Raw genomic sequence first — 143,719 nt, 5'->3', positions numbered from 1 at the left:
TTTTTGTGGCTTCTGGATATTAAAAAGAATTGAATCAAGCACCTTATGAGTACATTGGTCCTTCCTTTGCAGATCTCCTTAAATTTGCCATATGACAGCATAATTTCCAGATACTGCTGCTCAGTTGGAAAAGGGGAGGTCACAGGGAAAACTGGGATAGATAAAGTTATTAACATAGAGAATTTTATTGTGGCACCTCTGTAAATTTTTAATTAGGATAAACTAGATGGGTTTAGCAAATGCAGTCATGTATGCCTTGCACCACACACTACTACAAAATAAAACCTAAAACAAAACAGGGCAGTCTAGACGAAGCTGGGAGGTCTGGAGGTCTGTGCAAACACCTCTCACATTGCTGAGCAAATGCCAACAAAAGGTGTGGGCAGAGGCATTGCCTCTGCACTTCAGGCTCACTTTTCATTATTATTTGCCTTATGTATTACAGAAAGATCTGAAGATCCCATTTAGAAAGTGCAATTCACTTCAATTTCAGTAAAAATAAAATCCCATCCCAATGCTTGGGAGCAGAGTTGGAGGTTTATTAACAAGCATAAAACCGTGTTTCATTTTTTAACAGATTTGCAGTGCCTTTTTCAGTAAAATAGAGTCTTTCCAGTACACTGCTCCCTGTAGAGATATTACAGATCTTGCTACTGAAATGTAACATAATCAAATATTAAAAAAGAATACTTTTTTCTTGAAGCAGTAGGGAGAATTTTTTAATAACTAGATGCAAATGTGCCCCTTTTTAATTGCTCAGAAAACAGTTACTTTGTAGCATTATTTGTGTATTTTTCTGCCTAGATATGCCACCATTATATTGCCAGCCTTTTCCTGGATTTGTATTGCTGGTCCCGGCTTTACTGGCACAGTAAATCTGTTCCTGATTTGCATTGCTCCAAGTACACTGAAGAGCAGGCTGTTAAAAACTTCACCTACAACTAAAATGTGTACCATATGGCTTCTAACAAGCTACATAACCACTATGTTTCTACTCAAAAGGCTTCAAATTTCATCATGAACTGAAAAATAGGTTAAAAAATTTGATTTCAAGTCAGCTTTTTGCAGCTTGGAAAGCACAAATTTCTTTCACTTCTATGGCATGAAATTGCCCTAAGTAATTTTGGAGATTGCTTAGCTCCCAAGAATTTCTGGGTTTTTTTGCTTTCTCTAGGACAGAACAAGCATTATCTCGGGAAGCTCAAATGGTCACTGTCATATCAGTGAGTAAATTAAATACATTTACTTTCCAGAAGGTGCATTTAAAGCCACTCTGAGGCACAGTACTGAGGGTTGTTGTGGCAGTGCTATTGCAAAGTCTGACAGCCGTCAAAGTCTGACAGGTTTAAAGTTTCTTAGGCTGACAGGACCTCCCCCATTTCCATGTTAGGGTTTTCCTGTTGAGCAGCCTCTGCACAGCTTTGTGCAGTCAGGATGCAGGAATTTGCTCATCTGTCAGAAAACAAAACCACAGAGAAGTGTCACATGGCCACATCTGCTGCTGAGACTTGTAACAGTCCCTGCAAACTGGAAGTAGTTCTAATGTCTCAGTAATCAATAGTTAGAAGTGTGTCAACTATAAAGAGTTCTCAAGGATGGAAAGATGTTACCCCATTTGGGAAGCACTGTAAATTCCTAGAGCCATGACTAATGGCTAAGGTTTTGCATTTTTATTAAAGGCTGAGGACCCCACAGCATTTGAAAGGGAGAGCATCTTCTGCAAGCATTAATTTTCTGGGTAATCAGAGCAAACTTAATACATAGGGCTTGTATTAGCTTGTTAATACTCTAATTAATACTGTACCTTTTTTTCTTCATATAATCTGATAAAAGTCTTCATTCCTTAAAGCAAAACTGTATGGAATCCTGCAGTTCCTACACCTCACAGATCAGAATGTCTTATGCAATTTCTTAGGCTGGAGATGTTAAAACAGAAATTCTTGTGTTTTAAAAATTACTAGAAGAATGCTAGCTTGACCTTCTTGCATGTTTCTGCAAAGATACTGATAAAATGCATAATCATAATAAATAGGTTTTACTAAGCTCTAGCCTGGTACTAATGTGAGCAGTTTTATTGATTTGGACAGGAAGCTGGTCAAGCCAGGTAATGATGAAATAATGGCTCTTTATTATGTTTAATGCTTTTTTTTTTCTTCTTTCTTTCTTTGTATAGTGCTGATGTTGTGCATATGTAAAAACGTCTAAGAAATAATACTAATCAAGTGATACTTAAGCATATTTTAGGTTGGTATGGAAGAATTTTAAGTACAGTAAATGTACTTTAGCCAAAACTGAACAGGTTTTTTTTTTTGTAAAATAAAAACTAAACTTCAGAGATCACACAATTATTTCGAATTAATCACTTTTTTTGCTTGAATGTGCTCACCCTATCCTGGTGTTCAAGCTGCAGTATTACAGCATGTGAAATGAGGACATCATGCCTAATTGAAATACTCATGCCAGAATTTATTTTATTGCAAGGGAATTTAAAAAGTCAGAGAAAATTAATAATTTCCTAAATTAATGAATGTATCACTTACTAACTGTCATTAAAACCTTGTTAATTTGATCCAGTGACAAAGCTAATTAGGAAGATATATGTGCTTCTAAATACTAATGAACATTTTAAGCACTTTATTCTTTTAACATCTTACTCGATTGGTTTTATAGACAATGGCAGCACCGTGTCACTCTCTGCTGGCCAGAGGTGCCTTTGGAGACCCAGCAGGGAGAGGTGACGAGGCACTGCAGGCAGATCAAACAGCAGGCAGCATTTCTGGGAAGTGACAGCTCTGTTGGAAAGCCAAAGGGTGAAAGCTGAACTTCTGGGTGAGGGCAGACCTTCCTCAGCAGCAGCAGATGGTAGAAGTCAGAGACTCATCATAACTCTACTAACTTAAATGCAATTACAAAGCTAAGGAAATAGTAAAAGCCTTGTCTATACTCTTAAATATTTAAAATGTTCTTTATAGAGGGATTGTTGTGTTTCCAGCAGCAATCTCAAAAGCCATGTTTTCAAATCAGTTCCTCTCCTGTACCCAGCCTTGTGCTCTTCGATTGCTTGATAAAATATTTCTTTTACCTGTGAAACTGCACCACCTCTCTTGAGATGTTTTGTTGGCAGTGTAGATGAAGATTTTAACCTGAGGGTTTCTCTCTGTCATTATTATCACAAGAATTTATACTCTTAAATAAACACAAAAATGTGAGTGTCTAGCAAGTTGTCATACCCAGTTTTGTACTGCAGCCTTTTAGAAATAAGGCAGCTACTGAACCAGGCAGGCTTCCCTTTTATTGCATTTCTACAATAGGTTAAAAGCTCATGACACTGTTTTCCCTTCTTCTCCTTCTTTTCTCAATACTTTTCCTCTAAAAAATAATAAATTAAAATAAGTCATGCAACCCATCTCTCCTCGCCCTTGCAGGCATTGCCTACTGCTTCCTGAATCATTTGCAAATAAGCCTTGAATAATAATTTGAATCTGATGGTCAACTTGTAGATAGATAAAGATAAAACTAAAGATAAAACTCCTTATAGAGTTTTATGTTCCTGGAATAGCTGAGATTAGATATTATTTTTATTCTATAGGCCTTTGATTTTGGTGACATCTTCAGTATCTTCATCAACACTAGTAGTAATGCTTTTTAGCTGGTGGAGATCACATTGTAAAGTTTTCTACGTGTGTGTGAAGATAAAGCGAGGTGGATGTTTAAGAGGATGGCTTAATACTAAACAGAGGGATATAGTCTGTTCATTAGCAAGAAAATAATTTTTAAAGTGGTATAACTATTACACACTGAAAACCAGAAAATTTGGCCATTACCTTATAAAGAAAGCCTCAGAGGAAGCAGGTTAATGGTACAACAGGGGAGGTGCATTTTCATGATCATAAAATACAACAGCAAATGGGATCTAAAGCCACTTCTGTTTTTGTGCCATATCACTGAGGCATGGAAATATCTGGCAAACCAAAGCTGACTCTTTGCAACGTGTCTCACCAGATAAACAGAATTTACAGTCAGAGATGTAGCTGGCTTCTGATGCTCTAAATCAAGAAGTCAAGAAAGTGTCTTACCAAGCCAAGAGTAACCCCCAGCCAGGCTTTGACCTGACAGTGATCCCACACCTTCTGTGGTCTCCTGAGAGCGTTCCAGTGCTCAGCACATAGGCAGAAATCTCATCAGTGCCTTGTAGAATTAGGGCTTCAACTGCAGCACCTGAGCTCTGCTGCTGCTGCGATGTGAACTACAAAGTGGATCACAAGGCGCAGTTTCTGCACCTTCAGTTGGTCACTGAAAGCAGTGGCCTCTATTTACTGCATTTTGTAAGCCTCTAGAATGTTACCAAGGTTGCTGTCTGACAGATTTGTGGGGATTTTTAAGCTGAAAGCAATTTTGTCTTATTGAGGAGTAAAATAATAAAAAGCTTTCTCTTGTGAAGCTTGTCAACATGCATTTAGGAAAATTGCTTTGGAAACTTCTTTGTTCCTTATTGGAATGGGAAAATTGTTTTAAAGTGCTCAGCATTTCATTAATCCAGGGAATGTTTTGTTTTTATGTCATCCTCACGGCTTTCACAAAAACAAATACAGGCTTGATGAACAGGATTTTTAGAGATACCATCTACGTACAGCCTCCTGTGGCTTTCAATGGAAATCTGTCTCTGGTAAAGCTGATGCTGTGGACACTACATCCTGCTTCAGAAACTAATACTTCTGTGGGAAAGGAGGAAGAGAGACTGGGATCTTACTCTGTCAGAGAAAATAACTAGGCTCTTCATGGTGCTTGTGCACACACACAATATGCTCAATGTACAAAGACTGACATAACAGCTAATAATGTATTCCTTCTTTTATTAAGTGCAGAATTAAGTGGAGAGCTGCAAGAAAAATAATATTCATTCGATTATTAATGTTGCATTTCTACAAGTCTAAAAACCAGCTTGGTGTCAGGCTTATATTAATTATGTGATTGCCATGCTCACCAGCATCCTCTCCTAGTTTCCTTGTTCTCCCTGAGTCTTTTGTTTGATTTGGTATGGTTTGGTTTATTTTGGTTTGGGTTTTTTTTCAGCTTTTAACTTTCAAAATGCAAGTGTTCCTCCTGCAACAAATCAGCCCTTTCCAACCAAAATAAATATTCCAGACAAAAAACAAACCCCAAAACTACTGCTGTCTTTCTGATTACATCTATTTGAACTCTGGCCTTTGTTTGTTTGCCGCGTGTACTGGGTCTTGGGTGACTGATGCCTCATTGACAAAAATTACTGCAGGATTGAAAATAACAACAGTGCATTGTGACACTTTCCTAGGTCCTTCTGCACAGGCTGTGGAGGGATTCCTTCCATTACTCCTCATGGCTTTTCCTACCAGTTTTATCAGTAGATGCTGCTTGATGTTGTATTGCTCAAGATGTGAGTTAGTATTCAGCATTCCCATGACTCAAAAGGAGGCAGGCATTAGCAAATTAGCATAATGCAGTTTTAAAATACAAATTTAATAGAGGTTGAAATACAGATTTTGTCTAGAAAGTTAGCTGTTAAATTAATAACAAATTATTTATGAATGAAATTAATCCTGAATTACTTTATATGAATATTATGAAGACCTTATGGGCAGTAAAACAAAGGAGAAAGATGACTGACCACATGTGTTTCTTAGGGGTGATGGCTGGTAGCTGTGCATACATGTCACTGGGCAAAAGCAGACCATCTCAGACTGAGCTTGTGTTTCTCTGAGCTTGCAGCATGGCTGAGGGTAGGGCTTGAACAGCAGGGTTTTTTTTGAAAAGTCACTTTATTTTTCTTTTTTTTCCCATTAAGAACCACTCTGTTTGCTTGCCTCAGTGGTTCACCCACGTTGGAAGGTTGTCCAGTTCATCTCTGGGCCCAAACCCTGGTGCTTGTGCCCCTGGTGAAAGTTGTAAGATGTGATGTGTGTGCTGAGCTGCGCTGACATGGTCAGTATGTGGAGCTCAAATAATCGATGGAGTGTCAGACACAGACTGAGCAGCAGAGGGCAAAGGGGTTAATCATCTGGTGGCTGTCATTGTCCAAACACCATGGGACAGCGTGTGCTAGGGGTCCCTAGGGATTCACAGCTGAAACAAGCAGAAAAACAAGCAGATTTCTAAAACCAGTGATTCCCAGCACAATGCTACAGTTTTAGTATATTTACACTGCAGAGGGAAGAGTTTGTAGGGTGGGCTAAGATGTGGCTGGCTGGCTGCCCTGGCCTCTTGCTCTTAGTCCGTAAGTACCCGAGGGAGCGTGTCTGGAGCTTTGCACAGCCCAGCAACCACAAAGTGAATCATGACTTCTGGACTCCTGTTGTACCAGTCTACACATCCCTTGTACCCTTCAAGGCTCATTTTTCCTTCTCTGCACTGTAGCAGGGTTGTGTGTCCAATTACTGTGGAAAGGGGAATTAGGAACCATTCTGCTTCAAAACAACACTTTCTTTGTTTCCACTTCATCTAGCATTAGCTTAACCTGTCTCTGTAGGGAGTCATAATACTTTCCTAACCACAGCACTTACTTAAAGTACCTTGCAGTGCTGGTTTAACATCTCAGATGTTCCACATGCAGTTTGAGATTTCTGTAATGAGATGTGCTAGAGTTCTGAGTTATTTGCTACTTGGTAGGTAAAAATGAGTTTGCAATTATATCCTGTTTGCTTTTATGTGCTCTCAGAGATAAAGTAGTAAATGATGTTTGATATGTTTTAGAGTGTATTGTAGCCTCTGTCTTCACTGACTCTCCTCAAACTGCATCCTCAGGCTCTGCATGTTATGACTTATTTCAAAGCAGTACTGTGGGAATTTGCTTCAGGCAAACACAGGAATACCATCCTGCCAGAGCAAATTGTCACTGGAATTGGGGTGGCTTGTGGAGCTCAGCTATATTTGAGTTGGATCAGCATTTGACTAGAAGCAGTTTGCAAAGTTAATGTAAATGTAGCTGTGTCAGTGTAGAAGTTGTGAATTGTGGTGTTTATATATGAACTATAGGGAAAACGGTGGACTTTTTGCCAGAATAGCTGTGTTGTGTGAAAATAGTAATAAAATACCAGTAACTGGAAACAGAAGCAATTTCCTCCAATGTAAGAAATTAGTCTTTCTGAACCACACAGACTTGTGTGGTTTTCTGGGAGAACACAAAACTGCAGAGGCTTGGAGAAGAGTTTAATGTCACTAATATTGTCAGTCCCTATAACAGTACAAAGAAAATGGAAAGCTTGCCATTTGTAAGGAAACAGGTTTAGAGCTGGCAAGCTCTACCACACCATCCTACATCTTGCAGGTCAGGCAGGAGACCTCACAATATATAATCCAAAATCTTTCTGCACTTGAGCATGGGAACAAAGGCAGAACAGGGATGTTCCCACTGGTGTTTGCACACTGGACTGGACTATTGGGGAGCAACCAAGAGGGACATGGACTGTTGTGGAGTGACCAAGTGGGACTTGTGGAGGCCTTGTAATAAATGAATGCCAGTTTGAGGGGAGAGTTGGCCTTTGAGGTGCATACTGTAGCCATCTGTTTTACCTGGGTGCAGATGCTGACTTTTCTTTTTCTAGGTGGAAAAGTGTTCAGATTTTTTGGGGTTTTTTTTGTTTGTTTGTTTGTTTGTTTGTTTTAACAACTTGGCTGCATTAAGCACTAGAAATACACATTGAAAAAGATGAGAGCTAACCAAGAAGTTCATGCACCACTCTGCAGAGGTGCCTGTTCTCTAATAATATTGAGCCTATGGCCATTGGCTCCTCTAAGGCCAGAGGTGCATGTTTTTAAGTGCATTATATCTGGGAAGGACACAAAGAAACAGGTTAAACTTGCAATAAAAGAAATGAACAAAAGTTAAATATGTGTTCTAGTTGTAAATTTGAAAGACTTGGCATAGAATTATTTAGCATCAGGTAGAGATTTCCAGGATGTTCTTTTTGTTTTAGTTATGCTTCAAAGAACAAACTGGGTTTTTTTGGATTTGAAGGACTTGGGAAATGTGGAAAATAAATGGATCAAAGGTATCACTTCTTTTTCCAAAGCAAGAAATCAAAGCTTTGCATTAAAATTTCTTCTCCTACAAATGAAGCAGTACTGTAATTAGAATGTGTTTCATAATGTAGATACACTTGAAATTTGTGCATACTCCTATTTCATAGTCTGTTTTTGTGGGCTATATGTGTTGCTGTGGGGTTTTTTGTTTGCTTTGCTGTCTTCTTTGAGCAAACCATCTGCATCTTGTTTTACCTTTCATCAGCAGTTTGAACTGGACTATAAAAATCCCATACTTGACAGTAATCTATACATAAATAATCTATGTAATATGTTGATTATACTTATAGTAAGGTGAAAATATAGTCTCATGAATCTTTAGAAAATAAGCTGTATTGTTCTAATAAGTTTTGCATGATTTTTTTATTTTATAACACTTGTATGTATGTCTGAATACAATAGGCCTTTTAGAAAATCTTAATTTTGCAGCTCCAGTGAACTCCTGTGGGTTCATGTTTATAAAATAGAGTTTATTCTAAACAAAGACCATCATGCTTATCTTAAAATGTGGCACACTTAACTCTGAACAGCCTCTTCTCAGAGTTAAAGACAACAGATTTATTTTTTTTCCAATTATTAATTTTAAGCCAGCATATGATTTGGAAGCATGTGCTGACATAATCTTTTGTGTGCACGATTACACTCTTAATGAAAAGTGGCCTCAAGCACTATGGCTTCACCCTGAAAGATGTGTGCATAAAGATCCTGCCTGTGCTAGGAAGATACACACAACTTCCTGATTTCCAATAGCCTCTTAAAAGGTGAGATAAATTGCTTTCCCAGAGACAGGAATCAAGTAAATCCAAAAATTTTTTATGAGAATTGTGACAGGCCCTGGAAAAGAAAAACTCTTTTTTTTCCACTGTGAGTCAGTCTATAAAGATTATAGTCCCTTGAGGAAGGTGAGTGAATTTCTTAACAATGTGTTGCCATTGACAGTTACTTTATTGCCTTATTTTATATCATGAAATGAGGGCTACAGATGGAAATGCACCCCCTTCTCACTCAGAGAATCCTGAGTAAAAATTTTAAGGGGTTTTTAGGCAAGTCCACTACCAGAACCTGGGAAAGAGAAGAGTTATTACATTCAAGATCCATTAACATGCCCTCAAAGATAATAGTACCGCTGAAAAAAAGAGAACTAAATAAAGTCAAGTACTGTTCCTTTTTGATGAGACCTTTAAAGAGTCTCTTGAAGTAATAGGCTTAAGGAGACTTTCTTTTACAATGTGCCTCTAGAAACAGGAGATGCCTCTTGAGAGATTTGTGTAATTTAAAAAATCATTCTTACTATTAATGTATCCCACAGGATCATGCCTGGAAGAACAATTAGGAGGCTGAGTGACTGGTGCTGTAGTTACTACACTTCTGTGTATGTGCAAGGTCTGCAGATGTCCTTGGAGATGACCCTGGAGTGAGCCACACCAATCACATCCAGCCTGCCTGGAGGTTCTGGGGTGTATTTGTGCCTCATGTGGATGTGTGCTTTGGGAACACATGAGCTGTCTCTTGTGTAGTTTTGCTGCATCTGTTGCACTGCATCCTCCTAGGCCATGTCAACCCTTGTCCTCTCTTCAGCTGGGGACTTGCTCTGCCAAGCTGTGGATTTGCATGAGTATTTTAAGCATTTAAGTATTTTAAGTTCATGACTTTCGTCCTTCCTGGCTCACAAAATTAGTTACGTACCTCAGCAGTGTCTTGAATACACAAGGAAAATTAAATCTGCACTGATTTTTCATTTCTGCTGCCTGAAAGGTGTGACCTAAGTGAAACTTGGCCAGGGACACTAGCAGAGTCAGGCTCCCATAGCCAGAACAGGAACTTTTAGTGCTCTATGCAATAAACACAGCCTTAAACAGTTTAGATGTCAAAATCCCAGTATGTACTTGGGTAAACTCTCCCAACAGCTACCTGCACCCTTTTACTCAGACAATGCTAATAGGAGCTCTAGGATTTGACTTTAGGATAGTGATTACATAGCAGTTCATTTAAAAAGAATATTAAAAACCCCTGCTGAATAAAGCTAACAGCTGCATGGCTGTGCTTGAGTGCATTCATTATGAGAAAACCATTTTACCCTGGGCCAGAAAGACACTGAGCAGGCAGATATGGGAACTGTCATGATAAGGCTTTCTGAGCTCCAGGGCAAAGCTGGGAAAGTGGGGAAGTATTACAGAAACTTCAATTATTTTTTATGCAATGCTGTAATTAGTATTCATGTAATGAGTAGAAGCTTGTGCTCGAAGAGCTCTTAAGTGTGAGGTGTGATGAGGGGTGAGCGGCGACAGGAGTGACAGCAACTCCCATGTGAAGGCTTTGCTGGGGCAGCTGTTCCTGGCTCTGGGCTCCTGCAACAAAGGGCTCCATGGGTTGTGCTTCTTGTAGTGGTACTCCCACCCAGTGAGACCCTTCCAGTCCCCAGTGTGTCCCCCCAGTGTGGGCACAGCGTGAGGGAAAGCACAGAGCAGCTCTCCCTGGCTGGAAACATGGAAAGCCAGCAGCAGAACAGGTCATCTGGGACCTCTGGGCAACAGGCAGGCAGCTGGCTAGTGCTGAAACACACATTTGGGGAAAAAGCTTTCTGAACTAAAACATTTTACTGCTGGTTCCACACAGGATAGGTATTTTATGTTTTACTTGTTTACTGGAGGTGGATTTATTGGAAGTGTCACAGAGTGAACACAGGAGTACAACAACAAAGGAAAAGCTGCAGGGCAAATAATTCAGGACAACTCTGGTGTGGACCAAACTCTTCTTGTCCTTGTCATCTTTCTTACTTTTATTATTCATCAGGCTGAGGGTCATGTTCTGCTCTGAGCTGTAGCAGGAAAAAAAAAAAAAAAAAAAGAACAAATTACCAAACCAAGCATGGGCTAAACTGAAGACAGATGATTTGCTCTGGATTCTTCATGCTGTGGTTAGGCTCAAAGTTCAGGTGTAATTCAGCAGAAACTGGCTTTTTGTATTTTGTTATCCAAGACACTTTGTTTCCCAGGCAAAGAAGAAAGTTCTCTTCTTTCAGAGACAACAGTCACACACTAACTGTATGGGGAGGGGGGTGGGGACAGCCTCAACCCAATAATCCTAGGACACTTCTGGATTATCCTCCAAGTTGCATCCCTGGTCAGGTCCTTATATCAGTGCTATCCTATTTGTACTACAGCCTCTGCTAAATTCTCCAAATCCAGTTGCTTTTCCAGGGATCCTGGCCTAGGGTCTTTGGGCCCTGAGCCAAGAGCTCTTTAAGAGACATCAGCCCTGCAGATGTATTTAGCTGTGCACCATGAGACACAATCTCCCCAGTTAACAGGGCTCTCCTGCCTGCCCCTAGCAGCACATAAGCTGTATCCCAGGTCCAGCTGGAGCCCCAGGAGAGCCCTCTGCCCTTTGCCTCCACAGTCCCTCCCCAAACCCTTCTTTTTTTTCCAGGCTGCCTGCTAAGTTATAGGGACAGTTTTAGGATTCACCATTACAAGTTCAGGATTGCTTTTACAGTCTGACAATGACCAAAAACCTGACACTGTAGTGGGAATTAATGTCTATTGCAGACTTCCACTGCTGAAGTATTAAGTATAGAACTGATGAGGCCCTATAAAGCATCTCAGGATGTTCAATGGACAGTTTTCCCTTGAAACAACTTCTCACATAGAATATCAAATCCTCCCTGGGTCTTTAGGGGAATGAAGGAGATTCTCTCTGAGTGTGTAAATATGTAGTTGATTTCAACATCTATAATTCTGAGCATTCTTGTCACCATTGAAAACATGTCTGAATATGGCAGGATTAATTTAGAACTTTCAGTGTGGGATTATATTTGAAAGATGAAAAATTGTTTATCTTCCTCACATAAATTAGATGGTGATCAGCTTCTCTTCTTTTTTTAACTGCTGACCATCTCCAGGGCAAAGGGGAGTAGGTGTGAGAGAGAAACCAGTCAAAATCAGTTCAGGAGCATCATGCCTCCAGGTATGTCAGAGCTTCTTATCACCTAAGGATCAAACATTTTGTTGCTGTACACAGCTGTGTTTCCTTTGCATAATTTGTGGGTGAGTACATTAAGCTCCCCTCTTACTTGGAAAGAGGAGTATCAAGTTAAATGACACATGCTAGATGATAAGCTACAGCAGAGACGGTCCAAAGGGTCTACTGTTCCTAAAAGTATCTTGGGACACCTAAGGTATTGGGCATCACTTGTAGAGTCACCACTCCATATGTGCCATATTTAGGTTGCTTGTATGTACATTAGTACATTCAACCATTTGCAAGAGTGAGGGAGGCAAAATTTAAAAACCTGTGTGTGAGAAGTTTGTGGCACAGTGAAGGAGGTAGTTTATAATAGTTATAATAGTTTATAACTAGTTTAGCTAGGAAAAGAAAGCATCACGAAGAAAATTAAGGAAAGAAAAGTTCTTAAGTCACCCTGACATTGGTTTGTCACTTGAGGAAAATATCTGAAAGAACCTTGGCCTTTAGAGCTGCAGGAAAACGGGCTATTAGAGTAGTGTGAGATGAACTTGTTCTGGTTAATGATACACAACTGCTAATGCCACATGCACAGGATAACAAAAGAACCATCTTAGCCAAGTAAAATAGATTAACTTGGCCCATTCTACACCCCTGCTCATAACACTGTTAAATATTTAGCAGTTTGGTTGGGTGTCATAAAAGGGGAGAACATTAGTCTGAGGACTCATAATTATAGTTTTGAGCTGTTCTTTAGTGTTCTGCAGTTCCAGCACCAAGAACTTAAATTGCTAAAAATGTAAATGGGATATTACTAAAATTTCAATGTGTGTTGTTGAAATCACGAAATAAACAAACTCAAAGCAAGCTGGAAATTGTTATTCTTTCTTTAGATCCACTATTTCTACTGCTAAATCCTACAGACAGGCATATTGACAATCACTTTAATGCTTGTGCTGCCATATCTGCTTTATAAATCTTCTCCTAACTAGTCAACATAGGGCACATGTACCTTTCCTTTCCTTGGAAGTTAACTGAATGCCAGCATGAAGCCTTGTAATGGATAATTCTTGCTTGCAGGATATAATTTTCTGATGTTTGGTCATAAAGGAGAGGAAAAGCAGGGTTTGCTGGAGATCAAGAAAAGCTGTCCAGAAAACACAGAGTTATTCACTTTAAAAAAATCTTCTCTCAGCATGACATAGGCAGTGGAGGTTGGTGCCCTTCAGTGTCCCCCATTTCCACACTGATGAACATGAAGTATCTCCTGAAGAACCGAGGTGCCAGGAGAACAGTGTGGTGACCTATTCCCTGCAGCACGGTCTGAGCTGGTACATGTTGGTCTTGTCCTGGGGACCAAGAAAATCAGTAAATTTCCTAAAAGTGAGAAGAAAAGGGGACTTACTCTGCAACTTCATCTGCCACTGTTTTCTCATGCAGAAAACAGGTGCTGATTTGGACTCCACTGGTTATTTAACAACAAATTTACTCCTTTAATCAGAATGCGCCATCTCTCACTATGTTTAACTTCTACTGCCAGCATTCCATGTACCTATGTAATTCAGTTCCATTTTTAAAAATCGATTTTCTGCAGTCCAGAGCATTGTCTCATGCAGCTGGCATCACATCAGCTGGTGTCCTTGAAAATTATTTGCTGTGAAAGTGCAAGATTAGTTTGCAGTATTAAAAAAAACCCCACTTTTGCTTTGACACTGGATTGCATTTGGATCTGGTATAAAGATGGAAAAACAGATATTGGTGTATCCACTTTTACTCCATGCATAAACTTAGACTAATGGCTCAAGTATCTCTTTATTATAATCTTTTTCTTTTCATTAATAATGCAGCCTCCTTGAAGTCAGAGATTTTCACACCCTTCTGTCCTAAACATTCTTACCTAAAACCTGTTTTCTTCCTTTTCTTAACATCTATCGGTTATTTCACCAGTAAGGATGAACACATTTCTGAGGTTTTCCTACATCCACCTGGTTGGATGGGATGACTGGAGGAAGCATCAAGGAAATGCATCAAATTAATTCAAGGTCACAAGTTTGGCAAAAAAAAAGAGTATTTTTTCCTCATGTTTCTCCTTCCCAAAAGTGATTCACCTTTCTTAAAATTCATTTTAGTAAAATAAAAACTTTAAAATCTTTTTCTTAGGTATCAGTAATAAAAATATTAATCAGACACATTATCTTTTAAAGCTTGCTGATTTGCTTCCTTAGGAGTATCTTGAGAATGTGAAAGAGAAGAACTGGCCTGTAATAGGTGTGTGTGGTGATTCTTTAGATTGAAATCAAGCACTCACTCTTCTTTAACAGGACTTGAATGGATATTGTTATAACCCCAATTTCCAACCATTATTCCCCACAGGTATTACATATCTGAAGACACAACTGAAGTATAAAAGCTCATTTTAAACTCCTACATGACAAGCCTACTGCTTTTTAAATGGCTGGAACACAGCATTATGTTCGAGTTCCTTGGGCTAGGACTGTAATCATCCCACTGTCTCCTTGACAACACGAGGAACATCAAGCAATTCAGAAAAGGAGAGCCACAGTGGCAAAGGTTGCAGCCCTTATAAAAGACATTTCAAAGACATAGATCTGCCCAGAGAAGAGATGTCAACTCATGCCTGACTTTTAGAATCAGCTGGCTTCAGGGACATTATTTTTCTTCTTTTTTTTTCTTCTTTTTTTCTTCTTTTTTTCTTCTTTTTTTTTTCTTTTTTTGTGGAATGGAGATGATGTACAAGTAACCTGATCATTCCATAAGTCTGTAGCAGCAAAAGAGGAAAGATGTACTTTTACATTGTTCCTGGAAGATTAAGAAATACTTATGAGCAATTAAAGATAGTGAGAAAGTAATAGATTGTTAGAGACTTTAACATAATTTTTTTGTGCTTCCTGAGTACACTTATTTATAAGATTGTTCTTTTCTTAAGTCTGTACTCAGATGGTGAAAATCTTTATGTAATGCCCATTGGGGAGGTTTAGATTGAATATTAGGGAGAGTTTTTTCACTGAAAGTGTTTCTGAGCACTGGAACAGGCTGCCCAGGGAACTGGTGGAGTCACCATCCCCAGAGGTATTTAAAAGCAGTGTAGATGTGGGACATAGGGACATGGTTCAGGGCTGGGTAAACCCTTGGTCTCAGTCTTAAAGGTCTTTTTCTAAACAGTTCTGTGTATGATGAATCAGGTCTGGTAAAATTGAAGAGATATAGAGGCTGTGAAAATCAAATCTTCTACCTACCTTGTAAGTGAAATGGTTTGCAGGTACTGGAGGCTGTAGTTGTGGACATGCCAAAGAATCACACACAGCTGGAGACATATCAAGGCATCCCAGAGAGAAAACCTGTATGTTTGGGGCTGCAGAAAGGAATACTGCCAAAACAGGGGGAAAGGTGGGGGAAAATAAAAATCAAAGTAAAAGACCTTTATTCTCAAACAATAAATGTATCATAAAACAGTATTCTTAGTTTTAGGTACTCTACCCATTGCACAGACATAACTTATATATTACAGCTGCTTTATGACAGTTACCAACTCAGATTTTTTAAAAGGATGAATGAATCACCCACAGTATATGGAATTAAGTCTATATGACCATTAAGACTAAGTGTTCTTCAGCTAGGAAAGACTTTAAGTCTAACAGAGGCATTTACAATTTTTTCTGATCTTTAATCTGGAAATTATGCAGTGTGATTTGAATCAATTCAAAATGTCTGGAGTGTGATAAGATGATATCCCAACTCCCACTTCTGAACCAAACTTTAAAAAGACAGAAAAATTACCACTTTCACCCCAAAGCAGACCAGAAGATTAAGACAGAAAGTCATGAAAACATGCCATCTGAAAGGGGGAAATTGCAAATACTAGTGATCAGTCATTCTGCAGAGGCAACCAGGGCATCTGCAACAGGGAGTTTGTCGTCAGTGTCCTTGCCCTTCAAACCTTCTTGGACACAGCAAAAAGAGGGGTCTCTTTCTCTTTTCCATTTAGGAGCCTCCTGAATGTGTACAGAGCCTTGTCCCAGTGGAAGGAAGGAATATTTGATCCCTTGTAATCTTTTTTTGCCTGCCTGTTTGTCCTAGCTAAGTAATGTAGAGAGTGTGTGGTGGTTATTAGTCTCTTTTAGTTGACTAAGGGAAGGGTATATGCTTCCATGTTTTGAAACCAAGATAAGTCATTCAGACCCTACTGTCTGTCCTTGTTGGCCTTTGATGAATAATTTCTATCTCTGTTCTCTGTTTTGGAGAAAAATAGGTAACACGTACTCCGTTTTACCTCCCTTCTTGAGGGACACCAGGAGTGGTTAATCTCTTTAAGTGTCTGTTTCTGTAGAAGTATTATCCTGCACAAATATTTTTGACCATGCCACTAGAAAACGCACAGAAACTTTCAGAAAAACATAGTCTGGAAAAGTAGGCAGGGCATGGCATTGTGTTCTTCAATGACAACAGAAGTTGTCTGGTCAATTAGACTGGGGAATATTTCCATGTAACTTCTATGGGATTTCACTTTCATCAGCCATAAACAACACTTTTCATTTGAGCCTCACAAGTTTGGGTTATTGTGCTGCATGATTCTGCACATGGTGAGGACTGCATAATGAAAAGCTGATTTCATAACAGAGGGCAGTTCACCCTGTAGCTGCCCTTGCCCTCATACACCTGCCCAGGGCTTTGTTCAGCTTTGAGTCACATGCCATAAATTCCACTTTAAGATGTCAGAGTTGGTGCTGGCTACTAAGGAAAGCCAATGCTGCATCAGGTTCAACACTTCTGCTGCTATTTGGGAGGAAGATGGGGAAAAACCTCTATATGCAGCATAGAATATTGTATATGCAAAAAAAAAAACCAACCCAAACCCCAAACCGAAAAAGGTAAAAATATTCTATGTGCAGAATAAAATATTTTATATAAATCTAAAGAAAAACTCTGCATAGATTATTGTATATAGAGCTCAGCCCCAAGTCACCAGGCAGTAAGATTACCTGGAGCTAAACTTCAGCTGATATAAACTCATACAAGTCCCCTGCTACCTGTCCTTAGCGTACCTGGGTGGTTCATGCCAACAGAGCACCTGATTTTTTTTTTTAATTTATTTTAATGTTTTTTGAAAACCAGAAGCTGTCTCTAGATTGAGAGCATTTGTCACAAGAAGTTAACACCAGGAGCTGTCAGGTCATGAATGTCTAGCAAAATGTCTAGTGAAATGTTGGCTCTCCAGCCCTGACATGCACTGCAATTGCAGCTCTAGAATAAAAATTTCCAGAACAGAATATGTTAACGATTGGCTCAGTCTCAGTCTAAAGTTAGTGTAGCTCCATTCATTAGTTCTCTGCTTCGCCTGTGACAAAGCAGAGTAACAGAGCAGTAGATGCTCTTTCACTAGGGACTGGTAAATCACTGTGTGTACTCCATACCTGCCATTCAAGTGGAACTTGAATTTCCATTTAAAAGTCTATTATTTTTTTAGAGTGCCATAAATGTGTTTTTGTTAGTTGTGATCCCCGGTCCCTGTCTTTCGTTTCTAATGTGTTTTCTTTGGTGACATTTTTTTCTTGTCAGGGAAAGGTCATGACATTTCAAGGTGTTCACTTCCTGAAGCATGACTCCTTGAAGTAATGAGATTCAGCTGATCTGTCAGTAAAAATCTGCCACAGTGAAAACAAGCAGAACTGGCAAAAGCAGAGCTCAGAGGCATCAACGCATGGTCACTCCTGATGGAGCTGATGACTGCCTGTGTTCTCTGTGTTATTACAAGATTGCTCAGAAAGGACAAAACCCCCAGATTTATGTGTCACTGAGTGCTGTTATTATCTGAATCTCTGTTTTCAAGCATCCCATTAATTTGCATACTGATTCAAGCTCAGCCAGACTTTGTTTTGTATAGACCTTGAATGATGCTGACTTTAAATGTCAAAAATTGTTGTAAAGCAATTTTGGATCCTTAATGAGCATAAATAGATTTCAGGCTGCATATGTTAGTTTAAAGTTTCCTGACTGAAATTCTTAGGCCTTTTTATGGTGGTTGTTATTCAGGAGTGCAACACTGAGGACTTTAATCTCAGAGGGAAGTCCCTTTAGTGCTGGAATCTCCAGAAAGTAAATCAAAAGCAGATTTGGGCCTGACTGAAAAAGTTGGTTGTTTTCTGCCCCAATTTTCTTATTGCAGAAAAGTTGCATACAGTTTTCAATTTGATTTAACAGTGCTTTGCATTCTCTTTTCACCTGGGAAGGACTACATTACATTATTCTACAGAAACATGCTCAGCCCGGGGCAAGTCTGGAAATAACCTTTACATCACCCTCTGTGCCAATGCATGCAGAAGTGATAAACTATCTTCTGGAGAGAGAAGTGTACTCTAGCCCTTTTAACTCCTAAACAACCTACTTTCTATAATATTTGTTAAATAACCCTTTCTGATGATTTCATCACATCTTCTCAAGAAAAGACATGATTTGACCTAGTAGATATTTTTGCCTATTATGCAGCATTATGTATTTCAGCCTTCTTCCATTTTAGGGGCTGTGCTTTAGGCTGATAATTTTTCCTTTCATAAGTTGCTGTCAGTTTTCAGCCCATTTGAAAAAAGAAAAAAAAATCATTCAAGCATGTAAGTGTTAAGTATTTTAAAGCATGAACTTATTGAATTGATTTATTATTTTTATTGGATCTCCCAGCTTCATAATTTTATTGGAGTTGTTCTGACATACTTGATTTCTGCAGCATTCACTGATCATATTCACCAACAGAAACAAATAATTTATTTTTAAAAATCACATGTCATCAGTAAAACCTGAGGATTTTCATTGATGTGGTGTATATTTGAGGAGTTCTTTTGATTGGGAAGACAGCAATATGAAATCAGAATGAAAAGAATTTAGGAATGAAAATCTCATTAGTGTAAACTGATTTTTCCCTGAAGAATATGACAATGTCATGCTCCTCCTTAATCACAATTAAAACAAATTTGTCCTAAATTTCTAAGTGTATTCAAAACACCTCCAAAACCAAAACCTTTCTTCTGACATTAATCAACTTTTAACCTATTACAATATGTCAAAATATTAGGTTACTGTCCTTTTTATAGCCATGGTGGTCTCGATTCCATGATAAGAATAAGAAATAATGATCTTACTCACCCCAGGGCTGTCATTTGAGGTGGAGAGTGCAAGAGTGGTGCAGACAGTTGGGTTTTATTTGCTGTTATGGAGAGAGCTGCCACTGACAGCAGTAGTAATAACCTGTATTATTCATCATTTGAAACTGTTTCTTCCTGCTAAGTGGCATTTTTATAAGGAAAGTCACCTTCCGTTTTTCCTGGAAGTAACTGTGAGTGTGACCCATCACGTGCTGTGAGCAGCTAGATTCATCATGAGGGGATTTTCAACAAAGTCTGGGAGGAGGGAGAAAGGATGCTGAACTGATCATCAGTGACATATTTGATCAATCTGCACAGAAAACCATTCCATTTTTAAGATAATAAAGAATGTGGTGTGTATAAAATGTTTTAGTAATTATTGAGTTGCAGTTTATTATTGTAAAGCAGTAGAAATGTTCACGCGTCTGATCATGGTAAGACACCTTACAAAACCCTTCTTATGACAGACTCCAAAAAAACCCTAAAACTAAGAAGAGAGAAATATCTTGATTTTTTTAGGGCAAAGACTCTACTGATGGGTTTTGGCATTTTTCTGCATTCAGTGGTTGGTAGAATAAAATAAAAAGTAGTTGCAGGCTCTGTACAGAAATAATATTCTGCAGGGTAAGGTGCCTTGCTGATTAACCACAGTAAGAGCAGCTTTGTGGTGCTGGGATAAGAATGAAGGGATTGGTAGAATTGAGTTTTTGTTTATGATTATTTTGACATAACAAGATCTATTAATTATTCTTCAGTTTTCTGCTCTCTTAGTAAATAGAATTTCTAAGTAAATCTGACATGAGCCAAGTGCTCTGGTCTTTGGAAGACAGTGAGCAGATAAACAGGACAAACAACAGACCACTGGGATCCCATTGCTTCACAGTTTGGGCAGAGAATCTCTGAACAATTCAAATTGGAAGTCACTCAGAGGATTTTAGTCCATTCTTCCAAATTGCTTCCTTAAGGTCTTTTCCTTCAGACTTTCAAGCAAGTGCTTACATGTTGCACCCATGCAAAGAAATTTCCTGCAGCTGGCATTAGTTGTACCTCACTTGGAAGCTGGGAGGAAACTTTTGGTGAAATGCAAGAGTTAATACAGTGTACCAAATTTAGCCCTGGATTTTATATTTTTTTTCTGAAGCCAATGACAATTCAAAACTTTTGGCAAAATATGAACCTTATAAACCAAATTTTCAGGATTCCTGCCCTTCTCTTGGATTTACATGCATATTGTGAAAAAATTACACAAAACCATTGTGAGATCATGATAAGAGTTTGTCTCTCAGATTCTAAGAGAAATGATCCCATTATAAAACCAACTCATCTCACAGGGGTGTGGGAGAGAAAATGACATTTTCTAAGTGTCATTACTCAATTACCTTCACTCCTCTACTTTCTTGCTTAAGGTCTCTTCAGTTAATAAAACCCGTAGATTCTGAAAGAAATATTGAGGAGAGAAAAGTGAGATGAGAGTATCTCGAAGATTATCCTTTTTCAAAACAATTTTGCAACCAAGCTTCTTACATAGTAATAATAGTAGATAATTATCTCTTTCCTTTGAACAGAATTTATTTTTTTTCACAACCATCAGGACTTCATAAAATGATAATCTCTTTTGCTTCAAGTCCCATATTTGTATAGAATAAATGGTGAATGCTGGTGGAAAATATGGAAGATGGTGTGAGTGTGGTGGAGAAAGGTTTATCGTCTGTGACCTGTTCCACTTCTAAAGCAAACTCAACTCCATAAAAATGACACACTTCTTCTGGGTATCCACGGAAAGATCATCATGTTTTTCCTGAATTCAGTTACTGTCATCAAATTTTCCATAGCCTTTAAAGGGTTCAGTCATCTCTCTTTTGCACAAGGAATTGTTTATGCAAAACATTCTGTAACTTCTGAAGAGAGCCCTGAACACTTGTTGCAACCAGTGCCACCACTGTTCCCTAGTGGATTCTCTCTTAGCACAGGGGCTGGGTTTTCTGTCCTCATTTCCAGTACTTCAGGCGAGATCTAATTCATTAGAGGGTCATTTGTGTTTTACTTATTCATAAGGAAGAGCTGAGGCATTATCTTAGATAAAATAAAAAATGAATTTTTTGAGAAAATAAAGGGTCTATCATGGCCAATATGACTTGGGTTTTGTTGTTTGCTTTCTATTTGTAGGGAGACATCTCTAAGGACTACTACTGAGTGATTATCTCTTTGTGTTAGGTCAACACTGTAATAAAAGCCCATTTAGAGATGCTTATTCTTGAATTGAGACTCCAGGGACTCTTCTTTATGGATCATTTTTCTGTTCTGACACAAATTTTCTATTCATTATTAGTAATAAAAGGAGAGGATACCTTGAAGGAGCATAGTGTCTGAGCAGCCATTATTTAATTTTTGAGACTTGCCTTCACAAAATTTAATTGCCTAGAACATAAACCAGTAAGAACAAAATCCATGAACATAACTTGCCCGTTGTACAGAAGGATTAACAAGTTATTAATGGACATATCTGAACTTGTGAGAAACATCTGGATGCTTGCACACAATTTCAAGCATTCTCCAGTAAGTTGTGAACACATTGGTGAAGAAAATGCAGTATGGATAAAAGCTCTCCTAGTGCTTGCATTCAGATGTAGGAGGAATGATTTCTCATCACTTTTATTAAATTAAAGTTGTAGAAAAAGCAGAATGCATTGACCTCTTCACAGGCTGTGTGTGCGTGTATGCAGCGAGTGGATTCAGTGACGTGCCTCCTGACCCTGCCTTTGCAGAGACAGAGAAGATGATGTTTTCACATACTCAGCTCTTTGATTTCCTTTCCACTAGCCATAATTAACATTTATTCAAGCAACATTAGGAAAAACATAAATATTTCAAAGAAGTTAATTACAGCATCCAAAACATCCTCCAAGCTATTCAGTTAATGAGGATGTGTTTTGTTCCTGCAATAGTGTAACATTAATTTCATCAAGCAATTAAACAAAACAAAACCAGATACAATAGAGAAAGACGTATTTTTTTCTTCTGTTTACAAGAATGCTTACTTGATTTTCAGTTAGTTCCTTGAATAAAGATGACTCTCATAAGCCATACAAGTGTTCTATAACTCAGATTCAAGCTTGGTAAACTTGCTCTGTCAAAATTTGCACCAATTTCAGTAGAAATAATAACTTGGTATAATATATAGTCTGAGCTTAGTGCAAATGTACATTTTTGTTAGAAGTTACATTTTTTTTTTCTGGTATATTATAAGGAGGGTTATAACTATGCCCAAATCAGTTTACCTTACCCAGGTATCAGGCAATGCAAAACTACACTGATGCTTTTAGTGAAAAGGCATAGTCTAAATGAAATGGAGTTCACTCTAGGTTGGAAGTACTGGAGGAGTGTAGCCTGCTAGGATTCAGACACTGTAACTCATGGAACAAGTAGGATTGAATGTGTAATGGCTACTGGTTCTGCCCATTAGCAGGAATCTGCTGAAAGCAAAATTCACATTTAAGATGAAGGATTATCAAGCAATACAAATCCAAGCAAGTGAGAAATATTTGATTTTTTTTTTTTTAAAGGGTAAATGGAAGACCAGAAATTTTCTACCTGGAATTTTTTGCTCATTGTCTTCAAAATCTCCTGATATGTTTTTGTGCAAGTGGGCTCAGCAAAATTTTTCAGTTTGCAGTACTAAAACACACTGCAAAAATGCAACTTCTGGGCAAATCAGGCCCTTTCACCTGAAACTAAAGTTTTATTTAAGATGTATCTTTTTGTCAGTATTCTTAAAACACTCTGCACCAGTCAACAGGTGCAGAATATCCACAGGTATCCTGCACTCAAATCATAATGGACTGTAATTTATTTTATTTCACAATCCATTAAATATTTAACAAGATTGGAATTATTAAAATGCATAACAAATTAAATCTTTCCTTAGGCTTAAGCCTAAAAGAACACTGATTCATGCAGTTGAATCAAGATAGATTAGGGAGATACCTTTCAGCACTTATGACTCCCCATTTATGATAATTTCTTCAAATAAATGTGTTCTGCTTTTATTAATGAAAAACCAGAACTAAATGCAATCCCTCAATTAAGACTGTTTTTTAAAAAACTCTTTTAATTAGGTAGGTACAAATACAATCATACATACAAAATACAGGCTTCTTCAATTTATGTACTGGTCTGATAACTGGCTCTCCATTGACACGAGGATTAGCTCTGTTCCCAGACATATAAAGGAAAGCTTTGCTACTGAATCTGATAGAGAAGATGCTTCTGTTACTAAAATAATTTCATAGCATCCTTAGCATGTTACTTGGCAAAGATTTTGCAATTTCCATGGACTGTCAAGGTGTCCAAAGGTGGCAGTGCCCACTTTGTTTCACATCCAACTTATAGAGGTGAAGGCAAAGAGCAGACATCAACACCATGGCTGTAAATCAAAGTTTTGTTTTATTTCGCAGTAACAGCAGCCACTCTTGTCAGGCAGATTTACTCCACCATATACTATTTAGCCCCAGTCAAAACCCACAGAAATGGTAAAAAAGAACTGCAAGTTGTTTTGGAAAATACTATTGTGTTATTGTCACATTGCAGGACTGTGATATACTAATTTCCTTTGACAGAATAAAAACAACCAAGAGAAAAAATATGAGTGAATGGAAAAAGAAGGGAAAACAAATAATAGACTCTAAACTAGGATCTCCTGCCCTGAAACCAGCTCTGTAGCATTGGAGCAGCACCTCAGGCTCGTCCTGGAGCAAACGGTGAGAAAGCACAGATAGTCAGACTTTCACCATACTTCAAAATCAGAGCTTGCAGCTGGGCTCGGTGTGAGGAACAGGTCAGAAGTAGCTTGAGCATCTTGCTCGCTCATCATTTGTTGGATCTGGCAGCAGGAGGAACGGGGGACTTGGGTAGCCAGCCACTCTGCTAAGCCAGACCTTGCCGTGCTGCAGGGATGCCTGGACTAAACTGCCCAAGTGCCTTAGCAGATCTGCAGTCTGTGTACTTTTGTCTGCCACATAATGTAGTTGCTTTCACTATCTACAGGCACAAATAACAACTGGGACCAAGGTCTGCAGCTGCATTATAAGTAAAATACCTTGCTAGGCACAGTATTAGGATTTTAATCGCTAAATATTACCACATCGCCGAGTTGTGTTTCGCGGTGTGGCATTATGCGTGTGTGTAAGGCACATCAGGAGAAGTGAGGGGGCAGTCACAGCCCTGCAGCCGGGGGGTCCCCACAACACTCAGTGCGGTCTGGGGGTGCCCATGCCAGAGCCCCGCGTCCCCACAGCCGCCGCCGGCTGCTCACTCGTGCAAGCCCCAGGAGATTTTCTCCCACCTCAGCTGGCTGGGGGCAGATCAGCTGGTGGCTCCGGTATACCCACTTTAAATCACGCCTCCTCTCCCCCGTGCAGGGGCTGGGGCAGTCTGAACCCCCCTTTGCGGCCCCGGTTTCATCTCTGCCAGCGTCCCCGGCAGGGCGGGAGCAGCGCCAGCCGCCGCGGCTCCTGCAGGGCTCCGGGACGCTAAAACACCGGCTTGCTTTTTAACGAGGGGCTTTAGTAAAGGGCCTGGAGCCCGGCCAGCGGCTCGGCTCCGTGCCAAGCAGGGGCAGCCACGGCCCCAGCGCGGGTTCCAGCGGCCCTGCGCCGGGGCGGAGCGGGCTGAGTCACCGGCCGGGGCGAGCGGGGCAGCCCTCCCGAGCCGGGCCGGGGCTCGTCCACGTGTCGGGGGATTTAAAAAGTTGGGGCAGGCAGCGAGGACATGCCCAGAAGAGCGGCTGGCAGAGCGGCGGGAGCTCCGCGGACATGGGACACCGGTGGCACCGCCAGCCCCCCGCCGCCAGCCCCGAGCGCAGCCCGGGGAAGGGAGCAGGCGGCACGGCGCTGCCCGCGGCCCCGCTCCTCCTCCTCCTCCTCCTCCTCCTCGCTTCCTCCATTTCTGCTTGCAAAGGTGAGGATCAGGGCGCTCGCCATCCGCTCCTGCTGTGCCGGCAGCTCGGCGCTGTGCTGGGCAGCGGGGTGCCCGCAGCCCGCCGCCGGAGCGGGGCCGCTGCTGGGCACGGCTCGGGGACTGCGCTGCGGAGCCTCCTCCGCGGCCCGCTACCGACACCCTGTCCTGGCAAAACACCCCGGCAGCTCGGGGAACAGGCTTCTCTGAAAAGAGATTTCACTCGAAGTGTCATTTAGTCTGGCTTTGAAAAGGTAAGAAAAGGCATGAAACGACATGTATCACAAAACAGCAGGATAAATTAGGAACCCTCCGGCAGTCATTCCAACCTGTAGCAATATTTATCAGGTGAAGAATCCTGAAAGTTGCTATTTTTGTAGCAGGTGGATATTGTGAAACATCTAGCTGACTTTTTAACAAATCATACTCTCTTTTCTACTCTATTTTTCCACCTCAGATAAATTAGCTGCTTACACCTTGTAAAGTAACATTACAAAATGCTGTGCAAGGACTATTTCTATTTTGTTTATGTTATATTTGTGTGATTTGGTTTAGCTGTGAGTTTTTGTTCTGCTTTGTTGTGTTTTTTTAATATCAATAACCAAAGAAATCTAATTGCAGCGTACTTAATATTATGTTAAAAATAAGTTCAGAAGATGTGGAAGAAGGGAGGGAAGGAAGAGGACTGCAATGGAGGGCAGTGGCACACAGCATTTCATCACTGTTGTTACACAAATGATCACCAGGAACTTGTTTAGGGATGCAGTAGAGGGAAGAGAAGATGTAACAAGTGAGTCCCAGGCTGTGCATCTGGCATTCTGCTGCCTTGAAAGAAGCTGAATTTCTTAAAGATGTCAAAATTGAAGGACAAGAGAGCAAATGCACTGTGAACAATGCTGATTTTGTAGAAGGATTGCCTCCTCTATGTTCCCTTTAAATAGGAATCTTTTCTTCAATGGCACATGCTTCTTTCTTTCTCTCTCTCTCCTTCTTCTCCCTCTTCTCCCTCCTCTCCCTCCTCTCCTCTCTCTCTTTTCTCTCTCTTGCCTTCTTTTTTTCTCCATACGCCTATGGTTATTTCGTGTATTTTACAAAAACCTTAATGTTTCACTGTATGTGCTGTTGTGTAAATTAATGAAGTCCTGTAGGTGCTGCAGCCCTGTTCTGGTTGGGGTGATGGAGGAACACTTCTCAGTCTCTGGAGGAACACAGTCCTGGGTGCACAAAACAAATGGGGTTGCACATGAAATAAAAATTTCTGAATATGTAGAGAAAGCTAAAGGAACGTGAGGAGTGTGTGAAATACTTTATCTTCTCTGTCCAGAAGTTTATGCTACCAAAAAAAGGGAGAAAATTATAATATTCAGACCTTCCTGCTTGTTGCCCTAAGGTTTACTAATTCATGGTAATGAATTTCTTTAGATCTCCCTGAAAAGCCTTGGGAACCAGTCAATGGCAGAAGCAGTGATCAGAGATAGGCAGGCAATGCTTTGATGGGGAAGGTGTGCTGATTTCAAGTGTTGCCCTGTTCCATTCTTTTAACTAGGATACTAATCCCAGGCAGTATTCCAGTTCTAATACAATATTTGAAAAGCAGAAGAAAACATAAGACAATTGTAGCACCTTTAATTTATTTGGCATTTTTCTTTCAAATGAAACAAATAATTGGAAATCAGTTTCCTTATTATGTGAACAACTCAGAGATTTTTTTAAAAATACTGCTTTTATATAGTGTGAAATTAAGAGCCCCTCTAATTTTTTTTTTTTTTGGGCAAAGCAAGCATCCATAATAATTAGTCACCTTAAGTCCGTGCCAGTAGAAAAATGTGATTTTGAAATCCATCCCTTAATGCCTGGAGCTAACTACTGTTGTGATCATTGTTATTAGGGGTAAATGTAAAACAAATAACATTTATTCCCTGCTCACTGGACATTCTAGCTAGGTCTAGAGGTCTGACACCAATTTCACTCCCAAGGGAGTTACAGCACGTCCCCTCTCTGATACCATTGTGTGGTGTCTGATTCTCATTTCTGTTATTTACAGAGACTCTAACAATACACTGCTATCAGAAATACGCTGCCAGGTAAAATAATGTGGTAAGAGGGATATTCTGGACAATGAGCTGGGAGGGACCCTAGGACAGTGACTTCCATGTCTGCAGCCTGGTTGGTTAGAAGTAGAGAAAGGAGCTGCCCCAAGTTAAGCATAGTTTCACTGCATCATTCTGCAATTAAGAGCACATTTGATCTACTGAGGGAGAAGCTTTTCCACATCACATATGCAAGAGAGAGGAAACAAATCCAGTTACACATGTACAACAGTGTATCAGCTTCTCAAAACAACAGGTTCATATCATGGACATTATTTATATGCAGTTGTACATTACATGGTGCATGTTCAATTCTGCAGCTGTAGCATACAAGAAGGCAAGAAGTAGAGTCCAGATCCTCAGCTTACAGTGCGTGCACTGGAGGTGAGCAGAGTTCTCAGAAAACTCGAGGTTGTAGGAACTGGAATGTGATTTTCTAAGTGACACCTAAGAAAGTTCCCCACTGTTTATTGCTCAGATGTGGGTGTCCATATCTGCTGTGAACCTGTGAAAAAGCATCCTGCTGTGTTGCTGAAATAGAGCAGGCAACACAGAACCACAGAGCACCCAGGGTCACAGACTTCCTCAGACCAAGCAGGTCTCGATCTTTGCAGTTAACAGTTGTGCTAGATATGTGTGACATGGGACACTTATACTAATGACCTTTGCTGCACAGCATTGCTAAGCACAGTTTGTGTTTCCAGGTGCACCAATGCCATCCCAAGCGCTTGATTCAGATGAGGATTTGCAGCTCTTGAAAGAGGTAAGCATCATCTACCATGTGGTATCCTTCCATTTCGTCTGTGCTCATCCTTGCTCCAGTCCCACTTCACTATTCAGTATTTCTCTTGCCCGGAGTTCAGCTGTGTTTTCTTCCAGTATGTCTTCCTGTATGTCTCCTATCCTAGCATCAGCAAAGAGGTGAAATATCTAATTTTCCAGGTGTTCTGAACAGTTGCTTCAGGAGGACGTTTGGATTAGGTGTAGAGATGTAATTCTGAGAAGAGATTGTCTTGTCTCGATGGAGAGCTATGTTTGATAACTGTCACTGTCCAGGCAAACACTGTCCTTGGAAACATCACAGTGTCCCTCCCATCTGGTATTTTCATAGTCTGTATGTGATACTCAGGAATTGTTTCAACTCATCAAGTCTTGCTTCTTGCATCCTCTGTTCAGCACACAAGGCTGGGACACTGTTCAATCCTATCCTAGCCCTGAATTTAAGAGGGAAAGGACAAAGTATTGTGTCAATTAGCCTCTCTAACGTTTGTCTGCTGATTGGTATGATAACTTCCACTTTCATCTCTGAAATGAATGTTTGTTTTGACCCTGGAGGGTGGCGCAGGTGTTAACACAGGCTCTTCCCTGCCCTTTTGGCACAGATGGAGTGGCAGGGCATAACATGTAGGTAAACCCTCCAACTCGCATGCCCTGGTGTTGCTGCAACTGTCAACTACCGTGTTGACATTTAATTTAGTAGCTTTTGACAGCATTGGAAACTAAGTGACTCATCAAGGGGGCAGATGCAGAGAGTAAATTTCTTCTGATTGAGACCATTGCAGGAGACATTCCACTCACTGCCATGTCCCCACAGTTCATGTTGGACATGGTGACTCAAAACCTAACCTACTCCAGACTGGCACTTGAGCAAGCCCCAGTGACATTTATTACCCAGGAAAAAATGGAACTCTTGGGAAGTAAGATCCTGATAACTGTAAGGAGGTTTTGAAAATGAGTTATTTACATTCTGGATTTAAAAAGCTGTTTTATACATTTCTGAATGTCTTGATAAGATTTGCTAGCTGTAAGATTTGTCTCTGTGATGACTGGTCCTTTTGATTTCAATGAAGAAAATGGTATGCATAAGATGCTATATTTTGTAAAATTTTGTAATAGAAGCAATATAAAAGTTACCATTAGAACTAGAATTATGCTGGACTGGAAAGAGTCAAAAGAAAGAGAATTCAATATACAGTTATTTACCCTAAATCAACCTAATTGCTCACTCATAGTAGTTCACCAGGGTTACATAAAGTGCAGATAACAATTCTTCACTCTTTGCTACTTTACCAGTGGATTACACAGGAGAAACCCTGCCTCTAAATAAACCTAGTATGTTCCAGGAATGGCTCTGAGTTTATAAATTTGAGAACTTTGTAACTAAGTATTTTATTTCTTTACTTTTATCTTACTTCCTTTTGTTTTTTCATGTTATTTAACCAACCTCAAGCAACTTGCAATCTTCTACCCTCAGCCCACGTTTCTGAGACAGGAGAGAAAATTTTGGAGAAGATGCATAGAAGATAGAAACTACTAATTTTTTAAAAAGGAATTAACAGAAATTGTGGCTTTTCCTCAGCCCTCGCTTTGTCTGTGAAGGTTGTAGCTGAAAGACACCGTGTTGAACACAAAGCAGGCTCTGGTTTGTTCTGCTACTGAATTATGGTAGTTCTCTTTGTCAAGTAAATAAACAAAACAGAAACACAAACAATCCCCAAGAGGAAACAGCTCTTTTTTTAACATAAGCTTCCAAAATTACTTCAGCTTGATTTTCTCTCATTCATTGCTGACTTCCTCTATACTTCCTTACTCTGAAAGAACTGAAGCTGAACTAATACACTCAAACATATGCAAGATGAAGGAATAAGAGAAAGGAGAGGATGTGTTACCAACAAAACCTATTTGAGAAGGGAATCCTGTGAGCTATTAGTTTTCCCACTATGTCTGCTAATGCTTTCTCATAGATTGTCTCCGGAGAAATGAATCATCTCCTGTCCTCAAGAGCTCAGATAAGCATTATTTTTTTAATTTCCTTTTTTCTTTAATGTTTTCATTGCTAATGCATGTCACTTAGGGCTTTTTATCTATAAAAAAATTGCAGGAACTATTGCATTGCCTGGTCTATCAAACCCTGCCCCCCAAAATCACGGTGTTTTTTATGCAGCCTGTGAACAACATGAGTGGCAAAGATTTTTTTTTTGTCTAACACTACCAAATGTTAAATGGAAAAAAAATAGCATATACTGATGGAGGCTACTATTGATATAACTTTTAAGTTACTTAATAAAATTGTATGTTGCTTTTTGTCATCTTTATTAAACTGTGCAACTTCAGTTGCAGTGCTGGAGACTTTTCCTTTCAGAATACTCAGAGCTTTCAGCGCTGGTAATATTATTTCTCTGAACTCAAATACCTTCTATTCCATCTCTTATTCCTTCTCTATTAATAACTCAACTAAAAATTACTCAGTATTACATTATTCTTTCATCTTCGAAAAGAAACAGAAGGAGGATGTAATTAATACAAGGTTAGAACGGTAGGGAGAGGATGGACAGGAATCACATCTTCAGTACTTCTTCCAAGACAAGATCATGACTGCACTGAATGAAGACAGCTTTGAAAAGACTGGTGAAGACAAACACTAGTGGTGTTTCAGACAGTGTTTTGCAAACTTCTGGCACAAATGGATTATGGTGTGCGTAAGATGTGCCAGCATAGATCACAATCACTCAAGGGATGCATGTGTCATACGCCTGTAGGGATGCCATAATCCAATTGAAAGAGCTGTGTTTGAGGATTGATCCTTGAATCCCTTGCCTTAGTTTAGGCATTTTCTTCACAGTTTTGTATAATTCAAAGATACTGCGGAAGAGATTCAAGTTCACAGATCATGCCCCAGATGCTTACAATCATAACTTAAAATATGACTTAGTCTGAGAAGTCTGCAATTAAGAGGAGTGTGTGGTGGGTAGGAAATAAAGGTCACTGATACGTATGTTTGTACAGATCAAGTAAGTATAAGTTTGTTGATGTTGTTTTCTTTTTTTATATTGTTAAAGCCTTTTCCCCCTTTGAATGCAAAGTGTTTCATGAAAGGACATATAAAGATGCCTTACAGTAGCCAAGCTTGCCATGCCACTAGCTGCACTTACCATTCTCAGAAAATACGCATATTTCTCTTGTTTTTATTACTCTGGCTTCCTAAAAAAACTGTGTGAACTCTTACAGATAGACGATGCATGTTCTGCTTACCTGTCCACAGATTCTCAGCCTCAGGTCAGTCAGACAGAGGTAACTCTACAATTATGACACTGTTTGTTATATGTAGTAGAATTGGAATTGTGATACCTGAATTCCTGTTTTCTTTGCATTAGGTGTCCACTACACTGGAAGAACTTTGTTTTTTGGTCATGGGATTTCTCCAGAAACCACAGGTAACACACACAAAAGACTGCTTAGCATTTTTGAAGCCTGATCTCTCACTGTGCCATTGCCTATAATGAATTCTGAAGACCCAGTATGCAAAGTGTCATTCAGCACTGGAAGTATTTCTATCAGTTTTTACTCTGAAATGCCATCTGCCAGAATGTAACACTTTGTAAAGACAACAGGGACACAATCAGTTTTTGGAAAATTTTCTCCAGTCTGGGTACAAAGTGTTAGGTGTTTTTATTTCTTCAGATTAGAAAAACTATGAATTCTCAGGAGACAAATAAATTTACTTAGGAGAGTCTGGGGATGAACAAGGGCACATCTACTAAACACATCTAACTCTTCTAAGGCAGAGTAATCAATACACTCTACAGAGTTTGAAATTATTAGTTAGATTGATAAGCAAAGACATATATCTGCCAAGGAAGAAGGATATTTTAGCCCAGTGCTGAAAAGATTATGTATGTAATCAAAACTATCCATTGTTCTTTTTATTTTAATGAATAAAAGCCTTTCTACCAACTATTATTCCCACAGGGTTTAGATGAGAAAGCCAACACCAAAAGGGTAAGATGTCTATATATGTCCTATAATCACACTAAAAAAAGGCAAGAAAATCATAAAACTCTTGCCCTGTTCTGTAGTAAAACCCCACTTTTAATTTTTTCAAACAGTTTTTATTTCATTATTCTAAGACTCATGACTCGGGAAACTCAGACATCATGGTAAGTGGCATAGCACCTCCTTATGAGTGAGTACTTGTATATAAAACCAAGGCAATATTCCTTTCTGCAGTAGTCTCTCCAACTGTATAGTAAACTCAGGACTGGGAACTGCATGTTTACAGTACAGAAGGTGTTTTAATAATATGGGGGAGGATGATCAGTGTTGTACAGGTGTACAGGAAAAAAAATCTAACAAACTCAACCAAACATTCATGGAATCCCAACTGAATCTTTATCTTGCAGTTTCAAATTTTAAGAATGAGAGCAAATACTTTTTTTGGGTATTGGAAAATAGCACATGCAGTGAAACAATGTGGACTTACAGGACCTGAGAACAGGACCATAACTATTAGATACACTTGAAGCATTTTTATTAATTTTTAATTAAACTGTATTAATTCATTTGCACATTTCATAAATACATAGCAGGCAAAATAGTATTTAAGTCTCACTTGGACTTTGGATTATATTTTGAATGAAAAGTATTGTTTAAACCATGGCTAAGAACTGTTGCTCTAGAAATATTCTCATAAACCAACAAGCCAAGTATGTGATCTCGCTTTTGAAGTGCAAACATCCTCTGCTATCCTTGTGTATCTATGCACCATAGAGTTTTGAGACAGTTAAACATACTCATGTTTTCTTGTTTCTTAACAATCATTCTTACATGCCAGTGTCCATTTTTGCCTTGTTCTTTACATTTCTCCAGAAATATGTGGTGTGTTTCCTAGAAGGTGATATTGCTCATATTGGTGTCAATGTTTTCATGCTACAGCTGCTTTGGAGGCTTTAATGGTAATTAAGGAACAGTGAAATGAGCTATTTCTGCTGCCGCTCCTGCTTAAAGGATTACTGCATCTCACTGCACCACCATCCTGAATACCTTTGCTGCTGCCCCCAGAGATTACTACTTCCTCACTTCTTTTAGCTGTTTAGCTATTTTTATTGTCATTGTTCAGATGACAATTTTCTAGCCATTCTCAGAGATACTAACTTAGGTGAGATCCATCATTCCTTGGCTTTATAAGCTCACTCCACTGGCTGTAAGACAGAGCCCAGCTGGATCATCCCAAGCTGGGATGTTCATTAACTGCTTCAATCATATCAGACTCCTTCTTTTTTAGGTATTATGATCCCATATTGCCTACCTTAGGCAGATAGCAAAAAATTTGCTAGAAATAAGCAAGTTCTCTTTACCTAAGCAGTGCAATACCACTTTGGTACTCTGGTTACTTCATACATCACAATTCTCTTACTTGCATTACTTCTCTAAGTAGCAAAAATTCATTGTTTTTTAAATTACATTTATATGAGTTGAAGGTTTAAATTGGTTAATGGAACACAGGTTTTTTTTTTTTATACTTTATTTCTTCCTGTGGACCTCTATCCAAAGTTGCACATAGTTGTGTTTTCCCACGGTGAGCACTTAGGCTGCACACAATGCCACTGTGCATAATTAAGCTGTCTGCAAGCTTAAAATCTTGTTGAACTCAAAGAATTTCATGATCAGAGCTTAGATAGAGTGACCAATGCTATGGTTAAATATAACCCTTGAGAATGGATTTCTACTGGACACTGCTCTTTACCAAAAAATCCAATTTTTTTGTTGCTATTTATTTTCAAGTAAAATGAAATTTTAAGTACAACAAATGTTGAAGCTGCTAACTTCCATAGTAGAAAATTGTTAAGAAGTGTTAGTAGGAACAGTGTACAGAAATGTTCTCGGTACCACTCCTAGAGACTGATCAAAGTTTGACTAATTCCGGGAGTCTGTAAATGGTTTTGAACTTTCAGTTAGTAATGGTGAGGATAGATAGAATTTCTCACCATCGCTCTGTGCAGTGCAAATTTAAATGTTGATGCCTGTCTGTTGTCAAGTAAAAATGTTTAAAAAAATAAGTTTTTCAATTAAGAAGTTTCTCAGTCTTTAGTCCTTTTTTTGGTGCATGTTTGGACCATGAGCCAATACTGCAGAAAGAGACTTATTTTCATCACAAGGGCCAAATTCCACTTTTGCTCATGTGTGTGTGTTCGTGTCCTCTCAGTCGTCTGTCCTGCATCCTTTACTGCAACTCGTTCCTCAGCTTAATGAGAGAAGACTGAAGAGATACAAACTGGACGTATGTAAACTTAAACTCTGCATGCTTATGTTCTCACACTTTGTGATTCATTAGCTTTCCTAAAAATGCCCTTGTAGACCTTTCTGCTTATATATTTTGGCTGGACTACCCAAATCTCAGTGTCACAGAATGTGCTTCAGGAAGGGTTATCTTGCTGCTGATCTTTTTTCTTCGTCATATTGGGAAGAAAACCAGAGCCTGCTATACATAAACACATCCACCTCTCTTCCTGACTAGATAAGGAATTGAAAATGGGCAAAGGGGGAAACATGCTCTATTAAATTCATTATTTCTCCCCAGTTTTAAACACCAGATTTTTCCACTGCTTTGATTCCTCTTGAGCTACAGCCTGCCTGATAGGATATGATCTAAGAAAGAAGGCTCAAGCAATTTCTTGGCTAGTCAATATAAGAGACTGAGCAAAATACCTTCTAGAGGGCAGGCATTAAAATAAACAAACAAACAAACAAATAAATAAATGCAATAAAACTCTAAGTAATCATACATCTTCAGGAATACACATTTTTCTGTGTACATACATATATACATGCAGATTTGTGAATAAGCTTGCATATTTATCATGACAATTTTTTGTTTGTTTTGGGTTTTTTTAACATCTCCAAAGCCTTAGAAGTTTAGAAGGTGAGTGTTAAAAAAAATAACAGATTCTTAGCTTCAGCCGTTTTCTAATACCAAACCTCTGACACTACTATTTGAGTCAAACAATAACATGTAATCTTTAAGAAGTGTCTGGTTGTAAGAGGAAAAGGACATTAACAGAAATCAAAATTTCTCACCAGTAGTTGTACTCTTGATTATTTTTCTGTTCTGAATTAATTTCTTAATCATGCAACAGCTGCTTATTTTGTTCCTGTTTTCAGTTTTGTTCACACATTGAATAGAAAAAGTTGAAAAAATTACATATGAATACCATAAGACTCAAATGGCAATGTAGAAAAAAAATTTTACCCTTTTGAACTATAAAAAATTATAGTAGTGATCAGACTATAAATCCAAGATGGGTGTTTCAAATGCAGATAATACTAGAATGAGAAGAATAATAGAAATAAAAATCATACAGATGCTTTACATACAGCAAGAAACAGAATATAATGCTATATGTGGTGAACTGAAGTCAGAACTAAAATCGAGACTCAAAAATTATGTGTGGTTTAAACTCTACTTCCTTTGAAAGCTTCCCTGGATTGCATCTCCCTCTGTAGTTTGGAAATTATGGGAGTCATCTTGTTTGACACAATTCTTGCAGCATTAGAATAGAGCATGGCGTGATTCCTTTCTGTGACACTTCACCTTATCATATTTACCCAAGAGATCACAGTACCCCAGTTTTTAGTTGAGAAATACCTTCATTGCTAAATAAAAGCCATCTTCATTTTATGTGCTGGTAAGCCTAACACTGAGACTATTCTGTTTCTCAAATTTACTGTCTCCCCACCTGCAGGACAGACACATCACTCCTATCTTATCCCAGCAGAAGCAAATAAAACACTGTGATTAACCATATGTGTTCTCTAATCATGAAGATCTCATTAAAGCATGGATACTTCATGCTTTGTACTTGTTACATTTAAACGGAATTTCTATTTTCTTCATTATTTGTTACCCTCCTTGCTGTATGAATCACCAGGCAGCTGTTTCACCCTGTGTGCAGCACGGACTATCATAAGCACTGCTCTTCGGGAGTTAATGTGAGACGGGGGGTTATGGTACATCTTTGGGAACAGTCTGGGGTCTCAGTTCTGGGAGTATTCAAATATTTCTGATATTTACACTTTGTATTTTTGCCCTCCTGCAAGATGCAAAAACCCAACTCTATCTGTAGAGATGAAGTCACTCTTGTGCCTGGGTAATGAGGCCTGGAAAATCAGAGGCAAAGACTATTCATCATTTTTAGTACCATTCAAAAGCAATCTCAGCTGATCTAAAACTTTAGGTGGAATTTGGCTCCATTCATATGTTCTCTGCTATTTCTACATGACAACATAAACTGCCTTGCTGACATGGAGAAATGCATATAAAGCATTTAAGGAGTAAGACTGTATGTAGTATTGAAGAATTCTTTTTTATATATACATAAACAACCTCTTTGTATGTATTAATTTTCAGGTGTAGATATAATTTTAAATACTTTTTTTTTTTTTAGGAAGAACTTCAAGGACCAGGAATGATTCAAAGCAGAGGCTATTTTTTCTACAGGGTATGGTTTGTTTTGATTTTTTCTTTTTGTTTTGTGGTGAGAGTTACCAATAAAAAAGAAAAAAAAAAAAGTAGAGAAATAACTGATTTACAGAAAGAATTACTGTGATTGAAGATACTTTTTTCAGTAAGAGCATTCCACCCTACAGAGGGACATTCCCAGGTCTGCTCCTGACACTTCCTTGCATTAAAATAAAGGCATTGTAGGATTTTCTTTTAAATCATATACCTAGATTTGTGTATACATGATACCATTCAATGCCTTAAGAAGTCATTGGTTATTTCGTATCTATTTGTCTGAAAAAGTTCTAGAAAATACAACATCCTGGAAAATCCTCATAAAGCTTTGTTCAACAGGGTCTGTTTGCATATGATGTAAATATGATTCCATGCTTATAGAGTGTGCTAGGTCTGACCTTGCCATTTTCCTTCTGTTTTGACCACTAAGGTAAGAAACTAGATAAAGGAATTCTCATGAGACTGAATCTACTGTGTTCAGCTTTTATGACATAGAGCCTTTCTACTTCACTTGAACAAAACTGAGAAGGTGGCAAGTCAGACATTTGAATAGTTCTCTCCATTTTGATTAGTATTGCTACTAAAACAAGAAAGTGGCTAATGATTTTAAATAAAAACATGTCTAATGTTGTAGTCCATGGTCTTGAAGGTCTTTTTGCAACCTAAATTGTTCTATAATTCTAATGAAAATACCACAGATTTCTACAGCTACATTTTTTATGAATCAGGCTTGCATTCTTAGAGTTGTTATGACAGACCAAAGTTATGGGTAATATTAACATTGGTGTATTCATGCTTCCAGAGTAAAGACAAATCCTTATTAAGCCCAGGAAGAAATTTTTTATCAGCTTTAGTAGAAGTTGTTTCAAGATCCTGGCTAGTGCAAAATACTTCTGAAAAAACACCACAGTGAAAAGGGAGAAAGTCCTTGTCTATATCAAAGAATACAGTCTAAATAGAAAATCATTGAGAATGACATGTATTTGTTTGTTAATAGCAACAAACACTTGCAATGCAATAATAACAATCAGAAAGCACATTTTAAGAAAATGCATAAAGAATAAGGATTAACAAGCTCTTGAGGTGACTTCTTACTGCTTTCTCCCCCTTATAAAATCATACAAGACAGACAATTCATTATTCAATCGATATGCATTAAATTTTAGTGTATAATTCTCTTGCAGAAGTAGATATAGATGAAACAATAACTTATCTTAGGTCTATCTGTGATAATAATCGCAATGACACTACTGAGAAATTCACCAATTTCTATACACACAAAGTTGTTCGGGGCATTGTTACTAAATTCTGTCAGTTTTATAGAATATATAACTTAATGAATATTTGTCTTTCAGCCACGTAATGGAAGGAGATCAGTGGATTTCCGCTAAGGAGGTATTTATTTAATGCTTTTAATCACGATATACACGTAAATTAGTTCATTTTTATCCAAATAGACCATGATATTTTTGATGAGAACTTGTCTCAGTAAGCCTTTAACTGTGTAATCGACTTAGATTTCCACTCACAAACTTCTTCCAGATGTGTTAAATACACTTATCTTCAGATGAAGTGAACAGAAGCTGTAGGTGTTCAGTCCTCAGAACAGAGAGCACATAGGTATTTCAGGCAGCAAGAAATGGAAAATATCCCATGTTTGTAAACAATTTGGAAAGTACTGATGATGATAAGTAAATCTAAGAAAGAATTGAGTCAACTACCTGTCAGATGAATTCTGAGAAGTAAGCTGACATCCTGAAGGTAATTCTCTAATTTTATGAAGATAAAAACCTCACACTGAAACTGAGTGCAAACTTCAGGATTTAATTTCAGTACCTGCAACAATTTGGAGAGATGTAAAAATGTATACCAATACTATAATGCTCTATTTTCTAATGTATTTTATACTGCCATAATTTTTAAGTGTTATATCCAACTTAGTGTTGTATCAACAGCTAATGCTCTGTCTTATTTTTCAGGATTATAGATTCCTGATCTAGAACTAAAACTGCAGGAATGCAGAGTACATGGACATACTATTTTCCTTACAATAATTATTCATTATTAACGTACAATTAGAAATCACTCAAATGTAAATATTCTTAAACCAGATTCTGTTAAGAAGGTCTTTACTATCTTGATTATATTAAAAGCATATTAAAATTATTTGCTTCCTAGTGTTATGGTGTTTACAACCAACCACATGTAATTCAACTGTAAAAGAGTCAGTGTTTGCATGCAACAGACATTGACTCTAACAACCTTGTTAAGCAAATTTTCCCTTCTAAATAAAGGCCCTCTGCCAGAGAGTTGTTTTAATGAGAATGTTTGCAATCAAGACTACTGTGTTTTTTTCCAGAATATATTGTGATTTGTGTTTTTCACCATCTGGGAAAAAAAAAAAAGAAAAATATGAGAAGCCCTTTTCCCTTAATAAAAGGAACCTGAACAAGTTACAGGTTTTGAAGAAATATCGTGACTTTAATTCAACTAAAATATAATGGCATCCTTTCTTAGATATTAAGAACACCTATGCACTATGGTTCTCATTTATAAGAAGATTTAATTGCAAGTGGGATCACAATTCACTTGAGAACTCAAGTGCTTTTGATGGAGACTGAAGCTGTACTCAGAAGCACAAGTTAAGCACAAGTTAGCCTTACAATCTTCCCACCTTCTCTCTCCAAGTTTAATTTCACACCAAAATTGTGATAAATTATGTTGTTGAGGTAGTAATTATATTGAAAGTAACTAATTACTCAGAACTAGGTGATCTTTAAGTCCCTTCCAATCCAAACCATTCTGTGCTTCTATGATTCAGTTTAGAAGTGGGCTAAAGTTTTTAACACTGTATTGGCTTGTCATGGTTTGAATTGACCTCAGCATTACTATTCCTGCTTCTGCACTTTTGGATGAGCAATGAAACTTCAAAAGGTAGCTGGAAAAATTACAGCCTCAGAGGAAGCCAAATTGAGAAGACCTTTTCCTCTTCTTGCCCACTTGTTTTTACTCTGCATTTTAATAATTAACATTTCTTATAACAAGATTTGTTAATATTTATGGTTTAAGTATTTTTCATTTAGTTATTTTAAAAAAGATTATTTAAAAAGAATTAAACATACAATGCAGACAGTGACAAGCAGTATGACATCTAACATGTACAGATAACTAACTTACATAATTCCATAAAGTAGCCTGTCAGTATAAGGAGGATTACCATTCTGAATTATCGGCAGCAATCCACTCCTGTAGTCTGTATTTTCCTGTATAGTTATAATTAAATAGAGTTCTTTTTTTTTTTTCTCTCTCTTACCCAGAGTTATGGCAAAGTTAACTAATTACTTAAATAAATACATATTTTTCTTCTATTAGTTCCACATCTGCCTATTACTTTTCATACATTTAAAATATTTGGTAACTGTGGAGAACAAAAGGTGGATTGCTTTTGTTTGTTTGTTTATCTGTTTTGGTTTGGGCTTCTAGTAAAACCATATGAATGAATGAATCTTGAAGAAGTAAAGCAAGCTGAAGATGGCTTTGATGAGACTGATAGGAAAGCTATTGGTATGTACAGGTAGAGTGAGATACCTATCCAGATTAGCAGTGCACATCACTATTGCACATGTTCCTAAAAAATAAACTCAGCATCTTTTGAATAGTAATGTCTGCTGACTGACACAACTGCCTTTTTCCACTTTCTATTATTTTGATGTCAGATAGAACCCACATTACTGTCCTATTTCTTCCTGCCAGTGGCACAGAGAAACAGCTTACACCATATTTTGCTAACATGTTCTGTTAGAACAAAATTATTTACTCTGAAAGCTGGATATTTTTTTAAAAGTGCTGAACAGGCCACAGTGGAAACCACTGTTATACATCCTCAGTTGAGCTGAAGATACATTGGGCCACCGTGTGTTTGGAGGTGTACTACGTTTGAAGTGTTATGGTCTCAACATTTATCCAAATTACACAAGTAGGGCGCATTCTCTGCCTGATTAAAGAGTACCCCTCACTCTGCCACACCAAAGACAACTCTGCCACACTAAAGACACTTTCTGCTATTCTTTAGGACTTTGTGCAATGATGATAAATATTCAAAGAAAGAAGTTCTGAATCCCATTTTCTCTCTTCTGTTTTGGATAGAGTTTTCTGTGCAGTTCAAGACAAAAAGAATGGACAATTGGTTGCGGGAATCCCTTTTCTTTCATGTGCACAAGAAAAATAGGAAAAACAAGATCTCATCATACATGGCTCCACTTTTATGATAATGTTTTGCATATGGGGTGCATGCCATTAAAGAAGAAAACTGTATTTTAGTGGGTCATCAGGTCCAACAGCCCTGCTCCAGCAGGGTCATTCCAGAGCACATGGCACAGGACTGCATCCGCACAGTTCTTGACTATCTCCAGTGAGGGAGACTCCACAACATCTCTGGACAGCCTGTTCCAGTGCACGGCCATCCAAACAGTAAAGAAGTTCTTCCTCATATTCAAGTATAACTTCCTGTGCACCAGTTTCTGCCCATGGTCTCTTCTGCTATTGCTTGGCACCCCTGAATAGAACTTGACTTGGCTCCATCCTCTGACAACATCCCTGCAGATACTTACAGACATTGATGAGGTCCTGTCAACAGGTCCCCTCTGTTTTCTCCTCTTGAGGCTGAACAGGCCCATTCCCTCAGCCTTTCCTCATAAAAGGAAAAGATGCTCCAGTCAATAAACTTGTGTGGCTTTAAAAGCCAGCTGTGGATCCCTAATAAACAGCTATTGTGTTTGTTTTGCCTTTTACTCAAGGTAGATTTTAATGGCCTTTCTATTTCTTACTTCAGGAAAATGTTAATTTGAAGTATATATTGAAGGAAGGCACAGGGGAGACCAAATCAATGTCTACAGATACCTGAATGGAGGGTATAAAGCAAACGGGACCAAGGTGTTTCCATTGGTCCCTGTGACAGGACCAGAGAACATGGGCACAAAGTGAAACACTGGAGGTTCCCTCTGAATATCAGGAAACACTTCTTTACTGTGAGGGTGACCAACTGAAACATTGCATGCTCTTATTCCTTGGTGATGCTCAGAAGTTGTCTGGACATGGCTCTGGACAGCCTGCCTCGGGCTGGTGCTATTTGAGCTGGGGTTGAATCAGGTGACCGCCCTTCCAAGCCCAGCCATGGTGCAATTCTGGAATTCTGTGACACACAGAGCACTGTTCTTAGGCATAACTGTGACACAATCAACCTTATTCAACTATTTATTGTAACTAAGAAAAATGAGGCATGAAGTTTACACAAAATAAAAAAGCTAATGTGATCAAAACATTCCCTCTGTCTAGATTCTACCTGTATTTATTGCTGTTGAATTGTTAAAATGACTAAAATAATTCTAGGACTAACACAGTGTATCTAGTAATGTGCTCTCAGAGAAAGAAAATAATTCACATAAATATGTGGAAGTTGTGAACCAAAACTATCATGTATTGTTGCTAGATTATAACATTGTAAATTTTTTGTGTGATTTTTTTGGGTTTTTTTTTTGAATTTCACAGTCGTTTTCAGCTAGTGTAACTAATAGCTGCTTTTAGTTCAACAAATTTCAGTAAAGCATTTTCCTTTTCTATCTTGCAAGTATTTTTATAGATGGAGACTGCCATCTACTGATTTTACATTTCAGTTTTCATTATTTTAAAACTGTCTGGTAAATACTAGTATAAGTACTGTAATTCCTCCCTAAACTAATCTCATATTCAGAATCATGCAAATATTTAGTACCTGCTCTATTGTTTTCCTGCCTCATCTCAAATGATAAATGCTTGTACAATTTGTTTGTTACTCTAGTTTCCCAAATTCAGTACTGATGAATTAAGAAAATTTATTTTAATATTATATTGTTGAATAAAGATTGGCATAGAAGCCTTTCTAGCTCAAAAATTTTAAGACTGCAAGATCAAGAGTTACTCAAATAATTTAAGTAATTAATATGTAATAGATATAATTTTAAAATGCATACAAAAGGTTCCAAAGGTGCTTATTATTATTTTTACTTTCGAATTTGGCAGCAACACTTGCAGGAATAGAAATGTCTTCAGAGGAGGCAAAAATATGTGAAGCTAAGAGAAAGTTGTGGAAAGCAGTATGCAAATGAAGTTTACAAATGCTCCAGAAGATATTTGGGTTATAATTCATCTTTATTGGTCAAGACAATTACATTCTTTCAGAAGATGTAGAATACTTCAATATATAGAATTGAACTGGTAATTAAAAAAAAAAATCTAGAAAAATTAAATACAAGAGACTAACGAAACAGGAAATTTTTGGAAGGAGTGGATTCATAGGGCATCTGACCTGCTAGATTTGTTAATTCATTTTGTGAGAGCTAATCGTTCACTTTTGTTCAAATGCAAGAAAGATTTATTTTGCTGTGCATGCTTATCAGCATGTATGTAACCTTACTGAGATCTCTGAGTTTCACTAAGAAGGTGGTGTCCACTTGTTCACAGTTTCTTTTCTCGGTGGGAGTAGTCTAACAGGATTATTCTACCTTTATTTCCCCTTTGACTTGGACAAATCAAAAGCCCATCAGGCAAAGTTTCAGTTATGCAAACTGAGGAAAGCTGGGGGATTTGTTAATTTATTGATTGCTCTGTAAATTCTCTAATGGTAGCAGAAGTTGTGACAGGGTGCAGCAGAAATGTCAAAGGACTCCCATGATTACTTCTGCGTATGTTAGCAACTCTATTAGATGTTTCTGAAAAGCACTGAGAATTAGTACAGAATGTTTAATAATTTTTTAGATTCAGACTGGTTTTCTCTTTTCCTTCTTTCTAAGTTTTTTGGGAGGGAGTTTATTCTTAATTGTCAGGAATCAAATATTTTTCCAAGAGCAAAAGGAATTGGACAGCCAAATAAAATGGATAAAATTACAGTAATTTAAATTTTAAGATCTGAAGAAAGAAAATAGTGGCCTTTCTTGATTTTCATTTGATTTGTATAATGAAGAACCAATTCTACAATTTACCATTGCATAAATAGGAACCTCTGAGGAATCTTGTAAACTCTCAGGAATGAGTATGAATATCCCCAAAGTCTCTCATCCCTTTTAACAAAATTGGCTCAACCTGCCTTTGGCCTCTAAGGTCCACAGGCCACACCAGCTGACCTAACTTCAGTCAGGTACAAAAGATCCTAATTGCTCAAAGATTAATGGACTGGAGGGGAACAAGAAAAACCCTGGTGCTTTTGGTGTTTTCTGTGTCTGGGTATTTTTCATTGGTTGGTTGGGTTTTATATAGTGATTGTATTTTAAATAGTAACTATGAAAATAATGAACATGGTAAGGCATGGTGAAAATAAAAATACACAAAGGTTTCCCTGATGTTGCTTACGGAATGGTGAAGTATTTAAATGTTAAACTGAAATCTAGTTTAAATAAATTAAAGTAAAATGTATGTTACAGATTAAAAAAACTCATTTAAACTCTACAATGGACAAAATCAGCATTAAAAACTTAAGTGAAGAATGAGGCACAGTGCTTGAAGTGTCTAGTAGCTTTACTAAAATATTTTGTAGGCTGTGCCTGATATGCATTTTACTTCAGCAGTTCTTTAAATCACAATGATCTTGAAAGAAGCTAATTAAAATTTGTCCTGAAATTCTTATAACAAATTAAAGTAGAAGCAGACCATTCAAATATAGTCTTCTTTAAACGTTTTAATAACTTCAGTTATTTTAAAAATCATTTACACCAGAAGTGTCATTATATTTCCTTATTCTTTTCTAGTATCTCAATGTGTTTGCTGGTTAATGAACACCTCAACCTGAAGGTCTGAAAGTTTCCAGAAGGCAAGTTTCTCAAAGCCATTGTAAACTGCTGCATTCAGAATTACCAGGACAAGTATTTATGTTTATAAATATACTTATAAATTAAATATGTTTACCCACAATACTTGTATATAAATTGGTGAAATACAAGGCAGGTTCATCAGAATAGCTAAACATGGGGGAATAGATCTGAAACAAGAAGGTACTAGAAATGTTTCTAAATAATTCACATTATGGAAAATGTTTGTAATCATTAGATCTAAAGGCCACTTCTTAAAGGTTGAAAAGGTATTTGATTATTTTTGAAGGGAAAAAAAGATCTGAAAAAAGCGAAGAATTTGTATAGAATTTATGTAATTCTATGGTAAGAATATTACCAAAGCACAGGTATTTTGCAGTTTCATGGTTAGATATTTTTCTGAGCTAAAGTTGAGTTGGCTCTAATTTTTGTTGTTGGGATGTATCTTGGTCTTTATTAAAAGTTAGTTCCTTTTTCTCTTGTGAGAATTTTTTGCAATATTAGAATAAATTGTTACTTGTTATTACAGCAGAAGTTGGACAATACAAAAACCAGTTATGTGATAAAAACATGTACTGCTTGAAAAAAATTTAATTAATATCACATGTTCTGACATAAATTAGTTCAGACAAGGTTTTCTACTCCTTTGGTAAGCCTATTGGTAGATACTCACTGGCAGATACAACTGCTGGAAGCTTTTATTTTGCAGATTCAAAGGGATAACTAGTAGATGCATTTCAGAGACAATGCCTTATCTGTCGTTACCTGTCATTTCAAACTAGAACACTAACTAGTAGTTTTAAATGTAAATAGGTCATCAGAGACTTTAGATACGATTGCACAGTCCCTTCAAGTATCAAATCTGGCTGCTATGAAAGTAGCATTGCTTCCTCTCAGCAGCGAGCCTCCCTCCCACTAGGCTGCTGCAAGGGACACAGGCAGTGTGTGACAGTGGAAGCAGATGCGATGGGAAAAGAGCCAAACCTCCCCTTCGGTGACCCTGTTCTTGTCCAAGCCAAGTGACCACACAGTTGTAATTAAAGCCATCAGATGTGACGAAGCAGCAGCAGCAAAATCCAAGGTAATCTGCAGGTTAGAACCAGATGTTTCTGGTGCTGGGTCAGTTACACGGTTAGGAAGAAAAGGCTCCAGGAATGTTAGCCAACCTTGCTTTACAAGGATTATGTGGATTGTGACAGGCTTTCAAGTCAACATCCACTCATTTTAGTATTCTGGAGTGATGTGAAATTTGGTTTCAAAACCAGTTTCCTCAAACAGATCCTCAACAGGTCAGCATGGATCAAAAAGGAACACACCAAGCAGGTGGTCGTTCTGTGGCTCTCAAGAACGTCCTGCACGATGGCGATGGCATTTCTCTAGGAAACATGGCTATAGTTAATGGAAGTGCACAGGAAATTTCTGCATTTCCGGCCCAATGTGGTCCTATCATTAACCAATTCACAAAATATCTGCTGCTCCTAATTTGGCATTGTTCAAAAGTTACGTTGGCTCTCACAAAGCCTATGCCGAGTCAATCAGAACTGTCAATACACAGCAAAGTCACACTGATGACAAGAGCAGAGCAATAGTATTTTTAGGAGAATAGTTTCATAAAACCACCACACCATCTCTAAGCTGTCCTGTTCCTTCAGAATCCTACAAAATACTGCCAAAAGAGAAGTAGCATTAAAAATATGACCTCATTTTGGCCACAGCTTTGACAGAAAATGCAAATGTGTATCATCTCCACAGCTGTGTTGGTTGTTTTGATCTTATCAAAGAATAATTTGTTACTGCAACATTGCAGTAAGTACTTGTTATGCTCACATTCATGCATGGTGTGAAGAGATAGGGCAGCATCCGTGTGTTTTCTGAAGAATTATCACTGGTTACTAAGATCTTCTGGCAAATTTGATAGATACAGCCTGACTATATTTGTAGCCTCCTGGTTTCTTTGCCATATTCTGGCTCTGATAATTCCGCATTTTTGTTGAAAATATTCCTGCATTTTCTTCTGGATGTTCCATTCCTGCTGTACCCTATTATCTCTACTACATTTCATCATAAGAGCGCTAACCTTTTTGAGAGTAATTAATATTAGTTTTCCTTATGTCACATTCTCCTCCCCTGAAAGCTAGGATTTGAGTATTATGAATCAGTAACAAAAATAAGTGTTGTTACTAATGCTTTTCAGAATTCTTCCAGTGGAAAAGCTCACGGTTAGCTCTTTGGGAGCATTAGTGGTAAAGAGCCCCCTGTCCCTACAGTATCTTTGCATACATAAAACTTTGGTCACAATTGTCAATCAAATGGAGAAACAGAACTACTTGAAAAGTAACCCAGAAAGGAAATCCATGACAATTTGCAGTCAAGTTCTTTATTTTGTTCTAGACACAAACACGAATTAAATTGCTATAAATACTTTAAGATACGTTGCTATTCAGGTATCAACTGAAAAATAAAATCCTTTTAACTGAGAGAAAAAATTGGGATGACTTACACAATATTACTCCTAAGGGTTTTATTTTACAGAAAACGTTTTGCAGCAATCTTTTGCTGCAGCATAAGATTATTTAGCATTATTTGAACATAACAGGTTTATGTTTAAATAGTCGCCGCATATTTATCAGCTAGTATTAAAAGCCTCGGAAACACGAAAGGGTTGAGGCAAACACCTCCGGTTTCTGCTGTTCCGGAAATTTCACAGGTTTATACACAGGAAAGAAGAAACCACAGACCTCCGCTGGAACGGGTTCGTTGAATCCCTAAATACCTCGGGATTCATTACCCGGAGAGGACCCGGGACATCACTTGTTCCGCTTTGGGAATGCGCGGGTGACCGCGTTCTGTGACGGGTTCATTATGCCGGTGGGGAAGCGCCTCAGTTCAGCGGAGCCTCTTCTGCGGGCTCTTCCGTGAGCTCGGCTGGGGGCTGAGCCCGGTGTCCGCTCTCCCGCCCGGCGGCCCCGGTGGCTCCGCGCCGCCGCCATTTCCTGCGGCCGCGGGGTGAGGTGAGGCGAGGTGAGCCGGGGTCAGGGAGGCGCGCGCCCACCGCGCCTGCGCGGGACACGCGCCCTCCCCCGCCCCGCTGCGCACGCGTGGCGAGGCGCGCGCGCAGAGCGGGGAATCACCTCCCCGGTGCGCCGTTCCTGCGCACGCGCGCCAGCGGCGGCGGCCCCGGGGTGCCGCGGGTTGCAGTGCGCGCCGGCGCACGCGCGGTGGCGCGAGGCGCCGCGGCGGCCGGCGGCGGTGGGGGCTCGGCGGCGCAGGCGCGGTGGAGTCGGGGGGACTCCCGGGCCCGGGTGCTGCTGTGCCGCCGCCGGAGGAGCAGGAGCGGGAGGAGGTTCAGTCAGGCAGTGCCGGCGGGCGGCGGGCGCGGGGCTGCGCGCGGCGAGCGACGCTCGCCGGGGCAACGCAGGCGGGCAGCGGCAGCGCGGGGCCAGGTGAGCAGCGAGCGCGGCGCGGGGCGGTGCGGGCGGACCCGCCCGGCCCCGGTGTGCGGTGGCGAGGGGAAGGCGGGGGCACGGCGCGGAGGGGAGCGGTGGAAGTTTGACAGCGCCGGCGTGTCTCCCGCTCCGAACCGGGGGGCGGGAGTGCGGCGGCTGCCCTTGGGCGGGCACGGCCGCGGCCGGGGGCGGGGGGCGCTCGCGGGGCACCCGCTAGGCCCGGTGACCCACTTTGCTCCTGTCACAACTCCCGGGCGCGTCGGGAGCGCTGCCCGCCTGGCTTCGCGCCCGCGAACCGGGCAGGGCGGGCGCGGGACTCCCCGGCATCCGCGGGGCCGGGCCGCGCCGAACCGAGCCGAGCTGCGGGCGGCACCTCCGCCCGCCGCCGCTCCGTGGGGCGGCTCGTCCCGCGGGCGCTGGGGAGACGCTCCCGGCCCCGCCGGCCCACGCGCGGGGGAGGTTTCCGCGGCGGCCCTGCGGAGCGCGGCTGTTCGCACGGCGGGCGGGCGGCGGTCGGTGGCTGCTCGGCCCCGGGCCCTCCCCGCGGCGGGACAGCTCTGCGGGGCCTCGGGCTCCGGGCGGTGGCGAGAGCGTGCCCCGCTCTCTCTGCGGCAGGTGGGCTGGAGCTGCGGGGTTGCGTATGCGCTTCGTAGGCTTCTTTCTTTTTTTTCCCCTCCCTTTTTTTTTTTTTTTGTTTGTTTGTTTGTTTGCGATAACTTCATTGCGATAACTGCAGCGTGCTCGCGCTCGTTAAACCTGAGCGATCCTCAGTAGCCCCCGGTCCTTTTTCGAGTTACTGCGGCCTTAAAGTCTCTGTGTTAAATACTCCGTGCATACAGGTGTGAAATATGACCAACGAGGGACTGGAAATCCGTGGTACTTCCAATTTTATTTTTGGGTTAAGGTGGATCAGGATTTCTGGTTGGTTTCACTTTCAAATTCCAGCTGCTTTAGGCCTCGATATAAATTGGAAATGTTAGGTTTCTTCCCATGAGGAGGAGTGCTTGTGAACAAATCAGACATATTAGCAGTGAGATTTTTGTAAGGCCGTTGTTTTCATGTGCTGGTGAGAGTTAACCTACCAAGAGGCACAGGGAAGGTCAGGTATGGTTTGGGTGGAATATGAAACTCCATGTAGAGGCAGAGTGGCCGATCACAGAACCTGATCCTCTAAATCCTTAAAGCAGGTATTTTTTCTTAAATGACTTCTTAAATGACTGGTTGACAAGCAGTGCTTTCGGTGGCAGTATTGGCTGGACCTGGCCTGCCTCAGATCTGCAACAGCACAACGGTTTGTGGAATTGTGTCCTGTAACTAGCTTGAGGAAATGATCCAGGGTAAAATTAACTACCTTGGTTTTGTGTTTTTGTTTTTCCTTTTTAATGTGGTTATATTTAACCTATGTAATTTCTCTGGCTGACAGGTGTGTCAGGAGGCAAGAGGATTGTTTAAGCAAATACCCTAGTGAAAGAAGTACTTTAGAAATACACCTCGTCTGTGGTAGTCCTGGAAAAGTTCAGTATGAACAGTTGCAGTTGTTTCACAATATTCAGTTTTACAGAAACAATATTGACTTTGTTTATAAATATCTGTGGGGTTTGGGCCTGTTATTTGAAATTGGACAGCATTTGATTGTTGTAATAGAGGATTCTACTTGAAAGTAACTGTGTTTTAATTTTTTTTAAATTAAACTCTTAATTTTCATATGTATCCACTTAAGACACTTCCTTAAACTCATTACAAACACTGCTTTCAGATTACCAGAAATAATGTACATGGTTTAGGTTCTTTTTGTAGAATATGGCTATTTTGTCTGAGAATTTTGTTGGTAAGGCAAGGGTTACTGCTTCTTAACAAACAATTCAAACAGGGAAAAAACCCCCAAACTTCCGGGTTGATATTTAATAGTTTAAGGTGCCATTCAGCCATGTCTTGTTTTTTTATTTCTTCCGCTTCACGTTCTTACATGGAAAAGTTTAACATGTTTAGGCAAAATAAAAGAATGTGAGGAAAGCAGAGTGTTTTCATTACTAATGCTCTTCTACGGACCCCAAAACTTCTGCTGTAGCTAACTTTACTCTCTTTGTACTAAGCAATTTAAAACTGAGTGGTAATTACCTTAAATTTAATTTGTAGTGTTGGTTAATTAGCTTCTTAGTATAGAATTTCACAGAAGTCATGAATCTTCGTGATTGGATTGGTCTTGCAACAGAAATTGTTGCTTTTAAGAACTTTGTGCTTTTGCTTTTTTCGCCTCGGTTAAATTTCTGCAAAAAGTTGAAGATATAAAATAGTAGTAGAGATATTGGCCCTGCCTTCTCTATGTGTTCTTTATATGAAATATTTTTATCAACTTGGAAAGTTAAGAATTTTTTATTATAAACTAATAAACTTGTGTTGAAAATAGTTGTGAATCAAAAATGCAGTTTTCTTCACTAGGTAATTTTCTCATTTGAAAGCAGCTTCTTATTTTATCTACGCTTTCCTTCAGGAGATACATATAATTTGTTGTCAGTGTCTCATGGTTTCAGCTTAGTTTTATAGATGAAGACTATGGATAGCTCTCCTCTTAGAGTAGAAAATTAGTATCCTAATACAGTATTTAATGCAAAATACAAAATATAATTCAGAAAAAATGGAATTACAGCTGAAAGGTGCCTGTTCATCACGTTGTAATGGGTTAGTTTTTCTGGAGTCAAAGATTTTGGTAGATATCTGAAGTGAAGCAAAGTTCATGTTAGCGTTTCAGCCTTTTAAAAGTACTAGCTTCCCTATGAGTGCTACAAACTGTGAAGGCCAAATGAGAAAGCAGATGTAGAACTGTTTCTGAGGAATGGTGATATTAGTAGGTAGTGGCATAGCAAAGTCAGTAGTGATTGTTCTTGCCATTCTTACTTTCTGTTTATTTACTTTACAAAGTATTTTTAACCTTTCAGTGTTAATGAACTGGCTCACCACTGAAGGGGTGGCACAAGACCAGGCAAGTCACCAGGGTGTTGGGAGAACAGAATAGCTTTATCTCTAGAGGAGAAAAAAAGCGTGAGGCTACGGATAGTGGCCAAACCATTCAACTGTTTCTCTCATCTTAAGCTAATACTGAATTATTGTTAGTAGCACTGGTATTAATATTTTGGATTTAGTGGTCTTTCAGAATAAAAGGATGTGTTGGAAGCACACCTTCTGTCCCTTAGCAGAATCTGAAATAAAAGATCTCAGTGTCTATCTGTAACTTTGGCACAAGCAAATTTGTCTATATCCGTTAGGAAGGTATCTGATTCGCTTCTGTGGATGGTCCACCTGGGGAAAGGAACTTCCTAGTACAGTTGATTATTTTGTTAATTCGGTGGGAATCTGTAATAATTTGAAACTCTGACAGACATTACACTGTTGTAGGATTTAAAAAGATGTGAAATGCAAAATCACGGAAGAGAAAGAAGACTCAGGGTTAATGCGGCTGCCCTGAAGGATTGAATTCTCTATCCCTACTGCTGCCACAAAATTCCTTTGTCATGTAAAAGCCACTTCAATTTTGGCATACCTCACCCTTGAGTGTTTAAATTTATAGTCTTAGTCTTCTCTTACCATACATTTTGTGTATATTATAAATTCTTTATTATAGCCACTTCTAGAATATATAATCATATACATAAAATGTTTTGGTCCCCTGTGGTTGTCCTATATTTAATATTATGTGGAAATAATAAGGCTTCACACATTCTTTCAACAGTTTAGAGGTGCAGACTTTCCAACTGTTGGACTCTTTCCAACTATTACATTTTGTCATTAAAATCACTGAATAAGTTTCCTTATTCTGTACTAATGTTCTGAATTATATTATGAAATCATCACTAATAGTATTAATATTTTATTAAATATAGATCCTTAAAAATTAGTTCTATATATGAAATTCAAGGCTGATAATGACTTAGAATGTGATGCCTTGAAGCTTAGTAGATACTATGGGCATTCCTCATATTCATGATTAAAATGTAGCCAAATTAGGCCTAAATGTGCCTACTTCAGTGTTTTGTTCTTAAAACTGTATGTTTGATAATCTCAGAGTGTGTGAGAAGGCTTCAGATTTGAAGCTAATGTCATTTTACCAATAATGACAGCCTGGTACCACAAGATAAATGGTGTTAGACTATTATCCTGTTTTTAAAAAAGAAGAAAGCACTTGGAGTAAGACAGATCCAATTGAAGTGGATTTTCAAAATATATATATGTGACATCATTCTTCTGTAGAGGTCCTTCTAGAGTTCCACTAAAAAGAATATTTGCAGGTGATAATCTGAGATGGTTTTTGATGTAAGTTATTTTGGTAATATGGCCAGATCCATAAAATAATATGGAAGAGTCAAAATTTATTTAGGTGGATTTTGTGTGTCCAGCCGCAAATAAAATTTGTGTCCATGTTAGGGGTTTCTAGGTTTTCACTAGTAAAGTTTTCCAAAGTAGAACACTGAAGTTTTGTTCTCATTCACATCTTCTAGAATCTTATCACAACTGAGCATCTTGGCATCTGAATCTGTTTACTATTCATAAATTAGGCAATCTGTAAATTAGGCCTTCACTTGTTCAAAGGCATGTTCAAACCACACCTCAGGCACACCTATGGAATTGGACTTGGACCAAAACCCTGTGGTGACTCTCCCTTTTGTTCAGAAGCACAGAGGAGTGAGGAGGAAGAGGTTTTGTTTGTGTCTCCTTTAAAAAAAGAAACACCCAAAGTAAACAACAAGCCAACAAAACTCCAAAGCCTAGAACCTCACTTTTCCTTGCAGACAAGATGATTAGAGTCTAATTGGGCTAAAGAGATCTACGTGGTCAGTTGTTTTCTTGGAGGAAAAGGAGATGGTATATATACCTGTTTCCTGGCCAGTGTTCCATTTAAAAGTTTGAATGCCATTACAATGTCTGTTGTTTGCTGCCCTTCAACCTATAGAGGCATTTATACTTCTTGTGCTGCTCTGTCCAGTAAAGCTTTACTTCTTATTTTTTGCTTCCATATTCTGAAAATTGCCACTGAATTGAAAAGTTAGGAGTTGATACATCTTCCCAGTGCTGCTGGACAAAATGAGAACACATCTTTTTCCCCCTGCTGGTGTATTAAAAGAATATATTACTCCTCCTTTGATGGGAAGAGCTTAGATATGTGTACTACAAGGACTGGGACCAGGATTGAGTACTAACCTTACTTATGTCCTAGGCCTTCAGAAACAGGTGAAGGCAAAATGCTGTGTTACTTAAATAGTTTGCACCTCTGTTAACTTTTGAAAAGTCTTACTGAATGATGTAACTCTCCCTGGCTTTGGTACTTAAGAATTGTAGATACTTTTGAATGGAATCCCCTTTTTGTGCCCTGTTTCAGTGAAGGTTGTGCTGCCTATTACAGCCAGAACAGGCCACAGAACTTACTAACCGTGATGCATAGGTGTGGTCTTGCTGCAAGACACTTAGAAAAGGAGGAATACGTGGGAATGGGCTGATCATCCAAGCATGATGTCAGAATTTCAAGTGCTTTATGGTAGGGAGTAGTATTGCTAGTGGCCTCATCTACAAGAGTTTTTAGCTTGCAGCGCCACAAGTTTGTGAGTGTATCTCCATTGCTTACAGAAGAATGATCCCAGATCCCATAAACATGTCATTATCTGCTGAACTGGTAGATCTCCAGAAAGTTTCATCACTTTCTTCATTGGGGCAAGTATTTCTGAACGTAGAGGAGCCAGGCTGGCCTGTAAGATGTGGCTCTTGTGGGAGGTTATTGTTTGAGTTTCCTAATGTACTTTAGAAACACTGAGGAAATATATACTTTTACATCTTAAATTATGATCTTAATGATATGAGATACTAAGCTGCCTAATAAAAAAGATGCTTCAAAACACATTAATAAGCTAATTTAATATTTCAAATTCTGAGAATCCTGCTGCTGTTATAAATAAAACACAAGTCTCCATTTTTATAGTTGAGTAAAGTTTTTAATGAAGTAGTTAATAATAGTTTCTGGCATTTAGGAATATTTGAAGTGTTTGGTGGCTATTTCATTGCATGTTTAATGCAATGGCAGTGACTGCCTGATGAGTTTTATTACTGACATGGACCCTGGCAGAACAATGTTCCAAGAGTTAGAGGTTGCTGTTGAGAAGATAGTTGTGAATACAGAGAAGGTAGACTCCTGCTGGTGTGCTAAGGTAGAAGGTATGTTATTTTTCAGACTACTATTGCTAGAGAAATGTTAAATGCTTGGATTTTTACCAGTCATCCAAAAGCCCTAAGATACATCAGGAGAAGTAACCTATCTTGTTTCATGTGGTAACTTTCCTAGACCTTAGTTCCCCAAAGCTTAATTTGAAACCTACAGTGTGAAGTTGTAGAAAGATAAAAAGTATTTTGCCAAAATCTGCTTTTTTCCTTGGCTCAGTAAACAAATAGGAATTTTTTCTCAATTAAAATCTGTAGATAGTTGCCTTTTTTTAAACCTGATTTCCTAAGAAAATGGGATTTATGCTTTTTCCTTGTTTTCTCTCATTCTTTCCTCACATATTCACCAGTAACTTTTGAAATCTTTGATCAGTTGTAACCATGTTTGTAGGAGGGATGGAAATCACAGACTGTAATGTTACCACAGGTTTTGGGAAAATGGGTAGAAGCTGGGTAGAGAGAAATGTGTTACTGCTCTCTCTTGAGAGATAATGCAATAGGATTTTGGTACTGACCTGTTTTTTTCAGCATGCACTGTTCTGAATAGGAGAACAGAGTTGTATGTATCATCAGGGCTTGAGGAGACAGGAAGAATATTGGGCTATTTTGGAAAGGGATGGGGACCGAAAATATAGTAGTGTAACATTATAGCAAAATAATAATAAAAAATAATATTTTTCTGTCAGCTTAAGAACAGAGGACAGTATTTCCCAAACTGGATTTCCAATAAGCCCACTCCTCTGTCTTGTAACACGGAGTTGAAAAGCAGGAGCTGAATTTATGTCCAGAATGGCATTTCTTGGCTTCTTTCCTGTCTGGACTTTGCATTACCTATTTATCATAATACACAGAAGACTGGAAACTACCTCATTATGTTCAACTTAAAGATTTTTATCAAATCTCAGATGAGAAGTGTAGGGTGTCCTTCTGGTTGGTTTAGAAAAACTTAGTAATGGTAAAAGTGATGAAAACTATTCGCTTGTGCTGCTTTCATTTCTAGACAATTCTCTGATGTATAGTATGAAATATACTTGTCAAGCCTTCAGTAACTGACATAATCCTCACAATTTGTAATTTATTGATTTCAGGTATTAAAACAATTCATTTTTAAAATACAGCAGACTGCAAAATAAGTGTTTTGGACTAGTGCTTATTTTAAAGTAGTTTTCATAGTAACAACAAATACTCTAAAGGAAACAGGGCTTTCCTCTACTGTGAGTAGAAAAGCAAGTAGCAGCATGAATCACAGCTTCCAAGAACTGTCAGAGTAGGAATGCAGATTCTCTCTCTCTCTCTCTCACACGCACATACACACACACTTTCCTGTCACTTTTAATTTAGTAATGTGATTTAATAAAGTTTTCTTGCCATCCATAGCAGCAACATCCATTATGTGTAATCAAGTTACTACTAGCAGTTGTGTATTTGAGAACTGCAGTTTAGAGCTAGTATGGTAGTTCCACTGATAGTTCCTTAACTGCTCACCAATTTAATATATAATATATTTTTCTGGAAATGTTTTTGTTATGAAAGTGTTCTACTTCAGTTTTTTATATAGTCTTTTTTTCCAGCTCAGAAGCTTTAGCTAAACATTTTGTGCTGCCCTAGAGCTTTTCATGATGTTTCATAGATAACAAGATAGGGTTTCAGCCTTGAGAAGCTTGTGATCTGAATTTCACTGACATAGAAAATGATGACAGTGACCTCAGAAAGGGGGACAAGGATTCAAATTAATAAGCGAGTGAATTAAACAAGTTCTCATTTCTAAGAACATGATAAGATAGATCAGCAACAAGTAATATGAGAATATAGAAGCAAAAGACAGCATAAAGCAAGCCCAAATAATATACAGATTAGTAGGAAAAGAAGCAAAGTACTTTGCAGGATCTGGGAAGCATAATCAGAAAAGTAGTCTGAATCAAGAGGAAGAATAACTAGAAGGTTTTATGAAATAGGGCAGGAAAAAGATCTATAGAAACTTAAAAATTATATTGATGGGTTTAGCTTTTCTGAAGAAAAAAAAAATGAGACAGAAAAAGGATTTGAGAATATACTGTTTTGCTCAGTTTGGCAGGGAGTTTAGGATACAAATTCTGGTACTAAGATTTTTTTTTTTAACTCTAAGAAATTTAGCTGTCGCTCAAACTTGATTTTAAAGTGAGCAGCAAAACAACAGGCAGCTGTGCCTGAAAATCTAATCTCAGGCATTCCTGTTGCTCTATTGTCACCTTCAATTACACACAATTTTTTCTACAAGTTGGAGGATTTCATATTAATTTCAGTACAATTGGGGGTGGGACTATAGAAGTTTTTTAACATCAGTGATAATTGACATACTACCATTTAATCTAAATAAAAAGGATCACAAACTTTTTTCACTACAATAACTGAAATTGCTTTACCAAATTATTTTAGTTAAATTTGTACTGCCTTTATAGAGACAATTAGATTTATGGTTGGTTTAGACTGATTTGAATTAAACTTTGTGTTGCCAACATAAGAAATGAAAAATAATCTTTCATAAACTGGCATAGTTTTTTTTTTTAAAATGCACCTAATCTTCCTGTATATCTCTGTGGAATATAGTTTGCCATTTCTTATCTGCATACTGGTATTTGATTCAGATCATTGATTTCTAACTTTAGAATATTTTATTTGACCTCTTAGAAAAATAAATATGTAGGTGATAATGGTCTGCATTTCTTATCCCATTAGACTTGGCAGTAGATCTTCCTCAAACACTGGCATTGTTCTTCACCAGGCTGACAGCTTCTTCTTTCTATGTTACATATACTGGGGGACAAGATGGTAAATATCAGGGGTTTAGAAGTTGCTTTATTTTGGTTATTTTATGTCAAAGGAAATCTGCCTATCCTTTTGTACAATGGGAGGGAATAGATTTACGTGTGCCTTGAAGGAGATACTTTGCCACATGGGAGTGCTGAATAGAAAATATTAACAGTGGTTAAATAGGAGTAGTTTTTTCCAGCAGCATTATCATCAGTTAGATGATATTACCAAGTTGGTGCATGTGTATTTAAAACACAGCATGGTGTGTAGGAATACAGAATTTATGATCTGTAGCAGGTGGAGAGCTGATTCTTCATTGAATAAGTAGAATATATATATAATTATAGAAATCTCTGTTGTATAGTTAGCTTTTGGCAGCACATCTTACTGAAATTGTTGGGGTTTATTTAATGAGGGGAGTTTGGTTAGTGAGAGGAGTCTAGTGGTGTTGCATGCCATGTTCTCTGAGAGTTTCAGGTCGTGTTCTGGGGTAGTTCACATGTCCTGTTCGAACTATAGTACACACAGTTAAAATTTTATTTATGCATTTTATTTCCAGAAGTTTGCATAGTATATTATTGATGTTCTGCAAGGTCATAATGCAATCCAAAGCAATTATAATGCAATAATTGTAATATTAAAGTTTTGTATACGTTGTTTCATCTGTAAATTTCATATTACCATTGGGCTATTGCATTTGTCTCGCTGGTTTGGATTTCAGAGCTGTCTTAGGTGGTGTGCAATGTTGAAGTTCTCCTTCATAAGTATTTACATCGTTCTATTGACTAGAAAAATTGGAAAGTGAAATTGTGGATAATTTAAGGATGAATATAAAATGGCTGAAATGGAAGGAGAGAAAACAGAAATAATCAAGGGCTCATCCCCAAATTTTTTTTTGACAGATGAATTTTCATTAAACTGGATTTTTTTTTTGTTTTTCAGAAGACTGTGCCAAAGAAGACTTTTATTCAGATGACATCACATTTGGACTACTAATGCTACCCACCCACTCTACAAGGCACAATGTATTTCTAGGTAATTTAAGTAAGTATGTAGATTTTATTGCTACTAGAACAGTAATGCTTTAAACAGAAACATCTCTTTTTCAACCTCAGGCAAGGTAGACATTCCACTTCAATTTGAGATTCAAATTAATGGTGTGTGTGGGCAAGAATAAACTTCAAATAAGCTTTTTATAAGCTTTTATCCTGTACACTGGAGCATGGAATGAAACAGCTAAGCTGTACCTGAGCTGCCTTGGAAACTAGAAGGAAGAAAAAACCCAGAGCTTATGAAGGCACCATCCCCAGCAATGCAGCATGCTAAGGTGGCCCTGTGGTTTCTGGAGACTAAACTAATATCTCTCCCAGGGATGTCTTGCAGTGAATGAATGTGTGTACTAGCATGCTCACTGCTTTTCTGAGTGTTTGTTTGTTTGGGTTTTTTGTGTGGTGTGGATTGTTTTTGTTTTTGGTTGGTTTGGTTGGTTTTTTGTTGTTGTTGTTTTGGATTTATTATTATTTTATTTTTTTTTTTTTGCATCTTGTTGAGATGACTTAATACCCCATTCATTTAAGGATATAGCAGAAGAATGTATCTTAATGGTTTCAAGTGGTACTATCTCTGTTCACATGTCACCTTATTTATGGAAGGGTTGCTTCTCCCTGCTTCCTTGATTGTACACTGTGTACTGTCCAGCTGACAGTGGGCCAGGAGGTGCAGATTTTCATCTTTTCAAGATTTGTCCATGTCATATCTTGCAGTAAGGTTGCTGATTGCTTTGTGCATCACACAGAGAGAAGCACAGAACAGCAGGGTCATTTGTTTATGGTTCATCTTTTGAGCAGCAAAGGGATTTTAATCCATGAGGATCATGGCCATGGCCCTCTGTAGACTTCATGTATGTGCTTTTATGTTTTATCTTTCTAAGTAGGTTTTAGTTTTTAGATCTGTTGTTTTTTTTGACTGGTTCAAAACATATGCTTTTATACTGAGTCAAGAAAACCCAAGAAATTGGTCCATTTATGTAGAACGGATATTGTGTCAATCTTGCTGAAATGGGGTTATTTTGTCCTGTTGGCAGAAAGCCTTCCTGTATTCCTAGTGGCTGATAATGCATTGGAGGTGCTTGGTCATGTGTAAAGCTTGGTTGTGAATGGAATTACAGGTAGCAGTGCTTGTAGCTAATGATCCTTGACACTTTCTGTTCCAGAACCTTGGTTTTAGTTGCTTATAATTTACTAAGATTTAAATGTCTGTTATGTTGCATTCACCTAAAATTCAACCAAATATCAGCTTGTGTCTGAGAATGAGTTGAGAGGGAAGAGCATACTGTTTTCTTGATGCAAAATGCAGTGAAAATCTTGCCACTGGAAAAATAAAGCACCTGCATGTGCTGGAGCAAGCACTCAAGATTTTAGGAGAAACCAATTGTTATGCGGCAGTATTTTTTTCTGCTAGCCCACTTACATTAGGCAGAATGATGGATTTCTGAAAATATGTTTTGTACCAGTTCAGTGAATTTCCTAAATCCATTTCATCTGTCCAAATCAGATGAGGTAGATATATTCCAAATCCTTTTAGTCATAAGCAGACAGAGCTACTGAGCATGTTCTAGCTGGACTGTGAGAAGTAAACAGGTCTAATCTCCTTGACTCCATTGTAGTGTCAGGTACAAACACTGAGTAAGAAGATTTTCTTCTGTACTCTTTGTATCACCCATCTTCTGTTGATTTGGTCCTTCAAATTCTGCTTCAGCAGTATATTTCCATAACTGTTGTCCATTTTTTTCATTAATTTTTCTTTATTCTTTGCTTTTTCTCTTTATTGCTCTCTAATGTTCACAGGAGGTCATAATAAAATTGATCTTTTTGGACAGTGCAGGCTGTGTGTGGATAAAGGTTATGAAATATTTTGTTGAGCATCTTGAAAACATCTGTATATTGTGCATCTTTGATGTTACTTTTCAAGTAATATTTAAAAATATGAAGACCATATTTTTTCTGAAATGGAAAGGCAGTATACTTAAAATCTTCAGGTTATATACATGTGAAAATTTGTATAGAGGTTTTTTTTCTTAAAAGACAGTTTTTCTTTAGGAATTGCTCTAAAGAGATCAGATTTTTTGTTTTCATGTAAATTTAGCAAATGTAGAGAAAAGCCTATTTTTCATTTGTAAAATCTTCCTGGAATTTATTTGGATGTATACTGAATGTCAGTGAAACTTGGTGAGTCTGAATAGTTTGGTTATTCTAAACAACCAATGAATTAATTGTGTGTGAAAAAAAAGGATTAAAAAATCCTATTTTTAACTTACAATTCTAGGAGAAACTCTGACACATAACCTAAAATCTAGAGGATTAAATTATTATATAAATAACATAGCTCAGAAAAAAAACGGGCAGAGATTAAGTAATATATTCCTGGCTTTACATCTAAGGTAAAAAGCTGTGTATACACCAAATATATTTTATCTAGTGTTTCTTTAATGAAATTCTTGTATTCCATGAATTTCTTGATTAGCTTCCCTTAGTATTTTTTTGTTCCTGTGGCTGACTCTGAGATGATGTTTAGAACCAAGCTAATTTCATTCTTAAAGTAGACTAATATTCCTGTGTCATTAATCTGATTTTTTCAATTGCCATAGTTGGTTAGCATGAGATTTAGGGATCGATTTGAGTCATTGCAGTAAACTCATGATAATCTTTACCCTTTTTAAATTTTGTTTGATTTTGAGCTAGGTAAATCACAGTAGTAGTGCTTACACTACTATAGTAGTCTCAGTGTCTCAGACTATACTATCTGAATTTCCAGGGAACAAAAAAGAGATGCAAGAATATTTACTTTTCCCTTACTGTACTTAATAGCTAAAGTAACTTGAAGGCTGAAAGAAATAAGGTAGAAACAAGAAGAGAAGTAAAATATTTGAAATGAGAAAACAGGACATAAAATATCAAGTAAATAAGCGAAGAAAAGAGAAATGAAGCCTAAGGTATAGGAATATCTAGATTTGTATTTTCTGTTGAATTCTGGCACAGAGAAAATATTTTTTTTTGTGGAAGTCAGTAGATGGTATTTTATCATTATTTGCTTTTTCAATTATGAGGCATTATAAAGAATGCTTGCAGAATTTTTCTGGAGTCTTTCAGTGTGATCAAGTATTTTGTTTGTCATGTGACATCTCTGCTGATTAGTCTGGTTTGAAAAGGTATGGTTTAACTCTGACATATGCATTACAGTTGTATTTTGGATGACTTAGGCTGCTTTGGAGAAAATCTCACTATTGTCTCCCCTTAATACTTGCTTGGCTCAGTGTGTTTGAACTACATTAATTTCTCAGAAAACTAGTCTCTGAGTTCTGCTGCAGGTGCAGAGTGCTCTTCTATCTCTACTGGGGACATGGAGTTCTGCATCCATCATGAAATTCCTGGGAAAATTTGAATGGTCCATGTGGATAGTGATGTTTACTTCTGGAGACCAGATGAATTCTAATCCAAAATAAATGCTCTTGAACAGCTAGCATAGGAGTGTCAGCACCAGCTGCTTTGATCTACTGATCCATTTGTACGGTTTCAGATTACTTTCTAATGGGGACAGAGCCATAGTTGTTCACTTCGGTTATAGGTCAGTAGATGAGGGCAGTGAACCTCTAAGATATGTACCTATGCTACAAGTCCAGCCATAAGTTTGGCTGCTGATTCAGAAAAGCTTTAAAGTACCAGGAGTTCTTCTTTTCAATTTTACTAATATAAACCATTGATGAAGCACATAAATACTAAAAATGACAGTGGTTCAGATGACTAAATTGTAGCTGCCTTTTGTAATTCTGATGGATTAGTTTGGGTTTTTTCATGCTTATATTATTAAATTGTTTAACAGAGGAGTCTTCTAATTTATTTCATTTTATGACTTTTTTCAAGTATTCGAAAATATGTATGCTTCCCACCCCGTATGTTTTGCAGGAGCTGCTCATCTGCATTGATAAAACCCCAAGGCCAGTGTTTTATGGCAGTCATTAAGTAAGAGCAAGACAAAAAATGAAAAAGGGATGGTCTTCGCAGGTTTTTGCAGTTATTATCCTTTTTTGTGCCTTAGCTGTCATGAGTCATGACAGACCCTTTTTTTTTCCTGCCTGGAATGAATTCCTCAGTTGTTAAGGTGTTGAAAGTCTAAGTAATATTTAGGTGCTGGTGTTAAATCATTTAATCTTGAAATAGCAGTTGAAAGACTACTCTCCATCTGCCCTGTTTAATTTTAAGTTCAGAGTTTCCCAAGAATATTGCATACTTAACTGTAGTATAATATCCCACATATGTAAGCCAGTAATTAAGACTAAATTCAGCTATGTTTCTTGTTTATTACATCTTTGCAGAATATCTACCTTGGCTGTCAGCAATTTTTCTAAAAAATTTCCAACATTTAATTAAGATCTCTGTTGATAGGGATGTTTAAACGTACAGTCTTTTAACATAATTATTAAAATCCACCCAAAACTATTAAGCATGTAACAGCATAAGCAGCAGCAGCAGCATTTTAAAACTGAAAAAAATAACTGGCTTTAATAAAAACAATAAAGCTATTGCTGTATTATTTAATTTGTTCAAAATTGAGATGTAAGCCTCAATTTAACATGAAGAAAAAAGTTGAGAGTCAAAGTGTGAGTTGTAAGCCTGTAAGCTCTGAAGACTCCTCATTATTTTAAGTAATCTGGCTTTAAGAATTTCACTGTTATGTTGAAGTGCTCCGTTTGTGTATTTTTAATGTTTTGTATAAATAAACTGTTTCAAACTTTAATGTGTGCTTAAATACAACACAGATGTTTTCATTCCCTGTTAGTATATGGTTTGAATGTAAAATTAATGTTAATTTCAGGATTTCCTCTGCATATTGATAACTTTGGTATCCCATTCGTCAATACCAGTGTTTTATAGGCCACTAGATCTATTAAACAATTCTTGCAATGTGTTGAGCAGAACTGAATTAAATAAAACCTGATTGTAATTTTGGGAACTTTCCTTAATGTTGGGATTTTGAGAGTGCAGAGAAGTCTTTGAGGGGCAGGAAATAAACACTCAGAAACATGTGTCTTAGTACATAGAAATATATGTGGTCTGATCGTTCTATGAAAGAAAAACTTGAGAATTGTCGAAGATAAAAATTTAAAAACTGAGGGAGTTTCAAGTCATTCAGATGTAGCAAATGTGGTCCTAAGTAGTTGATACGACTTTTTTGTTGAGTATGACAAATGTTAAAAAGGACTTATAGTTCTCACAGCAGTAACTTTGAGGAATCATTTGAAACTTTGTAGGGTTTATATGGGGTGCCAGGATAGAATCTGAATTTCCAGAATACAAAAATGAATTTGTGATGTTTTCCCCACCCTTAACCTAATCTTGAAAATTCTTATCTTAAATAGTCTAGCTGCAAAGTTTATAAGAACTTGGTGTAAAATTTCCTGATACATTTTGTCTTTCAGTCAATATCTTGATCTTAAAAGATTTTTGAAAGAATGGGAGACACATGACAGAATTTTGCTGTGAGCATTGACTTAGTCTGCATTCTGAAATGCAGACTAATGCATCTGAAAGCCTTCATTACAAAAATTCCCAGTGCCTGTGGTGTAATGCTCTCATCATAATTAATCAATGATGTGTAATTTACAATTAAATTAACTGGAGCTAATATTTTTGAGATGATACTGATATATGAGAAAAAGGAAATTTTTGTCTTCTGCTGTTTCAGCTTAGCACAAGCTCTGAAAGTTTCAGAGGAGGGAGTGCATGCTTCTACTGCTCAGGAGAATAAAGAAAAAGTGAGAAAATTTGTTATCTACATAAATAGATAATGTTTTTAAAGACTGCGTGAATATTAAAAAATGTTAAATGTTACAGTGTTACTTTGAGCTATAATTTTTCTTTGAGCTTTGTTTCCTGAATATTCAGAAATTCAGTTGTGTTCAGTGCTGTTTGAATTCAGTAAAAATACTTTTCCATTATTTCCATATAAGAATGTTTGCAGAGTGATTACAGTAGAATGAAATGGAATTTTGAATTGATTTTATATACTTTTTCCTATCCCTGCATTTCTGTTTCTGTTTAGTTCATGCAGTACTATCTCTTTTGTTACAATAATGTATTATCTTTTCTACCTGAACAAGTCCAGTGACTGCATAAATGCTGGCTGATTGCATTTCCATTGATTTTTGCTCGTAGCAAGGTGGCAAAAAGATACTTAGCATCTATACCCAAAGTGGTTACTGAGTGTTTTGTCAAAAGTTTCTAGGGACAATAAAACTAAACTTGTTTTGTCTTAGTTTTATTCATTCTTTAGCCAAAACAAGATTTATTTCCTCTGTATATCAATTGCAAAACTCTTCTGGTTTGTTGGTTTCTTGGGGGTTGTGTTTCTGTTTTGGATTGGTTGGTTGGGTTTGTTTGTTTACTTGTTTTGTTTTTGTTTTTTGTTTTTTTTTCACGGTGGGGGTGTCTCCTTTCCCTGTTTAGGCGCTTCTTGCCTTTGTAATATGAATGCTTCTCCTTTATCTCAAGTCTTGCAATCACTGGAATTCCAGTTGAGCCCAGATTCTTCTGTTGAAAATTCTGACGAAAGAGTAACTCCAGTGTTTTCTTTAGTGAAATTGAACTCTGGAATTCTGTAAGTATAGTGTTGAATTTTTATTTACAGAATAAGCTTGTTTTTTCAATAACTGGTAGTTGTATTGAGGGATAAACTGAAGGATCTGGCAGACACTAGAATTCTAGAAAATTAAGTTCTTCTGTTAAAGCTTGTTAACTGTAGGAATATAATAGTAAGCATGCTAATACAGAAATGTGTTTTGCCACATTTTTTTTGGATAGAATCATAGGCTTGGTTTGGAAGAGATCTTAAAGATCATCTAGTTCCAATCCCCCTCCACCATGAGTAGGGAATACCATTCACTACAGCAGGTTGCTTTGTACCTGGCTTTGAATGCTTCTAGGGATGGACCATCCATGATTTCTCTGGAAAACCTGTTCCAGTGCCTCAGCACCCTCTGAATGAAGAATTTCTTCCTAACATCTAATCTAAATCTTTGCTCCTTTAGTTTTAAACTGTCCCTCCTTGTTACATAATTATCTGCTTGTGTAAAAAGTTGCTCTTCATCTTTTTTAAAAGCCCCCTTCAAGTACTGGAAGGCTGCAGTGGAGCCTTCTCTGCTTCAGGCTGAAGAACCTCAGCTCTCTCAGCCTGTCTTCAACTGGTGCTCCAGTCTTCTGATCATCTTTGTGGCCCCCTCTGTGCCTGCTTTAACAGGTCCGTGTCTTTCTTGTGTTGAGGGTCCGAGAGCTGGATGCGGTCACCCTTTGTCATTGGCCTTCATTTGGACATAGAGTCATCGACCGCAACTCTCTGGTGGTGTCCGTGCATCCAGTTTGTTTTCCCTCCAATCATCCACCATTTAAACCTTTTAATTTAAACCATTTAAATGTCTCTTCAATTTGGCAAAAAGGATGTTGTGTGGGACCCTGTCAAAAACCTTACAGAAATTTAGTTAGATTACATTGGTTGATCTTAACCTTGTCAGCTGTTGCTCCATTGTAGAAAGCCACCAGATTGGTCAGGCACGATTTACCCTTAGTAAAGCTGTGCTGGCTGTCTTAAATCACCTCCTTGTGTTGTATGTACCTTAAAATTGCTTCCATGATCTTCCCAGACACAGGGTTGAGCTCATTGTTCTGTGTCTCCTCAGATCTTCGTTTCTCCCTTTTTTTAAAAATAGGACTGATATTTCTGTTTTTCTAGTCAATAGGGTTTTCATCTGACTGCCATAAGTGTTTAAATATGATGGAGGGTGCCATGGCAACATCATCTCTTCAGGTCCCGTAGACTTGTGGCTATTCAGTTTCATCAAGTGGTCCCAAACCTGCTCTTCTCTTACAGTGGAAATACACTGTGAAGTGACCATCCCCTACTGCTTCATGTTTCGTTTTTTCTTTTTTCAGCTACCTCATTCATTTTCCTTTTGTTAGCACTTTGTGGCCTCCAAAATGATTAGCAGGACTTCTGGGGAAAGTGGTGGGTGGAGGTTGGGAGGAGGAGCTGCTTGTTTGGTAATTTTTGACTTGGACTGCATTTCAGAGTTGTAGTTTAAAATGTTCCAACTGTCTCATTTTTTGGAAATGTGAAGTCTCACTTCTTTCTTTTTGAAGATGCTTTCCGGTGAAGTACACTGCCTACTCCATTTTTCAGGGAGGCAAACAGTCCACTCTTCACAAAAGCTTTACAGAATAATTTAGTTGTGCATGAGTCACCCATGCTGGGAAATTTAGGCACCAGAAGTACTTCCACAGCTGCACAAATCATGGATTGTGCAATCAACTTGTGAAAAATAAAGTGATGACTAGCACTAAATATTTTTAGAAGTATTTTACTTACATGTATGCATTTCTATGTGATATAGATAATTAAGTTTCAGATAAAATGTTAGCTTTCTGAAGCACCTGTCATATCTTCTTGGGTGTTGCTGTTAGCAACCGTTGTCATTTTTTAAAAATTATGTCCATTTGGTATACCCGATCCATTGTAAGTGTTACAAATAGCTGCTGTTGGTATAAGTCATTCATCAAAATTTCTTAGTTTCAGATCATTAATTTAAAGGAATATCCTTGTATAAGTATCTGTACTGAGGATCATCCTAAAACTGTCCAAGTTGATGCTAATTAACATGCTGTTTGATAAATAAATTGACAGCTAAGCAACACATCAGGTATATATGTGTTTACATTTTGCTTGAGATTCCCATTGACTTTAAGGCTGAGTTCTGGGTTTGTTTTCATATCCATGAGTTTGGATCAGTATATAAGAATAAGTTGCATTTTGCCCAGAATTTTAATTTGTCATGGATTGTTATGTGAGAGGCAGCAGCACATGGGAGAGTAATGATGTTTTATTTAAATATGATGCAGGCTTGTCAAATAGTAACTACAATGCTCATTTCTTTGAGCACAAATTTGAATCTTGTTTTTCCTAATTTTGCTCTCTGGTTGTGATTTAACACATGGTGTAGGTCAGCATGAAATGCCAGTCTTGCCAAAAGATGTCTAACCTGGTGATTTGCTGCTTCCCCTTCCCCTGTGCCAACACAGCTTTTGAGCAGTCATATGGTGGAACAAATGTAGTTGATTTAGCTGAATGAAACAACATTTGGGTTAGTTTGGGGCTGGACCAGTTTTAGGCTCTGTTGACTAATCACTTATTAACATAAGCTGAAGAGAGGGAGTTTAATGTGGCCATGGAAATGAGTGGTCAGAGTAATGATCAAAGGCTAACATTACACAAACTTTTGGCTTGATCAAGAAGATTGGTTAAAGTGCTTACAAACATAAGTAGCTGTTAGGGTGTGAAGTGCATGGTCTCTGTAGCCGTGTAGCTACCTGTGTGGTCTGTGTGTATTGCTCTTGGTGTTTTTCATGTGGTAGTTCTTCATCTGTGGACAGATTCAGAGGAAGTACTTAATCTTACTTCTCCCATATTCTAGATAAATACCCTGACCACAAGTTAGGAATAAGTCTTTGTCTCCTATTTGAAGAAAGCCAACCAACCAAAGAAAAAAGGGCAAAACAAAACAAGCAAAAAAAACCCCAAAAACCAAAACCACCTACAAAAATCCCTTGAGTAAATTTTACTTAGTTGTCTGGCATGGTGTGCCAGTTCCCCTCTGACCCCTCCATCACTTTTTCATGTGGGCATAACTGAGAATCAGAAGCATGTTTCTGGATGTGCTAGATAATTGTATCTTAAAGGAGTAAGTAGATGATATAATTTGGTGTTCCTTAAAAGTGATTTAAGACTCAGAAGCTAGATCTTTAATGGACCATAAAGGGCGAGGATGAAGCAGGGCAGCAAGTAAAATTACAACCATGGACTTCAGGAGAGCTAACTTTTGCCTCTTCAGGGATCTTGAAAGAATCCCATGGGAACAGGCGTCCAAGAGAACTGTTTGATATTCAAACATGACTCCTTTAAGAATCAGGAACAATGAGCAAGAAGTTTGACAAAGGGGGTGGAAGACCTGCATGACTGAATAAAAAAACTGTTGTCATTTTTCAAGTGTAATCAGGAAATACACAGGAGATGGAAGCAGGGGCAGACTGCTTGGAATCAATATAGAGTGCCTGTTAAAGTACAAACAAGACAGGAAAGGCCGAGACCCACCTTGAATTAGATCTGATGGAGGATATCAAAGACGACAAGAAGGGCTTCTTCAAATAGATAAATAACAAAAGAGAAACCTAAGATAATGAGGCCCTCTTACTAAATGGAAGGGGACCCTGGTGACAGAGGATACAGAGAAGGTGGAGACACTTAACGCCTTCTTCGCATTGGTCTTCACTGACAAAACCAGCTCTCTGGAATACCTGACTCAGGAGACCAGGGTTAAGGAATGTTGGAGGAAAACTTTCCTTCGAGGAGGTCAACGTGGATTAGATTAGAGACTACCCATGTAAACTGAACATTCACAAGTCCATAGGCCCTGATGTATTGGATCAACAAGTGCTAAGTGAGCTGGTGGACACCATAATGAGGCTGCTCATGAGAGGTCAGGGCAGTCGGGAGAAGTACCTGAGGACTGGAAGAAAGCAAATGTCACACTGGTCTTCAGAAATGACAGAAAGGAGAACCCAGAGAGCTATTGGCCAGTCGACCTTATCTCAGTCCCTGGACAGGTGATGGAGTGTCTCATTCTGGAGGCCGTCTCTATCCATGTGAATGACAAGAAGGTGATCAGGAGCATGGATTCACTAAGGGTAAATCATACTTAGCCAACCTGGTTGCCTTTTATGATGAAACAACTTACCTGGAGGGATGAGGGGCGAGCAGTGGGTTTTTTTGAACCTCAGCTTAAGCAAGACTTTCAACACCATCTCTCACAACATCCCTGTAGGCAAACTCAGGAAGTGTGATCTGGATAAGTGGATGGTGGGATGGATTGGGAGCTGGCTGACCCCAGAGAGTCGCTATCAGTGACGCTGGGTCTGGTTGGAGTCCTGACACTAGTGGTGTCCCCCACAATTCAATATTGGGAATTGTTTAACTTACTCATCAATGACTTGCATGAAGGGGCAGAGACATCCTCAGCAAGTTTGCTGATGACACAAAGCTGGGAGGAGCAGCCAATAGCCCAGAGTGATGTGCAGCCCTTCAGAAGGGCCTTGACAGGATGGAGAGATGGGCAGAGAGGAAATTCAGTGAAGGCAAGTGCAGGGTCCTGCACCTGGGGAGGAGTAACCCCAGCACCAGCACAGGCTGGGGACAGACCTGCTGGAAAGCAGCTGTACAGGGAGGGACCTCGGGGTCCTGCTGAAAACAAACTCTCATACAGGAGCCAGCGATGTGCCCATGCGGATGGGAAGGCCAGTGGTGTCCTGGGCTGCATTGGGAAGGGCACTGCCAGCAGGCTGAGGGAGGGGATCCTGGTCCTCTACTCAGCCCTGGTGAGGCACATCAGGAGTGCAGTGTCCAGTTCTGGGCTCCTCAGGGCAAGAGAGACATGGGGCTCCTGGAGCAGGTCCAACGGAGGGTGACAAAGATGATTAAGGAATTGGAGCATCTCTCTTCTGCAGGGAGAATGCTGGGAGGATGGTTCCAGGCTCTTAGTGTTGCCAAGCAGTAGCACAAGCAGCAGTGGGCAGAAACTGATGCACAGGAAGTTCCACCAGAAGAGGAAGCACTTCTTTACAGTGTGGGTGAATGAGCACAGGAACAGATTTCCAGGGAGTCTGTGGAGTCTCCCCCACTGGAAGTACTCAGGAACTGTCTGGGCACAACCCTGTGCTTCAGGATGACCCTGCTAGAGCAGGGAGGCTGGATGAGATGACCTGCTGTGGTCACTCTCAGCCTGACCTGTTCTCTGATTCTGTGATAAAGGCACTGGGTGCAGAAATAATTTGCATAACTTCTTGCAGACCCTCTTGGCCAAGTGTTGACTTACTTGATTTCTGGAAGTTTTAGAATGGCATAATAAGAACAGAACATGAAATTCTGACTGACGTTTTCTCTCGATTAGTCAGAATTCTTTATGTAAAAAGTGTAAGTGTTCATTTGAATGTAAAAGCTAATAAGTCTTGATTGGGTATTTTGTTCTGGTCTAGGATAGAATTTTAGAAAGATTCATTTGTATGAATTTCATAATCTCTTTTTAGCTTCCTTTCCCACCTTTTAAGACTTAACTTTATGCTAAAAGTCTGGCAGTTGAAGCGCTCATGTAATGTGTAGGTTCATTTGTATTTCAGGAAAAGTAATTGAGGTAGATAGCTGAGCGTTGTTGCAGTAATAATAAGAATAAAGTCTCATTTTCTAAACTTTAGCCTGCAGCTTGAGCTAAAACACTAAACAGAAATTTTGTGTCGACTAGAAGAGGAATTTCCTTGGTGTTATCTTGCTTTGAATGTGTAATAATTATGTCTGTTGAAATTGATAATTAATTTTCTCCAGGACAGGTTTCAAAAAGTAGTTGATTTTCTGTATTTAGTCATTCTTCCCTTTTATTATTGGGGTAGAGGAAAACCTTTGATCTGTCTCATTTCTTGGTGAGTTATGTGTATTTTCAAGTAGAGGAATGAAATTTTTAATACATTTTTCTTCTTTGGTTTGATTTGTTAGGTTTCTTTGTAGTATTTTTGCTTTGATGAAAATGTGACAAACCATTTTAGTAAAATTGATTGTTAAACTAATGTTTGTGTCTGCTACAAAACATCTAAAATTCATAATGCTCAGTTTCATAAATATGCATGTTTTTAATTGAATTAATTATTCAAACTTTTTAACTCCAGGAGAGATATTTTGGTACTGTATTTTAAGGTTTTTTCTTGAAATTTCTGTTAATATTGAGAAATCATCAAGTGAAGATTTTTTTTTTTATTGTCTGGTAACTTTATTCTGTAGAAAAAAAATTATTTGTATGTAGCAATAATTTTATGGGATAGTTGTTATATTCAGTGGGAATTTAAACCTTAGAATATGTGTGTGGAATCTTTTCACCTTTTGAACTGCTGGAAAAACTTGTCAATTGTCTACCTTCTCAGTTCCATATTAGAGGCTGGAAGAAGGAAGCTTGGTTTTATTTGCTCATTGTGAAATGTACCAAGTTTAGATGGGTCCTGTTAGAGAATAGCAGACTGCAGGTCTTACACCATCTATAGCACTTTTTTCTTCAGCACAGTGAGCTTCAATATAGGATTGTTCTTCAGCTGGCTAGCTGACTGCAGGTTGTATCTTCCCAGAATTCTGTTAAAGGAAATGAAGATTTACACAGGCATATGATAGTTTTCAGTTTTGAATTGTAACACTAGCAGGTTAGTAATTAGCTTCTCTGGACCTAAACTCCTGTTACGAAGTACTGGTTTTGTGTTAAGCACCATTTAAAGAAACTGTAGGTATGCTTTTAAGCCAGACTTGGTTATGAAATCCATATTGTATTAGATGTGCAAACACAACACTTACTTAAGTCTAACCCAGGGTACCCTGTTATAGAACCAGGAGTGGGAGATGTAGCTAAGAGCTCTTTGCTCTTTGTAGAGGGGTAGTGTTTCTTAGCTGTGCCAATTTTCAAAGGTAGATGGAGCCACACTTTTGAGATACAATCTTTATTACTTTGTTCTTATTAAAACTATGTGATATATGCATTTTTTTAAACACATAATTTCACAAATCTGCTTCACTGTGTGACCAGAGCTAAAGGGGTGCACACCTCCATTGAGAGCCAAGGAAGGGTGGAGCCTTAAAAAAATGGGAGCAAGTGGGATCATAAGATGTTGCCACTGTCTTTTTTTTGTACAGACTAGTTGCACGTGGTTTTCAAACTTTATTTCTGTTACTCTTACAGATTTGTTATTGAAGGAAGGGAATCTCTCATAAGGAACTGTGTGTACAAATTACTGAGAAAGTATTTTAAATGAGACTATAGAAGAATAGCAGCTGTTTCTGATGGCTAGGTTATTAAATGCTGCCTTTCAAATTTATCTTATAAACTTGGATTTGTACTATTTTTTATTGTCCTTTTTGCTTTTCTGATTTGGGGAACTTGTTCACTGATAACTCTGAAAATTTGTGTTGTATCACTGTTCTTTTCTGTTAGTAATTTGATGGAGGCACATAAACAACACCTCAGTTGTTTCTAAGTGTAGTTAGTTGGAATCTTGGAGGGTGAAGATAATACAGGCAACCTGGAAAGGGATGGAGGGGAAAAAAGCCTGGTAAGTGCTTCAGCACCCCACAGCCAAGGACCAATTATTAGATACCTGGCAACCAGCTGAGTGCTTTCCTGGTCACCCCCAGGGAGCTGGAGGGAAGCCAGGCTCAGGCAAAGAGCCCAGATTGCTAGTGAATTCCTGGTGAGGTGGCAGGTCTGAGGATGTTTTGAGAAGTCAGTTTGGTGAGTCAGAGACCAGATCAGTGGGGTACATGGATGAGTGTGGGCCAGGTTTGAATGTATCATAAAATAGTTTAGGTTGGAAGGCACCATAAAGATCATCTGGTTTCCCTTTCTCCAGTCGCCTGGAACTTAGCTTGATTGCCATGACTTTTCAAATATTGTTGAGAATGGCTGTGCAAATATACGAACCAGTTCCCTCAGGACTCTGGGATGCATCTTATCAGGTGTCGTGCATTTACGTACAGTCAGGTTCCTCAGGTGTTGATGAATCTGATCTTCTTTACTGTGGAAGGGACTTTGTTCCTCTAGTTTCTCTTGTGCAGTCCATCCATTCAAGAAGTATGGTAAGAGAGGCTGTAAGCCAAGACTGAAGCAAAAAAAATTGTTGAGTACCTTAGCCTTCTCCTCATCTGTTATTACCAGTTTACCAGCCTTGTTTAGTGGGTGTGTACTCCTTCTTTGACCTTCCCTTTCTGGTTAATATGCCTATGAATGTTGTTACTCTTTGCATCCCTTGTCAAGTTCAGCTCCAGCTTCACCTAGGCCTTCCTCACCCCATCCCTTTAGAACTAGACTGCGTCCCTCTACTCTTCCTGGGATACCTGGCCTGGGACAGAGTAGAGGGATGCATTTATATTATGCCCTTTAGTTTGACCAGCAGTCCCTTCTCATCCTTGTTAGATTCTTGCCTTCCTTGCCTGATTTCTGGTGCCTGGAGATCATATAGCTGTTGTACTCTGTGGAGGACATCCTTACAGATCTGCCAGTTCTGTTGCTGTCCCTTGTCCCTGAGAGCAGTTTCCCTGGTGTTCATATTGGCTAGCTCCAGAGGCCCAACTTTACTGCTCACCTGATTCACATCCCTCAGGACTGCAAACTCCACAGTGTGTAATCACTGTAGCCCAGGTAGAGGTCTGAGACTTAATAGAACTTTCTTGCATGCATTTTCATTGCAGTCTGGACCAAGATGAGGAGCTGCACTGCATCAGGGATGGAGCTATGGGGCCATCTCTGTTGAGTAAGGGGAAGAAGATACAGACGGCAGAGAATGGTAGAAGGGTGGCTGCAGAACAGCTGGTCAAGCAGGGAGCAGCCCCAGTGATCTGGAGCAGAGGGGTGATAGTCCTAAGTCCTAGAGAAATCTCTCTCCTGATGGTGGGACAGTCTAATGCATGAAGCATGCAGGAGAGAATTGCTTTTTCCTGTAATCCTCGAAATGCATGTTTCTATGAAGATATTATTTGCAGTGATTTTAGAGCAAATTTGTTTGAACAGCTTGTTTAGGTCCGTTACCTTGTCAGGGAGTAGACCAGGGCACATCTGTGTGACAAACCATTTCTAAGAAGCTAACCTCTCTTTACCTCTGTTGTCATGTTTCCTGCTACTCAAGATGATCTGTAGCCTCTTCTAGCTGCTGTGGGCTGTGTACGATGGTACGTAGATAGTATGCACTCTTTCAAATGTCATTATAACTCAACTAAATCTGTGATACCACTAATTACTACCATAACAGTCCTTCTAACAGGGATTTAATCACTCCTATAGACTACTTGGACTTACCTTCTTCCCAAAATCCTTCAGTAGCAGACATGAGGCTGCCATTCAGATAATGGCAACCCACACCTCCAGTCTTCTGTTCAACTGCACTTTCTCCATTATCTATCCTTGAGTAGTCCCTGAAAAGGTGGTGGACCTAAGGAAGCTGCTCATCCCCAGCAGACTACTCATGGCTACTCACAAGTTTTCCTATTAAAAGTCATCTGGGATCCATCCATGCTAAAAGCAGCTCTTTCATCAGTTGTCCTGTGAAGCACTGGAAGATGAACACCTGCTGCTATAGTGTGTTTTATCTCAGAAAATGACATTTCTAGGATCATTTCTGCACAAGCACAGACCAAAATATGTGACAGTTCCCAGCTGCTGGAATAACCTGTTCAGCTGCAAAGTTTGAGCAATATTCCTTGCAGTTCCTTTTAGCCCTGCCTTTTGATTTTTTTTCCAATGGCCCCCCATTTTTTTAAAGGTAAAAAAGGTGACATGTAGGTTTTAAAAACATAGTATTTTCACAGACAGCCTTTGATTAGCAAGAAAAGATTGGTAAGTCATTGCCCTAATTTGCTGTCTATTGATGTATATACCATTGCAAGCAAAGGAGCCAACTACCTTGAAACCTGCTTGGTCGTTCTACTAGACCAAAGTATATGTGATTAGAGAGTAGGTGGTTATGGTTTACCTGTCTAAAAATCTCCTGCTCTACAAAATACTATGGTTCCTGGAGAGAAACTAAACCATAGCAAATTCTTCCTCTTCTCCTCTCTACTCCACCTCCAAAAAAAGAGGAAGGTAAAGAGGAAAATGGCTGGGCTGGAGGTAATCCAATGAAGCAAAAAGCAAAATGGAAAATATGAGTGATAGCGATGTACTATTCTGGGCAGGAGATAATGGCTGGATCTCTGCTTGCCCTAATTATGGTATAATGTCCTACTAGAGTAAAACCCCAGAAATTCATAATCCAAATATCAGAAGCTCATGGAAAGGAGTATCAGGAAGGTTTATAATTATATTCAGAATCTGTATAATGAATAGGGCTTCTTATGCTGTGCTTACATTGGGAGTCAGGTTCTCCTCAGCTGTTTGCTCAGTGTGATGTTTCTGCTCTTGGTCTTTCTTACCCTGGTGGGTGGCTAGTGTTAGAGCTCTGCAGGGCACTGGTGGCCTTGATTCTTTAAACAAGATCTTCTCTACAGCTAATCCTCAATGATTTTAATAACTAGTTTGCTCCCCTGGCAAAATTGTATTATAGCACAGGAATCAGGTTGTATTAAGGAAGTTAATATGTTTCTGTTTGAAGAAACTGTAGGGTTGGAAAACTGTGTTGCTTTATATGTTTTTTTCCTGTGATATTTCCAGTGTAAAATTATTTGTCTTAATAATACAAGCCACCTCACATTATTTCTGAGGGCTGTAATCTGCAAAGTCATGTAAGTATTACTTGTATGCTGTAACATAAATTTTACAAAAATCAAGGCTTTTCTATAAAAATAGTTTTTACAGTATAAGGGCAATACTTACTCTTTCTCAAAAATATTTATCAGTGTTTACCATTACGGTGAAGTGCTGGAGACGTAGGAATTTCAGTTACTGGCTCTGTGCAAAATGTAATACAGACAATGCATTCACCATTGTCCCACTCATTTTTCAGTCCAGTCCTGACAGAATATCTGTTATTAACAAGACTGTACTGTAATTGCATAGTTTGTTCAAGCTTTGAATTTGTTTCCAATATTTAATGTTACCAATGTGCATTCCAATATTGATAATAAAATTGGACTGAAGGTACTGAAATTCTTTCAGTCTAAAAAAACGGAATTTTTTATTGGATGGTATGAACTTTATTACCTTTGGTTGGATTGTGACTTTTTACCCTCTAACTTACTCAGAATCTTTTTTATTTGGCCAGGCAATGACTTGGGACCCAATAACTTATTTCCACTCCATATGTGATAGGTCAGCATAGTTCAGAATTTGCTGTATTGCTAGCTTTTGTAATTTTTCTACAGATTGAGCAATTTTGTGTAGTAATGGTTTGTATATCCATGGCAGCAGCTAAGATTTTTGATTGAGGATCTTAGCTTCCTTAAAGATAGTAAGTTTCTAACTGCTTTGGTTACAGGAAAGTTGGAAAACATGCCTGAATGTGTTCAAGCGACAGACACACGTAATTTATTTTTTTTAAAAAAAACTAATGAGTTGTGGAGACAGAACAATGACCTTTGAACACTTGTGGCTGCCAGTGCTGGCATGTAGGCGTTTTAACCTTTCTGCTGGCTTTCACATGCATGCCATTTCTACTGAGTTAGAGATCTATGTGGTTTTGGCAACAAAAGCTTTTCCACTGTGATTAGCTTCTCTTTTGGTCTGACTTAAGCTTGCTTGTGTTCATTTATGATATAAGCATATTCCTCTCCTGTTCTTAATTTCCCTTTTTGAAATAGATGTTAAGAGCTCCCTTTTTTGACATTATAAAACATGGTTCTGTGATTAAGAACTGTGATGTTTGTCTTAAGCGTGTAATTGTGATTTAAAAGAAAAGCATCTCTACATACTGCAGTGAGGAGATCTAATATTTTCATTATTAGAACTCTGTTAGGCATTGGGTGACAGTTGGCAGAGTTGTTCCCCTCCAAGCAGTTAAAAACCACTGGTTTCCTGTTGCAGACTTCCATGGGACTCTGTCACTATTAATGTTTGCACTTGTCAAATGGAACAAAACAGAATAGGAGAGGAGGCTGTAAGCACCTAAAAAAGTAGGTCAATGGGCCAGCAGGTTATTTGGCCAGACAAGAATGAGTGGCTTCATTGAATCATGCTGTAATTGTTTTTCTCCTGTTGGCAGATTGTTCTGCTATGTTTTAACTTCCTATGTTAATATTTCCATCTGTATTTTAACCACTTGAGAGCCTCTGTTAGGTGCAGGAGAAGGCACTTAACTTATCAAATCAAATAAGTAATGATTCCGGTATTTTCCATAAAATTCATCAATGAATTTATGAGTAGCATAACCTTAGTTGATAGATCCCAGCTTCCCTTTTAGAATTTAATATACTTTAAAATATTTTTTTTCAGAAATGGAAGAAGTACATATTATAGTGAATTTGTTTTATTTTAAGACCAGTAAGCAAGGCAGATGGAAACAGGGATGAGGGAAAAAAACCTGGTATCATGTAGCTTAAAAATGTGGAAAGTGGCATGGTTCAAGGGAAGTAACTGTAAATTAAATGGTATAAAGAGTAGGAAGCAGGTAATCACTTATGTGAGTGCTGATCTTTTGTTTGGAGGAAGTGCAGTTGTGAAGCAAATTTTGTGATACACTCTAGGAATTGATTTTGAAGTGGGTTTTGAAACAGTTAATGGCTGTGTTTGAGAAGAAGCAATAATGCAGTGGGGCAGCTTTGCTAGTTTACAGCAGTAGTAGCATTCTATACATGCTGGAGTCCTAAGAATAACAATTTTGGAGACTTGGAGAGGGGAAGATATAGCAGAGAAAGCCAGAAGAGACCCTAATAAGAGCTTCAGTGAAAAGATGTTTAAATAATGATGTATAAATACGCTTTGAAGGTAGTAAGTGGACATGAAGATGTAGATGGTATGAATGATACCAGATTCTGAAGTGAAAAGGACATCAGGAATAAAGATAGATGTAAAGTGATAGCTTAAAGCCAAGATAAAACTGTGTCAGAATATCCTGCTTATCAAGAACTTTAAAGCAGTGTCCGTTCAGATAGTGAAATACTTGAGATATTTTTGTTAAGCAGAATATTGCATTTAGTGATTACTCTTGTTAAAACAATTGCTTGTCTTTATTAAAAAATTGAGAAGTAGATAATTTTTAAACTCACTGATTTTAAAGCTCTCCATTGTTATTTTTTGACAGTTTGGAATTTATTTTCTGCGGAAGAGGATACATCTAACTCCACATTGTTCTTCACAGGAACCAGGTTTCATCATCCCTAAATCTCATACTTTAACAAGTCCCAAAGTGTAAAAGGTAAAACTGTGTTCTTATAATTAATAAGGTTCCCCTGGCTTTCAGTTATCAACACTGATGGGCTGAGTAGCAGTGTTAAGCAGTGTCTTTTTTTTCTCTAGAACATGACTGAATTTGAGTCTTAGAAATAGGTATATTTTTTTTTACCTAGTGCTTACTTTCAACTTGACTGGTTTTGGTGGCATTATGTCTGCATTCTTATCCTTGATATGTATAAGCACTGTGCGTGTTCAGTGTCTTGGAAATTTAGATGCAAAGGCAGAAGGGTCAGACCTTGAAAGATGAGAAATCAATATGCTACAGGTGCATTTCCTGTACTTTTCAGTACTTAAAACTATTTGTCTTGGATACCAGATCTAGGTTGCTGGTTCTGACACAGGATCTGTATATTGTAATGAGTGATTTTGCTGAATTCTGGGAATTGAGTGCTCTGTTAAAGTGAAAAATACTGACTTTTGAATTCTGATTCTGCATAATGAATATGTCAGTTACGTCACTAAGTAAAAGTCTTCTGTATTTAGCAGTACGGGTGTTTTTCTTTTGCAGATTAGGGAAAGTGTGTAATCTGTTTTACAGAATTTCATATTGCTCTTGATCCCTATAATTTTAGGTACCATTTTTGTATAAAAATTAACGCAGGGCTAGAAGTGTAATTAGTGCATAGCTGTTTCAGTGCTTACCATATAAGCTAAATGAAAACAAGTTTATAGCTGTTGTCTTGGTTGTAAACATAGTTCCATGCCAGTCATGATGGTTAGCTTTTGCTGCTGACCAAGCTGTCTCTTGTTGCGCAGTTTTGACAAAAATTCAAGCAGACATTTCTTCATAATTTGCTTCTCTCATGTCATTTATGGCTGGTTTTCAAATGGCACAACTCTGTTACTTGGCCAACTAATTTGGGGAATTTAATCTGTCAGTATGGCCAGTGCAGTTGTTGAAGAATGTTTGCTTTGAAGAATTAGATAAAGAAGTAGTTTGCTGCCAGTGTGTCTTCATAGCACTAGATTTTGGAGGGTGAAGGCAAGACAAAAATGGTCCGTACTAATTGAAGAAGTGGGGCTTTTGGGCAGAAACACCAGCACGCCTTGTGATGTGCCTTAAAAGAGATTCTGCTGCAGCACAGCTCTCCCATTTACCTTCCTGCTGCACTCAGGTTATGAAACTTTGTGGTGAAAAGTGCTATTCTTGTGCAGGAAACCCACATGGTATGTGGCAGTTGTAGATGCAGAGACAGTTTGGTTGAATCACAAATTTTCTTCCTTAGTTCCCTCATCATGCATTCGCTGCCATATTTCTTGTGGTATTGACACTGCAAGTTCCACTGGTTTTAGTACTCTCAGAAACAAACAAATCTTTCTCAGAAAATAGTGAGTTGCTAAATGGACTAAAATAATCTTCTTTGAAATAAAAAGCCTTTTACTATATAGTTTTTAACCTACTAAAAATTCCTGAAGGTCGGCAAGTTCAGCTCATATAAAACTTGCTGCATGCAGTTGTTCCCTAATCACTGCCAATTTTACAATCTTGGTGCTCCATTTGAGCAGTCTCTGACAACTGACTTTTCCATATGAAATAAACATGTTTAATTCTCTTGTTTTATGTTTGAATTTAGCCTTTTCATAACCTGTGTTATAGTCCTTCTCTCACTAGTAATATTCCGTTCACATTCTTAACGAAGTCAAGTGCACATCTGGAAAACCAAAAAATTCCTGCTGTAAGCAACTGCTTTAAGAAATGGTTGGATTAAATTTTTCACAGTACAGAGGTCACATTCTAATTGGTATCTTGTTATCTTTCCACGTCCTTATGATAATAATGTGTCCAAGAAAAAGTGCAGTAAGAATAAATTATAGTTGTAAAGTATCCCAAATGCTTTCTGCTTGCACTGTTTTTAAACAGAATTTACTGCTAATTGTATTTGATACCTGTTCAGGCTTCAAACTTATGAGGGTTCTATAGGAAAAAGCTAAAATAAAAATTAAAAGCTATATCTGAATTCAGTGTCATAAAAAAGTTTGGTTTAGTACAGACTTATTCACTGTAGCCTTTAATAATGTTCTCTTGAACTTTGTCATGTAAAATAAGATACAAAGGCCCAGGCTATGCTGGTATGGAGACTGCTTTAGAGGAGGTAGGAGTGCAGAACAGAAGGCTGGAAGAGCAGGGAGGATTAGGAGCAAATTAAAGTGTCAGTATGCTCTAACAAAGAATGCGTTTTTTTCCTCTCAGTCACAATTTGATATTTTTTTCTTCTCTTATAGGCAAGCGTACAAATGTCTACCACAAGACTAAAGTGTGATATGTTATGTTTTTTACCATAAGCACCCATAAAATGAGCTCCATTGCAGACAGGTATGTTAATATATATGAAGAGTTTTGGGAATATTACTGTTCAGTTCTTTCTTTAATAGTCTTTTTTGTATGGTTAATACATTTAGATGTTAACTTATGCAAAAATTAAAGAGTGAAGTTTTGGTTATTTTTGACAGAGTTGATTTGGTAATTGTTAGATATGTCATTTTGTAGTCACTGGAAATAGTGATCTCAATTGCTTGAGGTTAATCTTAAAATACATTACTTGTTTTCAGCCATGGAACAACATCTGTGCAAGTTGAGCTGATTTTTAACGTTTACTTGAACTTTTAATTCTTTAGTACTCCAGTTTTTGATTAAGAAAAGCAAATACATTTAAATGATTAGTGTTGCAGCAGATGATAGTAAAGTGACCTGCTAACCTATTTCAAGGGAAAAGTAATAGCTGAGGTATGTTTTCTACTTGACTCCTTGTGCTACTCTCTCTTAGCAGCTTAGGTGAACATCTGTAATTAATATCCTGTATGTTACCATTTTTGAGACTTTGGGAGATGAAACTTGCATCTAATTTATGTCAAATTAAACACAATTGAAAATAAGAATAAAAGCAAAGGGTAAAACTTCTATAATGCTTGTCTAACTTGTCAGTTCTTCTAGTGAAATTTTGTGGCATCTCACTGAAACTTCAGCCTTTTAAATATATGAATTGCTTCTAAAAGCTTGATGTTTATGTAGTAGCATACAAAATAGTAACTTCCTAACATCACTACTTATCATAATGTACAGTACAATTGCATGATGGTTTATGAATCAGAGAGATGAGGTAAGCATTTTAGAAAGGTTACTTGGCTTAAGGAAAGGAAACATTAGGATAAGAAATTCCAGGATAGACACACTATCAGTGTGGGCAGCACTAAATAGACTAAAAGTAGGAAGAAATTAGAAAAATAACGTGTGAAAGTCCATTATACAGCAGTTTTGGAAAACAGAAAAACAGTTTTGACTTGACTTTCAAAGAAAAAGGAAGTGAAATAAAGGAATTGTATGAAGGATACTGAGGCCTCTTCAAAGGAAAGCACATTCTTATTTTGGTAAATAATACCAAAAATTTATTAACTCAAAATACCAAATATTTTGATATTTTAACACCTCTTTAGCAGTAGATGGACAGTTGTCAAGCTAAGAAAGTTATGTGATACTTATTGAGGAAGCAAATATAATGAATAGTTACTGTTTAACATTGATAATAATTGTGTATTTATGAAATTACATATGTGGATGAAGTATAGCATATTCCTTAGGTCTCTTTCACTAGTAATATTTCAGAATTCATGAAAAATACATTTTCAGTAATTGGAATAGAAATATCCAGTAAGTAAAATCAGTTACATATGTCCTCTCCCATGTTTTCAAAAGGGTGAAGTAATGCAAGTAATCAAGAAGATAGAAAATCAAATTTAAGCATTGTTCAATTAAGTGTTTGTATAGGGCTGTAAGTTCTTTTGAGAAACAGCCTGAGAATCCTTTCAGTTGTATCAAAAATACAAGGTTTTTTTCTTTTATTTTAGTAAATGCAAGCAGAAGATAGAAGACTTAGCTTCAGGTTACTGATGATGGTCCTTGTGAGACATCACAGTAAAACAGTTCCTTACTTTCTTGATGTAGTGGGTATGATGATGGTGAAGAGTTAGCTCTTTCCCCTTCCTCCTTCTTTGTGATTTGACTTCAGAGGAGAGGAATGTCCACTCCAACATTTATTTCTTTCCATTTCTTTCAGAAATGACGGAAGCATTTTTGATGGGCTGGTGGAAGAAGATGACAAAGATAAAGCAAAAAGGTAAATTTCAAAGTTATTTAAAGCTAAGAAATGTCCTATACTTGTATGCTTTAACTTACCAGTGTGATTTCTAAGCAGTAAAAAGGTTACTCTTAAAATAAACCTATTACTCAACAGCATTTCTTGTACTGTGATTTTTCAGACATATTGTATATTTATAATTGTGGTTCAATTATTTGTGTTTTGTAAAAAAGTATTTTATTCCAAAGCCTTTGCTGTGCTGTTCCTTGAGGAGGAAGCCATTCTTCAGAAATGGTGTCTGAGATATGGAGCAGGTGTTTTTGTGACAGTTATCACAGCACGAGTTCTTAAGGGGCTGTTTGCATCAGGAACCTGGCAGTAGTATGCAGCTTATAAGAAGGTCTCATGGTTTTTATGAAACAATTTCTGATTTGCTTTCCAGAGTGTCTAGAAACAAGTCCGAAAAGAAACGTCGAGATCAGTTTAATGTGCTTATCAAAGAGTTGGGTTCCATGCTTCCAGGTAATGCTCGGAAGATGGATAAATCCACTGTGCTGCAGAAGAGCATTGACTTTTTACGGAAGCACAAAGGTAACAATAAATGTTATTTATACATTCTTAAATTTTTAGGTGTTACTCAACTATTACATAAAATATTAAAAAAAAATCAGCTTTCTTAGGGATTTTGTCAAAAAATTGTGAAGTGCTCCTGGAGAAAGATAGTCTTAAGATCATCTAGGTAGCAGAGATGTAACTGTGCTTCTGCTAATACTTAATAAAAGCCAGTACTATTTGTTCTGTCCCATAGTTGTCAATGAAATATGTTTCACAAAGAGAAAATTCATTTTTGAAATAACCTCAAAGTTTTTTGTTCAGAACAGACATTGGTGGTAGTTGTTAAAGTTTTGCTTCACAGGAAAACTGCTGATCCATTTCAGTGGAAGCTCTTGCTGGAAATACTTATTTGATTATTTAGATAAGCCTGTTAATTCGTCTCTCTGGGTTCTACATGAAGCAAGATAAATCACTGAAAAGCTAGTCCAAGAGAAGTTAGCTCTCCTTGTCATGTCAAGTGCCTACAAAACTGGCTACTTAAACAAAGGTGATAAGGCAATATTGTGAATAGGGCATTGTGGTTTCCTGCAGTGTTTCTGAGCTAGTTCATTGACGAGTAAAAGTGAAATACAGGTGCATAGAGACCAGTAGTATGGGCATTTTGGCTTTTTTTTGTTTGTTTTTAGCTGTGAAAAAATGCCAGAAAAATCTATAAATACTTTTAGCTAAACTTTTAAAGTTTTAAAATGCTCCCATGGATGTATAAGCCACTGAGTGTGTTTGTGTGTGTTGTTCTTTAAAGGTCATGTGAAATGTCAAAAATATCAATATCCTTGAACATCCTTGCTATGCTTTGTTCCTCTGGCTGTTTGCATCAGCTGGTGGTGGGATATACCCAGATATGTTGTACTGAAGTTTGTTACAGGTTGTTATTTCTGTCATGAAAAAATTTTTTCCACCAAGTGTACTCTTGTTTATGGCTGTTATATATTATGTATATAAAAAATCCCTGTTCTTGCTCCTACACTTGTTCTTAATATGGCACCTTGTGGTTCACACTGCCTAAAATAAGATGAGAACTAAAGAAAATGGACTCTTTTGCTAATTAAATAATTTCCTTGGGTAATTTCTTGGAATACGTACTAACTAGAAAGCAGTAGGGTCAAAAGAAGAAACTATAAAGTTATGAAATAAGTAAAGCTATTAATGGGTAAATAGTTATGTAATTATCAACAGTATGTGTGTCAATCTAAGATATGAGAAATGTTCTTACATGCCCTAGCACATCTCTTCCATTAGTCTTATGTTTCCAGTAACACCAAATGTGTACTAAATATTGCTATTAAAACTGTAAACATAAATAAAAAAGGAGGGGGTATAATTTGTATGAGAATTCATAGGTTTGGGGGTTTTCTTTCCAATTAAATATTGATTGTGCTCTTAATTTTCTGACATATGTGTGTCTCATAACAAAAAGAAAAGCAGTATGAAGGCCCCTCTTCTGTAAAATTCAGTTCTTTAGGTTAAAAGGCCTTTGTGAAATTTGATTCTGTTTCAAAATTATTTTATCTTGTATTGGTGATTCTTGACATAAAATGCAGAATGTAGAACAAACGTGTATCAGTCAGCCAGCAGCACCAGTCATATTTTTTTCTTCAAAGTGCTTTATGAGATAATTTTTATTTTTTAAATAAAGGGGCAAAAAGCAGCTCTGGAGATGGTTGCCTTTTAGGGCATGGCACTTTTGTCCTTCACTTGGTGTGACAGAATGCAGCTCTGTGTGGCTGCACATATCATATTAAGTTCCCTAAAGCTCTGGCTGCCAGTGCTTACTAGCATTGCTGTGCAGTGTTTTACATTTAAATGTTTTTGGAAAAAATGATGGCAAAGTTCAGAAGAACTCAATTTTATTTTATTTATTATTATTTATTATTTCTATTATTTCTATTTATTATTAATATTATTATTGATTATTTGATTATTGTTTATTTTATCTCCTGAAATGCTTGGAAATGTTACAATGAAGCCAAATGACCTAGCAGTAAATGGATTTTTTGCTGCTTTATGGTTGAAATCCTACTATGTTCAGCCACCAGGATTTAACTGGGTTGCTTCTGCTTGTTTCTGGACTATTTCCACATTATCCCAGCTTGGTACTCTGACACCAGCTCCAGATGAATTATCTGAGTTGGTTATTGGCCAATATGGATTCTGTTTCTCAATGGGAAAATACGGGAGGCTAAACACACTGAAATTGTATCACTGGGAGCTTCTCCTTGACTAATACTGCCTGTCATCTTTCTTTGAATTTGTAAACAAGAAATCTTTTAAAATTAGTAAATATTGAGGAATTTAGCTGCAGGTAGAATAATTGCAAATACTAGACTGATACTCCTGCAACCCACAGAGAAATGGTACAGGTCTTGGCTTGGCTAGCAATTTCTTTTGAGAATCCTCAGTGCTGGTGTAGAGTTACCTCAGATACAGAACTTGAAGACTGAAGTTTAATGTTCAAGTTTGGTTATGCTCCTCTTTCTGTTATCTAGCTCAGGAATGTGACCTTACTGCCATTTATCTATGAGTGCAACCTTCTGACAGAACTTCTAGGCATTTCTCTGAAGGTACCAAGTGAAACAGGTTCTTTCTGTAACTTCAGCTCTGTTTGCCTGTATCATACTTGCTCTAATGATGGAAAACGTAAAAGAACACCTGTACTTGTGGTATTTAGAATGGTTTGTTAAAGGCATGAACTTAAGCTTTTATTTAGCATAAATCCATTCTAATGCAAAATACAGTTTTTTTAATTCTGAAGTAGGATGGTTACAAGAGCCAGAATGAGCCAATGAATCAGACTTTTCCAGTTTAAAGTGAAGATTATCTGTGTTCTGTGGAATGAATGCTCTAAGTTCCTGGAATTTTGCCTCCACTTTGGTGGCAGAGCTTTTCATTTTTGTGTCCTTTGACTTGCTCCTCAGTGTTCAGTATCTTTGTACTGACTGAAAAGCTACATTGGGGATTATACTTAGGTTTTTTTTATTCTCCACTCTTCCTGCTCTGTGCTGCCATTTCAAAACAGATTAGAAGAGTCTGATGAATTTATATGTTTTGTGAGCTCTGATAATTGGAAAGTCTTATTTGTTGACTTTTTTTCACCTCTTCTTGCAGCTTTCCACTTTTGGCCAGTATCTTGCATGACATTGCTGTTGTTTGCTGTTATTTTAGCTAAGTCTAAAGCTCTTTTGTAAAACTTTCTCCTTTTAGTGTGGCAAACAAAATTACAAACTGCTCCAGTCCTTTGCATATTTAACTCAATTCCAGGTTTTTTGTCTCTTTAAGCCATGTGAACTAAGACTCTGCCTTATGATCTTTGTACAGATTTGTCCTTTAAAAATCAAAAACCTTAAAGAACTGGTTTAGTTCTCCTAATTTGTTTAAATACTTGATTACTTATCCAAGATTGTTCTTAAAACCAGCACTTCTGTGATGCCCTTGTTATTCATCAGAACTGAAGTGCTTTGAGGTCTTGCTTCTTGTTGTTTCAGTTACCAGTTGATAAGGAAGCATCACTTTCAGAAGCTGGGGTCAGGCTTTGCTTAGCAGCTGTTGATTCTCTCACCTGTATATGGAAGTTAATCTGTATATGGAAGTTAATTCTATACATTTCTCAACTCCTGCAGGAATCTCTACTTAAGATTCATCTATGTCCAAATTCATCTGTGTGTTTGTAACAGTCAGGAATTGTAAAGTGGAGTCTGTCATGCAGCGCTTAAAAATCTTTGTTGAAAAACTACTCTTTTTTAACTTTAACCAGAAAAGAGCAGGAAGAAGAGAAAGGACAGTGGCAAGTTTTTGTGCCGAGGTTAGAATGACAAGGATTTGCCAAGATACTTGAGCATTAGCCATTTTAATGACATAAACAGATCAGGAATTTTGGTTTTCTAAGTCTTTGTAAACAACACTTTTAATAAAACATTTTATTACAGTCTCAGAGGAAAGAGTATTATTTTTTCATTATCAAAGTCCATTACTTCAATATTACCTTGAAGTCTGTAGGACTGTAGGACAAACTGGTTGAAGGGAAGAGGAGACAAATTTAATTATGACATGGGAGAAGACATTTATTTTCTTTTTAAGGAGCAATATCTGTATGTAATGAATGAACAACAGAGGAGACCTGGAGAGCTTTCTGCTGTTTCTTAACGGTGTATATGTAATTTAGGGGGGAAAATGGCTTTTGGAAGTATTAAGTATTAATCTTTATATTGTGTATGTGTTTGATTGTAGAAATTACTGCACAATCAGATGCCAGTGAAATTCGTCAGGACTGGAAACCAACATTCCTTAGTAATGAAGAGTTCACACAGTTAATGTTAGAGGTATATTATTTCTGTTTTTCTGGGAGTAGAATAATTCCTCACCAGCAGTCATTCCATTATGAAATTGTTCAGTTTGATGACATACCTTTTTATTTTAATATTTTCATATTTAGGTTATAACTGTATTAATTCACTGTGTTTGCATGATGATAAATGGTCAAAAATCCTATGTATTCAGAGTTTCAGAATTTTGTTTCAGAAAAGCAGATTTTCTTTGAACTACATTTTCAATTAAATAAACATAGTAAAAGAGCAAGTCCATAAATGAACATGTTTACTGTCCAAGCGGATGTTTTAAATTTTCAACATAAGGAATGTTCTAGAGAAAGAATTATTATGCATAAGTTAAAACCCTAATTATGAAAAAGGCATAACATATCCATGTAACTTGTGAGCAATAAGTAAGTGTTAAACTTCCTTACTTGATATACTTTTGAAAACTGGTGTGAGCATTACTTTGCTGAAGATTACATGAATAGTTGCAAAACTACCAGAAAGAAACTTTAATTAGAAGCTATATGTCATTGAAAATGAGCATAAGTCATTTATATCTTGTTAAGTGAAACAATTTTTAATAATAGTTAAATGAAAAATATTACAAATTAAACATTTTTTATTTTCATTCCATAGTTAAACCTTTGCTTTGTGCACAGATACACACACAAAAAAATCTGCATTTAGATATTTATAAAAAAATCCTCTGATATAAGAGGTTTTTTTGAAGATGTGAGCTTTAAAATTTCCTATTTAGAAATACAGTTCTGTCATGCTTTTGTTGGCAGCTTTCAACTGAAACGTTGTGTTGTATTCAGAGGAAAGAAATTTGAGTTCAGTAGGAGATAAGGCAGTCAGAACTGTATCTCACAGTTTTCAAGTCTCAATAAAATCTCACTGCAAACTTCTTTCTTTGAGATTTGGAATACTGAGATTTTTAAATACTAAAATACATTGATTTTGCTGGCTCTTTTGCCTGTTCTTCTCATGGTTTTCCCACATCTTCTTGCTTTTGTCTCTAGCTCATTTTTATGAGCTTTCTGAGATCTAAAATGGTGACAGAATTAAAAATAACAGGCAGGCAGAGTGGGAGTTGAGGGAAACAGTGTCTCTCTATATGTGCACTTGCTTCTCAAATCAAGATTATTTAACAACAGAACAGTATGGAAATTGTAATACTTTTAGTGTAAAAACAAGATTAAGGATTTTTAGTAGGGAAAGACATTCCCATTTCTGTAATAAACTAAAGTAAAATTGGTCTGTATTATTTTCTGTATTGAATATAGCTTAACATTTTTAGTATGCTCTGTTTCTTTTTTATTTAACTGCCCATTATGTTTAATTTCAGGCTCTTGATGGTTTTTTTTTAGCAATTATGACAGATGGAAATATAATATATGTGTCTGAAAGTATAACTCCCTTACTTGAACATTTGCCAGTAAGTAACAAACTGCTTTCAGTGACATACTGGTTTGTCTGTGGTTGATTTGTGTTCTGATATGAGTACTAATTAATTGTTGGCCTTTCTGGCATTTTAGGACAGATGCATGCTTTAATGTTTCTGTTCTTCCTTAAGCACAACTGCTTCCTACTCGTCTGTCTTCTATATTAAACATTTCCTTTGGAAATGCAGAGTGCAGTCAGCACTCTGTAAGAAAGGATTATGAAGTGCCTAGCATCACTTTCAATGTAACTGAAGTAACACAGTTGATTGCAGGAGACCCTTTAGAGTTCACAGCCTCTACATGAGTCAGAAGAGTATTATGAAAGCTCTAAATAATTGAAATTTTTTTAACTACTTTTTTACTTCTTTCTTGATAAAGCACTTGATAAGTACATTGCTGCTGGTTCTGCTTCTTAAGTTCAGTATATGCTTTTGGGTGTATCATATTCACTTACCTTTTATGTGGGTGATACTGCTCAGTGGTACATGTAACATTCTAGTTTTTAAAGTTACCTTTGAATAATGTTATTTTGAGGTGAGGCAAATTAATTAGTGTGAGCAATTGATGAGTTAAATTGGGTGCTTTTCTAGAAGAGAAGGACAAATTCTCTTTGAAGACTAGTTGTCTTACTGTGGCAAGAGACAAAGTAAATTCTCATAAGGTATGCATGATAACATTCTGAGAATTTTTAAAAATATGCAGGTAATTGTGATTTTTTTTTTCTTTTAGTAGAATTTGTCAGGTTCTCAGAGGTGTTTATTCTTGGCTTTTAGATGTGATTTATGAATTCTAAACATACATTTTATGATTCCTCTTTTCTGAGTACTTAACCAAATGCATTTATGCATATAATTAGTTGCTCAGTTTTGCTGCATTTGTTTCTGTTGTTCACAGTTTTGTATACATAGCTATGGAACTGATTATAAAATACAGTAACTGGCAACTCATCCTCACCCAGCAGCTCACTCATCACACTTCACTGGGATGGGGGAGGCAACAGGAAGGGTAAAAGTGAGAAAACTCACAAGTTGAGATGAAGAGTTTAATAGGTAAAGCAAAAGCCATGTATGCCAGTGAATCGAAGCAAGGAATTCATTTACCACTCCCCTGGGGTAGGCATATCAGAGTGAGGTTTTTTCCTGGGAGAATATTAATATGTATTCCAGCAGGTGGCTTTGTTGAGCCAGTAATGAACTGTGGAATTGTTTTGCATTAAAATAGTAGGCTTTGTAACATTGTACATCTTGAATTAATGCTTATTAAATCTTTTTCTTTCAGTCTGATCTTGTGGATCAGAGTGTATTTAATTTTATCCCAGAGGGGGAACATTCAGAAATTTATAAAATATTGTCTTCTCATCTGCTGGAAAGTGATTCCTTGACACCGGAATACTTAAAATGTAAGTAGTTATTTTGAGCTAACCCCTATAGGCAGCTCAGCCCCACACAGTCACTCATTCATTCCTCTCAGTTGGATGGGCAAAGAATCAGAAGAGTAAAAGTGAGCAAACTTGTGGGTGGTGATAAAGGCAGATTAGCAGGTGAAGTCTAAAGCTGTCTGCTCAAGCAAAGCAAAATAAGGAATTTGCTTTCTCCGTCTGGTCAGTAGGCAGTTGTTCAGCCATCTCTAGGAAAGCAGGGCTGTGTCATACATGATGATCACTTGGGAGGACAAATGCCACGAACCCAGATGTCTCCCCCTTCTTCCTCTCCCCAGCTTTTATTGCTGAGCATGGTGCCATACAGTATGGGGTATCCCTTAGTTCAGCTTTCCCTGCTGTGTCCTCTCCCAGCTGCTTGTGCACCCCCAGCCTCCCCACCAGCAGGGCAAAATGAGATGAAGAGAAGGCCTTTGCACTGTGTAAGTGTTGCTGAGCAATAATGGACACATCCCTGTGTTAGCAGCACTGTTCTAGTCAAAATCCAAAACAGAGTACCATGTGAGCTGCTGTGGAGAAAATTAACCCTGTCCCAGATAAAACCAGTACAGTAGTTGTGTTAAAACTATCTACTTGGAATTACATGTGATCAGTTTTTTCAATTTCATTTAAGCAGAGACATATACTTCAGCCTTGAAGAACAGAAGTGTTACTTTGTGTCACCCCTGCTCAAGAGTAGAATTTTCAGTTTCTTGCCTTTCAGTCTATAACTTTCTTGTGTATTAGAAATACAGAGAAAATAATAGATAAGGGCTCTAAATAGAGCTTCTATTTAGATAGTTTTAGCAGTTGGCAAGTATAAATACATAGCAGCCTAATGGAGTTTGGGAGCACGTGCTTTAGTGAACTTAAGTTCAGGGCGTTTTCTTTAATACAGCTCTAGTTTTCAGAGGTTTTCATGTCATTAATATTCAAGCCCTTCATGCACAAAATCTAAAGGAGTTCTTTATGTTAGTTATTGTCATGCTGGTTAAAGGCAGATGCTGTTGATGCCTTAAGATTCTAGCCTTTATATTTTTTAAATCCTGTACTACATTAGTGCATAACTCTAAACTCCATATAAATGTTAATGAATTGTTTTGGTCAGACAGAACATTCTCTCTAGGCCTGAGATTGAAGGACACCCAAGAGCCTCAGGACCCAAGAAGTATAAAAAAAAGTGAATTGTGGAGGGATCAAACTAGGGGTGTCTGACTTCATTACCTGAAGCTGTAATTGGAGGATCAGTTCCTGATAAGTAAATAGACCAAACTTATATCTGCATGAAAATTGTCCATCTTGGGTGTATCCTCTGGAAGGCTTCTGACTGCCCAAGGTGTACCTGTTTGAAGGCCTTAAATACATACCCACCTTATTCTCTTAATCTTGTCTAGCCTCTCTTCCAGATAGCCAGTCCAAGGCATCACTGGAGACAGCTGTAATCGCTGCACTTAAAGTACCTCAATATGTATTCAGCTTAATTATTCCTGCTTTCCATTTCATGTTGCCTGTGTGCTTCAACAAGCATATAGCCTATTCATTTGTTTTTTTTTTCTTTTCTAGCAAAAAATCAGCTAGAATTCTGTTGCCATATGCTGCGAGGAACAATAGATCCAAAAGAGCAACCTACATATGAATATGTAAAATTTATAGGAAATTTCAAATGTTTGAATCATGGTAAGTAATTTCAGCAGTCTTGGAATGGAATATGTAGGCAGCTCTACAGATCAACTGGCTTGGGACCATTGTGCAAAATGTAGGTGAACAGGCTTTCAAAAGAAGATCATGAAGCAGTTTTATCACTTCTATATTGGTGTAATGGAAAGGAAGAAAAACTGCCTATCATGTATTACAGGTCTGTGTATTGGAAAGCAAAATGTAATCATGCTTGATGTTTTCAATGAAAGAAAACTAGTATTTTGTAAAATATTGTTTAAAAGAATGTAAGAGGAATTTAAGCAAATACTTTAAAATAAAGAGTATAAATTTAGTTCAGCATAAGGCATATTTAAGCAGGTGACTAACTTGAAGATTAGTGGTACTGAGTACCTGCAGTTCTCATTACACAGGCAACTGGGAAGGAAAATGTAGGTTTTCCCCCATTTCAGTTGTGTGCTTTCATTTGACAGGAGTTGCCACTCAGATGAGTGGGTTTCTGCTCTGAGTTCCTGTTCCCTTCCATTGAAATTATTTTTATTAGCTGTGTATAATTTTCTTCCTCTGTATTGCATCTCTAATCTGAAGCTTGTTTGTCCAAGTGGATTCTGCAGTGTGATCAGTAATAGATTTTTAGGAAGCTCACCCAAAAATATTTTGAAAAAACCAGTATGCTGTAAATAAACCTCTGGGGTTTTTTATCTGATACCAGTGTTTCTCTCACAAAATGGGAAGAGGTTGAGGCTTTATTAGTTGTGTAATATTATAGGATGGACAAGAAACCATCCTGAAAAGGCCAAATATCGTGCTAGTCTTGGAATGAGGAGTTGGGAAACTGCAGACCTATTGATTGCAATTCAATATTTGGAAATACTCTGGAACAAATAATTAAACTATTTCAGGAAGTTTCAGAGTTTCAGGAAGCTAGCAGGAAATTGAATGGCAACCATTGTGGATTTTTCAGGTAGAAGTAGCATCAATCTACCAAAAAGTAACACACTGTGTGAGTAAGAGGATAAAGCACAAATAAATTATGGACTTTTAAAATACGTTTTTGTTATCATATTCTGTTCTCACAAACACATAAGGGGAAGCACAATTGAAATTGCTGGAGAGTAGCTGCAGACTGATTGGAAAGGTTACCAGTGCTCACCATCGAAGTGCAATTTTAATTGACAACTTCTGGATTTAATCAGTATTTTCATTAATGCTATGAACAATAGAACATAGTTTGCAATTACAAAATAATGCGCTAAAATCAAGAGAAGAATTTATCCCCAAATTTGGAAAATTATTATTTTGGGCTAAAACCTCAGAAAAATTGACTGAGAAAAAATGCAAGTTACTGCATTTAGGAACATTAAACTGTATGACAGGGGTGGTTACAGCCAGCAACATAGGGGTTCTTTAGGAAAAGGAGTTAATGTGGAATATAAACTGAACAAGACTCAATCACCTTGACCAGCCACCAGATTGGGAAAAGGCAAAAGCCTTTCTAAAACATAGTTTAAATCATATGAAATAATCCCCTTGTACTTCTTAGAACTTGCATGTCCTTATCCAGTTTTTGATACTTATTTGTCAGAAGTAGTTGGAGAGTTCACAGCAGAGCAACAAAAGCACAAAGTAGTTTATAAATCTAGCTTACAGGGCAAGATAAACGCTGAAGAACAAAGGACAAGAGCTAAGACAAAAATGAAAAAACTGCCTATTTTCTTCCTGATGGGAAGAGCAAGGAGCTGCAAGATGAAATTGTATGAAGAAACTTCAGCAGGAGTTCTAATCTAGAGCTAAATTAAAACCAGTCAGGCTCCAAAAAGCCTCATAGTGTTTTGAAATCACCAACTCTAGACCTTAGTAAATATAAACTAAATTGGTAACTGCTGGAAATGAAAGATAAGGTTAATCTGTTTTGAAGTCTAGCCGATCCTTTGCCACCTTTTGATTCCATCTCTGTGATTCAATAAGTGGAATTTGTTCTCAGCTCAGTATCCTGATTCTTTCACTTCCATAATTGTGTCTTTGATTCTTCTGTTACTCGGTATGTCTTCAGCATGTGTTGCTTAAATATGATGGAAGTCTAGAAATAAATACTTACCTCAGAGTTCAAAAGAAGTAGTTAGCAAAACCTAATACAAAAGATAAAATTTAGGGATATTTTTGAAGAAAGTGTAATCCTGTCATTTTTACCAATTAGCAAGGATTAGAACTGTTACTAGTTTCTTAAAGGTGCTTTGTCAGTAATAATATCATACTAACTGTAGTTTTAGTTCTTTGAGAAAGTTACTTGATGGTGTATTCCCATTACTACTCCTGCTGCTATGGTAGTATTCCTGTGCATGTAGCTATGTAGCATTTTTCTTAATGCCCGTTAAGTTACAAGCAAACCACAGATAAATATTGGGCCACTTTTCTGATATTGCTGCCATTTTCCTCCATACTTACGTTGTCATCTGTGTTGTCATCTCCTCTGTCTGCCTTCAGTTCCCAACTCAGCGCACAATGGTTTTGAAGGAACTATTCAGAGATCACACCGGCCTTCATATGAAGAGAAAGTTTGCTTTGTAGCCACAGTTAGATTAGCTACACCTCAATTTATCAAGGTATGTACAAATTAAATCACTTTTTTATCATTCTTAAATGGACTCTGAATGGGAAAACTTTAGAGGTAATGCACACAACATTTAAAATATTAATGAAAACCATAAGGAATTCTATGATATGAGACTGAAAATGTCAGTTTCTTACTTCAAATAGCCTAAGTTTTATGCAAAATATCAAACAAAGTTATGGTGAAAAGTAATTTAAAATAGTAATATAAAAAAGAAATATGCAAGAAATAAATTTCAAAGAAGTCCACAGGAATATAATTTAGCAAGATGAACTTAAACAATATGAAAGATTACATTGATATTCCACTTTCACTGGAGAAATTACTGATTTTAGTTGAAACTTGGATGTGAATTTTTTGTTGCTGGTGGTCTTTCTGTGGTTTGACACAGAAGTTAATCTTGGAGGACTTAATGAGTGCTTACATTACTTGTCAGTAATGAGGAGTTGGGTTTGAGGTAATAGATATCTTCTGTTTCAGTGCAGTTATTCAGTAACTCAGTGGTTTAAACTTAACATTTTGCTAAGCTGCTAATGTACAATGTGAAGGTGCCTTTTCAAGTTTAGAATTGAATGCATATGGTACTTGTAGTCCAGTGGGTATAGTCCGGTTTCTCTCCAAAACAGACAAAATAAATACTCAGGATACAGCCCAGTATAGGCTGTGATTGTGATTCCAATTATATGTTTCATACAAGTACATGAATGCAGGTTAAGGATAGTCTGCTGTCTGAAGTTTGTTTTTGCAATTCGGCTGTAAAGTAATGCCATGATATGTATGTGGCCCAGTGTTAAGCTATTGTCTATAGTACAAGAACTCTGAATATTTAAACGTTCTGCCTCTTAAGTTTAAAGCACTGATGTCTTAAACTGAAGACTGTTGGTGGTAGCTTCTGAAGTCATGGTTTATATCCTTTACACTTCAAAAGCATAGTAGGGAGCCTGTGGAGAAATCATATAAACTTCTTCAGTTTGGTCAGGCTGAATAGGAATTTTGTCTCTCCAGACTCCATGCCAGAGAAAATTTATTTTTACTGAAGCTATGGAAATGTTTCATCTGACACTTTTCTTCCCATACAGGTCTAAAAATTATTCTTCCTGTTATGCCTACAGTTGTAGAGATGTTATATGTGGGATTTTTGTTTCATTAAATAATTGTGGAAAAAAGACCAGCCTGACATTTGCAATTGCTTTTGTCTTTTTAGGTCTGACAGTTCATAGTAAAACTTCTATGTTTCCTATTTCTGGAAGCTAAGGAACATCCGTTTATGATCTTCAGGTGTCTCAGTCTCCTGCAGGCTAAAGCCTTACAGATAGATTATACTCTGGCCAGAGTAATTTTTGTACCTGAACCTCTGAGTCCTTAGTGCCTAAGGAAGCTTCCATGTTACAGAAGTTTTAAGATGCTCCTGAGACTTTGAACTGATGCTGTTTATTTAGGAAATCTTTTAAAGAGGACTTACATTAGAGTAAAGACTTAATCTAGCAATGCATCTTTATGCTTATGATACCTTCTATTGTTATTTAGGCTAGCATTGACTAGACTTTAGCAAATGAGTGTATGTCAGGAATTTTACCGTCTCAGTAACTTCACTAACAAATGGGTAATGCAGCCAGTAGGGAGATGTGTGTTTCAGTACTTGCCTTATTTAAGGTAGAACCTTCCTGCTCATCTGTCACTTACTCTCTTTCTTACAGTTGGTATACTGTTCTGGATTCTTTTTTTTTTTTTTCCCTCAAATGTAATTTCTCAGGATACACAATGCTTTTTGCACCTTTAAAGTTCTCATTTATATTTTATGGATATGACCCTACCACTTTTGCAACAAAATATGTCACAAATTTTGCTCCCTAGTGAAAGCATTTGGTTGTACACATTCTTTAAAACATTTGTCTTGCTGTTTGGCTAGTTGATGATTGCATCCTATAAAGAAGGCAGAATTAATCCAGCCAAAAGAATTCTACCAGAATACTTTTTGTTACAAATGAAAGTCCTTTCTTTTCTAGATGCCTTGTTGACAACTTCAACAAGACGCCTTGTTGAACAAGCTGGCTTCTGCCCAGGGGTATTTTACAGTGGAATATCTGCAAATCATTAATATAAATGCATTGAGTAATTGGATACTAACCTGCTGCCATTTCCTCTCTAACCATGATGTTTTTACTGTAGTTTTACTGCCTGCACTTCAGTGATTTTTACTTCTGTTTTGACTTGTGCCAAAATAATTAGATCAAAAGAAAAAACAAACCAAAAGTATATCTCAAGGATATACTCTTGCTCTGTCATTTCTCTTACATTGAGTGGTGCTTTATTAAATGCTGTAGTTTTAGAAAAGTAGATGAGTTTTGGGTTCTAGGGCTAGTTTCAGGCTTGAAGCTTTAAGTCTTGCTGACTGGAGTTCACATCAAGAGTCTTGAATTTGTGCCCAGAGTTGTTTAGTTATTTGCCTCCATCTAATTCATCCATCAAGTCATTGTCTTTAGATTTTACAGTGATGAGAGTGGGGAAAAAACATTGCCTATGTATGGTCACTTTTTCCTTTCATAGAAAAAAAACTTAGATCTATTTAAAAAACTGTAAAGTATCCAGTTAAATTCTATGGATTATAACCCGAAAGAATAAAAAGAAAGGTGGTCCCTCTTTTGGTCTCCTACTGTATTTTTCTGAAGGAATATTTTATTTACAGATGTTTGCAGGGCAGCAGTGTGCTCGTCTGTCCACACTTGTTGTGAGTGTTCTGCCAGTGTAGCAGCAGCTTCCACACTGCAATCTTGAGGAAACTCTTGTACGTGATCATCAATAGATTCCAGTGTGTTCCTGGCACTGGGAATACCTTTGCAAGCTCCTACAAATGAACAGTGTGTGCAGGTGTCCAGAAAAGACTTATCTCTAATTTTAATGTAATTATTTGAGGGGTGTATTTGTATGCATGTATTCCATCATCCATCTTCCTTCTTGTAAGGCAGTACTAGAGGAGTTTGCAAAAGAATTGGCTGGCTTGGGGTGCGTGGTGTTGTGACTGTCTCTGCATGAGGCACAATACTCAGTGGGGCATCTTTACCTTTCTCAGAGGGGACAGTAGAAGTTGACTGACATGCTCTGAATACATTTGAGTGGAATAAATTTAGAATTATGTGCAGAATACCTTAAAGTTTTGTTGTAGTGGAAATACAGCCATTCTCTTACTTTTCATGAGTTCTAAACATAAGAATAGTGTGTTATTTGTAGTACATGTCTGTGTGCTCAAAGAGATTTAGAGTACTTTGTGTTCACTAAAAGGAAGAATCGTATTCCTAAACTCAGAGTAATGTGATCATCTTACTAATGTTGGGGTTTACCCATTATAAACACAGACTATAATCAGATTGGTGGGAATGTTTCATCTCTTCTTTAGCCTGTTACAATTTAAAAGCATAACTGCCGGAACTATAGATTTCTGCTTGTACTACTGTGTTTGTAGATACTGAGTTTAATCTCATGATATGGTTAGTCCATTTAAATCAACTGAGCATCAGCTTGGCACAGCTGAGATTAGATTCTACCTCAGTACTGTGCATCTAAGCAAGCAAAACCAATGAAACTGTCTAAAAATAACATTATAACTACTGTGGAATTATCTACTAACTTTAGGTATGTCTGAATTTTGAAAGAGCTTAGGTACTAGAATAGAGCAGTTGTAAGGGATTTTTATTTTTTTCCTTTTTAGGAAATGTGCACTGTTGAAGAACCCAATGAAGAGTTCACATCTAGGCACAGCTTAGAATGGAAGTTCCTATTCTTGGATCACAGGTGCAGTTCCTTCTGTGTAGTAGCAATAGCAACTGAATCACAGTGGTGGCTGTAGTATTTGGAGTTCACTAATCTGCATTAACTACTCATAGCTTGTGTTGGGTTAAATTTTTTAAATTTTTTTGGAGCACATACTGTAAACAAAGCTTATATAATTAATTCTGGTTTGTTTGAGATTGTTTCATGTGTGAAAATAAAATTACATTGATTTTTTTTTTTTTTTTTTTTTTTAATTAATTAGGGCACCTCCCATAATAGGTTATCTTCCATTTGAAGTTTTGGGAACATCAGGCTATGATTACTATCATGTGGATGATCTAGATAATCTGGCAAAATGTCACGAGCATTGTGAGTACAACTAAGTCACTAAAACAAGCGAGTTTGTGAAATTGTACAATTGTTCTGGTGAAATTTTGTGGTATTTTGAGTGAAGTGTCTTTACTCCCATTTGTTTGACATTATTATACTCCTGTATCTTTTTTTCTTTTGATGCAGAACTACAAAACAGATTTAACTTCATCTTACAATTCTGGGGTTTCATTGTGGTAAATTGGAGTGCACAGCTCTATGACTAATACTTTTCCACTTCTTCCAGTAGCATTTAAAAGGCTTTATAATGTTTAATAAGTGCAAAAATTGGTAGAAAACTTTCAAACCCGTTCTTATTCATTGTCTTAATACTGGATTTAAACATGGATTTGGGCTGTATGAACCTGGGAAATAATGTTCTTTTTGTGTAACTGGAGTATTTACAACTTGACAAGACAGTAAACTCTATTCTTCATCTTTATAGTAATGCAATATGGGAAAGGGAAGTCATGTTACTACAGATTCCTTACAAAGGGACAACAGTGGATTTGGCTGCAAACTCATTACTATATCACGTATCACCAGTGGAATTCCAGGCCAGAGTTTATTGTCTGTACGCACACTGTTGTAAGGTAGGTTGCTTTTTAAAGTAATTCTGCTGGCATGGGAGCTATCTTGATGGTATTTTGGAGGTAGAGAAATTATAGCAGTGTGAAGAATCACTGGAAAACTTCCTGGGATACTTTATAAGCAAGGTGGGTCTGAGGAGTTTGGTCTTTGAGGCTTGTCTTTTAACATCCCATGATAAAGTATTCATCTTTGGTTTGTTCTTCTAGTTATGCAGAAGTTAGAGCAGAAAGACGACGAGAACTTGGTATTGAGGAATCTCTTCCAGAGATAACAGCAGATAAGGTGAGTGTTTTATAGAAATTTACTTTACACCTTCATATACTAAAAATAATGTGCAAGCAAATATACAGCGGCAAAAAGTGTTTTGTCCCATTTGTCCCCAAATAAAGTAATTATTTGATCTCTAAATGATGTGACTATTGAAAATGATCAAAGAAGTCTAGAAAGAGCATTTAACTGTACTCTGCCTATAACAACCTTCTCTTTTCAGGAATTAATGTGCATGTAGTTATAATATGGTAGTACCCATAAGTTTTTATTAAGATCTGATTTCTGCAGCGTTAGATTCCTAAATAAATGACCTCCCTTACTGAAAGTACCTGTAGTCTGAAAAAACAAGGTCAACACACCAAGAAGGAATTCACAATAGGAAAGTAGGGGCTGTTCAATTGTGTGACTGTCCCACTTCTTAGAAGTATACAAAATTCATTATGAATTAATGTCCTTGGAAGCTCAATGAGTTTTACCAGCTTGTGGAGATGATCTGACATGTTTTAGACTGACAGTTCAGAAGTGTTTTCCTTTGGCAGTTTCACAAGTTTCATCTGTCGGTGCTCCTAGTGGAACAAACTCATTCTTTCTCAAAAGAATAAGCAGTTCACTCTACACTGTTGTTCAGAGTGAATTGTGTGGCTACAGAAAGAGGTCAACTCAGTAGTCAGTTTTTGTCACCTAAATCTGCATATATTTTGGTTTTTAAGCTTATATAGCTTTGGTTTCCAAGGATAAAAGCCTCAAATGGAAACAGAGCTTACAGCCATCAAACCTGCCACTACTTCTGCATGGTCACCTGTGTAAGGGAGTTGATGAGAAACAAAAAGGTCTGAGATACTTTCTAACAGAAATACACATTGTGAGCCTGATTCAATAAATATTTGTTGTTTGTGTGTCTCTTCAGAGTCAGGACTCTGGGTCTGACAATCACATAAACACAGTGAGTCTCAAAGAAGCACTGGAAAGGTTTGATACCAGCCCCACACCTTCTGCTTCCTCCAGGAGTTCGAGAAAATCTTCACATACTGCAGTATCGGATCATTCATGTAAGCACCAACTACTGAAAATAGAATTGCCTTCCTAATGAAGGCTTTCTCTACTTAATTTAATTTCATGTATGACTGGCAGTTAATAATTATTTTATGACAAATGTGCAAGTGAAAATACCCTTTTTGATGGTTCAGAGATCTGCAGACTACTCTGCAAAATACTTTTACTTTTAGGAGTACAGTATCAGACACTACTACACCCTATTGCAGTCAGATTGCACTACTGTTGGATAGTCAGGGGGAAAAATGAATCAAAGCCTTAATAGTTTTTTATTCATTGAAAGCTTCCTGTAATTATACTACTGCATTACAGAATTGAAATAACAACATGTTTCTTTCTGTTCTAACTCTCAACATTGTCAGCAACACCAACTAAAATGACAGTGGACACTAGCACTCCTCCAAGGCAAGGCTTATCTGGTCATGAAAAGACTGCGCAAAGAAGATCATCTCTGAGCAGTCAGGTAACTTCAGAGAAAAATGTATTTTAAAAGTGGAGTTAACCTTTAAAAGCTATTATTAAATCCAAATGAGCTTTGTTTTATTTTTTCTAAAAACACAAACTGTAAGAGTTTCTCTTGGAATATGTCTCTTAGAATTGCATCATCAGTATGAAACTTTGGTAACTAAAGTTAGTTAACTAAACCTGATTTTAAAAGAATACAATAATTAAGCATATACGTACTTAGATTTTGTCATTAGGATTTGCAAGAATGTGAATGAATCTCTGTTATCACTCATACAGAACTTCTTTCTGTGATTCTGGAATTTTAATACACACACATGCACACACATGCATACATATATATATGTAAAATTGCCAATGTAATGCTGTGTGTGTCCTTACAGAGAACTCATACAAATTTATGACTAAGAATCTTAGTGAATACTACCAATTCTTTCTGAAATCTTGGTAGTATGTCATGCTTCATGTACTTGGTTCTCGTTTTCCTCTTGAACTAATACATTCATTTCATAAACAGAATGCTTATTAAAATATGTATTTCTAAAAATCATTAGTTTAACAATAAATCAAAGGTGTCAGCTTCCAAACTCGTTGAAAAAGTCCCTTAATACAATTAAGACTTCTAAAATTCTTGTAGTTGTAATTTCTGTTTTATACCTGCTGCTTATTTATTTATTTAGCAGTGGAAAAATCATGTGTATATTATGTAGATAATAATCTGCTCTTATTTTCTTAATTCTCTAATAATTAAGGTTAGATATTTCAGGAAACAATTTACTAGTTTCTATTACATGATGCTGTTTTTGATTTGACACTTTAAAGAAATATTTCATGTCAAGTATGATGTTCATTCTCTTACGATTATGGAACGTTTTTTGGTTTTTTTTTAATCCTAGTCTTTAAGCTCACAGTCTCTTGGACAACCAGTAACACAGCCAGCAATATCTCAGCCTGCAACTTTGCAGCTCCAGTCTGGAATGACTCAGGTATGGAGTAACTTGATTTATTGTTTATTATTTTTCAAACAGTCTTGTTCTCCTAGAGAACAGCATTCTCCTGGAGTAATGGGCTGCTTGTGGCTTGGGTGGATACACTGTTCACTGAGTGAAAAACAGTTTGGATGACCAGGCCCAGAGAGTGGTGGTGAGTGGAGTTACATCCAGCTGGCAGCTGGTCACTAGTGAGGTTCCACAGGGCTCAATACTGGGGCCAGTCCTGTTTAATATATGCATTGATGATATGGACAAAGGCATTGGGGTCATCATCAGTGAGTTTGCAGATGACACACAGTTGGGTGAGAGTGTTGATCTGCTGGAGGGCAGGAAGGCTCTGCAGTGGGGTCTGGACAGGCTGGATTGAGAGGCCAAGGTTCAACAGGGCCAAGTTTCAGGTCCTGAACTTGGGTCACAACAATCCCCTGCAGTGCTACAGGCTGGGGGAAGAGGGGCTGGAAAGCTGCCCAGCAGAGAAGGACCTGGGGGTGCTGGTGACAGCAGCTGAACATGAGCCAGCAGTGCCCAGGTGGCCAAGAAGGCCAATGGCACCTGGCCTGTGTCAGCAATAGTGTGGCCAGCAGGAGCAGGGCAGGGATTATCCCCCTGTCCTCGGCACTGGGGAGGCTGCACCTCAAATCCTGTGTCCAGTTCTGGGCCCCTCACTGCAATAAAGACATTGAGGTGCTGCAGTGAGTCCAGAGAAGGGCAGTGGAGTTGGTGAAGGCTCTGGAACATTAATCAGATAAGAAGAGTGGCTGAGGGAGCTGGGATCATTTAGCCTGGAGAAAAGGCTCAGGGGAGACCTCCTGAAAGGAGGTTGTAGCAAGGTGAGTGTTGGACTCTTCTCTCACTTAACAGGGACAGAGTGAGAGGAAATGGTCTTGAGTTGCACCAGGGACAGTTTAAATTGTATATTAGGAAAAATTTCTTTACAGAAAGGGTTGCCAGTCATTGGAACAGGCTTCAAGTCATGGGAACAGGCTGACCAGGGAATTGGTAGAATCACTATTCCTGAGGGTATTTAAAACCGTGTAGGTGTCGTGGGTTAGTGTTGGACTTGGCAATGCTAGGTTAGTAGTCATCCTTGATGATTTTAAAGGCCTTTTCCATCTTAAACAATTCTCTGCTTCTGTATTCTGAATATAATGTTGATTTCTCTTTTAGAAATTAAGCCCTTTGGTGCCAAATTATTCTCTTGAAATGAGAAAAATCCTTTATTTTTTTTCTTCCTCATATTTGTGTGCTTTTCAGCCTTGTGCATTAGCAGCATAGATATAAAAACAGTTAAAATATTTTAGGGAATGAATTTAAAAGTCCAGCAATTCTGCTGGCAGCTTTTAGGCATACCCTTATAACACAAGGCTGCTTGGTCTGTGAAATGTTTCTGTGTAATAACAAGATATAAGTATCAAAAGGTCATACTGACTTGGGGCCTGTAGCAAATGTCTGAGGAAGAACAGAAGTGGCATATAGTTTCTCTATGGGCTCAGTCTTCAGCTTTTTGTGACTGAGGTTGTTCCCAAGTTATTTGTATGTTTTAGCTCTGGGTGAATCTTTTTTTCTAAACTGGCACAATTCTAATTTTTAACATGAGAGAGCTTTAACATCCACAGTACCATGTAAATTACTAAGGCTACACACACACATGTATATGACACCAGTCAGTTTCTTGTGCTATGAATTCTTTTAGTTCACCAATTCTCATGCATCAGTTAAATGTTGATTCTGTGATGTTTTCATACTCATGAATTGATCCTCAGATTAAACCTCAGATCATGGTTTAATAGCAATTTAAGGAGCAAGGCTTGATTTCTTCTGTGGAAGACTGCTTCTGTAAATAAATAGTAATTTTTGCTCAGCTTTTAATTTATTGATTGCACTACAGCCTGTGTTTCAGTTTTCAGCTCAGTTAGGAGCTATGCAACATCTTAAGGACCAGCTAGAGCAAAGAACACGCATGATAGAGGCAAATATTCATCGGCAGCAGGAAGAGTTGCGTAAGATTCAAGAGCAGCTTCAAATTGTTCATGGTCAAGGACTCCAGGTAAGTTAGTGTATCACAAGTTTAATCTATAGAGAATTTAGGCATCTGAAATGTGTCTTGGGCACCTAATTCCACAAAAGGATCCTCCATATTCCCTGTCAGCTGCCATCTGTGCCTAATATGTCTAAAATCCGTATTATCTGAAGCTGCTGTTCCAGAGGTACCTGATGCTTTGCTACTGAATGTATCTGGAAATGCCCCAGTGTTGAGCAGATCAAGCCTAGCTTATGACTTAACCTAATTAAAAGTGAAAGGATGGAGTGGTTGTCAATTCTTGCAAAGTTTTGCAGTCATTAGAATATTAATCCAAAATCTGCAAGTTGAGCATCTTTTTTTATCTTTTAACTCTGAGGCTGTTAAATCCATGTTTCTTTGTTTCTTAAACTGTCCTATCAGGCTGAATGGCTCTATTTTGCATGGTAAACTTGAAGGAGTTACTGAGCCAGAAAGACAAGAAGTCTAGAGGGTGCATTACTCAGTTTAGCAGCTGACTACCTGATTTCTGATTTTTTTTTTCTTTCTATTTTTGTCATTGTCTTTTCAGCAGATATATTTGGAAGAAAATAATTACCCTTTTGGGCTTTTCTAGCGAAAAGACCCAAATTAAGAAAAAAAAAAATCACCTCAAAGTAAGATATATTTTAGGGAAATAATTTAATATTTTCACTCTGTATTGTACTAAAGAGTAGAAAAAATACTTCCTGGAAGTATTGAGTATGTTGCTTAAACTCGGTTGGAAGAGTAGGAGTTTTTGGCATGTGCCATTTTCACTGTTGTGTAATGCCTAGTGTAAACATGCAAGCAGTAGACTGCCTTATCCATGTTTCACAGGGGGAGATTCGCTGCTCTCCTTCCCATGCAGTGTGGAGGGGCCTTATTCAGGAATGTGAAAACTAGAGAAAATACTTCAGTGCTGCACATTCTGAATTGTTGTAGGCTTGGGCCTAACTTTTTGTAAAGAACCTAGAATTGTGCTGAATTCTGTTTATTACAGCAGTTTTGGAAAATTCAGTATAATCATTATGACTTCCTGATTGTCAGGGAAGATGACATTCTTGATGCTATGCCTGGATCTACTAATTCAGAGATTTTCTTCATCTGATTTAGTGTTCCTGTGGAACAGTAACACTAAACACTTCTATCCTACAAATAGAAGTGATATCTCAAATATGTTTTATCTTTAGATAGTTCTAGACTGCATTACTGGTTAGTCTCTAAATGGTGGTTTTTCTTTAAGAACAAATACTGAATACTAATGTTTAGAACTCTAGAAATCAGGATTCTGATTCTTACCAGTTAGAACTGAGTCGCTGAATACTGACCCTATAACTTGTGGAATTTCTTAAGATGTTCTTGCAGCAGTCAGCTTCTGGACTCAACTTTGGTTCTGTGCAGCTTCCTTCTGGAAATTCTTCAACTGTTCAGCAGCTTACACCAATAAACATGCAAGGTCAAGTTGTTCAGACTAATCAGACTCAAAGTGGGATGAACACAGGCCATATAAATACTCCACACATGATACAGCAGCAGCAGCCTTTGCAGAGTACTGCAACACAGGTAAAATTCTATTACTGATTTTGCTGGATAGAATATTTGCTCAAAACCGCAGCTGAAACACATCAGCTTCCCTGACATTCCTGTTATGAATGAGTGTTTGAGATTGCTTAAAAACCATCAGCAAGGGTATCAGCAAAAGCCTGATTCAATATTAAGTGTCAGCACAACAAAGTTCGTTGGCAAGATTCACTCTACAACTTACAGGACAGTTGAGGCACAACAAGGAAGAAACAAGCAGCAACTAAACAAAATCGAGGCAATCAAAACAGAAGTGAATCAAGAACTATCTAGGGGAGAGTGTGTGTGTGTGTGTGTTTTGGTGTTTCGGTGCATGTTACAAAAGGATGGTGATGGCAAAGATAAAAAGGAACATGGCCTGAAAGCTTACACATTAAACCTAATAATGTAACAAAGAAACAGCTCTTAAGTCCTACTGTATATTTAACCATAACAATTTAGCAGAGGAATAACACTCAACAGCATGTATCCCCACAAAATGTTCTAAAACACTTCTAATGGGTTTGGTCATTATATAGAGTCTCCATACACATCTGGTCTCTGCAGTCACCCTCCTCTGTACCCTTTTCCACATTCCATACTTTCTTTTTGAGATTTGTGAAGAGGCAGACTAGTGATGCATTTTACCATCTCAGCAGTAGGCTAGTTCTAAACTTTCGAGTAAGAAATTCTTGATGTTATGTGCACATTTTAAGTTGGGCACAGAGATGCTAAAGGAGTAAAAAGATAATTTTGAACAAACAGTATGCAAGTAGCTGAAAAATTCAGGGAAAAAAATAACCTGGACAGGAAAAGAAGTTAATGTAAGAGACTTGATTTCCAAGGTCCAGTCCCACCTCTAAATCCTCAGTCAGTAGAAATACCTGTGTACTTTGAATTAAGAATTTGTTTGAATAGAAAAAAAACACTGGTAGTTTTGAAGTGTGACAGTGACAGTGAGGAGAACAGCTGTAGTACCTGGCTGTTTTCAACTTACTATTTCAAAATTTCTTTTCAGCATAATCAACAAAATGTACTTAGTGGACACAATCAGCAGTCTTCTCTTGCCAGCCAGTCACAGAACACAGTCTCGGCACCTTTGTACAACACTATGGTGATTTCTCAGCCAACAGCAGGAAATGTGGTGCAGGTTCCCTCTAGCTTATCACAGAACAACAACCAGAATGCTGCTGCAGTAACCACTTTTACACAGGACAGACAAATCAGGTAAATCTTCAAGACCTATATTTAAGATGACTTTTTGTAATGGTATGCTTGTGCAGCTGCACCATATACAAAAGGAACTAAAGCAGTGTTAAAAAGATCCTGTGATTCGTGTTTCAGCTGTATGGATACAACCCTTGAAGCTAAACTGCCCAAAGTGACATGTTTGCAGGCTTATCAAAAGTCATGTTGTTATAACAAAGTATGACTTTGAGTAATCTGCCTTTCTCATCTATGTGATGCTTCATATATTTTTCCTGAAGGAACTCCAAATGTCTTTTTCTATTAACAGATTTTCTCAAGGTCAGCAACTTGTAACAAAACTTGTCACGGCCCCAGTAGCATGTGGAGCGGTAATGGTACCAAGTACTATGTTTATGGGACAGGTGGTGACAGCTTATCCCACTTTTGCTGCCCAACAGCAGCAGACACAGACTTTGTCAATAACACAACAACAGCAGCAGCAGCAGCAGCAGCAACAGCAAAGTCAGCAGGACCATCAGCAGCAGCTCACCACAGTACAACAGCCAGCTCAGTCACAGCTGACCCAGCACCCTCAGCAGTTCCTACAGGTAATGAATGTAGAGCTGTTTACAGATTTTCCAAGTCCTGCATTTACAGCATTGCTGGGTTATCCAGGGATGCTTTACCTGAAAACAAAGCATGTAAAGTAGTAACCTGTGAAAAAGCCCCATGCATGAGGCAAGTTTATTCTGTAGCTGTTCTCTAAAAACCTATTACTTAAAGGAGAGGTGGTTTTTCCAGCAGTGTTACTCCATGCATTGTCCTATCTTACCTCTTTTTTGCCCTTTGAATTGCTGCTCTTAGTTGTCTGTGAAAAAACAGATGTTTCCTTCAAAACATTTACAAGTTTACATTTATTAACTTTACATGTTAATGCAGTAAGGTATGAGAGATGATAATTGGTCTGGAAAGCAGCACAGAGCCCAAAGCATGACATATCCCTAACATGAGGTATGAAGTTCTGTCAAGGCTACAGGGGACCTGACCAGCATGTGACTTTGTAAGCAGACTAGGGAAGAACCTTGTATTAGTGGAAAAAGGAAGAGATTGAGGGTCAAAAGAGAAGGAGGACAAACCCCAAGAAGGTTAGAAATAGGAAATAATCTAAAAGATATAGAAGGTAGGGGAAATCTGTTGCCATTTGTTGATTCCAATTAATTACTGGCATGTGGGTCACGCAGCATCTGGAGTTGGTGAAGGAGTGCTGGCTAGAGCACTAGAGAAGCTGTTTAGCAGGTTGGTAGTATCTGTATCTCTGCTTCTAAATTTAAAAGTTCATACAATTTTGACTTAATTTCAGTGTAACAGATATGTCAAATATGAAGATCTCAGGTCTGTTCCTACTGTAGAATTTTGTTCTAGGCCTGGTCTAGTATTTTTAATACAAGCGAATAAAGTGCTCGAATTTGAAGTGAAGCAAATACTCTTTAAAAAGGACAAAAGTGCTTTTTCTGCTTCTGTTCACTGGGGCATCTTACAGTTTGGTTCTGTAGGTGGAGCAGTTGATGTACTCCACTTTCTGCAGAACATTTCAGGACTGAGACATCCTAGAACCCGTCCTTCATTGTTTTTCTTCAGTAATAATTTTTTTGTTTGTTCTAAGAAGAATACTGTTAAAACTAACTGCCATTTCCAGTAGTAATAAGTCTCCTTCAAAGGGGATGTTTGGGTCTGCAAATGCACCATTTTCTTTGTGTCTTTTGTCTGTGGGGAATAAATGTGATCTGAGCCAAATCATGCACTATTTTTTCATTCGACTGCAATGACAGCTGCCTACACTTACTCAAATAGATTCCTTATGCCCTGCTATGCTTTTGTGGCTTGAAATGAAGACAAATTGCCATATGTTCCTACCTATCACCACAGAAATTCCAAGTTACAGCTGCTTAATTAATTGGTCAGTTGCACTGCTTAAATGTGTTAGTATGAACAAATCTTCATGTTGTTTCTTCAGCTTAACTGGCCAAATCCGAGAATTATTTTGATTGAACCCTTATGAAAAGTTAAAAAGCAGCTAGGCCTGTGTTTCTCAGTGCAACAGGGAAAACAATTTTTTTCTATTCTCGTGTTTTAGACATCCAGGTTACTTCATGGAAATCAGTCGGCTCAGCTTATTCTCTCTGCTGCTTTCCCACTACAACAAAGCACTTTCACTCAGTCCCACCACCAGCAGCATCAGTCTCAGCAGCAGCAGCTGTCACGACACAGAACTGACAAGATGACTGATCCTTCCAAAGTTCAGCCACAGTAGTGTGGGTGCTGCCTCTTTTTGAAGCAAACTGCCAGGAGGGGCTGCCCCACAGACAGTTGCACTGAAGCTACAGAGGTAACAGTATGAAGGCTTTCTACCACCATGGTGTTGAGATCTGCTTTTAACTTCTGGAATCTGTTAAGAAAAGCCACAAGACAATGATGGGGACATGGCCGACTTTGAGAGTTGCCCCAGTTTCTGTGTTCTAAAGGATTTGTTGCCATGTTGTAATTTGTCCAGGTGAAATCTCCAAATGTGACTGAAATGAGAGTGATGCTGAAAATATTGGTATTTTTATCAATTCTGTACATTTTTAAAGTATTAAAACGGACATGGAGCAATTGTTTTGAATTAGCAGGAAAAAATGCCAGAAATATAGTCCAAAAACCATCTAATTTTTTTTCAGATGATTACAGGACAGTAAATATTTTGAAAATGTTGTGTGAAATCCAGTTCTCTGTTGTACAGATGCTGTAAAATATTGTGTATATGTCTGCATAAAAGAGAAAGAGCAAAATATTTTATATGATGCATGAAAATGTAATCTGTTATTTGTAGGTTTGAATATGTTTCCCTAAATTCTCACGCCATACTCAGACTAATGTTTTCCTCTGTTCTACCCTTTTGTTTACAACATGATGCATCATTATTTTCACCCTTAATGTGGGCACAAGTCTCTTGTTTGTGCTTTGTCTGTGATGTCAGGGTTTGTTCGGTGAGGTATAGTGTGTTGGTTAGTTGACTGCTTGAAGTTAAATTATTGATGAAGCTGTTTGAACTGGTGATCATGCATCAGGGTTCAGGACATTCAGATTCATAAATATCATCCATCATTTCATAATGAATTCATAATTTTATTTGAAAAATAGGAATTTGCACTGCTTTCTTGCGGATGGTTTGGAATTTTATTCCCCAAAGCTATCTTTTGATATAGTTCATAGTTGGAAATATTTATGTAAAAGGTTTAAAAAAAATGACAGTAATTTTCAAGAATGTTTCAGTTATAGGAGTAATTTGCACAAAAATATATTTACATTTAATAACCTTTTGGGCACTTTTTAACCACTTTCTCTGTGGTGAGAATTGTAACTTGTTAAACCATGTTGGAATCTTTTTATTCTCCTTCAAAAATTAGTCAGAACTAATTCAGGGTCATTTTAACAACAACAACAAAACCCATAGTGCCTTGATTTTAATTCAGGTGATAATGTTGAACATCTTGAATTACAATGTCTTGAATCTGTAACCATTTTCAATTTTGAAGTCTTAGCACATTGTCAACCAAACTTGTGTATCTACTTCATAGATATTTCTGTATTGTGTTAATTTTAAGTGGTCTGAGTTGAGACCATGAATATTTTTGACTGGTACTCCCCCTCAGACAGTAGCCAGAAATATAGGAGTCTCAAAAATCTCAGATCTTTAAGGTAATACTCTTAAAAAAAAAAACTAAAAAAAAATGCAGCAAACTTTAAAAGGCAGGACTCCTTTTGCAGAAGGAAGAATAATGAGCTGATTTTTCCTTTTTTTAATAATTTTTGGAAGCATGGGGGAGATCATGATTGCATTTAACACTACCAGGTATTGATTTAAGAGCTATCACTGAACTAAGACTTCAGAAGGCAACTTCACTTTATAAAGAAAATAAAAAGTTCCAACAGATATGTGCTATTTAAGTAAATGTTGGTAGGTTTTTATGGTACTAGTTTGTGGAAACCAGAACTTTGGAGGAAAATGAATAAATGCTGATAGATCTGATAATTAATTAAAAACAAAAACCAGTAAAAGCAGTTAAAACTAGTGCTAGGGAGAGAAAGCTGGATTAATCTTGAATTCTAAGGAGGAGTTGAATGAATGTAACCAAATGGTGATGGTCTATTTTGTACTATGGAACAGTTTGATTGTATTACTGGATGAACCAAACCTGCAGGAGGTAATACCAGTTTAGCCAAGCCTTTGATGCCGTTGGTTACGTTTTGGGGCAAGCCTTCGCCTCTGCACGTGTCCCAGCATTAGACCTTTGTTATTCCCCAGTCATAAAGCAAATGCTTGGCACCAAAAAGCCAAGCAGTGAACAAGGAGAGTGTGAGAAACACAGTACCAAAGAGAATCAGATTGCTCTCTGCTCCAAGAAGCCTATTGCAACTTGGAGCAAGGAACAGATGCCAATACCAAACATAGCAAGAAACACTTTCCCTTCTTTAAAGGGAATTCTGGCATTCTTCAGACTGGGATAATTGTCAGAGACCTGTTTCTGTAAAGTTCTATGTAAAGAAATCCTGCCTTGCTCTGCTATCCCTGCCACTCCATTCCACCTGTTTCTGTATGAAGCTGCATTGACTAGAGGTCTGTGCTATCACTTCTTTGCCTAATGGAAGATAGGTTAGATACAGATTTCTTTAACCAATTACAATAAAAATATAGCTCTAAAAAAGAAAACTGGGAGAGCTTTAATAGTGCTGTTAGAACTACTGAATAGTGGTAAAATAGGTATATTAAGCTATTATACTGAGAATTACAGAAATTAGAGATACCAGCCAGACAGTTAATGATGCAGCTTTTATATAAAGCTTCATTTCTCTTCCCATTCTCCCCTCCCCAAATACTCTAGTGTGCTGCTATAGGTCTGTCAGTAAAAAGGCTAAACTAGGAGAGAGAAATGTGATGGTGGTAGCATGGCTGCTGAAAGAGAATATAGGAGCGTATGCTTTGATCAAGAAACTTTTTGTAGCCTCAGAGGGAGGTCATTCAATTACAGAACTACCAGTTAGTAGAGAAAGGATAGAAGATGGGGAAATTCTAAGGAACTGGAAAACAACAGCACACATCTGAAGAATTCCTGAAATTAATCAGGCAAACTCTGCTAAGGCAAGTGTGTAGAACTTGGCCCAGGTTGTGTGCAAGTATGGAGATGCTTTGTTCACAAGCAGTGACTAAAAAGTATATATTTAACAAGTCTGCAGCTTCCCTTGTTGCTGAATCAATTGCTGAACTGTCCTTGAGTTTTAGTGATAAGAGGACCAGGCTGTTGCCTCTTTCTTAATCAGCCTTTTGCTTCTGCCTGACTCATTTACTACAGACTTACTTGCAACATCCTCATAAATAGCACGACAGTGACTGCCGTGATGCTGCAGGTTCTGGAGCAGAAATGTTGCAGAACGACTCTGACAGAAGGGAAGGAGTCTGTTAAGGGGAGGATTGTATTTGTGAAGAAATGGGCTGGTGATACTTCATGGAGTGAAAAGGACGGCATTTGCACAGAGTTTAGGAGACAGACGTTGACTGCAATGGGTGAGGCTTTGAAGAAAAGTGTCTGGGATAACTTCAGAGAGAAAAAAGAATATAGCTATTTTTATATTATATTTAATATATATTATATTTGTATATAAATATGAAACGATTCTAGTAGGAGCTCTCCATATGCCTTCCACTTCATCTAGAAGGTTTACCTTCTGCACTACGGTTCCAGTGTGTCACCACCTTCTGTGGGCATCTTGCCTACTGCCAAACACCAAAATTAGTAACCCAGCATCCTTACAAAAAAATAGGTTTCATTTCAGCTTTATGTAAAAATTAATAAAGTAAAGATATATCAGGCAGTTTTTCACAGGAAAAAGAAATTATCTTAAGACTTAAATAGCACTTTCTCTTTTTGTTTTTAGGGTTGTTTTTTTTTTGAGTAATAACAAGCACTTTACTGAAAAGACTATTTGAAAAACAGTTTATTTCTTTAGTCAGTGAAACTGTTAAAAAGGGGGCGCATTGAGGAATAACAGATGAAAATGTCAAAAGAGACATTTCTGGAAAATGTTTCTTTATTATGGTGATCCTTTGAGGTTTAAAGTGCAGGATTAAAAAGGCTTCTAAAACCAGTTGCCTTTGTGTTTTATATGGCCAGGGGAAGGGATTAGGGATGATAGCTTCCTTGGAAGGAGGCTTTTTAAGTTGCACAGTTGCCTATGAGAGAGATCATCTGGAGGCTCATTTGCCTGCTCAATAATTCTAAGTGTCCCTTAGGATTATAAATTATGTTAAAATGTTCTGAAGGTTTAAAGATGTGGCCTTTTTCAAATGTTAAAGTCGATTCAAGAATCATTTATATTTTCAGAGATTTAACCCAGGTATTGTTATGAGTGTTTTAAATGTCACGGCATCAGGAGATGTTAAACATGTCAGATTCATAAGCTTCTCTATTTGAAATAATTATTAAAATTAGATGTACAGTCAGAGGGCTGGAAAATGGTTATTTTGATTAAAAGGGAAAAGAGACTAGTTTTAATAATTAACCTTTTATTTTTTTACTTATCCCTGGTGGAAAAAATTGAAGAGAATGAAATGGATTTGGATTAAAAAAGACATATTTAAACAAATCATAGTAGATGAGACAACTGTGAGAGAACATTTGAAATTGTCTTGGTTGTCCATGAGACTGGGTAGTTGCTTTTTCACTACCATGATTTTTAACACTACATTCCTTGTCTTTTTCTTTTTTTGTCTTTTTTAAACAGGTGATTTTAAACTCTGCGATACTTCATGCTATGCCATCTGCATGAATTTTGCCAGCATGATATGCTATATTAAAAGAAAGTATACCTAAATAAAAAGGAAGGGGGGGGAAAAAACACTGTGTCTGAAAAAATACTTTATGGCCTAATAACAGAGAACCCAGCTATGACTGAGAGATGCTGCATTAATAGACAATCAATCAATGGGTAATTATTTATGAAACACTTTTGGGAATGGTCTTAAAGATGTAACTGCTTTGAAAGCAGTTGGTGAGTTGTCTTTTTCTAACAAGAAAGGTAAAAAGTATTTATTTTCAAATATATCAGATTGAATTTTGAGTTTTTAAGCAGTGTTGATTTCACAGTGTCTTGGGTTTCAGTTTTGTTTTGTATTTTTTTAACTGGCATTAGATTTATATACGTAAAAAAAAACAAACAGAAAAACCCTAGTGCCGTTCATATTGACGTCAGGAAATGTAGATACAGTTCCCTGGTGTTCATGTGACCATTACTAACTGTCAATTTTTTAACTGAATAAATGTAACTCATTTAAAATTTTGCTTTCTGTAGCTTCTAAGGTTCTAGAAGTTTTTTTCTGAGTTGCTTGATGTCAGTTTTATCCAAGTTTCACAGTGAAGCGCTCTTACCCTTCCCACGACTGTACCAAAGGCACTCTCTCTCCCCCACCCACAGAACTGACTTGTGAGAAGTTGCTTGATGTCACTTTTATCTTCTCTCCCCTACCCAGACAAATGACTTGTGAGATTTCAGTAAAAATGCATACTGTATTTTTTCCTTGTCTTCTCTCTGTATCTCTTTATAAACTGATGCCCCACTCTAAAGGCTAGAGACCTCTGATTTGTGTATTTACATTACTGCCTTGGAATTTACTCACACAGCACGTGATGGAGTGTGCACAACTTAAAACTGCTTTCACACCTTCGTGTCTACAGTCCCTGTTCTTGCCAAAGGATGGAGCGGCACTGCAGCAGGTTTGGAGGGGCAGAGCCCTTCCCTCACTTTCTGTCATGGGCAGAACACTCCTCTCTTTCAACTGGTGCCACTCCCCTCCCTGGGTATTTCTTCTGCTGGTGAAATGTCAGAGAATAGTACTTTAAAGGAGCAGAGGTGGTCTGAAATGTTGGCTGTGCCACTGAGCAAGGAAGCAGAGACTTGCATTTAGCTGCAAGCACAACTTGTTGAGAGCATGTAGCTCCTGCCTGGAAGAGCTGTGTGATGATACGTAACCTGTCAGGGTGGTCTGAGCCTCTTTTCACTGATCAAAGTGTAAACATCAGTAATTGCAAATTAATTAAATGTTTGGGGAAAGGAGGGTGGGAAAAAAATTGTGTAATTGAGACTGAATGCCTGGAGAAAATGATAAATACACTTAGCCATTTTTAGTCTGCACTACTTTTTTTTTCTGTAACATCACAGCAGATGCCCAGAGGAAGATACTGATCTTTTGCCTTTAAGATTTAAATAATACTATGCAAGTTGTATATTACTTCTATAGGCCATGAGGCCACTGTGCCCCAGGAGTGAAACAAAATCAGCTGTAGAAGTGTAGCTGTAGTTAAGAACTGTCACCACCCATCAGTGATAAGACTGAGAGCACGTAGCAAGCAAGACTGTCAGTTTTCTTAAAATTGAACTTTGAAAATAGCAGTATATTTTTCCATGAACTTATGAAGATGAGTGGTAATTACAACTGCTGCCACACCTGAAGCAATTCTGTTAAATGGCATTTTGCTGCCATGCAAGCTTGAAAACAAAAGCCATGTTTATTTGAGAATGAAGCTGTTAAGTACCTGTAAAGATTAGCAATCCAAAGGTTAGTTGCACTCTGACTCTCAGGCATTAGTGATATAAATTCCAGATTTCAGCTGTTTGAGGGTAACATACAATAATAGCACAAGCCTTACTAGCATTCTTTGTAGCACACTGTCACTGTCAGACCCTTTGGCAGATACTTTCTCCCTTGGGCAGTAATCCCAAAGAAACGCACAGCTATCATACGTGCCCACGTCAGTGGGAAACGCTGTGCAAATGTACTCTGCATCTCCCTTGGCAGAAACCTGTAGCTGTAACTCGCCAAGGGTGCTGACTTCAGGGGCCATACGAGGTCATCTCTGGAAAAATGACACATCAGTTCAGCAAGTGCCATTACATCATTATTTCCATGGCTCTGGAAATTAAGGATAACACAGATTATATTAGGATGAAGCAGTCTGAGCCTCTTGATTCAAGATCTGATTTTGTTTTTTGAATACACGGTGTCTGGTACAAACATGGAAGTACACTGAGCTACCAACTTCTTTCTAGAAACAAAACTGCTCACGTGAGTCTGAGCTGGAAGGGCAGCTGGGGTGAGGGACAGCCTGTATGGCAGCAGGCTGCCTCTTGCAGTGCTCAGAGAACACTGCCCCTCTCTCACTTCCAGGTTTTCTGACTTGGTGTCTGACTCATAGATCTCAAAAGAGCGAGCCCGGGCACCAGCCCAGCGCACACACACCTGCTGCCATTACCAAAGGAAGAGCAGGCTTGCTGGTGACCTGGTCCTCTACTTTGGTTCAACAGGTTTCCTTTGAAAAACTTGGTCCTGGCAGGCTGGAAGATTAGTCTTGACTAATTAGTCTAAGTCTTAGTCTTGACTATTTTGCTTTGCCATATACAGCACAATGAGACAGGCTGTACCTAAGGATTGGGAATAGGCACCTTTGAAAATATCACAAGCTTTTCTCATTGTAAATATTTCAGCTGATGTGAGAAATTCCCATCCCAGTAGAACTGACCATCTCCATTTTACTTCTACTGCTTGGAAGTGAGGAATTGCTGGCAGTATGCACTTGCAAACCTCTGCTGTAATGTGCAGTCAGAGCTGTAAATTCCTGTGTTAGATGCTGCTTTCAAGGTTCCTTTGGCAGCAGCTGAAATCAACTGCATCTCACCCCAGCAGGGAGAGCTGCAGGATGGATGGAAACCTGTGGAGGACGGTTGCCCATTTCCCATATTGCAGACACAATGGTTTGCAGAGCCCTCAGCACTTGAGGCTCTCACTCACTGCATTTCACGTTCTCCAGCTACCAAAGAACAAAAAAGGGCACAGGATTGTGGCAATCAAGGCTTCAGCTGGTTGCCTTATATATAAATGTCCTTACATTTTGCCTATATCCCTAGTGTCCAGGTATTTTAAGACAGAACAGCAGTACACCCCTCGCTGCTGGCAATGTGCTGCAATGACAAGAAATCTGATAAAAATTGCTAAAACCCCAGCTCCCGAACCAGCCAACAGATGAGAGCTGGCCAGGGTGCAAGTCCTTTGAGACACTGTGCAGGGACAAGGCCAAGTCTGTGCTAGAAACAGCTCAGCAGATACAGCACTGCTGAGAATATGGCACTGGGTCCCTCCATCACCTTCAACAGTCTTTCCTTACATCCCAACTCAATCCTTTAAACTGAATTCTTTAAAATTCCAACAGGCAATAAACAACATTAAATCACTGTAACTAGTAGCAACTACTGAAGCACCTTTCAAAGCTTTTACTAAAATTTCATGAGCTACCTAATTTCATGCTAGACTTCCAACAAGTCAATTAAAAAAAATTTAAAAAATAAATCAAAAAGCTATTCTAACAGCACTATTCAAACTAACCTGCCTAGCTGGTCTTTGAGAGCAGCCAAATACATTGTTATGACTGGGCAAAAGTAGTACTTGGGCATCTGTGTAAGTTTGTAACAGTAAAAAGTAGATGTGGAAGTTGCAGAGATTCGTTCTGCAACTCAATGCTCACCTCTACAGACAACCTCTTGAAGAGCTTCATTCTTCTGTTGATCCTAAGAGCCTAACTTCATATCAAAAATAGCATTAAGCAGCACACACAAACTTTGGGAAGCTTCTACAAATGGAGCAAGGCAAACTGAGTTGGCTTTTTGGATTTTGAGAAAAAAAAATTCCACATCTTTTCCCAATTACATTCCTATTCCTAAAAAGGAAAATTAGGTGGCACTACAGTTACCCTGCCTGGGATGGGCCTGTATAAACATCTAGCAGCACCACTTCTGATTAACACAACAAGCAGTTGTCCCATGAACAGTCAGAACTTCAGGCTCTTCCCTGCAGATCCCTGTTCCTGCCCTTTTAACATGACCTCTGCTATAAATGCATTCCCTGCCAAGAGCTGAAACTCATTGTGGACAGTGTAGGTCCTCAGACTGGGGGAAAAAGTAGTCTACAGGTTTTCGTCACCAAGTTTGGTTCAAAAGAAAACAAACAAACCAAATAAAAAACAAACAAACAAAACCCCATAAAACAACCCAAAACCCCCCAGACCATACAGTTCCTTTGGGCCAAGACATGAACATGTAGACCTGGGGCCTGAAATGGCAGCCTGTTTTCATACCGCCATGTGTGCCGGGCATTGCACTGCTGTGGTCTTAAGAGTTTGAGAAATATGGCATTAAGGGGTTTTCTGGAAAGAGAATCCTAAGAGAAGGATTAAGGGCTGCTCTGTTTCTGATGTACAAAAGGAATGGTCAAATCTGTAACTCTCCACAGTACTTAAGCTTTGAAAAAAGGCAGATTCATAATATTAGAAACCATGTCTTCTATCTTCCAAGACTGCTACAAGGTAGAGCTTAGTGGGTTATACAGGCTCAGAATCCAAATCACCCTTGGAGAGCAGAGATAAGCATGTATTTCTGCAACCCATGTATCTTCAGTGCTCAACATTTTCAAAGGCTTTATAACACTGGCACTAACCAGCAACCAAAATAAATATAGTAAACTTTCTTCACCTAAAGTACATAAGCTCTAGGTAAACCATTGTGGCAGGAATTATGGCAGCTATCAAAAACAAACTAAATGTAACACAAATGGAGACACTATGTTTTATTAATACTCTTCCAGATTACATTTCTATTCCTAAAAAGAAAAATCAGGAATATATCTAAACCTAAGAATTCCATTAGTGCTCAGTCCTGGGAACAGAACATGGTTAAGTTGGACCACTTCATTACTTTCTGCATACATTAATATTTAATAAAAAAAAAAAATAAAAAAAATTCAAATAATACTAGCTCCAGCCAGATTGCATATTGAACACAGTAGGTTGTTAATCACCCCACATCAATTTCCTGATAAAAATCCCTGATTAAGAAGTTTTCCCTCTAAATTAAGTTTATGACATTCTCTGTTGGTTGGCTCAGCCACTGGATGGCATAGGAACTGCTCCCAGTTCCTTGTTGCTTAGATTATCCAGCCTCAGGTGCACCATGGAACCACCATCTTTGGAGGTGGGAGCCAGCAGTTTTCTCCTTAACACAGTCTGCCTCAAGAGTCCTGAAGAATGAGCTCTTGAAAAAACAGGAAAGGTGGTTCTGTGTGTTGGAGGAAGAGGAATTCTCAGTACTTTGGAGAGTAGATCCTTGAACTCAGCTGAGCCAGGTCCAGCAAGTGAGAAAACCACTCAAATCCCACCATGGGAGCAGGCACCACAGCACAAAAAAAACAGACAATAAGCAGATCTCCACTGCATCCATAAATGCATCAGTCCCATGAATCATCCGCTATAAAAAGTTCAGTGTCTCATCTTCAGCACTTGTTTAACTAGAATTCTGTACATTATATACAAAAATGCACAAGGATAGCTGCTTGATGCTTCCAATCCTTGTTCCTTTACAGCAATGAAAAATTTTAAAAACCAGAGTCTGGACTTATAAATAGTGCAGAAAATGCAAATGCTAAGAAGACAATGCCTCCTATGATTGTCACTGAAAATAAAACACAAGAAATTAGTTATCAAAAAGTAATTCTCTTCCATGACATATTACAAACTTCTTTTTAATGTCTGATTCTCAAATAACCTTACTTAAAAATTCATGCTACAAGCAGTGGATGTTGTTTCTAGATCAGTATTGAGATGCCCATATGCCAACCCACCATCTAACTGCATCTCCAAGAATATATTCTGGCCCACAGAAGGAAGCTTTGTTTCACTCATTACTTGAGCCACTATAAAACTAGGTTAACACCTGCTGTTGAGTACTTGGCTGTATGGCAGAAAATAGGATAAAATATTCTCATGCCAGAGCAAGCCATCAAATAGGACTGACATATAATTAGCATTTTTTGCACATTGTAGGCAACTGTATAGAAAGAAAAGGTATCAAAAACATTAACTGCTTGCAATGGCCACCACCTGCTACAGGGTGGGACAGAATTCTGGGAAAGCACCACTGTATATGTTCCCTGAATCTTTAAACAAAGTAACATGCTAGAAGGATCTTTGTTTTAGTCCAAGGCTACTCCTGTGGCTCAAGATCCACACTGTGCTTAGAGCATACAAAACCATTGTTAGATTAGCATTTTGTCACCAATTTCCTTGGCAAACACAACAGAGTGCATGTTTCACTTTTAGCAGTGAAGTTGTTTTTTTACCACCTCTGCAACTACAGAACAAATATTCTGAATGAACATATATAGGAAACAGCTTCACAGGATTATTCTTGGGAGCAAGAAATCTCACCACATCATAGAACTGACAGTGGAAGCAAGCTACAACCTAAGCTAAGGAAAAACAAACAACCCAGCCTTACTGGTCCTGCCTGTTGCAGTTAGCAGGTACGATAAAAAAAACATTTATGCCACACAGAGTAGCTTTTGTGGCTTTTAAATGGCTGGTGTAAGTCATTGGAATGCATTTCTCTTGCTGACCTGATGGTCTAGATGCAGAATTGCAACAGAATTTCTATTATCCACTGTCAAACAATAAATATTGACCATTTAAATTACTGTATTTCCTTCCTCTGGTCTCCCAAAAGGAGTAGCTAATAGTGAAGCAAAATAAGGTGGGATGTAAGACAGACTCAGAAAAAAAATCTCCAAATAATCCAAAACAAACCACCAGTTTTTGTGGGTTTTCCAGAAGTTTTGAGAAGCACTGTTCCCAAGCATGAACAGCACAAACATTACCAGCATTAAATTTTTTTGGTTGGAGTTAGTTTTCACTTACCAGTCCTAACAGAAATTTTTTGTGCTATCATTCTCCCTCCAATAACTGCTAAACCAGTGCATAGGCAATGTCCCACTGTTCCTCCTACTGCCACACCATAGGGGTCCTAAGAGGGGAAAAAAAAAGCACAAAGGGGTAAATCAGCACTGTTGAAAACCCATGAGTCCTACAACAACCTCAGAGCAGTGCTGATTCTCTGGTTGCAGACTGCCAAGCATGTACTGTCTGGTGATTCCTCTGCTCTGCTGTCCAGCACTGTCTTAAAGACTAGTGATAGTGAACATCAGCTGGTGAGACAGACTTAAATCCAGCCTAAGATAGGAGCATACAACATTTTTCAGCCAAGCAATATCTTGAAGTTTTTAATTACAGATCCAGAAATTGCTCTGCTGTAGGTAAACCAATAAGCAACCTCTAGAGGGAAGGTGACAGCTGTTGAGAAACACAATATACATCAGCTGGAAAAACACCACCCTATCTATAAAGAGAGAGAGAAGTAAGTCCTTGAACTGCAAACGAAAGCTTTCAGCAGCTACAGCATTCCAAGTTCTTTGCCCTGCTTCACCCACTTGTGCTCCACACTCTGCCCTGCTCTGTCATCCAAAGAGGAAATCATGAAAGACCTGAAGTCCAGAGGATAATAAATTATTTTATGATCTACTGTCAACAACAGCTTTTCACATCACTGAATAACATGCAGCTCCTCAATGTGTGAACAACTGTACTACACAAAGAGGTTTCTCAGGTCTCCTTAGAAATTACAGAGTTAAGGACAGCATATGTCCCCTGCTCATCTCTGTGTGACACTTTTAGTTCCAACAGGAAAAAAAAAAGCTGCTGCCATCACCTGAGGAATGCATGAAATATCAAAGAGGCAAACAGCAAAACTATCTAAGAAATTCTTTGGTTTGAAGACAACACAAAGAACCAACACCACAAGATAGTGAGAAGGTGGCGAGCACCAAGCAGTCGGCAGGTTGGAAAGCAAGAAGTGCAGGAAGAAGCAGGGCTGGGCCAGCAGAACAAACAGGCCCCCAGAAACAGGACTCAGAATATATCAGGAATATATCAGGACCAGATATCCAGAGTCCCTGGGTATCCCTACAGCCAGCAATTACCTATACAGCCCTCTCTAGCAGAAGGTGGATCTCATCCCTCCACTCCATCCATCATAATTATTTACTGATTTTGAAAGGCAGCATTAAGTTACCCCCAATTCATTTTTTCTTTGGTAGCACTCTTACGAACATTTCATATTCTGCAAGTACAGCCCACAGGTTTTAACTACAATGCTCAGCACTACACAAACCAGACTAAAGATTCTGACAGACACTTCCTAGGGGGACACTTAGGAAATGCAAACCAGAAGTCAACAATCCCCTGTAAAAGATGGGCTTAAGCAACTTGCCTACCAAATTGGGCAGAGGCTGTAGTGCTTCATTTTTTCCCAAGAACAATGAGAGCATCCTCTCCTGCTGTTAGCTCTAAACATCTTCCCTACACTGTAACAGAGACAAGAGGTTCCTGCAGGTTACAGCCTCCTTCATTACACAGCCCTGATTTATCCCTAGGGAACTTCTGAAAGTGCACCTAAAAGGAGCATGAGTCCTAGGGAAAAAAATGTAAATTACCTCAATGCATGAAAGAGCACAGGCAAGCTACTTATGTTTATTAAAAGCTTGACTACAAGCCTTCATCTTCAAGTATAATACAGTTATATACACTCTAATCACCACAATGAATATAATTTAATTTATAGCATTACTTAGTGCCCAGCAGTTTAGGGTTTATTGCCCTTCTATACACTGTACTATATTAACTCATATTTTAACAAGAGGTATCTGAGGAGGTATGTAACAATTTAAAGCTTGATGGAATGGAAGTATCTTTTAAAGTTACCCAGTTAAAACTGAATGACCACAAAGAGAAAAAAAACATCTCTTCTGTAACATCTCTCAACACTGTAACACAACCCAATTGAATACAGCTCCATAATATAAAGCAGATGTCTCCAGAAATGCCAGTGCAGTCCCAACCATGTAACAGTAGTTTTAATACTACAGAGAGCTGCAGTGCATTTACTGCCAGGTCTTGACACAAACTACATAAGGCACATCAAGGCAGCAGGTGTGAATCTGATACCTCCTGCAAGAGCATTTTGTCTCTTACCTCTCAATGGGCAACCCAAAAAAAGCAAAAGAACAGCAAGGGATTCTGAACACTCACCTCTCTGGCAGCCAAGACTATGGTTGTTAACTGGGAACGATCGCCCCATTCTGCTAAAAATGTTAAAGTAAAAGCTTGAACAAAGATTGGCGAAATAAAGTGTAGCCACTTCTTCTGAGGTATAGTGGTGCCTGGCCCAGATTCCACATCTCCTGGTCCATTTAACAGTTTAGTTCTCTGAAGCTGTGGAGGTCAAGGGAAAAAAAAACAAAACAAGAAATAACCATAAAATTAAAAATGTCATCTAAACATTTGAAACACTTAACAATAAAGCTAGACATTTAGTTTCTAGAATGTTATTAACCCACTGCCTGCTGCATTATCAACATAATTATACAGTCAACATTACAAAAAAAAATAGCTAAGTATATGCACACATGTATGTATGTGGAAATATACACACATACATATAGTTATAATCAGCTCTAATCTCTGATTATTGTCCATTCTTGTACAAAAAGAAATAAAAGTAGAGCCGAGAATAAACTGTTGGTGTCCTCTCTGCTAGTATAGCATTAAAAACACGTCAAAAACACCCATGCTAAGCAGAAGATCCCTTCTCTCCTAAGAAGCCAGGCTTGCCACAGGACTGGAATCTCCTGCTGAAAGAGCCTCCAGGGGCCACTTCCATCTCATCTACCACACATTTTCTGTGTCAGTTTATCTGTCACACAGCTGAACACCGCAAATATGACAGTGCTACTCTGCAGCTTCACATCTATAATTCTTCCACCAACTGTAACTAACAGCAATTTTATGACTTACTTCCTCATCTTTTTTTTTAATTTCTGCTTGAACTTCCTCCAGCTCTTCCTGACCCTCATCTGGACTCATTTTCAAGCCTTCCCGAAGCATTCGGATGCCAAAGATTGCAAACAGTGCTGTTGACACATAGTATGTGTACACACGAGGAATAACCGTGGTGGCATAGCCAAACAAAACTGAAAAGAAAACACATGTGTCACTTAAAAAAATAACCATGAGGATCATAATTGTTTTTCCCACATCTAAGAACTGCTTGCTAGCAAAGTCTGCAATCCAAATATCCATTGAAAAATAAATATTTCATCTTTTGTTACTTTTGTATAATTTTATAAGTTTTTGGAAAATAACATGCTAGAATCTCCAACCATTACTGGTCATGCCAGAGACTGAAGTCCACAATGACACAGACAATGCACTCCAGCCAATGTTGAGGTGCTGCTGCTCCTGAGAGCCAGTCCAAACAACATTATCTTTCCATCAAGGTCTGTGCAAGTCCTGCCTTTCTCCATGCACACCGTGAAACTACCATCTGTAATTGTGTTAGGTTAGTCATAGTGTACCCCAGTTAATTCCACTTGCATGCTGGATAGCATCTCTTTCCAATAATTTCATTTATCACATAAAGTTAGAATAAGATTTTCAATGAGGTAAATCTACCAGGCATATCTACAAATCATCCAGCTGGGTGAATCCATGTCTGTCTTGCTTTGCCAAGTGCACATTACTACTCCCTTGTCCCCCATATTACCCACATACACACAGTGTGACTAACTTTGATCTTTATTTCAAAGGCAGATCCCACTTACAGACTGAAAAGCAACCTTCAGAGTGTCTTTTAGAGGTAACTAAAAGACAAAACTAGTTCTTAAATAAGAAATATGTATCCAGGACAAAGTACTTTGTTTTCACAAAGTAAGGCTGTTTAGCATTTTTTTGACAGAAAAAGGCCCATATAAATGGGAAGAAATAAAAAGTCTACACCTTACATTCAAGGTTGCTTGGACCATGCACTCACAAGTGTTTCTGCTACTTTATTCCATATGCAATTAGCTAAAAGGAAGCATATTACCACGTGTTCTTTTTTATGCACGTCTTTAGTTGAAAAATGCACTCAGAAGTTACTACATGATCTAGAAATAATTCTGCACTGCCACTACCAGAAGTAAGAATGAGACCAGAATTAATCAGCTTCATTACTCATAAACACAGCACATACATATACAAATAGCAGTACTATTTGCAAAGCTAAATAAACTCCTTTAAAAAGACTGAAAATACTGCAGTAAAACAAAAAACAAAAAAACTATCCTTTTCTTAGCATTTCTTACATACATAAGCATTGACACAGTGAAATAATCAGAACTGTAAGACAGCTTATTTTGTCAAGCACACTTTGAAAAACTAAGGGATAAAAGCAGAAAAGCTTTTTATGAAAAAGCATTAAGAAAGATTTGAAGAAAAAAATTGTATAGGAAAAGAGAGCCATAATGGGCAGAAGAAATGACACAGAATGCAAGTGGAAACTGCTCTAACTACACCTGCAATAATTGCAGCAATGTACACAGCAACAGCTACACACCCAAAAACCATTCACAGAAACACTTGCCAAGCAGCCTGCACCAGTGAACCGGCTGTCTCCAGCGTGTACAAACCAACCACCACTATTTCAAGTATTTCTGAAATGGGTATGGCTAGAAATGAGCACACAGACAAACTCCGTGCCGCCTCTGAGGTACCTGAAGGCTGCTCCATTTTACATTCACATCTACAGGTTCCTCAAGTGCCACCTGATACCTTACTTCCCGCTCCCTCCCCTCCGTCTTCCACTTACGCAGTTCCCAGCACAAATCCAAACAGCTATGTGTGCAGGAATACAAGTCAGATGAGGAAAATGTGTCATCATACGAAGAATCTTTTGCCTTAGGAGGAAAGACAGAAGCCACTCCCACATTCCCTTTAGGCACACTAATTTTATAGGAGTGGGGAAAAAAAAGTAAACCAGTCCAAAAATCAAAGGAAGTGCTTAGGCTCTCCATCTCATTCCTCTTCCTTAAACTGCAGTCGAAGCCTAGAGGCTTTGTCAGTCCCTGTACTGTCAAAGACTTCATTTGAGAAAAGAGCCTAAATACTCGAGCTGAGATTCCATGCTCCACAGGAAAAGCTTCACACTCCTCAAAACTGAAAACTGCATATACTTACTACCTGCACTCCAATTAATTTTTTTTGATGAATACATACCCATCACTTCTTAAGAGATAAGCCAAAACGGAGTAAAGCAGAGTGCTAACCTGATAAACACGTCATCAGTCCCAGGGCAAGCATAGCACCAGCCAGTACAGTCAGGCGGTTGTAGCGCATGGCCATGATGGCCGCGATGAAGAAGGTCTTGTCCCCCAGTTCCGACACGATGATGACCGAAATAGCAGCCACAAAGGCATGAATAAAGCCCAAGTTAGTCTTGTCACCTGACTCTTCACTGACAATGTGGACTGGAGCAACTAGCGAGGAGCCTTTCTGTAAGGGGGGAAGAGAAAAACACAAAACAAATCCTGCTTGTCAATTAGGCTTGAATGCTTAGTAGACAGAAATAAAAAACCTTGTATTTCTCCTGTCATACCATCCTGTGACATTTTAAGCAGATAAGACCTCTCATGCTCATTGATGATCATTAACTAGTTCCTAGCTGATGCCCACCTCAAATTGCCAGTTAGGCACTAGGCAAGAGGATCAGATCTTGCTGATTATTAAAACACTACTTCACTGTGCACGCTATTACCAGAGCATGAGAACCACCACAACAACAAAATGTGGTCAGCTCAGGTCTAATACTGCCTTCTTTAAAATCCCTACATATTTTATGACCTTAACCTTGAACAGTTTTCTGACATAAATAAGTGCTTCAAAATGAAACTAGGTGACTATGATACCTTAGTAAGAAAAGAAGCCCATGAAAAAATGGTCAGGATAATTTTCTTCCCTTGCAAAATCTTTGCATCTCAGACGCATTAAATTTTTATGGAGTCACAGAATGGATTGGGTTGAACAGGACCTTAGCAATCATCTAGTTTTAAGACCCCTGCAATGAGCAGGAACGTTTTTCACTAGACCAGACTGCTCATCCAGAGCTCCATCCAACCTGGCCTTGAACACTTCCAGGGATGGGGCACTCACAATTTTGCTGGGCAACCAGTACCAGTGCCTAACCCCTCTCACATGAAGGAATTTCTTCTTAATATCTAGCCTACATTTATCCTTTTTCCATTTGAGTCAAAGTGAAATTTTGTGCCAGTTTTCATCAGCTTCTTTTGCACTTGCTCTATGTTTGTTGAAAACTTAACTTTAAGACACCCCAGTGGTGAAACCAGACCAACACACTCCAGTTCCCACTCACTCACCAAAGTGTTTACTTCTACGCACAGTAAGGTATCTAAGATCAAAAGCAAGGCCCAAGATCTCTATACCGACGTTCACATCCCTGACCAGGGACGGCTGAGAAAGCTTGCCCCAGCACATCCACTAGCAGAGACAGCCCGCAGCGTGTTTTGACATGACGGCTTCCCAGCACTCCACTTTCAGCTGTGCTCCAAGTTTTCTGGTGTTGGTACTTAGCTCCCACGCTGTGTGTGACACACTCTGCCTTCCCAGAGCTCCTTCATCTTTTGCAGCTCCCTATGTTTTCTGCTTTAGGTCTGTGACACCCGGCGTGCTACACCAAGCCACACGTCAGTAATTTTTCCACCCCTCTGTGTAATCAGTGGAACTAGAATCCCCTCACCGAGAGCACTGTTTAGTAAGTTTTAACGCAAAGGAATTGATATTAATTGTTGAGAGAAAAAAACCTGGCAGCTTTGGAGTAGCAACAAAGCCTGCTTTCAGCTGCTTCTACGGGGGAAGAGAGCACTGACCCCTTCCCCATGTCGGACATAGACGTCCCTCTTTTAGCAGAAAAAGAGGAAGGTGCGGTGGCCCTATAGCTCTCCTCTTTTTCTGCTAAAAGCGGGTAATTTCGGAGCCCGACGGCCTCCGGAAGGCGCAGCGCGGCGCCGGCCGAGCGCTGCCGCGGGGGGCACGGCGCGGGCAGCCGGCGCGGCCCGTCCCCGCCTCACCTCGGCCCGCGGCTCCGCTCCCTGCGCCGCCGGCGGTGGCGGCGGCTCCTTCTTCCTGCCGGGCTCTTCCTCGGGAGCGGCGCGGAGCCGCGCCGGGGCCGCCAGGAGCAGCGCGGCCGCCAGGAGCAGCGCGGCGGCCCGCGGGAGCGGCGGCGGCAGCGGGGACCCCATGGCGGCCGAGCGCGGAGCCGGGGGGCGGCGCGAGCCCCGGTTGAGGGCGCCGCGTCACCGCCCGCGCCGCGGCCCCGCCCGCCCCGCCGCGCCCGCTTCCTGCCGCGCGCCCACGGCCCGCCCCCACACGGCCCGCCGCTGCCTGCCGGACTGCCTCGCCGCGCCGGGCGAGACCCCGGCCAGGGCTGCCGCCCCCTCCTCCGGCTCCCGCCGTCCCGAGGGCGACGGGCAAAGGCGGCTGTGCGGCGTTCCCGGGGAGCTGGGCGGGTCCAAGCGCGTCCCTTCCCGTTCGGAGTTGCTTGCGGGCAGGGAAAGGGCGCAGCGGGAGGGACGAGGAGCGGCAAAATATCCGCGTAGGAAGGGCCCGGACACGTCTCGGTTTCGTTGATGCGCAAGTGCTCGGCAGCGCTTCGTGTAGGGGTGACACGGGCTGGGTCGTGCGCCCCGAGCACGGAATCCCAGAACGGGTCGGGCCGGGAGCGACCGCGGCGGTCATCCCGAGCCCAGGCAGGGCCATCCCAGAGCACACGGCACAGGGCCGTGTCCGGCAGTTCCCGAGTGTCTCAGTGAGGGAGACTCCACAACCTCTCTGGGAGATTGTCCCAGTGCTCAGCCACATGCACAGTAAAGAAGTTCTTCCTCGTATTCAGGTGGAACTTCCTGTGTATCAGTTTCTGCCCACTGCCTCTCGTCCCGTTGGTTGGTACCACCAAGGAGAGCCCGAATCCGTCCTCCTGGCACCATCCATCCCTTTAGATACTTGTAGACATTGATGAGTTCCCCTCTCAGTCTCTCCTTGAGGCTGAGCAGGCCCAGCTCCCTCAGCCTTTCCTCACAAGAGAGATGCTCCAATCCCTTAATCGTCTCTCTTGCCATCCACTGGATCTGCTCCATGAGCCCCATGTCTCTCTTGCCCTGAGGAGCCCAGAACTGGACACTGCACTCCTGATGATGCTCTCCCTGGGAAGCCCAGGATAGCCATGTGCCCCAATGATCTCCCCAGAGCAACGACAGGAATGTGCTTCCTGAGGAGCAGTTTAGGAAACAGGACAAGAATACCATTTAAACAGAGGATGTTTGGACACAGGCTCAAGGAGCCTCTCGAGAACCACTTAAAAAAGTTATACAGATAGATGCAGTTCCAAGACATGACTGCTGATGTTCCATGGTGAATTGAAACTACAAGAGTGTTGATGGAAGAGAGGGATGTGACAGCCAAGAGAGAGGCACAACATTTTGTGTAAAGTGATTGCTCATGTTTTTCAAATTAGCCAAATTTTGAGAAACCATACAGAATGGAAACAGTGTAATAAGCTTTTAATTAGGCAATTCATAAGATATACTTCAGTGTATAAAAATACTTCTTGTATACAAAATAATGTGTACATGTAAGTAGACAACATGCTGAAACACCAGCACCCACATAACTTCATCACACAAACTGATCATTGACACCAGTATCATGAGAAGCACCAAAATACTAAACAGTTAAGTGCAAAAAATGTTTCTGTGCAGAGTGACATCATCTCCCCAATAAAGAATTTCTTTGCAATGCTTGTCAGGTACTGTTTTCTCTGTGTGCTCTGCTTCGGCAGTTCATTACAGCTGTTTAAAAGCCAGTGTAGTCGTGGTCATCATGATCCTGCACAGCTGTTCCCTCTTAACACACGAGGGATTCCAATAACCCACAATGGAAACAACAGAACCACAACAAAGAACATTAATTTTCTGCAAATTCTCTTCTACTGTCTTTTTAGTCAGAGAACCTTCTGCTATTTTCCCAGTTTAGGGATAAAGTGGTCTTCATCAACGAACAAAACCACTTTGGTGCAGAAGAGATAATGCAGCAAATGGGTCTGTTTATCTCCACTGCTGAGCATGAGTCACTCCACCACTGCAGCTTTCTCTATCGCTTTTCGTGCTTACAGTTGTACAGCAGTGGCTGGTTTTCATTGTCACCAGGGAAGCACAGAAAGATACACAATTTGCCTCCCTCTGAAGTGACTCAAAGAAAAGAGACTTAGAAATAAATATGCTTAAATAGCAGTCAAGACATGAAATAGAGTAGTTCAAATTATTCCCTCCTTTCAGTAGTTTTCACATATATGAATTTGGACTTGCTGCACAACAGCAAGTGTTTTATGCATAAGATAAAACTGTAAAAGAGAAAGATACAATTAGGATCTCTCCACTTTAAATCAAGGTCTTCAGGAAACCCTTTTTAGCTTGCATGATATGCAGAGACCTTACACTTCCTCACAAATTGGTTACATGAATGATACTGTCATTAAAACTATGAGCTTTTGAGGTAGAATTAGAGAAAGTGTGCGACTTTACCTTGGTTTTAATAAACTATTAATCTCTTATACTCCAAGTTTGCATGAACATACTTTAGGAAAAAAATATCTAAAAAACAAGTGGTATAAAAGCTTTTCGATGCTTTGGGTAGGAGCTAAAGTTTTTCTGATAAAACTCATGACACAAAACAGCAGCCAGTGCCTGGTTAAAAAGAACATATATCACTACACACCACCACGTCACATTGTGAATTCCAAGTGTGATGGCCATAGAAACATATATGAGGAGCTCTGCAAAATAATGAGGGCAAGAAACGCTTTCAAACCAGTCTCCGAAAGGCACGCTGTGGCTCAGACTTACAACCTTTCCTGCAAGCAAACAGAAAGAAATTAATTGGGAAAATGCATTAAATAAACTCTTGGCCTCACAATTACAAAACAATATGCTTATTAATCATCATCATCCACCTCCATCTGATCTGGCAGCCTTGCACTTAATGAAAGAAGATGCCACCTCTGGCTGTGCAAACACAGAGTACAGAAACCATGTCTATCCTTAAGATGTTAGAAGATAGAGCTTCATTTTAAATTTTACAGAACTATATATACAGACATACCACACCCTTTCCCCCCAGTTTAGCCATCCAAACAGCCTCATTTAATCTACACACTACAGGAACTGAGAAACACTCATGTTTAAGGTATTAGAACCTACAGAAGCCTAAAAAACCACCTAAGTAAATAGTTGACTGAAATGAAACATCTTACCTGATCTGCTTTTTCTAAGATTAGCTAGAATTGCAAGGCATCTATGTTGGTGAAGAGAGGCCCAAATGTACATCATAACTCCTATAATGTGATACCAGCAGATCTGCACAGAAAGCCTTTTTCCTGAATGAAACATGTTTTATTAATATACAACCAGGAAGTGACTTCCTAAGCATCATCCCAAAACACTATATACAGTTTTTTCAAATATTACTGTCTTACAAAATTCTAGTAGTGAGCCTCTGATTCCTTGAAAGATGCTTTTAAATCCTGCTTCATTTAAGTGCTCAGCTAGTAGCTCATTTCTCTTGACTGCTGTATACTAAAATACCTAGTTATTAATCTAGCAGCTTGAAATACAGTGTGATGTACAACGATACATAATTGGTAGTCTAAGACCTCCATATTCAGCACTGTTTGTAATTATTGTTATCCTATTCAAACATGTTATGGCTCAGGTCAACATGCAAGCACACAGTTCTCTTCCTCACCATGATACACATAGATACACACACCTACATATCACCCCCTGCCCAACATGGCTCAAAGTGCTTAAAAACTTCACCAAACTTGGTAATGACTGCCTCACAAAAATTAATCACAGGAGGAGGCTACAGCCAGCTGATGGTTCATCTATGCAGGGGATTTAGCAGCTCAGTTGTTAGACCCAATGGAATGTATTGGCAGAAACAAGTCATATAATACAAAATTTTCATGTATTAATGGAAACATTACAGTACCAAGGGAAAGAAGACACTGCCTGAGTCAAGGCAGAGCAGTGGCAACTTCTCCATGGAAGAAAAAGTAGGTGGCTGAGACAGCCTTGCAGATTCACCTTGCAGGAAAACTTACAACAAAAGAACTCCAGTTTGAGAACTGAAGTTTTGTAGGGGCATTTGAGAACTGGTACCTATTACTGTCCTTCACAAAGCATATGATCTATATTCTTTCAGCAAATAGCCCTGAAGATTAAGATGAAAGTGTGTCCCTGTCTGTGCTTGTGTATAATGCTGGCTGACTGTATGATATACTGAAATGTAATGACTTTGAGTTATGCCAGGAAGTACTTTTATGTCTCATCAGTTAACACACTTCTCAAACAAGCAGCCCTCTATGAAACCATTTGCCACAATGGAAACAAATGAGAGCAAAACTGCATCTTTGATGATAACTAAGCAGGCACTTACCATTCCTGACATTAGTAGGCACTTGACACAGCACAGTTGAGCCAACAGCAATGTAGTAACCAAGTCCAAAGCAATACTGCATGATATGGATGACACCACTGGAAAACACACTGGTCCAGAGGCATTCTGCAAGTCTTCGACAGCTATGCAGCCAAAGGAGCAAGAGAACCAGGAGCGCAGAGAAGTGCTCACTATCTGCTTACGGATAAAAACCAGCAACTTTGATACAGGAATGAACAATTTAACCCTGACAGTTAAATGTTTTCAAAAAGTTTAAGTTTTAAAAAAATCCTGTTGTTCCCTCTTCTCACAGTAGAATTTTACCATCATTTTAAATTAACTGGGAAAAATATTTGTTCAGGTGAGGTAATGCTGACAAGAGAAAGATTTCTTCCAGAAGGTGCTAATGGCCCTTTCTTTTAAAAGGACTGCTGAAAGCCATCATATCTATAAATTAGAAATATTTCTATCTTCAAAGGTATTTGGTGTACCAGGAAAGTCAGTTGGAGGGTAGTTGAAAAGCAATCAATGAAGTAGCACTTAGATATTAATTCAGCACAGCGTTGGTAGTACAGTTTTTTAATATTTATATGGCTAAGTTATAATATCTGGAGTACTTACCCATGTCCTTGCTCTGAGAATCTTTGCCAAGAGCATGGTGCATGTCCCGAATCCATAATGGAAGTGACTCTCCAAGGAACTCAGCTCGAAAAAGACAGATCAGCAGAAAACCATTCCAGAGCACAGAAACCACATAAAAGTGAGTAAACCATCTGTGGGAACAAAGAAAAGGTTTTTCATTAATGTCCTCATCATTCCTTGGAACTGTAGCTGCAGGGCATGCTTGTCTGATGGTGAGTACATTCCATTTTGGTGCTCACATCAAATGTCCAAGTAGAGAACTCAGGACTTCAGTGGGACCAAGCAGGACTAACCTTAACACATTTTACTCCAGTGAAATGTTGCCTGAAATAACATCTAACTTAGCTTACCTTACAAACCATAGCTGCATTAAAGAGGAAACAGTGTAATCTGCACATTGCAAAAGTATTCCTCAAGGCTTACAAATAATCATGGCATACATCGTATTTTCTTTATAATTTGCACCAGTCAAAGCACATCCAGGTTAATTTTCTGCTTATTTCCAAGCTGCTCTATCCTCACAGCACTCCCACTTTTCTCAGTTGCAGTGGGTGCATTACATGACATGTTAAAGTTCATTAAAGGAACCCAGAAGGAATTACCCTGCTCTACATTAAAATGTCTTGTCCTTCTGCAAATTCAAGGTCTGCAACAATCATATAGAAAAAAAGCAGAGACCATCAGCACTGCTGGATGATTACAAGGCAAGACACATGTTTGGGTTTTTTTAAGAAAACAAAGAACCTCCCAAGCCCATAAAACACTCATAAAAGCATACTGTGCGTTACCAAAATGCAGGACATTACAGTCAAGGTGGGTAACTGGTCTGAGTTAAACAGCCTACAGCTGTTCACAATATCCAGCAATATACTGCTGTTTACAATCCAGCTCAAACTAGTTGATCCAGTATTTCCTTTTTCTTTTAAAATTAAAAGTCCTTCTGGCGGTGAAATAAAATCAGGACTTCTGGAAACATTTGCAAAGAGATAAAATATGTCCCACGGGAAGATGCTGATGGCCTTGGCAATGTAACTACAGATACAAAACTAGGATATAACTGTATAGTCAAGGGAAGACCATATTTCTGTTGAACGTGCAAACTCTTCTCGTGAGGCAGTGATGGGGTACAACCCCCTTGCTCAGTGAAACCAGTGAAAGTGACCCCTCCCAGAGCAGCTCAGGCATCTCTCAAGAGCACAAAAGAGATCAAGTCAGAATCACAGCAGCAGGGAGCATCCCTGCATGCTCCAGAGCACCTGCACATTAGCAGCTGGCTTTCCCTATACATTATGACTTCTCCTCAGTTCCTTCTCCTACCAAGCAAAAATTGCAACATCCCGTCAGTTGATTTGCAACAGCAGAACTAAAATTTAACCCCTCTCCCTCACTTTCTAAGACAAACAGAATTTGCATATTGATAAAAACTCACCATCACCTCCAAGTTTCAAGCTCTTTCCCTGCAGTCCTGTTACTCAGTTGACTCATATCATGTGCCAGGGAACTTTCTCCACATATTGATTTTTGCTACCAGCACACAAACAAACCCTGGCAACTTAAAAGAGACACACCCTTTGAGCTTTCAGCAATCCAAATTACACTGGGCATATATCTGACCTACAGATCAAACCAGCACTGCAGTAAGTACACGTGCCATCCCTCCTCAGGGAGAAGAATTTTCACTATTTGCCAAACCAACCTGAAATGCAACACAACATTTTACAAGACAGAATGCCAAAGTTAAAAACAAGTCCAGTCTAGTGAAAACACAATGCTTGTCTGGAAAACAAGACACGGATGAAAAGAATAGTAAACACCTTGGTAGCTACCTTCAAGATCTTCTCTATTCCTTCATGTACAAGTGTACTGATTAAGCACCAGAATTGCTTTGTAGATGTTGAGACCTTGAGACCAATTCCCTGAAAAAGCACATTCTACAGATACCAATCTCCCTAAGAAGAGGTATTGGGAAACTTCTGTTGGAGAAAGGTCAACTCAAACATGAACCTGCAGTACACAGTGATTAAGACAAAGCCTTTATGAATCCTTATTTTCACTCAGGGTACTGCACATTCTAAACACATCCCTGGGTATTTTCTGCATCATGCCTGATAACCAAGATACTACATTACAAACTTTCCATGAATAACACACTGTGTCACAAAACTTTTTTTTTTTTTTTCCAACATTTTATTTTAAATCTTTGTATATAAAATGTGTCAGAGATTGTTACAATAGGGGAGATGAGATTTTCAGGCTAAGTAGCCTCCCAGTCCTGTCCTGCCGGCCTTGCAAGAGCCTGTCTGGCCTATGCTCAAGTCAAAGACTAGTTCAAGTCATAAATCTCGGCGGATTAAGAAGGAAGAAATCCCATGATATATAAAACCAGAAACATATAAAAAACTGTGAATGGAAGGGGGGGGAAGGGGCACCTCCTTTCATGGTTTCACTAAACATCTATTTAATTTCATTGAAATTAAATTTAATAATGAAATCTATTAAAGTAGATATCATTAAACATCCAAACATATACAAGTATTTAATTTTGTCTCATCAAACATCTGTTAAGATGGATTTGGATAACGCAGTGGTTCTTTTGCCCTATCAGAGACTGTTAATGCAAGGTCTAGACTGCTGTGTTCCCATGCTGTTATTTGCCACATTTCAAAAAGAAACCTTGAAGGGAGAAGACAACGATCGAGAGTTGGTGTAAGACAGTCAAGCTGCAGCATATTTGCACAGCCACAGTTACTCAGGACTCCGCGTTCCCAGGTGCCCGACCTGAGTCTTGCGGAGGTGTGTTTTAGAGACCTTTTGCGATTCAAGGGATTAGGCTTTTATTCCCATTTGGAACGCACGGATTCTGTCCGATCGCTAGCAGTCTCTACGCTCCTCGGTTCCCCATCTGCAGAACCAGAGTAACACTGCCGCACAGCTGAGCCCAAGTCTAAGATACAAACCCCGCCGTGCTCTCTGCGGGCGCTGCGGTAACCGAGGCACTCACGGGCCCGCCGCTCACCTCTTGGGCACCTGCAGGAGCCGCAGCCAGCCCGGGAGCTGCCCGCTCCCGCGCTTCGTCTTCCCGTAGCGAATGAGGTCCTGGAAGAGGCCGGAGATCACCAGGCCCACGCCCCCGGGCCGCGGCGCCGGGGCCCGCCGGAGCAGCAGCAGCAGCAGCAGCGCCGTCAGGAAGGCGGCAGCCAGCAGGGACCAGGCGGCGGCCAGAGCCGCCAGCATCGCCCCGGCCCGGCCCCGCTCCGCTCCCTGCCCCGGCCCGGCCCGGCCCGGCCCGGCCCCGCTCCGCTCCCTGCCCCGGCCAGGCCCCGCTCCGCTCCCTGCCCCGCCCCGGCCCGGCCCGGCCCCGCTCCGCTCCCTGCCCCGGCCAGGCCCCGCTCCCGCTCCGCTCCCTGCCCCGGCCAGGCCCCGCTCCCGCTCCGCTCCCTGCCCCGGCCAGGCCCCGCTCCCGCTCCGCTCCCTGCCCCGGCCAGGCCCCGCTCCCGCTCCGCTCCCTGCCCCGGCCAGGCCCCGCTCCGCTCCCTGCCCCGCCCCGGCCCCGCTCCGCTCCCTGCCCCGCCCCGGCCCGCCCCGCCGGCCGAGCTGTGCCTTCCGCTTCCCGTTCTCGGGAAAAGCCGGGCCCCGGGAGGCGGCGGCACTGCGGCAGGCTGTGTGCTGTGTGTGCTGTGTGTGCTGTCCCTGCAGCCGCCCCCGCGATGCTGTGTGCCCGGGCCTCAGCTAAGGCTGAACGCCGCTCCCCGCGCTAGTCTCCTGGAAAAGCTGGCTGCCCACGGCTTGGACAGGTGTAGCGGGCCCAAAGTGGTGGTGAATGGTGCTGCATCCAGCTGACAGCCGGTCTCCAGTGGTGTTCCCCAGGGTTCAGCATTGAGCACAGTCCTGTTTAATATCATTATTGTTGATCTGTGTTGATGGCACACATCGAGTGTGCCATCAGTAAATTCGTGGATAACGTCAAGTGGGTGGTAGAGCTGATCTGCTGGTGGTCAGGAAGGGTCTGCAGAGGGATCTGGACAGGCTGGATCGATGGGCTAAGACCAGTAGTGTGAGGTTCAACAAGGCCAAGTGTCAGGTCCTGCACTTGGGTCACAACAATCCCCTGCAGTGCTACAGTCTGGGGGAAGAGGGCCTGGAAAGCTGCCCAGCAGAGAAGGACCTGGGGGTGCTGGTGACAGCAGCTGAACATGAGCCAGCAGTGCCCAGGTGGCCAAGAAGGCCAATGGCACCTGGCCTGTGTCAGCAATAGTGTGGCCAGCAGGAACAGGGCAGGGATTGTCCCCCCTCAAAACTCAGCACTGGTGAGGCTGTATTCAGTTCTGGGCCATTGAGGACATTGAGGTGCAAATTTTATATATTACCAATATACCTTACTAAGCAGAGGTATAAACCCTATATAAACCCTAAATTATTTTGAGATGTGACTACTTTAATCAATCCTATCAGCGAATCCTTCAAAGCAGCACATGCACTCCTGAAGCACTCATGACGTCAGTAACATTGCTTTGGGGAAAAATCATTGAAGTTCACATATCCTGCTAAAATGTGTTGGTAGCTCTCTAGTTCTATCTGCAGGACAAGTTATAATAAATATGTTTAATTCAATCTCATTTATGTCAATGCTTGGTGCTCAGTCTAATTCTCTTGTCAATTCTCTAAAACTGAAACCTAAGTTCAAGGATTTCATGGCCAAATGGTTTTGGTAATTAGCAGAAGATGAATATATCAGGTGGGTGTAAATCTTTGGGGAGTGAGAGGAAGGAGCTGACTATGTGTGGGTAATCCCCCAGCTGGTGAGGGTAGGGGAAAGAGAGCATGTCCAGTGGTGCTGGGCAGGATGTGGGGTGTCACCATTCCTACTTCCCAGCCCTGCAGCTGGGTAGCTCAGCCAGCAGCTGCTTTGCTTTGCTTATCTCTGTTCCACAAGGCCATGTTTCCAAAATGCTGCTGTGATGACTGGCTCCAGCAGAGCAGGGCATGTGTTAGCAGGGAGCAGCCATGCCTGCTTTGCAAGCAGTGATGGCACAGGAGCTGTCTGTGACAGCCTGCAGGTCACAGCTGCAAAGTGCTTCTGCAGGTCCTGACTTGAGGCACCCTGTCCTCTTCTGCATCACATTCCTCTCAACTGGACATTGTCCACTCTTGCAGTGTGTCTAAAACATGCACATGTACTTCTTTCTTTTCAGCTTCATCTCCTTTGTGAAACAAAAAGGAGACACCTTGCACTCTTGTCTCTGCAGTCTGCTCCTTTTATGGCTTCCACAAGACAGATAAGACAGGAGGCAGCAATGGCCTAGCCTATAAAGCAAGTCCTTCCTTTGTCTGAGCAGCAACCTTCTAAAGCTTGAAATAGCTTTGTTCATCAATTCTGGTGGCCAGTGTAGTTGCCATTTTCATGAAATGATGGTCTAAAGACTCCTGGCTGGGTGTATGGCATGGCTCTGCAACAGACTGAGTGGATCTTTGGCTTCCACTGCACTCAAGATACATTTTTCTGTAGAGTTTGGGCTTTGGGGATGTTTGTAAAGTGAAGGATAAGGAATGTGACTGTTACAGTGCCCATGAGACAGTGAAGGCCAGAGTGCCTACAGGTGTACTGCTGGGGAATAGATCTAGTGTATGACAGCAGCACTCCAGCAGGACAGTCCCACATACCCAAAGACATGCAGTGCATCTTGCCATGTTCCTGTTTAGGGTGGCAGGTACTCAACTTTTTGGCACTTCAATAATCTTCCAAATTTATCCAGCCCAGAACCTTGGAGGCATAGCTCTCATGGAGATAGGTGAACTACCAAATATTTAATATAAAGTAACTCTTTTATGAGCTAAGCTTTTAGGAATGAAGACCAGGAATCTTCTACGTGTGGGTATGAGTGTATGAGGCACTAATTCTATATGGCAAGCTGTGTTGGCAGCCGTGGTGTGTTGACTGCAGTGTTACTAGCAGCCAAACCAGGCAAAGAGGGATTTAGTAGGTATGATCCAACACTTGTTCTGCACTCTACAAGGACACAAAGGTGGGAAGGGAGAGAATTAGTGTTTGAGAAAACTGCAGCCATAACAGGTAGAACAGGTGTATTTTAATATTCTAACAATCAGCTTCAGCACAGCTGCCATATGGGATTTCCTATGGGGCAAATATGAGCCACAGCATGAATGTTGTGCCTGTGGACCAACCCCTGGTTCATGTGGAGAAGCTTAAAGGAAAGTGCTGTGGTTCACAATGTTTTGATCAACACCTACTCAAATTAATGTACTATGAAAGGGTCACAGAGCCCACCCGTCAGCAACTCTTCCTCAAGCTCCACAGTGTCCCTGCAAGTTATTGTCACTGCTGTAATCATGGTAAAACCTACAGGTTGTAGGTGGCAGATTTAATGATGAAAGAATTATAACAATTTAGGTTTATGCTTGAATCCTTCCTTTGCTTGTGGATGCTGGCCCTTATCCTGCTCTAGTGCAGAGCAGATTTAAGTTACACAGGAAGATGCTAGACTTCAGATGGATCATTTGGAAAAGCTGGTGGTCTACGGAGGGCTGTGGAACTTTCTTGACCATAGAGTGTGTGCTTCCTGGATGCCCAAGGCACCCTCCACGCCAGCTGGCTCCAGCCATGGCTGTTGCTACAGGAAAGCAGGGTCTAGCATCAGTGATCCAGTGGTCAGCTTGTTGGCTATTTCCTCAGAGTTCAGATAATTGGAGGAAGAAGGGAAGGAGAACAGCTGTGTGGCTAGGATATTGTTTAAAGGGAAAAGGAATCAGTAGTTGGTTGTCTTAAATAAACTGTCTGCATTTATAATTTCAAGCTAAACTGAGATGAAGATGGAAGTTTTACGCTGCTACTGCTCATATTGTATAAATAGTTTGCACAGCAGCAAAAGAGAGCCCTTCTTTCTAGGATTTTTTCCCCCCAGTGCTGTACAATTGCGGCAAATTGTGTGACACCATGTGCGGTGACGATTTTCCCCATTTTTTAGGCGAGTCGCTCCCTCTAGGTGGCACCAAAACTCTTCGGTTTCCCGAAACTCCCCGCCCTGCGCTGGGCTCCGGCTCCTGCTGGGAGTGCCCCGACCATTCCTCCAGCATCCTCCAGCCTCCTCCAGCATCCTCCAGCCTCCTCCAGCATCCTCCAGAATCCTCCAGCATCCTCCAGCATCCTCCAGCATCCTCCAGCATCCTCCAGCATCCTCCAGAATCCTCCAGCATCCTCCAGCATCCTCCAGAATCCTCCAGCATCCTCCAGCATCCTCCAGCATCCTCCAGAATCCTCCAGCATCCTCCAGCATCCTTCAGAATCCTCCAGCATCCTCCAGCATCCTCCAGAATCCTCCAGCATCCTCCAGCATCCTCCAGCCTCCTCCAGCATCCTCCAGAATCCTCCAGAATCCTCCAGAATCCTCCAGCATCCTCCAGCCTCCTCCAGCATCCTCCAGCATCCTCCAGCATCCTCCAGCATCCTCCAGAATCCTCCAGCATCCTCCAGCCTCCTCCAGCATCCTCCAGCATCCTCCAGAATCCTCCAGCATCCTCCAGCCTCCTCCAGCATCCTCCAGCCTCCTCCAGCATCCTCCAGAATCCTCCAGCATCCTCCAGCATCCTCCAGCATCCTCCAGCATCCTCCAGCATCCTCCCAGCAGCAGCGCTGCAGGGCTCCCACCTTGCAGCTTCTCCTCTGATTTTTGCATTTTTAGACTTTGAACTTCAACGATTGCAGACGTTTGTGGTTTCTTGTTGGCCTTCTGTGGCAGATACTTGTTCTCAGCTAGCTCTGTAATACTTATTCCACCTTGACTAACTTATTCCAACTTACCTGACTTTCTCCATCTGGAAATTAGGTAAATAGATGAAACTATTTAGTTGAGTATGGAGACAGGTATCTCCAGAGTGCCAATTTTTTTCTTCCTGAGCATGAATGTCTCAGCTGTTGAGCTGCATTGTCCTCCCTGCTGAAGATCCACTTGAGGGAAAGAGAATCTTAGAGGACAAAAGTGGGTATAAATTATTTATGCTCCTAGATCTAGAGATGGTTTGATGACTGTCATGCAAAGAAGCTTTCACTAAGTTAAAAAAACATTATTCAAAGGAATTTGCCTGCATGAGGGCAAAAAATCAACATCATTTACTAGCCAGCCAACAGCAGATTTCACTGCAACTGCAGAATTAATAGACTTACCCATTTATATTATATAGTGATTTTGGATTTGATTTTTTCCCCCCATTTATAAGGGAGAATAAGGAAATGATTCAGTCATTCAGATGCTTTTTACTGACTTTTCTTTGCTCTGACTTTTCTTTCCAACAAATATTTTTGTTTGCTAATGAAGCCCAAAAACTTTGTGAGCAAAATAGCTACAGTTAGGTTTCTTGGTAATCTCTGAGACAGGATTCAATGTGAATTTAGCACGAAGACAGCCCTGAAAGTATAGTTAGAAGCCACAGTCTTTTGGACTTTAAGCATCAAAATGCTTAGAGGCCATACAGGTGAGTATTTTAAAATCTAGACACTTTTTTATAGGATGTAATGATCTATGTTTACTTGGTTGGTACTTTCGAGTCTAGAAACCTCACTTGTCAAAACATTCTTTGATTCAACTAATTTACACAATGGGGTAAAGTCATATATTTCTGTCATATATGTGTGCAAGTAAAGCAAGAAAGCCATCAGATTTTGAAATTTAAAATGCTAGCCTGTGCTCTACTGGTTTTGATCACTGGCAGAATATACTGAGATGCTGTGGCCAAGAAAACATAAATCAATGAGCACAAAAAAAGCATGCTTAGAGAAACTTATACTGAAACACACTTCCCACCATTCAAGGGATGACTATGTACCCTTGGCTTTGAAATTATAAAATGTGAGTGCTTCCACTAGCTGATAGAAAGCAGGAATCAGTCTCTGATGAGAGCTCCTGTTCAGAATTGTTGCCGTGCTCCTGGGATAAACACTCTTATATTTGCATAGATATTAGTTCATAATTCATGCTCAGGAATCCGTAGACTTCAAGGTGTGACTTCTACACATCTTAGAGCCATGATACCAAGATATGTGATTTATTCACCATGTGCTTTATTATTTGCTGAGGTTTCAATGCAGCCAGTATCTTGCCAACATAGTTAACTTGGAATCTGAGACAGTTTGGAGTTCCACCCTGGGAATAAAATCAGCTTTATTCAGCTTATATGGTATGGTATTGATCTCAGATTGGTAATGTGCTGTGAAGGCTACATCTGGGCAAGTTGATGTTTGCTGGCATTAGGATTTTTGGGAAACTATCATTATTTAAGGAAGTTTGTAAGGGAGAAAACTACCTAAAGCTCATAATTATCATATGAATGATTTTGATTTTCAATATAGCTTAATGAAAAGTAAATACACCTTTACTTAAGATTATAAGTAAGTTATGGTTAAAATGAGAGCAGGGAAAATAACTTAAAATTCTCAGGAATGACTCATTAATATTTTCTTTGTCAAAGGGCACTGGTCCATGCTACAACCACAGGGCTTGGCAGGGGCAGAATTCAGGCCCTAAGTGTAACAAAATATTGTCTGACTCTGTACAAAAATGCTCAAAGGACATACCTGTCTCTGTCTTCTGTATATATATATTTAATTTAGAAATCTGCCAGAACATATTTGCTTGCAAAATGATCAAGATTTTCCTGGAATAGACATATTGCATTTTGCATTCAGGCATGGGTTCAAAAACAGAAGTTTCTCCCTGAGATGCCTTTTGAAACTTTCAGACTCAAATACAAGATTTGAGAGTTCAGGGGCACTGACTACCTGCTGGAGGAGAAAGACCAAGGCTGACAAAAGTAATGGGGGGCAGAAATAGCTTTCTCAGGGGTATCAGCTGAAGAAAGAAAGCTCTAAATAAACTTAGCAAGCAATGAGAAAGGTAATAACAACATTTATAGCTCACAACTGGGAAGAATCAAAATTCCGTCGAGGAAACACAGGCCATTTCTATACTCCTTTATACACTCCATGGAAATGGATGGCATTAGTGGGCTGTTCCTACACCCTCTGGGACTGTGAATGAAAAGTATTTCAGTGCTGGTACCTGTTTAATAAGAATAATCTCAGAAACAGAAGGAATTTTAGGACATAGGTCCTGTTCTCTGGGGTGGCAGATGTTTCAGTCTATACATGAAGTCATAAACAGGAACAGGAGCCACATCTGTCATGGACTATGAGAATGATATTACTGAGTAGCAGAAGCACCTTCTCAACTGGGTGCTATCTAGTGGGTCCCTCTCCCTTTGCAGGGGAGCTAAAGAAAGTGCCTGTGTCCCAGGGATACCATCTGCTGTAAAAAGGCAAACATTAGGTTTGAACATGCCAGGCTACTACCCTGTTCCAGAATGCAGATGTGTGATTTTGCCCTGTGTTATCGGTGCTCTGCCATAACATGAAGTCATAGGCTGAATTCATGCATCTGCTCATACTTACTGGTGATCCTGCCTTGGGAGAGATGCAGAGACTCAATGAACCCTTACTTTCTGTGACCTGTGACTAGAAAGAAATTCAGGTTTTCAACTACTAAGTACAGTTAACAGCTGTAAAAACAGCTGTAGAAAATAATTTGTGTTGCTAAAGGTAAACATGTCAAGAGGGAAATGAAAGCTGTTGATGAATATTCAATTTTTTTTCATTTATCCTTATTGTATAAATATAATCTGGGAAAATTAACTCTTCCTGATTAAGTAATTTAGTGTAATATTGGAAAGGCAATTTAACATCTTCACTTTCTTATTAATGCCACATTGCCACAAAGGGCAGAAAAGATGCAAGGTCTGTGCTAACAGTATATGGTTTGTACTTCAAACTGCTAAGTTACTTTAGCAGGACTTGATCCTAAATACATCTGAGCTCAACCTTTCAGACTGATGTGGTAAATGAGACAAACAAGTGCTGGCTTTGCAGTATTTTCAAGTGAAGCTGCAAGAGAATGGGATTTTATTCAAAGGAAATCAATTTTATCTGTAGCTTTTGTTACAAATCCCAGTCTAGTTCTGAATGAAATCTGGACTGAGAAGGGAATCAGTTCTACTTTAGCTCACACATCTTCTTTTATTCTCTCAAACCCTTTGCTGTGTACTTCTTCCCTTGCTGGCGTGTGCTTAATTTTTGTACTCCTTTTTGCCGTCTGTTTGATTAATTTTTATCTTGTCTTGTTTTTCTAATTAACCTTTTTCAGTAACAGATCTTTAAAGGGATTTTTTTTTTCCTTGGTGTGTTTACTGACTGAAAATCTCTAGTAAATATTCATCAGTAAAGTGTTATGTTAGTAATTTTCTCAATAAATATTTATTCGAGACTCAACACTACAAATTCCAGCAGAATTGTGATAAATATTGGTTTCAGCTGAGAGAGAAACAGTGCCTGAAGAGCACTGCATGCTGCAAGCATGTTCAGATGCAGCCAATCAGTGACAAATATCTGGTGACTTTTAGGTAGGAGAGCTGAGATTTCCTTACCTACCAGGTCTGTCATACACATGATGGCACAGGATTAG

At 39.0% G+C, this 143,719-nt stretch overlaps 5 protein-coding genes across 38 annotated transcripts; 3 read left to right on the top strand and 2 right to left on the bottom strand.

The window, feature by feature from the left end:
- The first annotated feature begins 24,943 nt into the window (after positions 1–24,943).
- On the top strand, positions 24,944–38,831 carry NMU (neuromedin U). Of its 3 annotated transcripts, XM_023925205.2 has the most exons (10): positions 24,944–25,127; positions 27,919–27,977; positions 31,223–31,270; positions 31,369–31,428; positions 31,964–31,993; positions 32,101–32,151; positions 34,197–34,271; positions 36,436–36,489; positions 37,862–37,901; positions 38,486–38,831. In XM_023925205.2, the coding sequence occupies exons 1-9, from the start codon at positions 24,983–24,985 to the stop codon at positions 37,895–37,897; spliced, it is 558 nt and encodes a 185-aa protein (XP_023780973.2). In that variant the 5' UTR covers positions 24,944–24,982; the 3' UTR covers positions 37,898–37,901; positions 38,486–38,831. The 3 variants fall into 3 exon arrangements, with proteins under 3 accessions (XP_023780973.2, XP_086746517.1, XP_086746518.1); XM_086890391.1 differs by lacking the exon at positions 32,101–32,151; XM_086890392.1 differs by lacking the exon at positions 34,197–34,271.
- PDCL2 (phosducin like 2) lies at positions 37,967–47,418 on the top strand. Its single transcript, XM_086889418.1, is given in 7 exon segments — positions 37,967–37,994; positions 39,990–40,079; positions 42,559–42,653; positions 42,655–42,698; positions 44,285–44,398; positions 44,434–44,459; positions 44,462–47,418. Coding segments are annotated over 7 exon segments (486 nt in total). The 3' UTR covers positions 44,551–47,418.
- A 105-nt stretch (positions 47,419–47,523) lies between these two features.
- Positions 47,524–110,953, top strand: CLOCK (clock circadian regulator). 31 transcript variants are annotated; one of them, XM_086887949.1, is made up of 24 exons: positions 47,595–47,787; positions 57,724–57,825; positions 73,584–73,626; positions 77,628–77,741; positions 80,003–80,093; positions 81,832–81,891; positions 82,295–82,443; positions 86,692–86,783; positions 88,126–88,215; positions 89,501–89,621; positions 91,203–91,316; positions 93,780–93,898; positions 97,613–97,695; positions 97,937–98,043; positions 98,489–98,636; positions 98,841–98,916; positions 99,812–99,953; positions 100,320–100,420; positions 101,319–101,408; positions 103,303–103,461; positions 104,809–105,018; positions 106,034–106,242; positions 106,532–106,811; positions 108,338–110,953. In XM_086887949.1, exons 5-24 carry the CDS (start codon positions 80,047–80,049, stop codon positions 108,512–108,514), a joined length of 2,574 nt encoding a protein of 857 aa, XP_086744075.1. In that variant the 5' UTR covers positions 47,595–47,787; positions 57,724–57,825; positions 73,584–73,626; positions 77,628–77,741; positions 80,003–80,046; the 3' UTR covers positions 108,515–110,953. The 31 variants fall into 31 exon arrangements, with proteins under 31 accessions (XP_086744069.1, XP_086744075.1, XP_086744073.1 ...); XM_086887947.1 differs by lacking the exon at positions 73,584–73,626 and adding an exon at positions 64,284–64,434; XM_086887943.1 differs by lacking the exon at positions 73,584–73,626 and having other exon boundaries at positions 47,524–47,787.
- A 6,942-nt stretch (positions 110,954–117,895) lies between these two features.
- On the bottom strand, positions 117,896–127,353 carry TMEM165 (transmembrane protein 165). The gene is made up of 6 exons (XM_086887971.1): positions 127,130–127,353; positions 125,312–125,537; positions 123,024–123,199; positions 122,259–122,441; positions 120,033–120,138; positions 117,896–118,791 (listed from the first exon to the last, which is right to left on the bottom strand). Exons 1-6 carry the CDS (start codon positions 127,298–127,300, stop codon positions 118,715–118,717), a joined length of 939 nt encoding a protein of 312 aa, XP_086744097.1. The 5' UTR covers positions 127,301–127,353; the 3' UTR covers positions 117,896–118,714.
- A 1,247-nt stretch (positions 127,354–128,600) lies between these two features.
- On the bottom strand, positions 128,601–135,466 carry SRD5A3 (steroid 5 alpha-reductase 3). Of its 2 annotated transcripts, none has more exons than XM_086889952.1 (5): positions 135,211–135,466; positions 132,174–132,325; positions 131,553–131,750; positions 130,366–130,488; positions 128,601–129,966 (listed from the first exon to the last, which is right to left on the bottom strand). In XM_086889952.1, the coding sequence occupies exons 1-5, from the start codon at positions 135,426–135,428 to the stop codon at positions 129,707–129,709; spliced, it is 951 nt and encodes a 316-aa protein (XP_086746078.1). In that variant the 5' UTR covers positions 135,429–135,466; the 3' UTR covers positions 128,601–129,706. The 2 variants fall into 2 exon arrangements, with proteins under 2 accessions (XP_086746078.1, XP_023781547.2); XM_023925779.2 differs by having other exon boundaries at positions 131,553–131,747; positions 135,211–135,465.
- Between the last annotated feature and the right edge of the window lie 8,253 nt (positions 135,467–143,719).

This window comes from Cyanistes caeruleus, chromosome 5 (genome assembly GCF_971803275.1).
Source record: "Cyanistes caeruleus chromosome 5, bCyaCae1.hap1.1, whole genome shotgun sequence".
NCBI lineage: Eukaryota > Metazoa > Chordata > Aves > Passeriformes > Paridae > Cyanistes > Cyanistes caeruleus.
Note: the sequence above shows the minus strand (reverse complement) of the source record. Positions and strands in the feature narration are given on the sequence as shown.

Excerpts from the sequence above, each read along its gene's own strand:
- CLOCK (XM_086887943.1), top strand. The coding sequence starts at position 80,047 with ATGTTTTTTACCATAAGCACCCATAAAATGAGCTCCATTGCAGACAG. Across the intron at positions 100,421-101,318 it reads GATCATCTCTGAGCAGTCAG|TCTTTAAGCTCACAGTCTCT; the intron begins GTAACTTCAGAG and ends TTTTAATCCTAG. Across the intron at positions 106,243-106,531 it reads ACACAGGACAGACAAATCAG|ATTTTCTCAAGGTCAGCAAC; the intron begins GTAAATCTTCAA and ends TTCTATTAACAG.
- TMEM165 (XM_086887971.1), bottom strand. The coding sequence starts at position 127,300 with ATGGGGTCCCCGCTGCCGCCGCCGCTCCCGCGGGCCGCCGCGCTGCTC. Across the intron at positions 122,442-123,023 it reads TTAAAAAAAAAGATGAGGAA|CTTCAGAGAACTAAACTGTT; the intron begins GTAAGTCATAAA and ends TGACCTCCACAG. Across the intron at positions 118,792-120,032 it reads AAAAATTTCTGTTAGGACTG|TGACAATCATAGGAGGCATT; the intron begins GTAAGTGAAAAC and ends TTTTATTTTCAG.
- NMU (XM_023925205.2), top strand. The coding sequence starts at position 24,983 with ATGGGACACCGGTGGCACCGCCAGCCCCCCGCCGCCAGCCCCGAGCGC. Across the intron at positions 34,272-36,435 it reads TGAAGAGATACAAACTGGAC|GAAGAACTTCAAGGACCAGG; the intron begins GTATGTAAACTT and ends TTTTTTTTTTAG. Across the intron at positions 36,490-37,861 it reads GAGGCTATTTTTTCTACAGG|CCACGTAATGGAAGGAGATC; the intron begins GTATGGTTTGTT and ends TTTGTCTTTCAG.
- SRD5A3 (XM_086889952.1), bottom strand. The coding sequence starts at position 135,428 with ATGCTGGCGGCTCTGGCCGCCGCCTGGTCCCTGCTGGCTGCCGCCTTC. Across the intron at positions 130,489-131,552 it reads GCCTACTAATGTCAGGAATG|GAAAAAGGCTTTCTGTGCAG; the intron begins GTAAGTGCCTGC and ends TGTTTCATTCAG. Across the intron at positions 129,967-130,365 it reads TCTTAGAAAAAGCAGATCAG|GAAAGGTTGTAAGTCTGAGC; the intron begins GTAAGATGTTTC and ends GTTTGCTTGCAG.